This window comes from Mustela putorius, unplaced genomic scaffold, assembly GCF_011764305.1.
Source record: "Mustela putorius furo isolate JIRA1106 unplaced genomic scaffold, ASM1176430v1.1 tig00000450_pilon_pilon_pilon, whole genome shotgun sequence".
Taxonomy (NCBI): Eukaryota; Metazoa; Chordata; class Mammalia; order Carnivora; family Mustelidae; genus Mustela; species Mustela putorius.
This window is the reverse complement of record NW_025421385.1, coordinates 21,711,012-21,834,180: the sequence shown is the minus strand read 5'-3', so window position 1 is coordinate 21,834,180 and position 123,169 is coordinate 21,711,012. Positions and strand designations below refer to the sequence as shown.

The window sequence follows — 123,169 nt, the reverse complement described above, 5'->3', positions numbered from 1 at the left end:
GTTACATCAAGTGCTTGAGCTGAAAACCCTAGCATTTACCTCATGGTGGGCCACTACCTTGTCAGTTGTAATTTTCTATCAGGCGTTCATCTTAAGCAGTTCTTGCTTTTTCTTTTTTGAAGAAATCTTTGTAGCCTAAGTTGAAGAGTACCTTCACAGTGGTTTTACATTCATTTCTGCCATACACCCTTATGTTTCACTCCCTCGGTTTTTTATCTTCATTTCTCAGCTTACGGTTTTCCTCCCCATGAGATTAATATAAATTCAACTCCTCAAGCAGACCAGAGGTTTCAAATTCTCATGGGAAACTTGTAGTTCCTCCCAGAGCTGCAGCAAGGATAGGCTTTCTTGTGTTGGGGTTTGGGGATGAGGGCGGTAGGTTTTTTTTAGGGCTCTTGCATTGAGGTCGTGTAGCCCTCCCAGGGCCCACTGCGCAGGTGTCTCTGTGCCAGTCCTTTCCACCTTATCTCTGGTGCTGTAGGCCTCTAGCTCGGCTGGTCCACTAACCCCTTAGGACTCCTGCTGTGTAGGTTCCTGCTCTACCTGTCTGGGTCTAGGCTCCCTCTGAGCTTTGTATGTATGAAGATTTTTCCCTCTTGGGCATTCCGCCACACATGTGAATGTATATGTACATATGTGTGTGTTGTGTACACACATGCATGTTCACACATGCACATACAGAAGGATCACCACATATATACACACTTAATCTAGTATCTTCAGATAGTGCCACTTCATTAGGATATTCTGTAAACAGTTGTATAAACCAGTATAGTCTGAAACACTCCGTTTTTAGAACCCTGTGAGTTTAAGCATATTATCCGAAGAGGTACTTGGCCTGAGGGCACTTCATTTGACTGTAGAGCCATCATCACGAATTCATTCCTCTGTTATCCAGGCCTTTTCTTCTGAATAAGCACATCATTTGGATTCTTCTAAATTTATCCCAAGGCTTCTCTTCATAGCACACAAATCAAGAAATTACCTTGCCACTGTCTGAGCCTTCTCCAATCACAAAAATCTTAGAATAATGAGATTTTCAAGATGGAAGAAACCTCAAAAATCAAATATTCCAACCTCAGATAAGCAAATAGGCCAATAAAGGTGACGGTTTGCTCGATGCCACACAGCTAGTCAGTGACAGCAGCACAGTCTTTCCCCTTTCATCCTACTGTTCTGCCTCCTCCCCATAATCGACTTAGTTGTGGATTTTTTAAACTGTCATCTTTGTGGCATAGCCTTTGTGGCTTCCAGCTTGCTGTCTCCGAGTGAGGTAGTTCAAAAGAAACACTCCGCTGTTGAGACTGTGTTTCATCCTTTAGTAAAACAGAACCTAGTGAATGGCATTTTCTTCGTCTCTCCCATTAGAGTTGGGCCCCATCAGTGTGCCCACGGGAATGTTGCTTGTTTTAAGAAGAATTAATTATTGTTTTTCCCCCAAAGATTGATTTATTTATTTGAGAGAGCGTGCGTGCGTGCATGTGCGCACACACACACACACACATGCACAGTGGGGTGGAGAAGAGGGAGAGAGGATCACAAGCAGACTCCGTGCTGAGTGGGGAGTCTGCCACGGGGTTTAATCCTACAACCCTAAGATCACAACCCTAGCTGAAACCAAGAGTCAGATGCTCAACTGACTGTACCACTCAGATGCCCCACAAAGTATTAATTTTAATGAAACTAGCATTTTTCCATATAGTGTTAAAATGTGACATTAAACTCACTTGATTTATTTTCCTTAAGGACAGAAACATAAAGAATTTCAGTATCTTCTAAATTTAGGCAGTTTAAGAATACATTGGATAGGGGCGCATGGGTGGCTCAGTGAGTTAAGCCTCTGCCTTTGGCTCAGGTCATGATCTCGGGGTCCTGGGATCTAGCCCTGCATCAGGTTCTCTGCTCAGTGGGGAGCCTGTCCCTTCCTCTCTCTCTGCCTGCCTCTCTGCCTACTTGGGATCTCTTTCTGTCAAATGGATAAATAAAATCTTTAAAAAAAAAAATACATTGAATCTTTGGGTTATGATTTCATGTGGTAAGTCAAGTTCAAATACCTCTTTCAATAAGAAAAAGACATTTTTACATAAAGTTAAATGTGTTTTTGAACTCACAAAGAAGCGGCAGTTGGCTAATACGAAAAGAATTATGTTATTGCTTCAAAGGCAAACATAAACTTATCTCCAGCTGAAAAGAACAATTATATTATGGAGCCTGGAGGTATTGTTGTGTTGTCAAGAATAATAATGTTTTAATGAGGGTTTCAATTTTAATCTGACAAAATGCAATGATAAGACGAGCTCCCTGGTATTAACCAAAGCTTTGCAAAACCCAAACATGTAATACTTGGGAGATACAGATCTTATACTGTATTTACTGTATCTAAGATCATATAGCCAAGGCAGAGAGGGCATACGTGAATAATTCACTTGGACTAAACACTGTAAACTCATGGATTTACTTTTGTTCTACCCTGATACAGATGGGTGAATTCTAACATATTTGCTTACTTCTCCCTAACTTTCTTCATTTTAACACATCAAATAGTTGCAAATATTTATACGATAACCTGTTCAAGCTGCCATCAGATACAATCGCTCAAAGAGAAGGCAAAAGGGAAATTCCTTTCCTTTGAATTTAATCTCGAATTGTGACAGAGTTTGCGCCAAAAGGTGATTTCTGAATCTCTGACATAGCTCTTTTATGTCTTTCACCTAAATAAGGTTTTTTTAAAATCATTTGAAGAACATTATTAAATTCATATTTTCAGATTCACTTACAGGCATTGGTCTGCTAAGATGAGGCTCGTGAACCTGCAGGTCAAAACTGGCTTGAAAACACAGGAAACACACAGTGCATTTCCAAGTGACTGGGCCCTTTCTAAAACCCAAGAGGAAAGTGCCACATAGTGGGACAAGCCAGGGCCGAGAGCTGCTTCCAGGCCTCGCAAGAGCTTTTCTGGCAACCTGAAATATTGACAAAGAAGTCACTGGGCCCCCCATCCTTTCAGGAAGTTTCCATTTGGCAGGCATATTTTAATTAAGTAGATTGCTTAAACGAAACTTGCATGCTACCAAAACGTCCCAAACTCTAACAGATCGGCAGGTCTGATGTTAGTGTGTTAGTGTATTTGTAGCTTCCCTCCCCTCTCCCAATTTACTAGTAAGGAAGTAAAAAGTCCTTTGGGCCTGGTATCTCAATGTCTGTTAGAGACTGTGGTGGCCGCACAGCGGAGGGAAGGGGACCTACCCAGCCTCTGGATCTGAAATCTAGAGAGCGAATCCCTACTGTACCATCTACTAGTGGCAGCATCTGCATAAGCTACTAACCCTCTCAGAGTTTCCTCACCTGTGTAATGGGGCAAATTACACCTTTGTGCAGGGTTGCTGGGAGAACTGGGAACCCTCTGTGCACAGTGCCGGGCACACAGGATGCTCTCCATAGTAGCTCTTGACTCTGCCCCTTCTCTGGGTTCTGTTTGTGCTGCTCTTGTGGGGGTCACAGTGGTACTGGCTCTTGTTTTGCCTTCACAAGTGGGATCTTCCCAAACAGCCGTGCTGTGCTACCCCAGACCCTTGCTCATGGCCTACACCGGTAGCTCTCCACAGGGGGATGGTCTGCAGCCGTCTCTGGTTGTTGCAACTGAGAGGGGAGGTGGGGAGGTGCTCCTGGCAGCTAGTGGGGAGGGCCAGGGATGCTGCCGAACATTGTACAAGGCACGGAACAGCCCTCTCTCTCCCAACAAGGAATAATCCAGCCCAAAATGGCAATCTGTACTGAGGTTAAGAAACCCCAGCCTACACAATAAGCATAATAAATTTCAGAGGTAGGGGAAACCATAGCAACAGTCAGGATAGTCATCATAAATTTCAAACTATCCTTGAAGGGAATGAAGGACAGTCTTAGAAATAAGCACAAAATAAGTACAAAAAACTACTGAACAAGCTGCCTTGTAGGTGGGTGTGGGTGGGTGTGTTTGCAATTTATTTTGAGTTTGTGTTTTTTTTTTCCTTAACAGTACAGCCATTCTTGCTTCAGATTATATATATATATATATATATATATATATATATACATATAATGTGATGAAGTCTATGTTTGTACCACCAGTCTGCAATAAATGGGGACTTGCCCTGTACAAAGGGGGCTTTTCAGTGAGTCCATCAATCTTCAATCCCCTGAATTAAAAATCTTAATATGGGCGTGTATGTACCTAAAATCTGATCAGACTGGACACATCAGATTAGCACACTTCATACTCTGGTGTAGAAGAAGGCTCACAGGGTTTAATGTATAAAAAGGTTTATTGTATAGACTTCACTGTATAAAATTTTAATTAAAAAAATAAAAGAGAGGATCTGTGATACAATCCAAGCAGGAAGTGGACTAAAGGTAATGTTGTTTTAGAGGCTGTGACACCAGGCATTTCAGAGATTTTCATGAACTCTTTGTGCTTTTGAGATGCCCATGGACGTAGAGAGCAACTTAGCTGCTATTTTAAGCTCCCATCTCAATGACTTTTACTAATGTACTGTGCATTTTAAAAATAAAAAGCTTATTATTCAGAAAGTCTTGTTCCCTTTTGAACTGAAGTCAGTAAGATCATCTAACTCCACTATATTTTGGTTTCTCACTTGAGGGCATGGTATTTTCAAACCACTGCAAGAAATAAAAAGCCAACCCAGGGCACAGCTGGGGTAGAAGGCGGTAAAAAGGTGGGAGAAGGAATAAAGTCTAGTCGCAACCAGCATTCTGCTCTCTCCCCAAGTTTCTTGGACAATGAGTCTATAGTTTTCTTGCTCTCTTGTGATGTTAAAAAAAAAAAAAATCCAGAAAAATACTTAATTTATAATAAGGTAATAATTTGGTTTATTTTTATGCTAACTACTTGACTTGTTTGAAGTAGACTTTTTGAAAATCATTCATGGGGGTAAATGTCTAATCCCATAAATAAAAATGATGGAGATCACTTTATCTACTGAAAATCTACATTTCCTGTTTAATTTTTAAAAATATAGAAAGGACTGGGGTTACTGAAACCCAATGTAAGCATCTCAGGAAAGAGACAGACTTGGGCTCTCAGGCCACAGTCTTCTAACAAATGCCCACAGGCAGTAGAGAAAAACTCACTTAATCTTTGACATAATGTGTTAAAAAAAAAAAAAAAAAAAAGATTTGACAGCATAAGCAAGGCGGTGGTTGAGAAATCAGGTTTGAAGTCAGTGGAGACAATAGCACAGACACCCAAATTCTGCTTTGTGCTTAGTTCGTAGGAGCAGAAGGGGATTTAAGGCTGAGTATGAAAAGATCCTGAGTTCAAGTTCTTGACAGTCTAGTCTTTTAAACTCAGTGACAGACTTTGGTGTGTCTGAGTCCCCAGAAACCAGCATCAGGGGTGCTTCTAAAGCCACAGCACGGCCTCCGCAAAGGCTGAAGATGAATGGCTGAAATCTACAAGGTCCTAAAGAATGTCGTGGACCAGCTGAACAAAAACAACCTTGAAAGAGGGGGAGTGAAAGCCAAGGGAAAGGCCCTATGTTACCCAGTTAGCTACAAACTTAAGAATCTCATCAACCCAGGAAAAAAGGAAAATTTTATGTAATTTCTTTTTCATGTTGGTGAATTCATGGATTTTAGATATATAGTGGATTTTAGGGAAAACAGATGAGTGGGGGTTATCCTCTCAGTTACAATGAAAAACGACAAGCATCCCCGCTCTGCCAGAGGCAAACAGGTGAAAGGCCTGGGCTTTGGACGATGGAGATGGACCCCGGTGGCACTCCTGTGTCCATCCCAACCACAGGTGTTGAGTGTGTCCCTGCCACAGGCAATCACACAACCCCCGTCCAGAGCAGCTGACAGGCTAGTGGGAGGAGGCGGGACAGGACACCAATCGTTAGCACGCCGGACATGCCTCATTCTGCAGCTGCGTCCCCGAGCTCTTGATGAGGTCTGGCACCCTAGGTCCACCTTGTATTCACCCAACTCAGAGTATAACAGCTACTTGCATTGAAAATGTCCTTCTTCAGGAACAGCTGGGGTTTAGACAAATCTTTGTAACTATGAAAAAGCCTGAAGCCCTTTAGTTCTACCTCCTTGAGGAGGCTGTACCAGAATCGCACGACACTGCTGTCACCGCCACTGACCTCAAAACCGGGCCAGTGGAGGTGAATCGCAAAGGTGAGCTGTCCAATTTGTTCCAGGACATCTTCCAGAATAAGGTTTTCTAAAACTTTCCATTCTGCACTCTCCAGATCTGCTTTGAGAACATCAATCTGTAACAAAATGATGAAACGAGATTAGCAGATTCAATAAACGTTAAAAATACCACCTTGACATCAGGAACATCGCTGTATAACTAAGGACCTCCTACAAGAGCAGAATGTTTCAAGTTTTAGAGTTAGAAGTCTTTTTCTGGGGCCACGAATGACATGAGTTCCTAACCGCACACCACACCAGATGTTAATGTACAAATATTGAAATGCCAGTCAGAAATCATAATGGACCTCCCTACTTTCTGCCCAGTGGGAATGGATGCCTAAGAAGGAGATGCTGGAGATTTCACAGAGCTCCATGTCCGCAGACTCTCCCCAACAACCTAGACTCCGCTCTCAGGAACCCAACCATGTCAGGACAGCATGGTGGCCCACAGGGGAGGGATGGACAGATGGCCACTGCCTGCCGGGACCACGTCACAAACCCCACCCCCCTCCAAATTCTCAGGACTGGAAGCCAGGGAGAGTTCTTGGGTATCTGAATATTAGACTTCTAAAAAAAAAAAAATGATGATTATCCCATAATTTCTTTTAAAGGTACACACCAGCACAGAATCTTAAAGAGGCAGGGAGGAAAAAAGGCAACACTATTCTCTATTTGTTTAATGAACCTAAATTCACATCCCAGGTAAGATGAAATATACGGAGAAGAATAGGCTAGGGGAGATTTTGTAATTAATTAAGTTAGGAGAATCAGCTTATTTTTGCTGGCTCTGCTATTAGAATAACAGAACCCCAAATGCCTTCAGGAAGCAAGAAAAGCTAATTCCTTACTGAGCGCCTGTGTGCGCCCCGTACCATGCAAAGTGCTTCGCTTGCAATATCCATTCACTCCCCTCAACGATTCTGCGAGCCTGACTCTGTTGCTATCCCTGTTTGAAGTTGAGGAAACCAGACTCAGAGAGGAACCCATCCCCAGTCATGCAACTGGAGAGACTATGGGGACATGGGGATGAGTCTGTCCACATGGCCCCTGTTCTTACCCATTCCATGAACCCACAAGAGGTTTATGAGGCAACTCGGATTCCCTAAAAGGCTTTTTGGCTTAGAAAATAAGGTGCCATTAGAGAGTGAATAAGAGCCCGTGAGTAGAAGCCTTGTTATCAATATCCCCAGCTTACATCTGCAGAGCACTTTACAGCTTAAAGAATTACTCTACATACATAATCTCAGTGAAACAGCCCTATATGCAGACGAGGCTTTCGTAAAAATGATTCTGGGCTCCCAAAATCGCCTGTGAGATCTGAAGAGCTGGGTGGAGGAGAAGATGGACAGGATTTAGACATAACTGCTCCAAGAAAACACTTTTCCAGTGTCCTGACATCCCAAAAGATATGCTTGTTTTCACTATCTTGCCTTGGACGGTAGCTCCCCGTGGTCCACCAGGGAAAGAGTGATGGTAACACGCCAAGAATACCAAGAGGCCTCAGAATCATCTAGATATCTGTAAACCACCCTGTCCAAACTCAAAGAGAAAAAGTAAATGAAAAACAAAGCAAAAAACTCCTTTCTTTTCTGAGAGGAACTGAACAAAGGCAGATTCCATGCAAACATGCCTGAGGCTAAGATAATTCTTGCGGATTGGACACAAAAGAATTAACTCACTCTTTTTTTCTTCATCTCTGCTGCCCTGCCACTTTCTTGACTTTGTTTAATCACTGAAATTTTAAGCTAAATGTTCTTGAATTGGGGTGATTAAACTGCCAGAAGAAGTATGTAACTAAAACTTTACAAAATTGTCTAATTAGTACAGAAAATATCCAAAACTCAAAATCAACATTTTGTGTCAATTTGCATAGTTAAGAATTTTTTTTTAAATCTTTAGAGATTTATTTCTACCATGGTTTTCTGTGAGTTCACATATGCTGAACGTGATCAATATATCAAACTATTAAAGGGACAGGGCAAAGCTAATCAGACTGCAACTGACCTAAAAACTACATTGGGGAGTTAGAATATATATATGTTTCATATTTTTTCCAAACTTATTTTTATTTTTATTATTTTTTTTAAGATTTCTTTATTTATTTGACAAAGACAGACATCGCGAGAGAAGGAACACAAGCAGGGGGAGTGGGAGAGGGAGAAGCAGGCCGAGCAGGGAGCCCCATGCAGGGCTTGATTCTAGGACCCTGGGATCATGACCTGAACCTCCTAGGTGGTCCCCCAAACCTATTTTTAAAATGAGCCACCTAGGCACCTCCCAAACCTATTTTTAAAATAAGCTATCAATCAGAAGTTATGAGCAACAGAAAAAAAAAATAAATAAAGTAGGATAAATCATAGCAGATATATGCTTACTGTGAAAATCCAATTTTCACTTACAAAATACTATCTCCTATCAAAAGAGTGGAAAGTATTTCCAAATACGACAACTCTGCACACCCTGTTTGATTCCAATGACTGGAAATTTCCCTTTCAATCAGAATTGAGCAGGTTGATCTAAATCACACAGCCCAGGAGCGCGCAGGACCAAGGAGCTCATCAACTTCTTCCCCGACTTCCAGCCCGCAAGCAGAGCAAGCCAAATGCTGTGAATAAAACATGGGTTTCTTCCCCCGTGCGCTTTTTCCACTTTTTGTATTTCAGAATGTTCTACCACCACAACTATTCTGCAAATGTAATTTCCATTATTACTGCATAATGCATGCAATGTCATTGTTTATATAAGGCACCAAACATTTCTGCATCACGTACACTACTGTTCAGATTCTAACATCAGCTCTCAACAATCACGGCCCTAAAAATCATGCAAATGATTACATCGGAATAACCTCGTAATAACCAAGTGCCAATCTGAATCCAGTTAGGTTAAATCAGGTTTCCCGAGGAAAAGCAACGAGGTGTTAACGCTCTGTAAACTCTGTTATAATGAAAGACATGTTCTTGGTTGGAAGGGTCTAGGAGGAGGTAGGTCAAGCAACCTGTCTGCTACAATTTCAGGGGCATTAAAGAGGTCCTACCACCAAAAAAAAAAACCCCTTTCCCTTGTGCCTAAAACACCCAACAAATCTTCTTTCGCAGGACTTTTTCAGGAAATGAGAATTTTAATTTTAGCTGGATTAGGGTGTAAGGCCATTTGGCAGCCCCCCTCATCATGGCCATGAGCTTATGTCTGGGTTCATCTGCCCGGAACAGCAGAGATGAGAAAAGGTGGGCAAAGGGGCAGTGGCCTTTGTATTAAATTGCTAGGGCTTCCATTAAAAAAAAAAAAAGTACCACAGACTGGGGAGCTTCTGGAGGCTATACGCCTGACGTGGAGGTGTCCGACGGCGCTGTTCCCTCTGAGGGCTGGGCCCCTCTCCTAGCTCCTGCTGGTTTGCTGGAAGTCTCCATCATTCCTTGGCTTCTGCGTTACCCTGATCTATTTCTTCATCTTCACATTGGGTTATTCCTTCATCTACCCATTGCCTGCATCCAAATTTTCCCCCCTTTATAAGGACACCATTCATACCTGGTTAGGGGCCCAGCCTACACCCGTATGACTTCATTTAAGCTAATTACCTTGGCAGTGACCCTATTTCCAATGAAGATCATATTCTGAGGTACTAGGGGTTAGGACTCCCACAAGCGAGTCTGGGGACACACAACTCAAACCACACAGTGCGTGAGGTAACTGTCACTGCCAGAGCTTTGGTGAAGCGGTACATGTCCTAGAGCCCATTCACCAGTCAGTGCCTGGTGAAAGTGTCCTGTACCAGAGACCCAAGGGCCAGTGACTCTCTGAGGGAACTGTGTCCTGCCAGTCCCTCAGCAGCCAGCTCTGACCGCTCCAACTTTGCAACATCCAGGGCAGGTCAACAGGGCTCCAAGGCCAATTAAAACCACCATCATCAAAGTCCTGTGCCTCATTCCCGGGTTCCTTCCGGGCCACACAAGCAGGCCCAATAGATGAACTTTGTCTTCTGGCTCCCCCCAATTCCCTAGCCGCTTCCTTTTCCCTCCTGGGACTCTTCAGGCACCCGTTACCCTCATGCCTGCAGCTCCCCATCTGAGCCTTTTCCCTTTCAAGGGGCAGGACGGGCACTCCGCCCCTTGAAAGGACTGGGTCTGGGGCTCTCCGGCATCACTTCCACTTCCGTGTCCTATTGGGCAACGCAAATCACAATGCCAGCCCAGGTTCAAGGTGAGGGGAAAGTTGACAAAGACCCTGGGAGAGAGAATGGATTAAGCACGACTAATAAAGACAATACTGCAAAGGACAAGTAAAATAAATACATGTAAGTCTCAGATATCCTATTAGTGTACCAGGGCTGCTATAACAAAATGCCACAGACTGGAGGAGGGGGGGTGGCGCGGCACTTAAACAACAGACATTTATATTTTCTCCCAGGTCTAGAGGCTGGGATGTCCAAGATCAAAGTGTGGGCGATCATGTTTTCTCCTGAGGCTTCTCCTTGGCTCACTGACAGCTGTTCCTACACTGTATCCTCTTATAGACTTTTCTCTGGGCTCATGCTCTCCTGGTATCTCTCCTTCTTAGAGTGATGCTAGTCTTATAGGACTAGGGCCCTACTCTCATGACTTCATTTAACTTTAATTACCTCCTTAAGGAGCCTATCACCAAATACAGTCCCACTGAGGGTAAGTGCTTCAACCCATTCATTTGGTGGGGTTGGCAGGGGGTGGGGTGGGGTAATAAAACCAGCATTTTTGTTAGAGTCTATTTAGAGGCAACCAGTATTTCTCCACAGAGAGTTTTAAAATACATCCCTGTCACTGTTATGGCAGCCTGACTGTAGGAGAGCCGGTAGTCCTTCCTTTGTGGTTAATGGCTAACTCCAGCTCTGGGGAGTAAAAATGTGAGCCACCTCTTTAACTGAAGATGAGTCATAGAGACTGTGACAGATTTTCTTTTTCAACGATGTGTCCCCATTAACTCCCATCTCCTGCTTTTCTTCAATGTGGCCTTGACCCTCCTCTCATCAAGAGATGGAATTGATGTTCCCTCCCCAGGGAGGATTTCATGGGATGCAACCTACGCAGCTGCACCAGACCCCCCAGGTTGAAGGGCTCCATACTTGGCTTAATGCTCTGTTGTTGCTGACTTGAAGTTCTTAATAAGTTTTGAACAAGGGACCCTGAATTTTCATTTTGCACTGAGCCCCACAAATTAGGTCTCCGGCCCTGTGATGTTTCCCTGGAATCTTGATGGGCTTGTTGCCATTGACTAAGAGTATGGTAGAAGTGGTTCTAGATGACATCCAAGCCTGGACCATAAAAGCTTCTACTTTGTTCACTCACTCTCTAAAACTTTAGCCCCCAGGCCAGGTGTCTGACTGTCCACAGTGCTGTGAGAAAGTCCAAGATAGCCCTTGCAGAGAGCCCACATGAAGAGGCTCTTGGTCAATATGAAGAAAGAGATGCCAACCAACCCTGGTTTCTCTAGCCATCGTCTGACTGTAACCCCAGGAGAAACCCTGAGCCAAAACTAGCCAAAACTAGCCAGCAGAGTCCTTCCCAAACACTGACTCCAGAAACTGTGATCAATAATGTCATCATCACGCATCTTAGTTTTGGGGATAACTTGTTATGTAGCAGTAGATAACTAGAACAGAGACCAAGTACTATTTATGCAAAAGTTACAGGTTACTTGTACAGTATCAAGTACTATATATTCCAAAGCTGTGATTCCTAGAGATTCATTCATACATATATAACCAAAAAATACTCTCTTATTAAAAAATCAATACATGGTCATTATTTAAAAATAAAAACTACAGAAAAGAAAAAAGAAAAGGAGTTAAGACACCCATAGTCCGGATTTAAGAGTTAACTCTTGAATACCTGGTGTATTTCTTGCTAAACATTTTTCTTTGCCATAAACACACACACACACACACACACACACACACACAAAAACACACAGATCATAGCATACACAGGCGTAATTCAAACATACCTGTTGTTTATAAAATTAGAATCATACTGTGTTTTCAAATATTCTTTTTAATGTAACAATGTAACAAACCATGGCTATCTTTCCAGGCCAATACATTTCCATCAGTGTTCTCTGTGTCCCCCCGGGGATGTCACAAGCACGTGACTGAGGTGGCTGGGGCACCTGAAGGCCTGAGGGAGATGTGGAGGAGGCTCTGATTCCTCTACCTCGACCCAAGAGGACCAACTCCCTTTTTCTTTCTTTTATATATTTGGACTCCCTTGTAAATTTTAACTTGAAGAAGAGCTTTCCTGCCAAGAGAAATAGTTTGCCTCCCTCTATAATGTGTTTCGTAATGACTTTTATATTGGTTTAATTTGCTTAACCAATCCCCCTTCTGATGGACATCGAGGTTCCTATCATTAATTGGCTATGGTCCACCGATGCGATCAATGAACCAGGAGCTAAATATAAGTATGTTCTCTGATTTCCTTAGAAGACACTCCCAGGAGTGGAACAGCATGTGTTCAACAGGCACAGCTTACAATTTTCAGTAATTTTCCTAACCTGTGGACCCTTCCTGTACCTGCTCTTGGGAAACTGAGGACAAACCAAGAGATACTAAGGCTGGGCACCTTGTACAGACGCACTGCCAAAGCCTCCCCACTGTATCAGCTGGGTCAATGACCCCTTGTTTTCTTATGCCAAAGCCATGTGACACTCTGGAGTGTTCCTAAACATACCTGTGTCTCTGGGTCTAAGTGAGTCATCAGATTAGATTAAAACCTGCATACCATTTAAAGAAAGGAAAAATAGGGCAAACCAACTATAACTAAGTACATGTTAAATTATTTCTATATATCTTTTTATTTAAAACCTCTTAATAAGAGATGATTTATTAGTCTCTATTAAATCTTTCAAAGGATATAGTTTCTTTCTCATACCCAGAAAATGTATATTAAAGCTTAAAACAGGGGTGCCTGGGTGGCTCAGTGGGTTAAAGCCTCTGCCTTTGGCTCAGGTCATGATCACAGGGTTCTGGGATGGAGCCCAGCATCGGGTTCTCTGCTCGGCGGGGAGCCTGCTTCCTCCTCTCTCTCTCTCTGCCTGCCTCTCTGCCTACTTGTGATCTCTGTTTGTCAAATAAATAAATAAAATCTTAAAAAAAAAAAAAAGCTTAAAACAGGCTCTTACCCTCTTCATGATTAATTTGCTTTAAAATTAATCATTATATTCATCAAAATCCTTGGCTAAGAGCCAAAACTCTAAGTAATACCAATGAAACTGCAGTATCAGCCATCCAGCTTATCAATTGACTAATGCAGAACAAGGAACTTCTTATTCAGGCTGTAATTGACCTGCAACACAGCTGCTTGCCTCAGTACAAGCTGTCTGGTTTGGGGCTAGAATCATACACTTTATGGCATTTACAGGTATATCTCATATTTTGTTTTTGTTTTTTTTTTTAAAAAAAAGATTCCTGAAAAGAAGTGTGCAAATTGAGTTTTGTAATTGGGCTCATGTTATGAAAATGATTTTTAACCTCATCTAGTTATTTATGAATATTTTAAAAATTTAAATTATCATTACCTGCTACCCCAACAGATCAAGCTACATTCATTCCCCCATATTCACTGTAGTTGGGGTCACTATTCAATCATAATTTTAAAGATTTTATCTATTTATTTGACACTCAGAGATCACAAGTAGGCAGAGAGGCAGGCAGAGAGAGAGGAGGAAGCAGGTTCCCTGCTGAGCAAAGAGCGCAATGCTGAGCTTGATCCCAGGACCCTGGGATCATGACCTGAGCCGAAGGCAGAGGCTTTAACCCACTGAGCCACCCAGGCACCCCTCAATCATAATTTTAAAATAATTGTATCCATACAACTTCTTCCTGCTTTTTAGCTAAATTACAAAAAGTTGTTACTTAATGAATAAAGCAAAGTAAATCCAGGCTTTTATCTATCGACTTTACTTAAAGCAAGGTATGTCCACACCAACAAAATTAAAAGCTGAACACCATTAAAGAATCTTCGTTTTGTAGAAAAAGAGAGAAAAATGGAAGGAATTAATTTATCTTAAAAGAACAAGAGGATTAAACGTCTCTTTAAGATCCTTAGACTTTAAACACACTAAATCAGACTTAATTATCAGTCTTGGCTGGCAGCAATGTAATATTACAAGATTTCCGCTACCATCGGGGAAAGAGAGATAAGGCTTGCCCTGAATATCACAAGAAAGAGGTCACTCGAAGCTAATGTAAGATCAATTCTGAACTAACGATAAAAGAAAATAATTTTTTTAAAAAAGAAAATAATTTTAGGTAGTGATCAGATCACAAAAATGGCCCCAGCAAGAAGCAACACTCTGCAAAAGAGATTCAAGGAAATAACGGAAACATTTACAAAGACTCATTTGTCAGATCTCCAGCCTACTCCGAAGAATCCAATCTCAGACAGCTGGGTGACAATTTGCTGGGCTGGATGTGGTACTATAACCTGGTCCCAGCTCCAAAAACCTAGGTTGTGGACAGGAACTGGTGAGCTGCTCAGAAATCAATAGGTCAGTAGCCACTACTGTGTATTTACCCCAATAATACAAATGGAGTGATCCAAAGCGGTACGTGCACCCCAATGTTTACAGCAGCAATGTCCACAATAGCCAAACTATGGAAAGAGCCCAGATGTCCATCGACAGATGAATGGATAAAGAAGAAGTGGTGTATATATCCACAATGGAATACTATGCAGCCACCAAAAATATGAAATTTTGCCATTTTCAAAGACATGGATGCAACTAGAGGGTATTCTGCTGAGTGAAATAAGTCAATCAGAGAAAGACAATTATCATATGACCTCACTGATGTGAAGAATTGGAGAAATAAGACAGAGGATCATAGGGGAAGGGAGGGAAAAAGGAAACAAGACAAAACCAGTGAGGGAGACAAAGCATAAGAGACACTCAATCTCAGGAAACATACTGAAGGTTGTTGGAGTGGAGGGGGGGGGAGGGAGGGGGGGGAGGCATGGACACTGGGGAGGGTATGTGCTATGGTAAGTGCTGTGAATTGTGTGAGACTGATGAATCACGGACCTGTACCCCTGAAATGAATAATACACTATATGTTAGTAATAATAATAATAATAATAATAATAAAGAAGTCAGCAGGCTACAAGTTGATGTGGGAAACAAAGGCATAAGAAAAATTATCACATTGCCTTACTACTCACAACCCATCCACAAGTCCTTAAAACTAGCAGAGTGACATTCCTCTAGAAACTCTGCTGCCTTGATATTAATACTTTGCTACAGGAAAAAAGTGATCTTAACCCAACCCCCCCAGGACACCGTAAGTCTTCTTTAACATATAAAATTCCTTTGGAAACTTCATTTCTACCCCCATCCCCCAAGATACATGCTGGCAATCATCCCCCAAGCACATGACCCATCAATATACATCTGAAGGGTCTCATGACTCGGGTTTTATTAGACAGTAGTAAGTGACCTTTTCCTAATAAGAGCTAGCCCCCTAGAGGTCCTAGAAACCTCGCTTACAAATTCCTTGGAGAGTTTCACTATCCCTAACCTCCTCCCCACTTGAAAGTATATAATCAGTCACCCATCACCCCCTCCCCTTGTAGCTCTTTCTACCCACAGGTCTGTCCTGTGCTCGAATAATTTTGCACTGATGACATCTTGAGAATTCCTTCTTGGCTGTCAGCTTTGAACCCTAACATCTTCCCTAAATCCCTGGAGACTTTTGACAGAAAAGAGCCAAGCAGTGCAAATTCCACAGGTCAGAGATGGCAGCAAGGCACCTGGCCCAGGCAGTCAGGATGGGCGGGGCCAGGACGGTGACAGGCAAGGGTTTAAATTACTTATTTCTACCCACTTACCCCAGGCAGCTGAAAACAAATCACGCATCTGTCTCTGACCTTAGGTCAGAACCCTGTGGTTTAAAGCCACATCACCTCATTCATTTATTTTTCGGGTCTAATCCTATTTACAAAGGCATTCCCTAGTATTTCCAGAAAGAGACGGGACATTTCAAAATATATATATAAACTACTCCTAAATGAACAGATGTATAGAAGATCGATAATCAAGCAAATACCCAAATAAAATGTCTCTCAGCCAGACATTTACTCTTAGATGTGGGGCTGAGTCAATCTCAGAGCACGGTAGGGCCAGCCGTGTGACAGAAGCTACCTCAAGACGTGGCCCAACGACAAAACACAAGCACTTGGAGAAACGGGAAGCAAACCCTTTGGGTTATTTACTGTCTAAAATACACTGCACTACACGCTGAGGAAAAATACCACTGGGGGTGATTAGTAGAAAAGGCTCTGCAGGGGCAGAAATGAGAGATGGGGGAAGAGCAAGAGGCTCAAGTTATCTGCTGTAGGTCAGCATCACCTCGATGGCCTCCATCTCTGGGCCCTGAGCTGACTCCAAGAGAAGGTTCTAGCATGACTTTCACTCATTTGTTGACACCTCTGATTCCTTACCTGGACTGTCCACCCATTCCTTCAGGGCAGGACCCAACTCTTCTTTGAGTATCAAGTTTCTACGGAAGCTCCTGACACGCGATAGGTAGGGTATCCCAGGCGATACCAGTACCGTCCATTCGGCCCTTGTAACACCTTACACCTAGCCCCTCTTGTCTGTCCCTCCACCTCTAGCACTGTGATCACCCTGACTGAAACAGAGGAGAGAGTGTCAAAGGGTGAAAGTTAGGAATGAGGGCAGCTGCAGATCCCGTCGTCGCACTCCGCACGGTGGTGTCACAGTCTTTATTTCCAATGCTCTATGAACCTTACACTTTAGCCAAATGGCAGACTTTGCTAGTCCTCAGAATGACGTGACATTTCCTGCCCTTGCTCCTTTATTTGGAGGACTTCCTTTTGTGCACAACGCCACAAATTTCTGCTGGGGACCCTGTCTCCCCTCTACCAACATACAGAACATCACGACTGTCCCTCAAGTACAAGATGAATTTCCTTCTCTTTAAGGAACTTGAGTTGCTTCCAGTTGATAATGTTGAGTTGAAAATATTCAAAAGTTCTTGCTTGATACAGAGCTTGAGTTGAGAAGATTAAAAAATTCTTGCCCTCAACGTCTGAAAGCGGAGGCAATTATCCAAGAAGGCACTACTTACCATAAGTTCTGACAAAACTTGGAAATATGTACAGATTGTTTATCTCTTATGGAAGATTTCTCTGGCATTAAATGGCAAGGTCCCCATCCCAAACATTTTCTAATTCAATGACAAGACTGAAATAAGGAAATAGATACTATCAATACATAATTCTATATGCGTCATTCCATATTTTTGTCGTGTTGGATTGTGTCTTATGCAGTGAACTGTTCAGATATAAAGGGATAGGAAGGAATGCTTAGGGGGCCAAGTGGTGCTGTCACCATACGTGGCCATTTAAACTTTAAATAAAATTCAATACAATTAAAATTTCAGTTCTGCCACATTTCAAATGCTCACAGCCACCTGTGCTAACAGCTCCTAGGCTGGATAGTGCAGCCACAGGACATTTGCATCACTACACAAAAGTTTTGTTGCACGGTGCTGCTCAGAGTACCACAGGCATCAGCATCAGCAGAAGGGTGTGTGAACATGCCCAATTCAGTAGATTTAGATCAGAGCTGAGTATCTGCATTTCTACCAGGAGCTCAGCTTCTGGTGAGGCTGCTGATCCAAGGACCACACTTTGAGAACCAATGGACTTGGCTGATGACACTATGTGAGATTAAAACAAACAAAAAAAGATTTATTTATGTGCGATAGAATGAGAGCACAAGGTGGGGGAGCGGGGGAGGGAGAGGGTGAAGCGGATTCCTCACTGAGCAGAGAACCTGATGCAGGGCTCGGTCCCAGGACACTGGAATCATAACGTGAGCCAAGGGTGGATGCTTAACCGACTGAGCCACCCTGGTGCCCCTGCAACATGAGTTTTTTACCGGAACTCTCACCCCTACACAGGCTGGGTTCCCCCCAAACTCTCATGATCAGACACAGAAGTGTCCACACACTGGTAATCTCTGATCTGGGAAGGTAGAGAGTGGGTTTTCCAACATCAGCTGCTTTCTTTATTAGGACACAGTTAGGTCAGAGTTCCCTGAACACATCACCAAGGTGAGGCGCGTCCTCCCCGAACTGTGTGCAGAAAGTGTGTCTGTGCTCACAAGCTCTCTTCTGAGAACACTGTGGTCACTGGGACTTCGGCTGTGAGGACGACTGCTTCTCATGTGGGTCCAGGGCAGGTTGTTTAGGCTCTCAGTGACTCGGGAAAATAGGGCTCCTCCTACCTGTCCTGAGGCTAAAGGAGAAATGCCATATAGCACCATGCACAGCTCCCAATAAAGTGAGGGCTCCATCGGAGCTAGCTGTTACTATTCTTACCAATTCTCAGGGCAGTCCATTACCACCCCCTGCCAAATTAAAGTCATCTTGTGTAAGCTAATATCAAAATGGGCCTTCTCCGGGCCCCAGCTGCTATGTTTTGGGAAATGACTCAAAGGAAGAATTAAAATTCAGTACAGGGAAGATACGGAGATATCCCACATGTGAGAGCAAGGAGCCATCTCTACTGCACACACTGGCAGGTAAAGCTGAAAACAGAGTTTCTTTAACTGCATTTACATCTCACAAGAGGCAAAAGCATCATAATCTCTGTGCCCTAGAATGGACTGTAAGCTCCAACAAGGCTAACAAGTTACTTGCTTAAACCCCCAGCTTCCAGCCACAGTGCCAGGCACTATCAAAAGTATTTGGTAGGTAGATGGGTCAGTGGATGGACAGATGGACAGAAGGATGTGTAGATGGGAAGATGGCTAGATTGACCTCCCGGTTTCCAGATTATGGCAGACTGGAGCCAGGAGGGTTGGGAAGGTCTGGTCCAACTTCCTCATTTTATAGACAGGGAAAACTAAGCCTGAGAAGGCTAAATGATCTGCCCAAGATCATAAATTAATTATAGTGGCAGATATGCCACATCTCAATCACCAGTCCTCTGCTCTGAGTCTCTACCTCCCTCTCTCTCTCTCTCTCTTTTTCACACACACACACACACACACACACACACACTAACATTCATCACACACTAGTGTTGCTTTGGGACAACGACCAACTCTAAGTTTCATCCTGCCTGAGACTTAAGGATTGATGAAGAGCTCCGAACAAGGACTGCTACAATATCTGAGAAAGAAGTGTGATCTCTCCTTTTTCCCAATATCCCTCTCTGCCAAGAATCTCTCTGCACTAGGAGTGCCCAGAAAAAGCACAATCTGGCATTTTCTAAATTTACTTCTGATCAATACCAGCTCCCACTAAGCACATTAATACAAGTTCAGATCCTATATAATGCTCAGTTCTTAATAGAGAAAAATAGACATATGTACTGCCAGTTAGTTTAAAGGCGAAGGTGGCACACCAGAGGTATTGCTTAACCACATAGCCATTCTTCCTTCTTCTTTCAATATGAACACCCTGATTTCTAGCTGATCACACTGCTGCCCACACTTCCCAGTCGCTGTTTTGACTGTGTGACCATGGGACTAAAATATGACCAATAAGATATAAGTAAAATGTCATGTAGGAGTTCCAGAAAGTTTCTTAAAAGGAGGAGGAGGAGAAGGAGAAGGAGGAGAAGAGGAGGGCGGTACTTAGTGCTTCCTCCAACCCTTTGCTGGGAGCAAGGCTGTGATGGCTGAAGCTGCAGCAGCAATCCTGGGCCCTGAGGAGAATTATACCCTAGGGATGGAAGAGAGGGGAGCCGCATGGATCCTAGGTCTCTGATGACTACCGAGTCTCTCTGCAAGATCTGAACTATCTACCCCAAGACCATTCTTATGTGAGAGGAAGAAACATTTTCTATAGTTTAAGCCACTATAATTTTTCTTCATGTGGAACCCTCTGTAATTTCAAAGACTCCTAACATATTCTAACATATTCTTATTTTTTTAAAGATTTTTATTTATTTATTTGACAGACAGAGATCATAAGTAGGCAAAGAGAGGGGGGTGGGGAAGCAGGCTCCCAGGACCCTGGGATCATGACCTGAGCCGAAGGCAGAGGCTTTAACCCACTGAGCCACCCAGGCACCCAAACATATTCTTACTTATAAAGGGTGGTGTCTATTTTAGAAGTTATCCAGAGCTTAAGCCTTCCGTAAAGTCATTAGTGAATCCACGCAGCAGTCCCCACCTAGCGGAAGATCACTGTTTCCCCGGAATTGGTAAGCAACTTTCTAATTCTGGGATCGCAACTCTTCTTGCCGCCTCCTCTTCGCTTCAGAACCATGTTTCTTGTTCTCCTGCCCAAATGCCCATGGCCACAACCCCGCACTCTCCCTTCCTCCCCGAGCCCCCCAATTCATCATGAGTTAAGGAAATGGATCTATGAAATCACACGTGGTCAGTCCTCTTGCCTGAGAGACCCAGGCTTAAGGCATTATGTAATTGAAGGATCGTTCTCGTCTTGATCTGTTCTATTCGTTTGAAATTGTAATATATACCTAAGAAGCCAGACACTGACTTCTTACTTTGAAAATCTACTGAATTCTACATGTCTGTATATTTCTGTTGAAAGCATAGATACTTTTTCTTGAAGAAGGAAAGCAAAATTCAGCCAGGACTCAAGGCAAACAAGAAAATACAGATATCTTCAGTCTCATAATGTTCCCATAACATTCACTTTAGATGATTTTAAGCTGAAGATGTCGTCTTTCACCTGGAAAACAAATGTAATTTCTAACTGGAGAAGATTGAGGTTTTGTGGAGCTTGGAGCTCCTTAAAATTTAAGGGCCCTCTTTATGAGAAATAATACAGAATCAGAATACAGGATTAGGTAAAATCACTTCTGCTTATAATCAAGACGTAAACACAAGTCCCAACCCAAGAGAAAAGACAAAATTAAATGAAAAAACTATAAACAGATATATCACTAAAAGCCAGAAAATAAGAAAAAAATAAAAGAATTTTAAAAGACCTGCAAGAAAAAATACAAGTGTACCAGTTTTGAACCTCTTATTAAATTTATGTAGCAATTACAGTGAGAGGAGGAAAACAACTTTATATACAAAAAATCAGTACCCAACTACCACATACAGATATCACCCATAAGGTACTCGAAGAAACGTGCTAAATATTCAGATATTTAGATTATATCTAAAAACTTCATCTTAGGGGCATCTGGGTAGCTCCGTCGGTTAAGTGTCTGCCTTCACCTCAGGTCATGATCTTAGAGTCCTGGGATCGAGTCCCAGGTCAGGCTCCCAGCTCAGCAGAGAATCTGCTTGTCCCTTTCCCTCTGCCCCTCCCCCCTACTTGTTTTTTCTCTCTCTCTCCTCTCAAATAAAATCTTAAAAGTAAATAAGTAAATAAAAACTTCATCCTAGGGGAAATGTTAAAAAACAATGACTTATAGAAATAACCATTGATTCGCTCCTCCTGGGTACAAAGCCCTAATATTTGTGTTAGATGGGCCACCCCTCAGAACACAGTATCTTTTTACCTTGTATCCACTGTAACAGATACAGCCATCTTTAATTAAGCACTTGCTGTATGCCAAGCCAGGCAGCACGCTAAGTACTTTCCATGCAACGCCCCCCATTCAATCCCCCAACCAACAAATGAAGTGTTTTATTATCCTCATGTTACAGACGGGGAAACTGAGGCTTAGTGGGTCACACAGCTCATAAGCCAAAACCAAATCCAAGCAGTTTCCATAGAAGCCTGGGATTCAGAGAAGTTAACTAACCAGCCCAGGTCGCACAGCAGTAGTAGCATCAGGATTCTAATTGGGTCTGACTCAAAAACAGGCTCTTCTTAATACCGTGTTCTTTATACCCTCACCAGTGTTCAGGGATGCAGACACAAAATAGGACATTGTCAATGGTTTCTGGGTTTATGGCTCCTGTTGCAAAAGTGTCAGGAGAAAAGCAGATGTTTGCAAAGTCTTTCTTGAGTTCCTGACTTGTGCGTGGCCCACAGGCTGCCATTCTTGGGGAAGAAAGGCAGCAGTCAGGCCTGCCTTCAGACAAGACACACACACAAGTCACACAGGAACTAGTGCCCTCTCCACTTTGTTCCATCTATTTCTTTTTCTAGAATAATAACGTTGTCATGTATATTCATTTCATAGCTTCTGTATGACCAAAAGGCATAATTTGGGGCTGGGACAATTTTTTTTTTTTTTTTGCCACCTCATGTTTTGTAAAGTTCCATACAAATTAATATGCATACACAATTAGGAGAAAACCACCATTTGCATCTGTGGGCTGGAATAACTGCCATGAGCCCCCGCTCCTGCTAAAGATGGGTTTCCTCCCCCAGATTCATCCCCTCTACACCCAAAATGGACTACGTATCCCCTTCAGTTCCTAATTTCAGGTTCATGTCCCATGGGAAGAGGCCAGGCCGACAGCCAACACCAAACAAGTTAAATTGTCAAAATGAAAACATTGTTTGAGACCTAACCTACCTAGCAACAAACACACGACATCCCGCCCCTACCCTAGGCTTCTTCCTTCCTTAGTAGAGGATAACAATTTGGGATGCTATTGTTTGTTTCTTTCTATTTATAAAAATAAGACACAGAGTTGTTAAAAATTGACCAAGTGCAGAAAGATATGGAGAAGAAAAAGCATTACCAAAATCCCTGTCCCAAGAGGAAATGACCATTAACATTCTGGTTATCGTTCTTGTAATATTTTATCTATATCTATTGGAGCAGATAATTGAGATCGAATAGTATATATAATTCTGAAATCTGTCGCTAGTGGGTTTTTTGTTTTTTGTTTGTTTGTTTACTTTAAAGGTTTTTGTTTTTGTTTTTTAAAGTAGGCTCCACACCCAGAGCAGAACCCAGTGTGGGATTGGAAACCACAACCCTGAGATCAAGACCTGAGCTGAGATAAAAAGTTCAACCACTGGGCACCTGGGTGGCTCAGTGGGTTAAAGCCTCTGCCTTCAGCTCAGGTCATGATCCCAGGGTCCTGGGATCGAGGCCCACATTGGGCTCTCTGCTCAGCAGGGAGCCTATTTCCTCCTCTCTCTCTGACTGCCTCTCTGCCTACTTGTGATCGCTCTCTCTGTCAAATAAATAAATATATATATATATATTTTTTAAAGTTCAACCATTAACCGACTGAGCCACCGAGGTGCTCCTAAGGCACCTACTCTTAATGTTCCTGTACAGCTCCCTTATTTTCCAGGCAAAGATCAAATCAACATCTTGAGTATTCTAGAGATGTCTGCAAATAGCCCAAGCTTCTGCTATCGTGGGATTTTTTTTTTATCCCAAAGTAGTGGAAGTGTGCCCACTCACCTTACCCTCTGTGGAACTACATGACAAAATGAGAGCTGATCTTCCTGGAAAATATGAATTGTCACTGTATTTTCACGCTAATATGAATTTAGTGAGAAGTCTATTTTTTTCACGTTTTACAACATCTATGATTTACACCTGGCAACCTCTGAATTGCACAAGCAGGAAAGACTGCCTATTCAAAAGAAAGGATGGGATACAGCAGATATAGGAGAGTGGAGGAGTCATGAGACACAAGATCAAAATATGTCTGAGCCTCGTTTGTTTGATAAGGAAGAGGTCAAAGAAAGGGATGTGAAATAGGGGAGGACAAGGCTTGCCGAGGATTTCAGGATTTCTCGTTAGATTTCTCCTCTCCCACTGCCCTAAAATCTTTTGTATGCATCAGCTCCACAGCAAGAACAGTAGAAGGGCCACCCAGCAGTTAAAGTGAAAAGATACATTTGATGCTTTGTTTGCTACTAATTGACATTGTGGGAGATTTGGCAGCTGCCTGTCTTTGAAAATCATCCAAATCTATACACTTCTAACTGAATCAAAGAGATCGATACGTATAATGGACTTTGTTGTAAGTCTGTTTGTTGGCCCAGAAGGAAGAGAATGAAGGCAATCAGGAAAGCTTTACAGGTTGTCAACCAGGAAATTCATCCTCTTGCTTGATTTCAATGGTGGCTCTTTTGATCATCTTGAAAGTGAGGCTCCCAGGATTTTCGAGCCTCTGATTCATCTTCTTTCTTTAAAAGAATCACTGACGCCTGGGAACTTTAGCCATGAACTTTAGCCAACCTTTAGCATTTTCCTGGAGCTGGAAGAATTTTCCAGATGACATTTTTTTCAGTAGAAACCAAGGGTAGGATGCGGTTTTCTACATACACACCCACTGCTCATGGAACTTGACACACAGTCCGTGTTAACCTGTCACCATGAAGACCTCCCCTGAAACGGATGCTCCGTATTTCAGGGAATGGGTGGCTTCGGGCAGACATGATTTAGGCACCAAGGATAGCTTTGAAGTATGTAAAAATAGTTATTATGTTATTCTTCCCCAAATAATGTAATAACACTTGAACTTCCTGTAAAGGAAATCTCTTCTAAGACATTATACTAGCAAGTTGAAGATCTTTCAGTTACTAATGACCCTCATACCAGGGTTTTCCATAAATTCCTAAATACGGAGACTGACGTGTTCTAATTATTGTTTCTTGTGAAAGAAGCAAAAGCAGCACCATCTTGGTTCTGAAGTGAGTTGCCAAATTTGGGTGAGTTCCTTGGTAACTGGATGTTTAACTAATGAATTCATACTGAAAATAGCTTCCTAATATGTTTAGTTAAGAGCACACATTTTCAGTTTGCTGTTTCCCAAAAAATAAGTGTGGTAAGCTAGACTTTCAGCTGTGAGTTTCTTGATCGATGTGCTGGAAACTATCAATGAGACCCACATCGGAACTTTAAAAAATGGTTCAAAAGGAAGTTATCTTTTTAAAAGTCACTTCTCAGTTATCTAGGGGGTAATTTCCATACCCACGTTCAAAAGCAGTTATAAGGACACGGTTCGTGGCTACGCATCAAATATTTATTCCAAGATATAAACAGTTTGGATTAACTAGATCCCTGGAGGGAAATCATAAATCGCTGACAGAGCAAAAAACCACTTTCATTGTTTGTGGGGAATGTGACATAGTTCTGTTTTCTTCATGGGCAAACACCCAGTTCAAATTTGTTTATAGCAAGCCCTAGAGGAATTTTTTAATGTTTGAGAAATGAATATTTCTTTGTAAAATGAATTATTAAATAGTCTTAAAATGTTTTATTCTATAGCTCTAATTTTATTGCACTGGGATTTGACTTTTTCCCCCCAAAACAAATTTGTTTTATTAAAAAGTTGGTTGTAAAAATGCAACTGGGAAAGAAAGACATAAATTGTACAGTAGAAGTCTCTTATTCCCGCCTACACTTTAAATTTTGCCCGGGATTGACAGACATGATTGCTATTCCTAAAATGCCAAGGCTGACTAATGTCGCTTTCCCCGCACTGGCTCTTATCAATCCCTTAATGCTTGCTCACCCAATATTTCCAATGAATTCTACTCTCAAGAGAGCTCAGCCTTGAACTGTCCACCCTTCACAGTGTTTCCAGAATTATCTACCTAATTTCAAAGCTAATTATTTAAGTCCCTTTTTTCAGGACTTTCTGCAGGCTTCCTACAGCTTCAAAATGAAATCCAAACTCCTGTGCCGGGCTCACCAGGACCCTCATGGCCTGGCCCCAGCCTCATGTCCTTGCTCTCTCCACAAATCACCTTCCGTGCCAGCTATGCTGCATTCTTCGCTTTTCTGGAATTTACCATGCTCTTGACCACATCGGTGCCTTTGCACTGACTATTCCCGCCCACCTTCAATTTTTTAAAAAGATTTTATTTATTTATTTGACACAGAGAGAGAGAGCATGCCAGCAGGGGGAGCAAAAAAAGGAAGAGAAGCAGGCTCTCCACTGAGCAGGTAGCCTCACACGGGGCTCTATCCCAGGACTCTAGGATCATGACCCGAGCAGAAGGCAGAGGCTCAAGCAACTGAGCCACCCAGGCACCCCCCACCTTCAATTGTTAACCAACTCCGTTTCAGTTTGAAAAAGCCAGCTGCAGTAACAGCTCTGCTGAGCCACCTCCCTGACCACTCCCCACCCCAAGAAGAGCGAGCTCCTGTCTTCTGCTTCTCTTGCAGTGGTATCCGGCATCTTACTATACCATTTCTGTACCACTCACGGCTCTGTAGATGATTGTGATGTCTTTGAGGTCAAGGACACCATCATGGCTCCCCTGTCACCGGATGAGTTCCTGAAAAAGGGTTCGCTGAGTACCTAAAGAGTGTGCACTAGCATCCAGCAAAAGTAAACAGTAACACTCTCTCTTCTTCTCTAGCATGGAACAGGAAATAGTTGCGAGTATTAGTCCATAACAAGCACTAACGACCCACGGCTGACCTTCGCAAGCAAAGCAAGCCCGAAAGCTCTGCAGATGGGCACCGCCACAACCTCAGCCCAAATGGCAAAGAAGGCAAAGTATACCCAAGTGTTTCTTCCTTCTGCCTTCCTCTGCCTTCCTCCTTCACCTCCTGTGACTTCACACCCACTGCCTTTGCTCTTGTGTGCCCACCGGCGGGGCAAAGCTTCTTAGAGAACCACAAGCCAGACCCAAATACTGCCCCTCTTCCATCTCAACCATCTTCCACTCTCTCGGCCGAACAGCCCGAGTCTCCTATTTGAGAAACAAGTAAGATTCTACAACATACATCACTGATGTTTGGACAAGAGTAGGCGCAATCTTCCAAGGCAACATATCTTTTTAAAAGAGTGGCTAATTCACTTGAATCTACCCGGCAAAATATACTAAAGAGGTATTTTTATTAGAAGGCCTTCCAGAAGTTCCTTACGGCTTCTGGGCCCCTACATATGGCCAGCTCCCAGATGGAAGAGACGGTATCAGCAACTGGACCCCCCCCCCAAATCTCTGAAAGGTTGCCCACACCCTGCACGTCTGCAGGGATTTCCCAAGGCACCTCACTTTGATGGCCAGTGCTCCAAAAATCACAGCTGCTCAGTGTATACACTTGTGAAAACACATACAGAAGTAAGGCGAGGGGGATGAGGAGGGGAAATGCTGAGAAGAGACTGACAGGTGAGAAAGCACATCAGTATCTAGGGAAGCACCCGGAAGGTAAAAATGCCCAAACAGATGGCACTGGGCACTCACACCAGGCGCTTACTGAGAAAGTCAGAGACGTATCCATCCCATCACCTTTTTCTATTTAAAACATTTTGCCCCTAAAGAATCTGAGTGTCCTATGACATATTAGCTGCCCCGCACCCCGCAAAAATAAATGAAAAAAAAAAAAAAGACTGAGTGGGTCAGAAAGCTCCAGAGAACTTTTCTTCCTGAAATTATGAAAGCCCGGAGTGGCTAGAAACGGCTCTGCTCTACCCTCACTTTTCAGGGTACCAGTTTCTATCCCAAATTTGATCTTATTTTCAGCATGGCCATTCCTTTTATAGCCTCGCGTGCTGAGATCAAAGGGTGGAGAGTCCTGACGCAAAGAAGACTAAATGTTAGAAGAGTTGGAAAGGGCTCAAACTTCATTACATAAAAAAGTCATTTCAAGGGATAAAAACCACTTCCAGAAGAAGCCAGGACCGAAAATAGTAGCAACTTTAAACTTCCTTTTAGGAGCCTGGGGATGTTGTACCCCTCCATGCGGTTGCCTAGGAAACAGGATTCATTTAAGCTTTGCTATCCAATAATGTCTTGGAAATTGCTACCCTATATTATATCTCTGACTGTTAAATTCACTCTAAATGGAAAAGCCTCTCAAAAGTACAGCTGAAGGTAGAGTATAGGAATCTTTGTCAGGAAACTGTTACAGAAAGCGAAAGCTCCTTGAATATCTCTTGCTGTCACCATCTATGAGCATTCTTCTACTTGAATGGGAGATTTTCTCATCCATAATAACCTAGCCTTCATTTTTATTGCATTTGATGTGAAATCTTCTCATAAGTAAGTGAGTTTGCTTGATGAAACACACTTTTCTTAGCATGTCTAAAAAACATAAGTAGGAATATTCCAGTCTGAACTAACCCATGCAAAATTATTCTGACTTCCCCTGAAGCATTAATGAAAGAATATCCTTGGTAACAGAATATATATAAGAAGCATAAAGAATGATACTGGGTTTTCTGTACACGATCAATTTTCTTCAGCTCTTGCTTGTTATAGCCCCGCCATGAGGGAACAGACTCTGGGTAACTGTCATGGGAGGCTTATTGAAAGTGCCATCAGTGTTAGCACAAGTTTGTTTATACAAAAATACCGTTGGCTGAATCCCTATCCTTTTTTTGTGTTATTATTATTTTTTAATTTTGTTTCATTTTTTTTCAGTGTTCCAAGGTTCTCTGTTAGGCACCACACCCAGTGCTCTGCGCAGTGCATGTCCACCAGGGTGGGTGCTACTCTTCTTGCTTCCTTATCCCTAACCTTCTTGCTTCCAGGAACCCTATCAGGCCAAAGCAGTTACTTCACTGAAGGCCCTGACTTTTGCATTTCTGCATTTCTTCCCCCTCCCCTTGTGTTGTTGAATGAATAAAAGGCATTTTGAGAGCTGACTTTACGGTGAGGAGAATATACCTTTTGTTTATGTTTCTTTGCTAATGCTTTTGGCTTCCTGCATAGTACCACTTTTTACAAGGAAGGCAGCTGGACAAGGCTGTGCTGTAACTCTTTACTTTCTTCTCTGAACCCACCTGGGTTCAAATCTAGATCAGCGGAAGAAACGGAGACCAATGGCTAAGGAAACAGTAATAGGCGATTTGGTGAATTCAACATTCTATGACATTTTAAGATTTTGGCTGTCCTATGCCTGAGACCAGAGACTGTGTCCTTCAGACTGATATCCTGAGGCAGAACCAGCTCTGCATTGATAGGCATTAGCTGATCAGCAAGAGCTCAAGGAGTCAGAATTTAACGACAGGAGAGAAATTCCTACTTGTCATAAATCATTGTCTTGGGCACTACGGGGCTTATAAACTTGCCAAAATAACTTTCTGCAGATCCAGTTTGAGGTACTTGAATGCTAAGAGGACAGATTCATATAAGAAATATTGTGGGCTTTTAAAATTTTTTTTTAAGATTTACCTATTTTAGAGAGAGAGTGAGGGGAGAGGGGCAGAGGCGGGGAGAGAGAGAGAGAGAAAATCCCAAGTAGACTCCCTGCTGCGCACAAAGCCAGACTCAGGGCTTGATCTCATGACTCTGAGATCATGATCTGAGCCAAAACCAAGAGTTGGACGCTCAACCAACGCTCAACCACCCAGGCACCCCATAAATAATTAAAACTGTAAAAAAAAGTAAAAATAAAGAATGAAAACAATTTTCACAGAAGGTCCTAAGATAAGTGCACACCCAGCTCTATCTTCTACAACAAATTACTATACTGTAAGAGTGAAGTTCAGAATGACTTTACAGTATTGTCAAATACCTCACTTTGCTTGCTGTTTTACGAACAAGGCCCTATTAATTTAGGCTCCTGTGGAACACTGGAGAGGGGTGGTTGAGCATTCAAGGTCTGAAGTAGATTAATGGTGAAAACAAAGTTAATCAACACGCTCTTATCAATGTTAAGTTTCAAACAAGTAACATTCATTTGTTGCTGTATTTGAGAATAGTCCATTCTGCTGTAGAAAACGAGAGATCAAATGGGAGAGGTGACACTTACAAGATGTGTTAGGTATAGGGAAGTAAGCCAGGAAACGTTAAGCATAAGTAAAATACGTAGAGACATGAGCTGAACATATACAGAGATAGAAATGCTGAGTAAACATTAAAATTGTTACTAAACCTTAAATATACATGAGGCATATGAGTCACCCAATATTTATGGATTATACTCATTCTGGCCCCACAGGTATTCTGCCAAATAAAACTCAAAGCTGCTCATAGACCAATTAGTGAGTTTGTAGTTGTCAGCTGACACACTTGTCTCTGTGTCTCTCCAGTTGAGCTCCCCCCTGCTCTAAACCCCAACTCTGTTCCTCATTATGACACCATTGGCAGGGAAGGCTGATGAGAGAAGAAGAAGGGGAGGGGGAGAGGGAGGAAGATGATGGGAGGGGGTGGGGGCGATGAGGAAGGAGAGCAGGTCTGTGACTGACCAGCAAACTAGAACTCATGCAGTGCAGTCTTTCTACCTCACTTGTTCCCAATGCCAAAACACAGACCTACTCCATTTCTTCCCCTTATTTCTCATGGTGCGTATTTAATGGATTCCATAAACCATGTGATTCAAGCATCTTAATCTGTGACCTGTAACGTGTGGAACAGCTTACCTGGTAGTATATTGGGGGACTACACTGCAACCAGGTAATTGTCCACATGACAAAACTCATCAGTGTTCCTTAAGCCTTCATACGGTCTGCTAATTGTCGGCCACCAAGGGCCAAGAGAAGAGAAAGAAATGGAAGGTGGCAACCAATTATTAATGGGGAAACCTGAAGTAGCCGATCTTGTCTAATCCTACAGCTTGGTGACTTGTGGTCCTTGTTGGGACTTTATAGTATGAATATATATAGTCGTGGTTTCTCCTGGTAAAATGATCACTTGGTCAGATGGTTCCATGAGAGGTATTGGCATTTGGCGATGGTCCTCAAAGAGGACAGTGGTCGATAAAGAAGGCTATGATCTCAGGACCCTCAGCCAGCCCAGCGATTTCACTACCACCATTTTAGAAAGCTGCTCATTAACAGTGTGAAACTAACTCAATTCCCTGCACCTGTATTTACTTACTACACCCTGCGCATGGGCCAGGCACTATGCTCTGTGCTGCAGTGGAGAAAAAACGAGTATGACAGCTCCCCATCTCGGAAATTCCATAGTGTACCATAGGGGGACACAAAGTGTATCACAAAGCTACACTAAGTACCCAGATAATTATGATACAAAAAACCCAGCTACACTGCATAAAAGGTATGCAAACAAAACTTTATAGAAATTCAAAAAAGCAAGCAATCACATTGACTGGAAGAATCCCAGTAAAATGAAATGGTACAAACTCTCTTAAGGATAATTTAGCCATGTATATGAACTGCCTATTGACTGCACAGTTTATGGTAATTAAAAACAGAAAATAATCCATGTACATGTCTAAAATATTTGACTAGTTAAAATAAACTCTGATAGGGGCACCTGGGTGGCTCAGTGGGTTAAAGCCTCTGCCTTCAGCTCAGGTCATGATCCCAGGGTCCTGGGATCGAGCCCCACGTCAGGCTCTCTGCTCAGCGGGGAGCCTGCTTCCTCCTCTTCTCTCTCTGCCTGCCTCTCTGACTACTTGTGATCTTGGTCTGTCAAATAAATAAATAAAAATCTTTTAAAAAATTAAAAAATAAAATAAAATAAACTCTGATTATTCACTAGAATATACACAACTCTTAAAAATTACACTGCAGGTAGGCATTTCATAAAGTGTTATGGGAAAAGTATAAAATACACATGATAAAAAAAATGTTCCAATTCTTCAAAAGGACAGGCAGTGAAATGTCTTCCTCCTATCCCAGAATCTCCGATTTATCTTGGAGATCTTTCCCTATCAATAAAATACAGATCTGTAGCATGTTCTTTATCAGTCACAGAGTGCAACTGTATGGGTTTTATAGAGATTTGACTTATTTGGTCCCCGATTAAAAGACAACTACACTATTTCCAGAATTTTGCTATTACAAAAAACGCTGCAATATATCTAGATGAGGTGTCTAATAATATGTGAAAATGTTCAAGATATTCTGCTAAGTAAAAAACAAAAGCAGATGAACGTCTGGTTTCCAACTCCTCATGTAGGAAGCTGGAAGTTGCTACTCCATCCTAGCAACAAGTCAAAAGCTGAACAGACTGAAAAATCAACACCTCTTGGATCTGTGAGAGGAGGACGCAGGGCAAACCACAGCCCCCGAGATTAGAGAACAAGAAGTACAGAGAGAACCCCGGGAGGCTTGGCTTCCCTGAGCACAGTCTCAGGAGACAGAGCCAAGGCTGGAAAACCCAAACTGTAATTGACAAATTGCTCGAGGCTCAGTGTGGACAAGTCTGAGGAGACCCAGTCATGGAGGGTCCCCCAAGTACTGTGAGATTTACTCTCAGGACTTTAAGCTTATTCCCACAGGAAACATCAGAGAAAAATCCCCTCAGGTTTCTGGGAGGGCATGAGAGGGGGGATCATTTTTAAATATGCTGCAGCCCTTCTGTTTTTCCTAACAAGGCTGCCCTCAGGGGACGCTGGCTAACCTGAGCGTCACATGCAGGGGCATTCTTAGAGGCTAACTAGCCAGAGGAAGGGAAATACCCAACTCCAGCCCACTCGAGCCATCCTGTCCCACCTAAAGTAAAAGAAAAAGACTGAGAAAATCTTGAGAAATTCACAGTTCAGAGGCAGATGTTTACTTGAAGACTGAGACCTAATCATAGGGCTGTAGGACGCCTCCCCTTTCCCTATACCTTACCATCACATTTCCTAAAGGCCTATTTATAGCAGTTCCTTTTATGCAATACATTAGGTCTGGCTATCAAGAAAAATTGCAAGGCATTGTAAGAGGCAAAAGACACAATCTGAAGAGAAAGACCAGAAACAGACATGGCAAAGATGCTGGAATTATCAGATTATGAATTTAAAACAACTATGATTAATATGCTAAGGGCTTTCATGAATAAAATAGCATGCAAGAACAGATGGGTGATGTAAGCAGAGATGGAAATCCTAAGGAAGCATCAAAAAGAAATGCTTGTGATCAAAAACACTGAAACTCTAGCCCTAACCCTTGATGGCCTTACAAGTAGACTGGATTCAACCTAGAAAAGAATCTCTAAGCTTAAGGATGTATTAATTGGGGCAGCTGGGTGGCTCAGTCAGTTAAGCATTTGCCTTTAGCTCAGGTCATGGTCCCAGGGTCCCGCGATCGAGCCCCAAGTTGGGCTCAGCAGGGAGCCTACTTCTCCCTCTCTCTGCCTGCCACTCCTCCTGCTTATGTTCTCTCTCTGTCAAATAAATAAATAAAATCTTTTTAAAAAGGATGTATCAATAGAAACTTCCAAAACTGAAAAGCAAAGCAAACAAAGACTGAAAAAAAAATTCAACAGAACAGAACATCCAAGAACTGTGGGACAACCACTTAAAGTATAACATACACAGAAGAAGAAAGAGAGGAAGGAACAGAAGAAATATTTGAAGTAATAATGACTGAGAATTTTCCCAAATTAAAGTGAGACATCAAACCACAGATCCAGGAAGCTCAGAGAATACCAAGCAAAATAAATATCAAAAACCTACACCTAGACATACCATTTTCAAATTACAGTGAATTAAAGATACAGAAAAAATCCTGAGCAAAGTCAAAGGAAAAAGAAAAACCTTACCTATAGAGGAAGAAAGATCAGAATTACATCCTAGTTCTTGTCAGAAAATATGCAAGCAAGAACAGAGTGGAGGATACTGAGTGTTTATCCAAAGAAAACGAAAATATTCATTTGAAAAGATACATGCACCCCTACATTTATTGCAGCATTATTTACAATAGCCAAATTATGGAAGAAAACTAAGTGTCCATCCATAGATGAATGCATAAAAAAAAAAGTGAGACACACACACAGACACACACACAGAGGAATATTACTCAGTCATTAAAACGGATGAGATCTTGCCATTTGCAACAACCTGGATGGACCTAGAAGGTATTATGCTAAGTGAAATAAGTCAGACCAAGAAAGATAAATGCCATAGGTTCAATAAAACAAAGTCTAAGTTTTAAAAATCTAACATAAAAAATCTCCATCTAAAAATACCAAATGAATAAACAATCAAAAAACAAAAATAGACCCAAAAATATAGAAAATAAACTGATGGTTGCCAGAGGGGGCAGGGGTAGAAAAACTGGGACAAACTAGTGAAGGAGGATAAGAGACACAGACTTCCTGTTATGGAATGAATAACTCACAGGGATGGAAGGTACAGCACAGGGAATTTAGTCAATGATATTGTAAGAGTGTTGTATGGTAACAGATGGCAGCTACACTTGTGGCGAGCATCGCATAACAAATAGAGATACTGAGTCACTATACTGTACATCTGAAACTAATGTCACATTGTATGCCAACTATATTCAAAAATTTTTTTAATTAAAAAAAAAATGAGAGTGGAGTAAAATATTTAAAGCACTGAGAGAACCACTGACCTGAATTCTGTACTCTGCAAAATTATCCTTCAGTAATGAAGGAGAAATAAAACTTCTTGGACCAACAAAAATTGAAGGATTTTGTCACCAGTAGATCTGCCTTGCAAGAAATGTTAAAAGAAATTCTTCAGAGAGAAGAAAAATTATATAGGTCAGAAACTGGGATCTATATAAAATAATAAAGAGCTTTGTAGAAGAAATAAGAGAAGGTAAAATAAAACCGTATTTTTCTTATTCTTAATTGACCTAACAGATAACAGTTTGTTCAAAATAGCAATACACCAAGGTATTTTATTGTGTGTGCACATGTATACACTGTATGTTTATATGTAAGTAGAATGAGTGACAGTGATGATATAAAGGACTGGAGGGAGAAATTAAGATTATTTGTTATTATAAGGTACTTACACTACAGGAAGTGATACTATTACTGGAAAGTCAACTTGGATTAGCTATAAATGTGTAATGCAAACTCTAGGGCAACCACTCACATACATACACAAAAAAAGTTTAAAAAGAAGTATAAAATGACACACTAAAAAATAAAAAAGTGGAATCATATAATATGTTCAATTAAAACCACAAAAATCAGGAAAAATGGAAGACAAAAACAACAAAGACAAGAAATAGAAAACGGTAATGAATATGGTATTATTAATCCAACTATATCATAATCACGTTGAATGTCAATGCTCTAAATGTATCAACTAGAAGACAGAGACTGTCAGCATGGATCAAAATACACCCAAACTACATACTATCTGCAAGAAACCTACTTTAAATACAAAGACACATATAAATTAAAAGTAAATGGACAGAGAAAAATTTACTATGTTAATACTAATCAAAGGAAAGTGAGAATAGCTATATTAATTTCAGACAGAGCAGACTTCAAAGCAAGGAAGATATCGGAGATAAGGAAGGACATTATGTAATGAAAAGGGGGTCTATTCTCCCAGAAGACATAACAATCTTAACATGCATGTGCCTAACAACAGAGTGTCAAACTATGTGGCCCCAAAATTAATAGACTTACAAAGAGAAATAGGTGAATCCACTATCATGGTTAGAGATTTTAATACCTCTCTATCAGAAATGGCAGATCCAGCAGGCAGAGAATCAGTAAGGGCATAGTTGAATTCAACAACACCACCAATCAACTGTATATGATTGATATCTAAGATTACTTCATCCAACAATAGATTATGCATTCTTCTCAAGCTCACATTGAGCATTTACCAAGAGAGACCACATTCTAGACCAAAAAACATACCTTCACAAATTTAAAAGACTAGAAATCACACAATGCTTCCTCTCAGATCACAGTGGAATTAAACTAGAAATCAATAACAGAATGATAGTTGGAAAATCCCCAGATGCTTGGAAATTAATAAGCAAACTTCCAATAATACAGGGATCAAAAAAGAAATCTCAAGAGAAATTTTTAAATATTTTGAAATAAATGAAAATGAAAACAACTTATCAAAATCTGTGGAATGCAGAAAAAGAAGAAAAAAGAAAAAAGTTGTGAAATGCAGTGAAGGTAGTGCTTAAAGTGAAATTTGTATCACTGAATCCCTATGTTAAAGGAGAAAGATCTAATATCAATAATCTAAGTTTGCATAGCAAGAAACTAGAAAGAGAGCTAATTAAATCCAAAGTAAGCAGAATAAAAGAAATAATAAGAATTAGAACAGAGATCATAAAAATACATTATATGTTTATAAAAAATAAAAATAAATTTAAAAAAAAGAAGAATTAGAACAGAGATCAACAAAATTGAAAATGGGAAATCAATAGAGAAAATGAGTGAAACCAAAAGCTGGTTCTTGAAAAGATTATAAAATCAGTAAGCCTCTAATCAAGGTAACTAAGCAAAAAAGAAAGAGCACACCAATTACTAATATCAGAAATAAAAGAGGGGACATCACTACAAATCCTATGGACATTGAAAGGATAATAAAAGAATTCTATGAACAACTATGTGCCCCCAAATTTGAAAAGTTAGATGATATGGACCAGTTTTTTGAAAGACACAATCTGCCAAAATTCACACAAGCAGAAATAGACTATCTGAATAGACCTGTATCTACTAAAGAAATTAAATCGATAATCAGTAAACTTTCAGAACAGAAAGGATCAGGCCCAGATGAGTTCACCAATTAATTTTGCAATCAATTAAGGAGGAAATTATACCAGTTCTTGACAATCACTTTCAGGAGACAGAAGCAAAAGAAATACTTAAGTATAAGTTTAACAAAATATGTACAAGATCTGCATGAGGAAAAGCATAAAACTCTGTTGACAAAATAAAATAAAAACTAAATAAAAGGAAAGATATTCCATGCTTGTGATTAGGGGAACTCAAAACTGTCAAGATAGCAGTTCTTCCTAATTTGATATAGATTCAACACAGTCCCAATCTAAGTTCCATCAACTTATTTTGTGGATATCAACAAACTAATTCTGAAGTTTATATGGAAAGACAAAGACCCAGACTAGCCAGTGCAATATTGAAAGAGAGGAACACAGCTGGAGGACTGACAGTATCCATCCTCAAGATTTACTATAAAGCTACGGTCATCAAGACAGATTGGTATTGACAAAAGTATAGACAAACAAATCAATGGAACAAAATAGCCTAGAAACAGATTCTCAAATAAATAGAGTCAACTGATTTTTGGCAAAGGAGCAAACGACAGCATTGGAGGAAAATATGGTCTTTCAACAAATGGTGTTGAAACAACTAGATCTCCATATGCAAAAAAAAAAAGAGAGAGATGGGCGCCTGGGTGGCTCAGTGGGTTAAGCCGCGGCTTTCGGCTCAGGTCATGATCTCAGGGTCCTGGGATCGAGTCCCGCATCAGGCTCTCTGCTCAGCGGGGAGCCTGCTTCCCTCTCTCTCTCTCTGCCTGCCTCTCTGTCTACTGTGATCTCTCTCTGTCAAATAAATAAATAAAATCTTTAAAAAAAAAAAAAGAGAGAGAGAGAAAATCTAAAAATAGACCTTACACCTTCACAAGAATTAATTCAAAATGGATGACAGACCTAAATGTGAAACACAAAACTATATAAAATTCCAAGAAGATAGCAGAGAAAAAAATCTAGATGACCTTGGGTTTAACAATCCAGGAGGCTCTGTGGACTCTGAGAAACAAACTGAGGTATTTTTGGAGGGGAGGGGGTGGGAGGTTGGGTGGGCCTGGTGGTAGGTATTAAGGAGGGCATGTATTGCATGGAGCACTGGGTGTGGTGTGTAAACAATGAATTTTGGAACACTGAAAAATAAAATAAAATTTAATTTAAAAAAAAAAGAACTACTTAGTCACATGTAATTCGGAAGCACAATCCATGAAAGAAAGAATTGATAATCTGGACTTCACTAAAATTTAAAAATTTCTATTCTGTGAAAGCAAATGTCAAGAGAATGAAAAGATAAGCCACAGACTAGGAAAAAAAAACCCAAACATTTACAAAGGACACATCTGGTAAAGAATTATTATCCAAAATATACAAGGAACTCTTGAAATTCAACAATTAAAAAAAAAACAATGAACCAAAGACCTCAACAACTTGCCAAAGAAGATCTACAGACGATAAATAAGCAAGTGAAAAGATGCTCCACATCACATGTCATCAGAGAAATGTATGTTAAAACAACTATGAGAGAGCACAAAGCCCTATTAGAATGACCAAAATCTGGAACACTGCCAACAGCAAATGTTGGGAAGGATGAATAGGAATTCTCATCCACTGCTGATAGGAATGCATAACGGTATGGTACAGCCACTTTGGAAGACAGTTTGGTAGTTTCTTACGAAACTAAACAGACTCTTGCCATACGATCCAAAGGAATTGAAAACATGTTCACGTGAAAACCTGCCTGTGAATATTTATAGCAGGTATATTCATAATTGTCAAAACTGGGAAGCAACCAAGATGTCCTTCAGTGGGTGAATACATAAATAAACTGTGGCACATCCAGATACGGAATATTGGTCAAGGCTAAAAAGAAATGAGCTATCAAGCCATGAAAAGACACAGAGGAAACAAATGCATTTTATGAAGTGAAAGAAGTGAATCTGAAAAGACCACATACTTGATCATCTAAACTGTATGACAATCTAGAAAGGGAAAAACTAAGCAGATGGTAAAAAGATCAATGGTTGCCAGTAGTTTAGGGAAGTGGGAGGAGGAGGTGAATAGGCAGAGACAGAGGATATTTAGGGCAGAGAAACTACTCAGCATGAGACCATGATAATGGATACATGTCCTGATACATTTGTCCAAACCCACAGAAGGTACAACACCAAGAGTGAACTGTAGCATCAACTACAGACTTTCGACTACAATGTGTCAGCGTAGGTTCATCAGTTATAACAACTGTACTGCTCTAGTCCGGGGTGGGGAAGTGTGTGTGGAGGGGGCAGGGGTGGTGGTGTTGATAACAGGAGAGGCTGTGCTTATGGGGGGCAGGGGCGTTTGGGAAATCTCCATACGTTCCCCTCTATTTTGCTGTGAACCTAAAATGCTCTAAAAAAATAAAGTCCATAACAGAAAGGAAATAATTAGATAGCATACACAGTACGATCTTACTTAAATTCTGTGAAAATATATTTACCATAGTAAGAAAAAGTCTAAAAGAAAAGAAATATACGTATTAGTAGTTGTTATTTTTATGGTAGAATTACATGTGACTTTAATTGTCCCCCTTTTACTTTCTGTGTTCTCTATGATCTAAATTTTCTACAGTGGAGAAATACCACTTATGTAATTTAAAAATCTTAAATGGTTTTAAGAACAGCTTTGTGGATGAGAGAGCATTTGGACTAGCACTTGAAAGACAGGTGAGACTTTGATTTGCTCAGAAACTGAGAGAATATTAGTGATAAAAAGAATTACGACTGAAGCTCCATGGGGTGAGAAACTTCAGGCAACTTCGAACTCAAACTGCCTCATGAGGCTAGAGCATAGAATACTTGTAGGTAGGTAAGGAAGAAGCTGGAAAACTGCATTGAGACCTCGCTCAACAGCTGAGTCCCATCACAGTTACCAGAGTAGGGAGCACAGGAGAGGAACAATAAAGACAGAGATGAGCAACAGCACCTTTTTCATTTAGTAAGAAAATTTAGTTATCTGGAATATTCCTGAGCACTTAGTTCGGCCAACTGTTGGTATCATAATGGGTATGTCTCCAAAAAGGAGGCAAAATGATTTAACAGGGGGGTTCAGAGACAGAGAGGTCAACCTAGAGAAAATACAACATCATAAGGCAAATGTAATTGAAGTCTTAAAGAATCATTGCTACATAAATACTTCCAAAGACATCAGTGCTCACCAGCCAAGTGATTTCCCAACAATACACTCAATAAGCCTGTGGGACTTTAAGTACTATGCCCCAGAGATGGACATGGGGAAGAAAACTGAACTACTAGATTTCTACCAATGTCACAAAGCAGGTGGACTATCTGAAATGCACATCAACTACATTTTTGACCATCACTGCAGGAAGATCGATCCTACAGACAATTGCAGTGGGGTCTGGACATCTGATTCATACCACTGTGTTCTAAGCACTTCCAAAATCCATTCCAGAACACGAATTCTCTTTAACATTTTCTGAAGTAAACGCTGACCTATTAGAGATTCCCCACTATTATGAAGAAAGCAGAGAAAAATAAAATATACCAAATGGCCCAAACCATAATACTCCGTTCCAGGTATCTGAATACTACCTAAAACCATTCCAATCAGTCCAACTTAGTAACTATTTAAAAAAACAGCTCCCATCTGGGGAGCAACTGACCAGGCATCGTGTTAGGTTCTTTACAGACTTTTGGTCTTTAACCCCTACTGTCTTGCGCAGACAGTATTATCATCCCAATTTCACAGAAAAAGAAAACATGGCTCAGAAGGCTTAACTCACTTTTGCTGTACACCCAACGAACAGGAGATAGAGCTGGTGGCAGGGTCTTTTTGGCTGAGAGCCACCGACCCTACCGCTGGACAACATGGCCCAATACCAGCCACTTGCCCCCAAAACAGCATTCTGTTAATGCCACCAATATTATTTTCCTGTGCTAATAACATGAGTGGGGCAACTGTGGGAACCCCTCAGGACTTATTTCAGACAGATAAATGGATCTCTGCACTTTATCATCATAATACTGCCATGGCAAACAGAAAAACCAATATAAATTTCAAAGGAAAGAGCTGTGCCAAATATTTCTGTGGCCCCATTTTTGTCTCAATTGCCTACAAAACGAAAAACTGGGTAGAATAATAACTATGTATTTCATTGGCTTGGGGGGTCAGAGAAACAAATTCCTTTTATAAAATCAGAGGCAAGAAGTTAAGAATCTCCAAATATAATGCCTATACATTTTGAAGATCTCAAATTCCCTTTAAAAATCTCAAGAATTAAATTGCAATTTAAGATATCTATAAATAGCACGGAATTGAGCAAAATGCTACTGATTTAAGCCAAATGAGAAAATGAGCAAGAGGCCCTTTTGCTATCATTACAGAACAAAATTCTTTAGGGACTAGAAGCAGTGTTCTAAGAATAGAAAGAACATTTTCTCCCTGAATACCCCACCACTCCCTCACTCCACTCCACTTTGATCTTACATCTGTAGGCAGCTTTCTCTTTTCTCCCCCAAAGAAAAGACAGGGATGGATCTGGTGGAAATATCTCAACATCTTTGAGTATTAGATGAGATAAAGAGTAAGAAAAAGATCACTACTACAAAATACTTTCCATACTTTTGCCAGAGATCAACAGAGGCAACCAAGGCAAAGGTAGTCATCTGTTCAGTTCTTTCCTAGCCCTCCAGTGCCATTCCTGCAGAACAGAGGACAGCTGGATATCAGGAAAGAAACAAAGGAAAGGGTCTAAGCACCAAGGGATATCCACCTTATCAAGTTCCCGCTATGGCTAGTCATCAGGAATACAAAAGTAAATAGCATCTGGGATTGGATTTCTCTATTAAATACTCCCGTAGCACATCACACTTCTTCGTAGCACTCATTACAGGATCACATGTCTGGTTTTTTAGCTACATGTTAAATCTTAAGAGACTTGGTTATGGAAATGTAAATTGGTACAGCCACTCTGAAAAACTGTAAGGCAGTTTCTCAAAAAAACTAAAAATAGATTCCCATAGGATGCAGCAATTCCATTTCTGGGTATGTATCCAAAAGAACTGAAAGCTGGGTCTTAAAAAGATACGTGTACACACATACTCATAGCAGCATTACTCACAATAGGCAAGAGGCAGAAGCAAACCCCATGGTCCACGGACAGATAAACAAAATGTGGCCTATACATGCAAGGGAATATTATTCAGCCTTAAAAAAAACAAGGAAAACCTATCACATGCTACAACATGGATAAACCCTGAGGACATTGTGCTGAGTGCAATAAACGAGTGACGAAAGACAAACATCCCATGCTTTCACTTATGTGAGGTACCTAGAATAATCAAAATAATTGAAAGAGAAAATAGAAAGATGGTAGCCAAGGGCTACAGGGTGGGGTGGAATTAATGTTTAATGGGAAGAGACTTTCAGTTTTGCAAGATGAAAGTGTTCTAGAGATTGGGTGCACATTGATGTGGGTATACAGATGGCTCCCTACTGACAATGGTTCAACTTAATGATTTTTCAATTTTACAATGGTGCACAAGCAATAGGCATTTGGTGGAAATCATATTCTATTCTAATTTTGATCTTTTCCCAGGCTAGTGGTCTGGAGTGGGATCCTCCATCCAGCTCCCAATCAGCCACATGATTACAAGGATCAACAACCCATATACTTATAACCATTGTGTACCCATTCAACGACTCTGTTTCTCATTTACAGAACAGTATTCAATAAATTACATGTCATAGCCAACCTTTTATTATAAAATAAGTTTTGCGTTAGATGATTTTCCCCAACTGTAGATTAGTTAAGTGTTCTGAGCACCTTTAGATTCGGCTAGGCTAAACTATGACGTCCTGTGGGTGAGGTGTGTTAAATGTACATTCAACTTACGTTGACTTTACAATGAGTTTATCAGTATATAACCCCACCTTAAGCTTGAGGGAGATCAATACTTAGCATTACTATACCCTCAAAGACAGTTAAGCTGGGCAGGGGAGCTAGCTGCCCTGGAATGGCGCTGCCAGAGACCGAGCAGTTCAGGACACAGCTGACCAGACTCTTGAAGAAATGCCAGTTGTCAGGCAGTGTGTTCATCACCCAGAAGAAGTATGATGGTCGCACTAAACCCATTCCAAGGAAAGGCTCTGTAGAAGGCTTTGAGCCCTTGGACAAGTGTCTGTTCAGAGCTCCTGATGGGAAAGAGAAGATCAGCACCATGGCGAGCTCCAAAGAAGGTTAACCCGAGTTTCAGATGGCTGGCTTACTCAGACCTACCAGGAGTTAACACGGATGGGCTGAAGGAGGGGGACAGAAAGAATGACAGCAGGAAGAGCAAAGCAGCACAGGGAAGGGTTCCAGATACCCTGCTTTCACCAGCTAACCACCGAATTACTTATTTTTCCCATGGTTTTTACTGTTGGCCTCAAAGCTAGGTTTCTGGCTCCCCTACAATAAATTTTCAGGTGGGTTGAGGGTCATTTTGGATGGAAGAAGAGCTGAGTGGTTACAGGACAGTTGTAAAAAGCCAAGTTTATTTTAGAATTGGCTGATGGGTCTGTGTTGCATGGTTGTATATCCTGGGATTATAAAATCTCTGCATCCAGGTGAAGAGCCGTGGATCATTAAACTTGTATTTACCCACAAAAAATTTTTTTGAAAAATAGTTAAGATAGTAAATTTTATGTTACATATATTTTACCGCATTTTTAAAATTTTCCTAATCAAAAAGAGACTTGGAGCACCTGGGTGGCTCAGTCAGCTAAACAGATGACTCTTGGAGCATCTGGGTGGCTCAGTGGGTTAAAGCCTCTGCCTTAGGCTCAGGTCATGATCTCAGGGTCCTGGGATAGAGCCCCGCATCAGGCTCTCTGCTCAGCAGGGAGCCTGTTTCCCTTCCTCTCTCTGCCTACCTGTGACTTCTGTCTGTCAAATAAATAAATAAAATCTTAAAAAAAAAAAAAAAAACGGCTCTTGGCTTTGGCTCAGGTCGTGATCTCACGGCCATGGGATCCAGTCCCGCACAGGGACCCACGCTCAGCACAGAGTCTGCTTGGGATTCTCTCCTTGTTTCCCTTTCCTTCTCCCTCCCCATCGGCCCCTCCCCCTGGCCCAAGCGCATGTGTGTGCTGGAACACATGAGCTTTCTCTCTTTCTCTCTCTCTCAAATAAATAAATAAAATCTTTGAAAAAAAGAGAGACACTTTTTTCCCTGTAGTTTCATTATTTAAGCACAGGTACTTGCATATGGAAGATATTTAACAAATATGTATTGAATGGATAGATGAACGGAGGAGGGGATGGACGGATGAAAGGACTGGACAGAGAGATGGGAATACGAACAGAAGACCGACATATACACCAATAATTACTATGGCATGTCAACATAGTGAAGTGGACCCTGTGACTATGAAGAAGGGAAGAGTCCCTACTATGGCTGATTCTGATATAGTATTTACCCTACAGAACTACTTTGTCTTATCCACCAACACCACACACACACAGAAATTTTAAGATTTTATTTATGTATTTGACAGAGAGAGAGAGACAGAGAGAGAAAGAGATCACAAGGAGGCAGAGAGGCAGGCAGAGAGAGAGGGGGAAGCAGGCTTCCTGCTAAGCAGAGAGTCCGATGCAGGGGCTCGATCCCAGGACCCTGAGATCACGATCTGAGCCAAAGGCAGAGGCTTAACCCACTGAGCCAGCCAGGTGCCCCCACACAAAAAAATATAATAGAGATTTCATTCTTTCGGGTTGAGTAATTTTTATTTTTTCTCTTATTTCTCTTTATCACCATATAATCTGTCTTTCGACCTAGATGAAATTAAAAGAGAAAAATCCATTTTTGTCACCTTTGCTCTTTCCAGAACCTCTCTTAATCCAAAAGGGTAATGTGAAATAAGGCTTACAATCAACACTGCAGAAGACGAAAGCAGGTGATAAGTAGCTTGCCCGTAAGTTATTAATCAGCTATCCTCCAGGGCGTAGTGTTACGAAGCTGTGTCATGTCATAAACAGCAGGCGAAATGAATTATCTCCATTTTCTGACTCTGAAGTGCAGGCATGTGCTATAAAACTAAATTGACATCTGTTAGCAGGCTTGTCACATGGATGGTTTTTTCCTGCAGAATCTGGAATAAATTAAATCTTAAAATAAAACTTGGAACAGAGAGGCTGCTTTACATAATTCCTTCTAATGGCGTGCTGATTTTAAAGAGAGGCTCTCACAAGAAATGTTTCATTATCATTTTAATTGCAAAACTGTTGAATGCCACTCCATGCTAGGAAATCAGTGTTTTTATAATGTCCTTATGTTTTTAACTAAAAAGTGGCAAGTGACACCTTCCTCGCTGGCTGGAAGATAAATCAGCTTTTACCTCCAAATAAAACCATGGCCACTTTTCCCCCAAGTCCCTGGAGCTTGTTTCATGGGTGGCTGGTTATGCAGGGCACCTCTGAGCACTGGCACGGCTGAGTTCCCGGGTCAGAAATGGCTGGCCGGGGTGTGACCTCACAGGGTTTGCTCAGGAATACAATCCCTCAGAGGATTCACCAATAGATTAGCAAGTTCTGGGGCCACTTACTGTCAAAAGGCATTAAGCACTTTCTAACACAAGAGAGAGGAACTGGCGGAGTTGCATGACCCGGTGAAACTGGGCTGTGTAACACTGAACAAAACATTCTGTGCAAAAGAAAGTCACATAGACGGAAACCTTCACCGGTCCCAAAGCTTACAGCCCCTCTGCTCCCTCAGGACTCCTTTGGCTCCCTTTCCCAAAACTTTGCCAAAATGACAAAATCCTCAGACAACTACACCCTCCCCTGGTACACAGCAGAGAAGAAAACCAAATACCAGATCCCCAGATGCTCGTTTCCTGCAGGAGTGGAACCCTCCCCTTTTGTAATAATGGCAGGTGCCTTTGAAAATCTCAAAAATGCAACACTCAGTCAAAATGCTTTGTTTTACATAACATCATAATTCTGCTCTCCTTAAAATTCTTCATTCATTTCTCTCACCGATATAGCGTATTGGCCTGTACGACCTTCTCAAAGAGTCACGGCTCATATCCCACACCTTCTCATAGGGAACAGCGAGGCACAGAGGACATAGGAACTCAGTGAAGAGACAGAGAAGGAGGCTGCAGAAGTGGACAGACTCTCAACCCCCTTCTTATTTAAAGGGTTTCCCACACAGGAGGGGAGGGGAGATTTGCAAAGGGAAGGCTGAGTCCCTACAGCCCTCTCTATATGCTGAGGCCCCACAGCCCTCTCTACATGCTGAGGCCCCTCCCAGGGTGATCTTCCTATTACCTGGGTTAGAGTTGGGGTGGGTCAGTTGAAAAGGCAGCTTCCCGGGCTCTATGACAGACCAACAAAGTGAGAATCTCTAAGGTTGGTTCTGGGTTCGAAGTTTTTATTGTTGTTGTTTTAACTTATTTGACAGACAGAGATCACAAGTAGGCAGAGAAGCAGGCAGAGAAATTTGGCTCCCCACAAAGCAGAGGGCCCCATGCGGGGCTCGATCCCAGGACCCTGGGATCATGACCTGAGCCAAAGGCAGAAGCTCTAACCCACTGAGCCACCCAGGTGCTTTTGGGTTTTTTTTTTTTAAAAGATTTATTTATTTATTATTTGACAGACAGAGATCACAAGTAGGCAGAGAGGCAGGCAGAGAGAGAGGAGGAAGCAGGCTCCCTGCTGAGCAGAGAGCCCAATGTGGGGCTGGATCCCAGGACCCTGGGATCATGACCTGAACTCAAGGCAGAGGCTTTAACCCACTGAGCCACCCAGGTGCCCCTGGGTTCGAAGTTTTAATCAAGGTCCCTAGCTGATGGGATCCTTTGCTTATGCTGTTAATTTTGGTTTGTTTTCCAGTGTTACCAATGCTTACAGTGCAACCTGAGAACCACTCGGTTGTAGAGATGGGAGTGGGTGTCCAGACTCGGGAGCACTGCTCACGCACGACTCACCAGTCATGGCTTCTGCCCAAGGAAAACACATACCACTGCTAGATCCAGAGGCACCTAACTCGTTCTTCTAACAGGCTTTATAACCTGCATGCTAGCTAAAAACTGAATGGTCTGAAAAATCACTACGAGCCCAGAAATTTGCTTCACAGCAAATCTTACCATTATAGATAAGTGAAAAAGGGTAAAAAGCCGAAACTCATTTCCTACGTGTTGAGTGCCGAAGTTCTAGACCCCCGTTCCCAAGCTGGTTTGTCCTTTAGGTATACTACAGATTGATGGGGACAGAAAAATGTCTCTACATCTCAAATTGCAATTCAGGAGCGTAGCTGACTCATTATTCCTAAATTGCTACTGGCTCATTTCACAGAAATGCAGGCTTGTCATGATTAAATAGCATTTCTGCAAGACGAAGCTGCCTTCAAAGACAGAAGATACACACCTCTCTCTGGAAAAGTAATATAAACAAGTCTACACGGAAGACTGCCCTGGGCCCTAAAAGAGTCACCTGGATTTCTACCTTTACCATAGCATATCTTGTTGCCATGGTGTTTTCTATCCAAGTATCCTGAACGTCAGTGGCTAAGGCTTCGGGATGGTCTAGCTGCCGCTTCGGAATTCTGCGGTGGGCTGTGTGAAAAGATCAAGCATCCAAACTTCATTACCTGCATGTTTTATTTAGGAAGATGCTGGGTAGAAAGTGAGGTCATGTACCTTATATATTTCCTGAACACTTCCCTAGGTAGTTGGGATGAGAGCCTAATGATGGAGTCCTGCTCTTAAGCCATATGCTCCTTCATTAGGAACATACCTCTGACAGGCAGGGATCTAACTGGAGAGTAAACCATGAGTCACCTAGGACTGGGGCATGTCTGGGCCTTGAACTGGTATGGGAGACCACTGGGAGACATTTTTTTTTTTTAGGATTTTATCTATTTACTCAGCAGACAGAGATCACAAGTAGGCAGAGAAGCAGGCAGAGAGAGAGGGAGGAAGCAGGTTTCCCACTGAGCAGAGAGCCCGATTTGGGGCCTGATACCAGGACCCTGAGATCATGACCCGAGCCGAAAGCAGAGGCCCCAACCCACTGAGCCACCCAGGTGCCCCGGGAGACATTTTTATAAAGGAATGCCCCTCCCGAGGAAAAAACGTTGTTCCAAGAAACAAGCAAGTTTGAAACCGAAATCTGGTAGAGGCTGGCACAGAAATGGAAAAATGATCTGAAGCATAGGGCATCATCGGTGCCTCATACCACCCTTGGCAGGGACTCAGGCTGAGGGTGGTGGACGTCGGAACACAAGGTGGTCCAGGGGTGTCCAGGTGGCCCCGTCAGTTGAGTGGCAGACTCTTGGTTTTGGCCGGGGTCTCATCACCATGTCCCAGGATGGAGCCCAGGGCCTGGCTCCCAGCTCCACGGCGGGTCTGCTTGGGTTTCTCACACTCATTCTTCCTCTGACCCTCCCCCCTGTGCTCACTCTCTCTCACTGAAATAAATAATAAAATAAAATATAAAATAAAATGAAATAAACTAAAATAAAGTGGTCCAGTGCCAGGCCTCTTGGAAGACACCCATTACTAGTAAACATCCTCTGCTCCTGTGTTACTCAGACTACCTTACAGGTCTTGCTATTCAAGGTATAGTTCCCCAAGCAGCAGTCTCACCAGAGCCTGAGAGCATGCCACGATTGCCGCATCTCAGGACACACCCCAGAACTTCAGAATCAACGTCTGCATTTTAATTAGATTCCCCGGTGATTCACCTATACATTAAATATGAGCCAAAATGACATGAAATATGATTTAGGCACTACAAATAAGCATTTCAAAATCTTCTGTTCGTTAGGTATTTTTAACATGTATTAGAAAACATAAGTAAGCCACAGTTTACTCTTGAGTCCATGGGTACTACTTCTCCAGATAATTCTAAGAAAGGTAAGTCAGTTTAAAGTTGACTTAAAGGAAAGTTTAAGGGAAAATGTACCCCCATGCCAAATACAAACCGAAAAGTGAGATTTGTAAGAGAAGGAGATTACAAAGGACGTGAACTAAAGCTATATTGGAAGGGGAGGTGAACGATGAGAGACTAGGGACTCTGAAAAACAATCTGAGGGTTTTGAAGGGGCGGCGGGTGGGAGGTTGGGGTACCAGGTGGTGGGTATTATGGAGGGCACGGATTGCATGGAGCACTGGGTGTGGTGCAAAAATAATGAATACTGTTATGCTGAAAATTAAAAAAAAAAAAAAAAAGAAAATAGAGGAATCTAGAATGATATTTCATATAAATATTTAACAGAACAAAACAAAACAAACAAACAAAACTGGTACAGCAGAACTAACAGCAAACAAAGGAGAATTTAAGGCAAAGGAAATTTCCAGGAATGAAGAGTGACATAATATATCCATGCAGAGAAATTTTCTTCCTGAGTCTACCATTTTCCATTTCCACCAGCAAAGCCGGAGTATTCTTCCCAAGAAGCCTTTCACTCTAGGGCGCTTTCAACATCTTGTTTATAATTTGCTTAAGTAATAAGCAAAAGGAAAGGGAACGTTTTTGTGGCTCAATTTCAAAGCGCCCCTTGTCTGCAGCACAGCACCTGCCTACCTACCGCAGGACAGACCTGAGGTCTGGTGAAGGGTGTGGAGCTCCAGGCCCAGGGACTCAGGCCCCGCCCCTCCAGCGAGGGTAGTGGGGGACAGCCCGCCCCCACGCAGGGGTGGAGGAGTCGGGGACCCGCCCCCACGCAGCCATCCCACCCGCGGCCCCAGGCCCCGCGCTCTGCTTCTGCTTCTGCTCCGTATTAATTCTCAGCAGTTTATTTAATTTCTCTACAGCACAGTGTTTACTTTCTACACGATTGCCAGCAAAGCTGTTCCGGGCCCCGGGGCAGCAAACAGTCCCAATTGTCTACGACCCCCTCTGAAGAACCAATTGCCCTTCAGTTTCCGCACAAAGCTTTCATTAAAAACTCTTGAGTTGAATTAGGTGCGGTTATCAATTTCCTGGGGAATCTGATATATTTTCCGAGAAAACAAAGAGAAAGAAAAAAAGAAAGGCTTTCTATAAAATTTTGTGAAGACTTACTGAAACTGTTCATTAAAACTCTTTGAGTTTAAAATCATTTCTTAAAAGATTTTATCTATTTATTTGACAGAGATCACAAGTAGGTAGGGCGAGGGTGTGGGCGGGAAGCAGGCTCCCTGCCAAGCAGAGCGCCTGATTGGAGGCTGATCCCAGGACCCTGAGATCATGACCTGAGCCAAAGGCAGAGGCTTTAACCCACTGCGCCACCCAGGCGCCCCCGAGTTTACAATTATTTTTAAGTCACACTGCGCTCTCTGATCGAATTCTCAAAAACAATCCATTTGGGAAGGATCGTGGTCCCTATTACACTGGCAATGAAATGGAGCACCAGAGCAATTAAATGACTCAAACGGTGCCAAATGCTAATGAAAATAATAATAATAATAATAATTAACTAACTAACGTGAGAATGGGTGCTTCAAACGTTAATCACCGAGCTTCCAGAGGTAACCTCTAAGGCAGTACTGTTACTCATTCGATCAATGGCATGGTTAAGACTGAAAGTAGTAATTTCTCAATCAGCCTGGATCATTTAGGGTACTCTGTGTAAGAAAGGCTTTAGGGGGAAAAAGCACACATCATGATTAATATGAGTGGAAATTTCAGACTCAATACACCCAGTCCTGTTCTGGAAAAATTCTTAAGCATCATTACAGCAACAAGCACATCAGCAAGGAGAAGCCAGCTGATCATTAATAATACTCGACCCAGGGAATAGGATTCCCTGCCAGACTTGGCTTTCTGGTTCTCCCACTTTTGCTGATGCTGCTGCTCTCACCTGATGCTTTAGAAATGTTTTTGATTTACAGCTGGCAACTAAAATTACCCAAGAGTTTTCAAAGCAGAACAAAAGCCCTATGCGTCTTTCTGTCACCCTCTCAGAGTCTGGCTTTTCCTTTTGGCCTGAGTAGCTGGAATCTACGGATGAATAAAAAGAAGAAAAATCACAGCTTCCCCTAGAAAACACCTCCTAACTGTATGAAACAGTTTTACATCATGAGGTGAAAATAACACAACAAAAACCCTTCTGGTTTCTAAAGTCGGTAGCAGAAGAAATGAGTGAAGAAGGCAAGACTCAAGGACAGACATGTGTGTGAGAGTTTTCTACTTGCTTTCCCCGCCAGGGCTACCTCCTCTTTACCACTGTCTGTACACATGCAGGAAAATGAAAACAGACCTTGCTTGTTGCAGGCCAGAAATGCAGTTTCCTTTTATCTGGCACCACATAGCTTCTAGAGGCCTGTTCCTAATGGAAGCAATCACTCACTGATGGGTTTCATTTTCGCTTTTTGTTTTAAAGCATTTGCCAAAACAAACAAACAAACAAACCAAAAAAACACCTAAGAAAGAATATCAGAATCTTTCAAAATCCTCCATATCGAATTTTTTAAAAAGATTTATTTATTTATTTATTTGACAGACATCACAAGTAGGCAGAGAGGCAGGCAGAGAGAGAGAGGAAAAAGCAGGGTCCCTGCTGAGCAGAGAGCCAGACTCGGGGCTTGATCCCATGAACCTGGGATCATTTTTAAAGCAGCAAATATATACTTGGCAATTCTGGCCCAGATGGCTTTCGTGTTCTTTTTTTGTGTGTGTGTGGTAAAATATACATAACATAACATTTACCATCTCAACCATTTTTAGGTGTCATTACTAATGTTTTTAATAAAAATAAGTAGCCTTAGGAATATTAAAAACATCCTTTAAAACATTTATCCTTTTTAGGTACTACTGTAAATATTTCTGCTGTCCCAGGAGCAGCATAAAAGATCTCATTAAAAGATCTCGTGCTTCATCCTCAGCATAAAACTTTGCCCACTGTGGCTCCTGCGGAGTTAAACAAACACAATTCCGGTGCATACCTGATTATTTGAAAACACATTTTCATAGGAAATGTGGCTTGGATGTATTTTATCCACGGGTCATTCTTCAAAGCCTTATTTTATCCTCACATTTACCAAATCTTTTGCTGAAATATTCTCCAAAAAAGCAGTCTCGACAAAGTCTACTCTTTGAAGGGTGAGGGCAGATAGGGCCAGGGAATAAAGAGCCTTAAGGAGGAGCAACAGGAGTCCCAACTGAACACAAAGAATCTGTAGCTAGCTGTCTGAATCACCAAGAGTTGACATATTAGAGAATCAAGCCTGTAATGTTCAGCTGTAAGGAAAAAAATTTTTAAAAAAACAAAACAAAACAAACAAACAAAAAAAAACACAAAAAAACCCCCACAGGTCTCTGAAGGCAATAAGTGGCAAAAATAAAATAAAGTTCTGAAAAATGCTCCCACTTCAGTTTCTGTTTGAAGATCTTACCCCCCAAATCCTGTGTATGTTGCATTGAGTCTCCTAATCATTAAATGCTAGTTACTGTCAATGGCAGAACAAAATACAAATCAGTCGTTTATCACATGTTAGAAGAGCAGCAAAATTCTTTGAAGTGGTTCTTGAAGGAGCTCCTGCTGTCCAATTAAAGGGAGTTAAAAAAAAAAAAAAATGGACGAGGAGCAAGAGGAGGAGGAGGAGTAAAAAAACACAATGAGGAAAAGCCCTTGTATTAAAGATCAGGCAGGCAACTCAAGTTTAAAATTGAATTCCATGTATGCTGTTTTTCAGAAACACCCATTCTGGCATGTTCTAAATCACATGTCATCTCTGGCTGAGAACAGGAAGGTAAAATAGGCCAAGCCCGGGAAGGGTTGGCAAACCAACACAGGCCAACTACACTCAGGAGAACTACCTAGTATTTGCCTACAGAATGCAATTGCCTCAGGTCTACACCAAAAATTTTGCTTTCAAGGAACACGGTTCAAAGACTGAGTTTCTTTTTGCTATCCATTCACAAGAAGACACTTGCAGAGATCTGACATCTTTCGACATAACTTTATCCGTTGCAACACACAGAATGTCCATTTCATTTTACAAAGTTCATTTTAATCAGACATAACGTATGTTCTGGCCTTCCAGAGCCTGGAGACTCAAGACAGTTGCTACAGCAGTGAGAAACACAATATGTGGGCGATCTCTTATCAAACAAAAACCTGGCCCCGATTTCTTTGTATTTGGGATCGGCATAAGTAGTTTGCTCCATCTGAACATTTTAAGTCGATTGCCAAATGAAAATGGGACTTTTGAGCCCCTGCCAGTAGTAGGCTTTTCACTTCCTTGCCCAGTCTTAGCCAAAACCCTAGCACTACCCAACAGCAACTGCGATCTACAAATCAACTTAAAGACCTCAATCTTTGCCAAAACTTTATGTCTACCGAGCTGACTCTATAAATAATGACGGGCGATCATCACGAAGTTTGAAACTGGATTCTCGACTGTCCAATACTGGGTTTGCATTTTTTTTTTCCAAGTTCATGAGTCTGTTCACTTAATTTCATTATGCAATCAAATGAAAACTCTCACCTTGTGATGCCCAAATTCATTCAAAATGGTGCCCAGCTTTCTGGTGTTGCTATACGGGTTTTGGGCCGCCACAGCTGGGTGTGGGTCCCGCCAGTCAATGGACAAGCGGTGATACCAGAGGCGCCGACTCTTCAGAAGATGAGCCGACTTCACGCTAGGATCGAAACGATGAACTTCGCATCCACTGTTGGCCAAGCTAACCTCAAACTGTGTATCGTCACTCCCCAGCCTAGAAAGAAAGAGGATGGAAATCAGTAAGAACAAAGCAATACGAAGCAAAAGTGTTGGATTGACAAGACGATTCTCAGGCCAATTTTCTTACTCTTACCAAGCTTTCTCCTGTTTTAACACATGGCTAACTGCACACAGTCAATAAACCTTCTTCTATCACAAAAAGCATTAGCGCTAAGAGCTTCTGGGTATCAAGCAAGCAGAGACATCATCTGCTAAATGCAGACCAGCAAAGCACATGTTCAAACATGCAGAGGCATGCCAAATTAATTTTTTACAAAGATGTGAATCATAGCAGCAACGAAACAAGACGATCCAGTGATCTTAAGAGGCTTTCTCAGAAGACGTCAAAAATATGAGCGCTGGGATCCGTTCCCTTAGGGAGAGGTGCAGTTTGCTAATGAGGTACTTTGTCTCCATTCTAATGGCCACGATGCATGAGGCCTGACTTAAAGACAATAGCTGTTTCCTTAGAAATGGAATGCGTTTTAAAATAGTACAGCTTCCGGGGCGCCTGGGTGGCTCAATTGGTTAAGTGACCACCTTCGGCTCAGGTCATGATCCTGGAGTCCTGGGATCGAGTCCCACATCAGACTCCCTGTCTGCTTTTCCCACTGACCCCTCTCCTCTCATGCTCTCTCTCTCTCTCTCTCAAATAAATAAATAAAATCATTAAAAAAAATAGTACAGCTTCCTGGTGGTGGGTATCGTGGAGGGCACATATCACAAGGAGCACTGGGTGTGGTGCATAAACAATGAATTTTGGAACACTGGGAAAAAAAATTAAATAAAAAAATAAAAATGAAAGCAGCAATTAGAACAATAATAGAGGAAATCAGCCCTGCCTTATGAGGACATTTAACATGTCAGAAGATGTCCTACAGGCAACTACCTATGGGTTTACCTTAACTGACCTCATACATCAAAGAGCTGAATAAATAAGGTGTGTTTGATGATAATAATGCTAAACAAAAAATAAAATAAAATAGTACAGCTAAAGAAAAGGCAACTCTATGCGGTTCTACTCAAGAAATAGAAGAGATACCTCACTTAAAGTCACATCAACAGGAGGAAGAAATTATGAATTAGCTGTACCTACGAACGCAGTATGTAACATATCATGCAGAACACTCATATAATTAACACATTTTTAATTTACTCTGTCATATTACTCAGACGTATTTGGTGGAGTTATATTCATCACTTTGATTAAAGCATCAGTTTGGATGAAAAAACATGAAATTAAATGAAAGAAGATTATTTTTTTAAATGGTGATTACAGCTTCTTTGCCTGAAATACTATATTTAGATGTGATTTAAGATACCAAAATCTCCCAGAGTATCTATAATACATCGACCGAACTTGAACCCCATGCAGAAATGCTTCGTTCTCTTAGACTTTACTGTCTCAGATTGTTTCATAATATGGAAACATACAAGCTCACTGGCTAACAATTATTTACCTGATTTTAGTTGACTAAAATAAGTCTTCGGCACAGAGGTCCTCCCCCTAGACATTCTGATTATACTTTTTCTTGCCTTGTTTTCTCTTCACTTCTACTCCACTGCTTTTCCCCTCACTGGATCCATGGCACGTTAACCTTCTGCTGTCCCTTACCTGTAATTCTCTCTACCCTTTTGGCTAGAAGATTTAGCACTCTTCTCACAAACACTACCATTCCCTTTACCCAAAAGATACTGTTTCCTAATTTTTATCTCTTATCGCACTCACCCAGATCAGCCCATTGTCATCTCTATCCTAGTGTCCCCCCAATTTTTCCATCATCTAATCCGGTGTGGCAGACTGACTTGCTGGCTCTAATTCTTCACCCTTCATCCATACCACTGCCATGCTCTGCTCATCATGGGCAGGGTGTCCCTTCCTGCCCCTTTTTTGGCAGGATTTTTTGGCTTGACCACATGATTTCCTTTTTGGAAGGAACTGACAGTATACCAGTCCTGAGCTCAGGCTCTAAGTACTTCTGTCCACTCTCTCATATCATGCTCATGATGAAAACTTGCTGTCTCAGGAAAACACAAGACATGAAACATAGAGGTACCCCAGCCTCTGTGACACCACCAGCCTTCTGTGAAAAACAGAACCGCCCTTGGCCTACCACACCTTGATGAAAAGTCTCCCAGCTAAGCCCAACCTCAATCAACAGAAGCCCAGCTGATTTGGAAACATATAAGCCGTAATAAATAATGGTTTTAAAGCTACTGAAATTTAGAGTGATTTGTTATACAGCAATAGCTAACTTATAAACCTGCCATGCACTGTATGTCCAAGAATTGAATAAGAATGACAATACATTATTTAGTAGACAGATTTCTTTCTGTATAGATCAGAATATTGCCAAATTCACCTGGCCCAAGGAATTTTTCACTTAATTGTATATATTGAAACTTAGATGAGCAAACTAGTGTTTTATGGGTCATCTCATGAAAAATGGCAGTTTTGTAACTTTACTAAGAAAACACTGTATCAAGAAAGTCCTCACTAAATATAATTTGTATGTAAACTTTCTAGAGTAGAGAAATATGAATAATTTCTTTCTCTGAATTTTCGAAATAGTTTTCAAGGAAACATTCTCCACTCTAAACCATGTGTTTTAATCAAGACTTCAAAAAAATTTAAGAATTAAATTAAGCACATACACTTCTGTAACTAACATTTTTAGTAAGGCACTTTATTGTATATTGGTATGTTTTCAATTTAAACTAATTTTTATAATGAAAAAATAGCAATACTCATAGAAAGCATTCAAAGAAATAGATAGAATGAAAAGCTGAAGTGTTCTAGCCCTAGAAATTTTGACCACTAATTTCTAGAGATAATCACACTTAGCAATTTTTTGTGTATCCTTCCAGAAATTCTCTGCACATGTACAAATGTTCTCTACCAGAGACACCATAAGCACACACATACATATTTAAGTTCATCATCATATAGTGAGGAACTATTTTGTACAATACCCTAAATAACATGAAAATATTGAAATTTGTCATTTTGGGGTTAATTTATGTTACTTTTACTAAATAAAATACATTTAAGATGTAAGTGTACTAAATTGGAAAATAATAAACAGCGCTCACTGAATCAGGGTCTGTAATTCTTACTTTCATTTATTCAAATGGTACTTCTTCAAGTTTTTATTTAAATTCAACTTAGCTAACATGCAATGTAATATTCTGCTTATTTCTGAATCCCATGTGCTGTGCAATGAGATGATGGCTGACCGACAGATCTATAAAATGCTGCTTGAAGTGAGAGAAAACTAGAAAGGTAGGGTCTGGAATTCCCAGAATACATAGTACAGTATCCAACACAGCATAGGGCAGGCTATGTTTCACTGTCCTATTTGTGTATATAAATAAATATATAATATAAATATATAAATATATATATTATATAAATAATATATAATATAATATAATATATAATATATTATATATAATATAAATATATATATATAAATAAATATATAAAGCACTTTAAGGGGCACTTGGGTGGCTCAGTCAGTCAAGCATCTGCTTTTGGCTCAGGTCATGATCCCAGGGTCCTGGGATCGAGCCCCATGTCAAGCCCCCTGCTCATCAGGGAGTCTGCTTCTCCCTCTCCTTCTATCCCTTCTCCAGCTTGTGCTCTCTCTCTTGCTCACTCACTCTCTCCCTCTCTCAAATAAATACTTTTCAAAAAGCACTTTAATATGTTTAAGGCATTATACTAGACACCAGAGACAAATAGATAAATAAAATATAACCCTTGAACTGAAGGTCACAAGTCTTAATGAAGAAAGATTTCTGAACAAATAACTATAGGAAAATAATGAAATAACCAAAACAAAACTATTAGTTACAGCAAAAATGTACTTGGTCTGTAAGAAAATCATTTTCTGCTCTTATTTAACTTGAAAGAGAATTCACTGTACAAAATTCTACTTTATAGGAATGTTCTACTTTACGTTTATTCCATGAAGCAAGAAATGTATCTCATAAGGCTCCTATCTCATGATCAAAGAGAGTTGTTCCACTCCCTGCCGCCACATCTGCATTCCAGGCAGCAGGGGAAAGTAGGAGGAGAATGAAGGTCACATCCTTTCCTCTTAGGGCATGGCTTAGACGTTGCACACAGCACATTCACTCGTATCTCACTGCTCAAAGCTAATCATATGGCCACTTGGAGCTTCAAGGAAGGCTAGGGAATGCAGTCTTTGGCAAGGTGCCACAAAACTCACTAGCTCTGTTACCAAAGGAAAAAGGAAAAATACATCCAAGAGAAGTAAAAACATATGTCCACACAAAAACATGTACATGAATGTTCACTGCAACATTATCACAAGAGCCCATAAGTGGAAACAACCCAAATAGCCATCAACTGATGAGTGAATAAATAAAATGTGGTATATCCATATAATGGAATATTATTCAGCCATTAAAAGGAATGAAGTAATGATACCTGTTACAAAATCGAACCTTGATGCTAAGTGAAAAAAGCCAGTCACAAAAGGCCACATGTTGTATGCTTCCATTTATATGAAATGTCCAGAAAAGGCCAATCTACAGACAGAAAGTAGATTAGTGGTTGCCTAGGATAAGGGGTGAAAAGTGGGAAAGGGGTTGGAGAGAAATTGGGAATGACTGCTACTGGGTTTGTGGCTTCCTCTTTGGGGTGACGAAAATGTTCTATATTTGACTGTAGTGACTGGAAACCATTGAAATGTATGTCTCAAATGAGCAAACTATATGGTATGGTATGTGAATTATAACTCAACAAAGTTGATACAGGACAGGTTTCTAACCAGATACAGGAAAGGTTTCTAACTATGACCACTGAGGCATAAGGATGCGAAGAAGTGACACAATTGGACAACGGTGTCCCCAAGACTTTCAGTAACCCATTCTTCAACCCTGCAGGACCCAGAGAATCTGGCCAAATGGTGATCTATTATGAGCTCTAATAGATAATTAGGTTATCTGTTATCTAATTATTGAGGTGATTATGAATAGATCTGTAAACTGGCAGCTACTAGAGGGGGGTGAATAGGTTTTTTGGAGCATAAATAACACAATAGTAGATAAAAAGATGTTATAATTATTAGTTTTGTTAAATAACATTTCATAAAATGCCACGATTTCATCTAAAACATGTATTCTCAGCAGGGATGATATCACCCCTAAGGGGGCAAAAACCCATTCTTGGGAGCCAAGAAAACCTCCCCTTTTTACATGGAAGGCACAGATACACACATTACACAAACAGATATACAAATTATCTATGCCATTCAAATTTCATGGGGCGGGAGGTGGTGATTAGGGAAGAAATTATCTAAAAGGACCCTTGGGTCCATGATTTTCTGATTCCTCATTCATCTACAGCAGAGCGCTGGCTGTGTTAATTGAACTCCTACAAGTTGAAAAGGTTTGGCTCTGGATCTCGGTCATTCCTCGTGAAATGCTCATGGCGCCAGGAAGTCCCCGCTTTCCCACCCAAGATACCGGTTGTTGCCTAACCACGTGTCATCTACCGAACATTCTTCTGTCTCGTGCGGAGAATTTATGCCTTGAAACCAAATGGTGCCACCTACCAGAGAACAAAAGAAGAGATTAAAAACATGGACTGGGGCGCCTGGGTGGCTCAGTGGGTTAAAGCCTCTGCTTTTCTCATGATCTCAGGGTCCTGGGAACGAGCCCCGCATCGGGCTCTCTGCCTCAGCAGGGAGCCTGCTTCCCCTCCCCGCCCCCACCCCGCCTGCCTCTCTGCCTACTTGTGATCTCTGTCAAATAAATAAATAAAATCTTTAAAAAATAAAAAATTTAAAAAAAAATAAAAAGACGGACTTAGGCACGATCCCTTCTCAAGTTCCCTCTTCCACTCTCACGTCTACCCCTGAAATAAGAGTCTTTGACAGGCAGGATAAAATAGGTGATTTTCCCCCACTGGCCTTAGCTATCACCCCCTCGCACCCCACCCGCACCCTCCCCCTCACACAGAAGAGGCTCAGGGCAGCCCCCAGCTGAAGAGGTCAGGCAGAAGACAGGAGCACCGAAACCCACAGCCCCTCCTTCCTCTGCTCCTCCCCCTTCCGGGGACATAACCTGCCTGTACAGCACCTTCCCCTATCTTAACTGGTCTCTTCTACACCCATTTCAAAGTTAAAAAGGATCCGATTTTAATTCTCAGCTGAGCTTCACCCAGAGTACACACACTCTCCCAGAGAAATGCTTTTACATTAGCTGCAGAAAAAAAAAAAAAAAAAAAAGTCTGACTCCTCGTAAAGATGTTCCAGACTCCGAGACAAGGTGAACTTGATTCCTCCTCTAGTTCTTGGGATGGAGGAAAGGCATGTAGTCCTTGTCTTCTGGTCCTCTGTACTCAGATCCCTTTCCCCGTGTCTAGGAAGGCGACCCCTAGCGGTGGCTTTATCTGCCATCCTCGGTGTGCCAGGATGACATGGTCTTGCTCCTGCCACAGCCCAGGAGCTCAGAGCACAAACTGGCCTGGTGTGGGGACCCCGTGACCCACCTGCCCCCTGCCCTCCCTGCCATCTCACAACTGCCCCCCATCCTCCCAAACCTGAGAACCCAGGGCCCACATTCCCTGTTCTTGAGCCTCATTTCAGGACCACCACTTCTGGTCTGGGTCTCTGTCTTCCCTCAGCATCAACTGAAATGTCAGCGGGCCATTTACCTGCCTCCAGGCGAGCAATCCACCTGCGAAGGGGGCAGGCTTATCCAGACCCTGTCCTGAGTCACAGGGCAACCTCCTTGTTCATCCACAACCCAAAGCATCCTTCCTTTACCCATCGGAAATATTTTCTTTAATTTCCAGTCTTCAATGAAGCATTTTTCGGTTTTGAGTCAAAGTTGGCGCTTATCATCTAGTCACGTCTGTTCTCTGAAGAATTCAACTATCCCTATCTGCTCTTTAGAAAGCTGAGTTTGAACAGTGAGCATTTCAATGGAAGTAAGAAACTACCTTTTTACATGAAGTCATCTGAAATCTTAGAGCAGGATTCTCTTATCAAATGGCTCTGAAGTATTAGAAAGCAAAAAAGGAATTTTAAAGCTCTCTCCCCTCAACAGCTTTCCCAGTTCTCATTTTACTCAGGGATATGCTTTAAATGAGATTATTCCAGGGTGTAAAATAATATGTAAAATATAAAGGCAGTTCAGAGCAAGAAAACAGGACCAAGCTGAGCTCTCCAATTTGCATGTGGTACTATGAAATTATTTTTATGACCTACTTTTATACATTTTTAACATGATAGAAAATAAAGTCTACTGTCAAAACTCCCATTCTTTCTACAAGCTAGAAGCAAAGCTGGTAGGCTCCCTTCTGTTCTAATGGCTGAGGAACTAATTTCCTAAACCTTTGCCTCCTGGTTTAAATCACAGCATAACCAGCGTCTCTCCCTAGTCTCCTTATCTGGTGCAATCATTTATGTTGCAAACATGTATTGAGTGCCTACTGTGTGTACAAAGCCCCCCTGATACAGACTTCATTGAAGCCATAGAAAAACATTTCCACTATCCTGAAACTCTTACCTGAAACTTTCATTTTTACAAAAAGTCCACAATGACTGCAACTAACAATTCTTGTTTGGTAGAGTTTGACATCGATGGTGATCCTCTGGGCACATACACAAATGTAGGCCCAACCCCCGCCCAACCCCATCATCTAGGATTCACACTGACAGTTGTCATTCACGTGCCTGAATGTGAATCACAGAAGTGCTGAAATCTATCAGTGAAAAGAAAGCACAAGACACCTGTTAAGGTCCCCAGCACTTCTGTAATGGACGTCAGCGGTCCTGCCTAAGAACCTCATCACACAGCTTCCACAGAGAGTCTGTGGAATAGGGTGTCCCCAATAAAAATAACTCTTTTCTGCCTTTTTTGTTTTCTGAGACACATATTTGTAAGTTCAGGTCTGGATGTGAGTACTGCTGTAATTGGTGAAATAGTCTCATTACTTTCTATTTGTCCTTTTATAGAAAACTCTCCAAATCCATTTGTGTATTTAGGTCACTTTCGGCCTGAATACAGGAATATTAATATTTCCCACAGTTCTGACAAAATCACAATGTTTTCACAAGAATTCCCTTTTCTTTCTTTTTTTTAATGTAAAGTACACATGGATTTACCATGGGCACAAAACATAAAAATCCAACAGTGGAATCATTCATCTTGGGTCACTCATCCTAAGTATGTATAGAATTTCCAATATGCCTGCTGTTCCTTCTCTTCTTAATTCTTAATATTTTCTTTGTAATAAGGACGTTGTAATTCTAGCTGGAAATCATTGGCTTCACCAAGAGGACCATCCTCATCATGCTGAAAATTGAAGTTGCCCACTTACCAACTAAGTGTAGGTCATGGGAGAGAAAATGGCCCCAGCCACTTCTGGTGACCCGCAAGGGCAGTGCTCACAGTTACATGACAGCCAACGGGGTCTGAAACGCTGGCAGGAGGCAAAGCCCAGCACCTGTTGACCGTGCGTAACTTTATGTCGCCGAAAAAGCCTTCGCCACTCGCAGGAGTGTTTTGTGTTCTTCTGCTATAAAAGGCACTTACCCTAAAGAGTAGAGGCGGCATTGCTTGTTGCGGATTTGATGCACTAAGCCAAACCTGTCATCAAGACAGACTGACCAGGGCTTCTTTGCAGGGCTGGCGTCAGTAGCTAGGCTGTCTGTGCTCATGTGATTGCATGCAATCTGTAAGGATTGGAAATCAATATGAATAACTGAAAGCGATGGATGATAAATGGTAGGTAGGGAGTTATGCTCCCCCAGTCCCTGAAAGCTGTAACAGTAGAGTTATGTCCTTCTCCACTGCTAACTACTCCTCTCCTTGGGGAAACACAAGACTGCACCAGATATTCAGAGGAACTCCAAATATTGGATTAGAAGAAGCCTTGTGGAGACTATAGGTAGGTTCAAAGGGAAGTTAAGGACTACTGTAGCTATATAGCACAGAGTACACAAGACAGACCAAGTCAGGAGCAAAGGTGGCAGAGAGGAAGGGTCTGGGAAGGCTTTGCAGAGGTGTGTTAGCCTTGGAGGATGAACAGAAGTTGACCAAGAAGCTGAGATCAAGAAAAGCATTCCAGACAAGGAGAACGGTGCTGGCAAAACACAGAGGTCTGTAACCCACAGTGTTCTCACAGGAAGTTGTGAGATACGATTGTGGGCACAGGTCTCAGAAGGATATAGATTATCAATTCCTTGTCTCAGGCAGATAAGCTGGGACCACCGTGGTCCAGAAAGATAGCATGCACTATCCCAGGTAAACAGCTGATCAAGGGTCAAGTGAGATCCATTTGTTGTCCCTGCTCCCCAAACCGTATTCTTCATGAAACACTATACTAATGAGATTCCTCCTAGGGGAGAAGAGCAAGAGCCCCACGCAGGAAGGAAGCTCTGCCTGAGCTCACCAAAGCACTTCTTTTAGCTCATCTATCAAAATTAGATAAGGAAATCAAAGGGAACATGTATCTAAATCAAGCAGAAGCAAGTCTCTGATTTCAAATGCATATAAAACAAATATACTGTATAAGGAATTCTGTGTTTAAGGCTGGCACAGTGTGCATGATGGAGTTTGCTGGAACCAAAGGAAGCAGGTTCTGTGGCCAAGATATTCTTCTGGGGCCCATATGACATTACAAGCATCAGTTTTCCCCTGAACCCCTCCGAACGCCCATCATCACCATCGCGCTCCATGAATCGGGCAGCAGCTCTGGCTGTCACATCATGGACAACAGAGCACTGCATGAGCCAAGGATGTTCTTGGGCTCCTCGCTCTGATTCACTGGAAAACAGAACAGCAACTTATTTTCTTCTGAAGAAGATACTCTAAGTTTGCCCAATTCTTTTATTTAATGGAGCTTCCAAAATTCTAATCTGAAAAGCTTATATATACATAGCCTATTCAATGCACGCGGCATCTCCCTGATCTTGCCGTCACCTAGGGCTGCTGACCTGACAAAATCATCCGGCACTATTTATCAGAGATAAAGGAGAGAGTCCATTGCTAGGAATTGGACATTTTAGAGGGAAGCTTGAAATGTGAAACCCTGTAGATGTATTCTTTTCTCTCAACTGAGGTCTTATCACTCTTTAAAGGGAAAAAATAGTAACAGTGGAATCAAATCTTCTCTCAAGTAACTATTACAGAATACGTTGATTAAGTGGGTGCATCAACATGTTAATGTGTACGATTCATTTCCTTCTGTTCTCCCACAGATAAGTGGAAATTATGCCTCCGCCTGCCCACTGCCTAGGCCCCACTCACCCAGCAAGGGAGGAAGAACTGCTAATCTAATTAATCAACGTTCAATGTGTTCACTGGGCCCCTCTTACTAGTGGGCGGGTTACAGTGCCTTAAACGTCGGCACTGTCCCTCTGCTACATGCTCTGCCCCCCATACACAGCCAGTTGGGCAGCTCTATAGGCCCCCAGAGCACAGCCAGACCTCCTAAGCCTGTCCCATTTGTTCTAGGGCAGCCTCCTAGAGTACTTTCATCAAAGCGGCTTGATGATTCCCGTTTCTTTGTGTGTACTCTTCCCTAAGAACCTTCTTAATCAGAACAGGGTATGGACACTTACAGGTTCTTGTTCCCAACTGCCTCCTAACCCCACTGACACTGGTAGTGTCAGTGAAGGTGAAGTCTCACCTTTCCCGCTGTGTTTCCCAAGGTGTGGTCCACCTACATCCTGCTGGACCCAGGAGGTACTTGAAAATCCAGAGTTCTGAGTCCCACTATGGATCGGTAAAGTCCGAATCCTTGAGTAGAGGCCTGGGAACATGCATTTTAATACACTCCTCCAAGCCATGCTTCTGCTGGTGGTCCTGGGAGTTTATAGACGCCCTTGTGTAAAGCCCCACTGAAATGGTCCAGCCCAGCCTCACCTGTGCCTTAGCCAACTCAGGGAGGAGGCTACACTTGGGCCAGTGCTTTTAAAAAGAAAACAGCAACCCCTCCAAACCTACTCCCAGCAAGCCAGCAAGGCGGGCAATGACACTTAAGGCAAGTCCTCCAGGAACCAGATAAATAATAAGGGTCAAGGTTCGGGGCTTTGAGGTTCAGCAGCCCTTCCTTTCAATGTTGGGGAGGAGAGTTTCATTCTATTAAAGGTGACACTTCAAGCGTTTCTTCTTCCACGGATTTCATCTTGCACGGATATATCCCTGTTGGAAAGACATTCTTCTCCGTTCAGTCTCTCTGCTAATGTTGACCTTTCCTCTCCGAGCTCAAAAATGTAACACAGGAGTGTTTTCCATTTTGGCCATTTATTAACCATCTCACCTGAAGACATTGGCTTTTGAAAACAACCAGGAGGAATCGGTAAAATTCAGCTCCTAAAAATTAATTAAATATTGATTTTTCAAACGTTCTCGTTAAGATTTATGGCCAGGGCTTCAATAAACTCTTGCAAGCAAAATCATCGAGGCCAGTAACTCCTAGCTAAGCTCCAACTCCAGTAACTTATGTTCTTTCCTTCTAATTCCCCTTGTAATTTTAGCAAATTAGGCCTGCACAAAGGATAAGAGACTCCAGGAAAAAATAGTTTCTGAAATGCATTTTAGTTATTTAACTTAAAGGGATTCATTTATTTTTTTTAAGATTATTTATTTCCTTAGTTGGATTTTTTTTTTTAAATCTCTCCATTCAATGTGGGGTTCGAACTCACAACCTCAAGATCGAGAGTCACATGTTCCACCAACTGAGCCAGCCAGGCACCCCTTAAAGGGACTAGTTTACTCTCCTTTCAACTGGTATCCCAAAAGATAGAACAGACTATCTGGCAATGCCCAAGTAGAATCTGGCAAAGGTAGCCCTTCAAATTTGGGAACTTCTGGCGGAATCACTTCAGTGATCAACTGTATGTATATGCAATACCATTATTTTGAAAAGCAAAATTTAAGGAAAGAGTGGTATTTTTGTTGCTTTTATCCCAGGGTGTACGTGTGTAGCAGTAAATATAATAGATATGATTGTTATAAAGTTGTAAAGTTTGCATCTCCAGGACTTGGATTTTTATGTTATTCTCACAAATAGACAGATGGGTAGATGGTTAGATGGATGGATGGATGGATGGATGGACGGACAGATGATAGCTAGACAAATAGATAATGTTTTAAAATCTATTTTTTCTTTTTAAAAACAGCAACTGTTGCTTAATTTTGTGCTGCAAGGCCTGCTTCCTAGAGGCATATGGTTTGGGGGTGGCCAACAAAAGCTGGATCTGGAGCCTTCCCTTAGAACAGAGTACTGTGTTTATGATTTAACCATTTCTTGTTAGCAGCAGCATCTCCTCGACTCCAGAACTCAGAGATGTCCTTCTGGTCTTTGACATTAGAAAATGATACCTAATTAAACTGGGGTCGATGTTGTGCACATGGCACCAAACATCTCGTCCTCTGGTGTTTCCTTGAAACTTCAGGTCCCCAGGTGTCTTGTGCCACCAGGGCCACCGCAATGTGCAAGTCCACGGGGTGCCATCACATTGCAGTCTGATGTCACGCTGTCCCCCGCCCTGTGCTTCTATTTCCAAGCTCCCCTGCCCGGGGAAGCTCCCCCAGCCTTCCCCTCAGCCCATCAGAGAACACACAACCCTCGTGCACCCTAGGTGGTCGGCCAGTAAGTGGGGGTATGCGATTCGGCTTGCCCACCCTAGTCACTACTGGCCACCGAACAGGGGTTTACAAATACCTGCTGACTTCAGGAATGAATGCATCAGTGACAAACACAGCAAATGCTGGACCTTGCTGTGCAAGCTTGAACACAGATTTGAGGGAGATTTTTTTTTTCTTTAATTTTAAAAAGCAGCATAAGAGGATGGGGGTGGAATTTGCTTTAAGACCTTCAGAGGGTTTTTTCCTCCCTGGCCCGTTATGACTCACGACTGCTAACTGTGGAAATTTGGGGGAACAGTGACTCTAATATTCTTCCAGTTTTGTAGGCTTTCGTTGTCAAGAGGAGTCTTAACAAAGCCTAAGCCCCAAAACAGCCCAAAAAACCCCAAAACAAAACAAACAAACAAACAAAAAACAACCCTCTGCATTATGTAGAGAGGGGGAGGGAACGCTGTTTAGCAAAATATCCTGATAAAGAATGAGCTCCTGTCATCTCTGATGAGCTCCCACCTGCTGGCTTCCCAGGGACCTAGAAGTCCAGAAAAACATAGGACCCCACCTGGGCAAAACAACCCCTAATTGCAAAACCACTGTGAGATCTAGAACTTTATCTCAGTTTCTCTGGAGGATGAAAATCCTTCTAGTGCGCTCCAACACCCAGATCTTTCTTGTTATGCTCATCAAGCTGAATAATGCATCCATTTAACTACCTTCCCAACTAGTTCTCAGCTGCTTGAGGTCAGAGACTGTATTCCCAGGGCCTGGCATGAAGTAGGTGCTCAAAAACACTTAGTCAATAACGATCTTTTGCTACTGCTACTCTTGGCAGACTATAAGCTCAGAGAACTGGGAGAAACCTAAGAAATAATTTAATAACTCTCCTCCTTTTTAAGATCAGAACAGTGAGAGCCAGAGAAGCAAAATAAATTGCCCAGGGTCACATCAGGCTACCTTGTAGGATATTTTTCTTTTCCCTTCAAAATTTTTCTCCTCTCGACGTGGAACTCATGGGAAAAATCCAAGAGGGGCTTGAACTAACCCTTTCATGCCTTTTATAAGTTATAGAACATTAACCTGAAATACATATAAAATGGGATTTGGAGACTTTTACTTGGTCACTTCATTTGGGGGGTGGCAGGTCCACAGTTCTCAAATCCAACTCATAAAGTTAACACCTTGCATTTTTCTCTGGTGCCTTAAGGGCTTCTTAAAGTCAAAGACTTCATGTCCTTCCTGTAGAAACCAAACCATAAAATTAAAATTTCAACATTTTAATTAAGCCTATGAAAGTCCACCAAATGAATTTGCAGCAGCAAAATAAGATGAAATTATGTAAAGCATGGGGATCAAATTTATCATCCTACATAACTGATGATTAATTCAACAAGCTTTTACTTCCATGTCTAGGTGACAGATATTAAGATCCAATTGTCTGACTGCATTACATGAAAAATGGGACTTTCTTTTACTCGTAAAGTAGCCTTCTAAAGATGTAGAAACATGTTCTTTCCACAGATGAAAAATGGGCTCTGCTGCCAGGAAGGTGTTGGGGAACCAGTGGGATGCCCAGAACCAGTGGGCCGAAGGGACATCAACAGAGCCCAGGACATCCAGGGCCACACCAGGCCCCCAGGGCACCTTCCCATGGGACCGAGGCCCGTTCCAGGCAGTGTGAGTTCCTAATTTCCTAACACCTCTCAGCTCAGCTCAGCTCAGCTCAGGGCGAAGTATCCCCTGGGCCTTGATCTTCTCTAGTGTGTCTCTGTCCCCAGGATCAGGCTACTTGAGGACCGAATAGCCTGCTTTGCTTGTCAAGAGCCTTAGACTCTGCTGAGTGGACAGTCCCTTTCCTTGCTGGGGGCACGGACTCAGCCCTGGCTGGCGCTGCCACAGGGTGTTAAATGACCACGGTAAAGGCCGATGCTCCCTCAGGATTTTCCGTCCCCTGAGAACTGAGAGCGTTTGAACAGGAGAGCTTCTCAGCCTGCCTCATCTCCTGGGCTCTCTGGCCTAGCGGGGCTCGGTCTGCCAAGCACCTGTGGGAGCAAAGCGAAAAGGCAGATTCCTCCAAATACAAAATGGAACATGAGCCTCCGGATGATGGGTTTGTTTTGTGACACACTTGACTGCCTACTCACGGGCATGAATCTTTTGCTTCGAATGCCTTTGCAGAGCAGTTGCCAGAAGTGGATCTTTAAAACACATCGGAATGAATCATTAAAGCATTTCAAGACGAGGACAGCCCTGGAAGGCAGAAGATGCTGAGGCGAATGGAAGGCATCTTATCTGCCTCTGAGTAAGTGGTAAGTTTAAGTGGCAAAGCCTCAAAGACTCTGTCCCTACCGAGTCCCGCCCAGGGGTCCCCGGGAGATTCCCCAGCCCCTCGCTGATCCAACTCCTTTTTAAAGGGGGCTGCTCGGTATCTTTCCGTGTTTCCCAACCCGTCTGCACCCGGAATACAACCTGAGGGGTGCTGATGTAGCTCAGGAACCTCAAGACCTCTTCTTCCAGGGACTGAGCAGGGCCCGCCCACGGCTGCAGATCTATGTGCCACCGGGGACCCTGCGAAAGACAGAAAACAGGCCCATGTGTGAAGGGTGGCGGCGCTCGGGGTGGGGGTGACAAGGACACAGGATATCAGTGCAGCTGTGCGGTCGCTTCTGCCAAATGATCGCGTCTGAGCACAGGCGGAGGGCACCCGGGTTGGAGCTGCTATCATTAAGGTCATGTCACACAAGGAAGCAAACAGGGCCCAAGAATGCCCAGCTACTGGGTTGAGCAAAAGACTGCAAAAGCCTGGGGACATCTGACTTCTGATTCAAAGCAAACTCCGCTTGACCCCATCAGGCTCTCCCCACTGGGGCTTTTGTAGGTCATAGAGCCACTCCCCATCTCTAGGAAAACCCCCTTTGTGGTAGCTGAGCACCCTGCCGTTCCTTAGACTTAAGGAATCCTCACTGATCTCCTACAGGCTGCCGCTTTCTCTGCGGTGGGCCTCCTGGTCTTGCGACCTGTGCCATCTTCGAGGGGCCGCCGCCGGGCTCAGTGCTCTGCAGACACTGTCTGGAAATTCTTTAATAATTTCGAACAAGGAGCATCACATTTTCATTTTGCACTGAACCCCACAAATGATATAGCCAGTGTGCCCTGAGGGGCACCTTTTCTGGGTACACAGCCTTTTCTTATAGACATTGTTTTGTTCTGTGAAGGTTGAGCGGCAGAGACTCTAATCACAGAAAGCCTGAGAACATTAATATATCTTCCCAGTTAACACCGTCCCCCACCCCCCGCCCTACTTTTTTTCCTTCTCTGAAGTAGATGCTGGTCACCATTTGATCAAACAATACAGAGCATCGGTCACTCTGTCCCAAACAGTGGTTGCACAGATACAAACAAGACCTGGGCTGTCCCACAAAGGGCGGTCTGGTAACTTGGACAGGGAAATGCTGAGACACTAGGGAAAGCAATTCTTTTCAGGAAATTATCTAATTATGAAATCAGACCTTATAAGCACATTTAAATACAAATACCTCCCAGTTTGGTCTGGTCACCTTCTTCTCACATCACATGGGGGAGCCCCTTGCCCAGTGGCCACAAGACTGTGTTTTGGGCAAATGTGTCTAGGCCTGGGGTTTAAAACTCCCCATGTTCTCATCCTGTAGCCACTCCTAAGTGTCTCCCAGCATCCGGCCCTCAAAGTCAGGGAGCAGTAAACTCTTTCTCTAAGCAAAGGGAAACAGCAAGCACTTTAGGCTTTTGCAGGCCATACAGTTTCTGTTGCAATTCCTCGCCTCCTGCTGTCGCTCAGAGCAGCTCCAGACAGTGAGTAAACCAACGGTCATGGCTGTGTTCCAGTAAATCTCCATTTACAGAAAAAGGTTGCAGGCAGGATCTGGCCTGCACGGCTGTAGTTTGCTGACCCCTGCTATATTTGATTCTAATTTAGAGGCAGGCTGGCCTAGAAGAGAGTGTTTACTTGAAATAATGCAAGAGAGACGGAGGAGGCTAGCTAGTGAGCCAGCTTTGTCATCTGGGTGACTTAGGCAAATACCAGTCCGAGTTCTCGCATGATACAGTGGGCTCCTTCCTGCTGGCTGATTTGAGAAGAATTTAATAGAAAAACTATTTATAAAGGCGTGGGCAGGGTTTAAGGAAACCAGTAAGGAACAATGGAACACCCATGGCTGGTAGCCCCAAGGAGCCCTCACAAACCCTCAGACTGAAGGAACAAGGAGGAAGAGGAATGTGTGGAACCCAGAGGGGGACACTGTATGGAGAAGGCATTCAAGAAAGGAATAAAGCTAACCCTGGCACATCGAGTCCTATCACATACCCACACTAACTGTCAAAGGCAAGAGAAGGCAGAGAAGAGGGAGGCTATGGTCGGTCAGCCTCTGGGGGTGCAGGAGAGGAGAAGAAGGGTGGAGAGGATCTGGAGAGGCAAAGAGAAGGTCTCCAGCATCGCTTCCTTTGGAAAGAGGCCAAGAGACTTGAGCAGGGGTCATTCATTCATTCAGTGGACACTCATGCCTCGTGCCAGGTTCCGGGTTACAATTTAACACAGGATAATTTAATTTAATTGCTTTAACCCAATAAATGCAATGCAGTTCTGGAGGGGCTCTGACAGATATCTCTAGAGGGTAAAAGGGGTCACTAAGACATGAAGGACCCAAGTATAACCCCAACACAAATGCCCAAATGCAGACTGCAGCAAGCAGTCTCCACCGCAAGAAGCCCAAAGGCTTCATTAAAGAGACACCTGGGTGCCTGGGTGGCTCAGTTGGTTAAGTGACTGCCTTCAGCCCAGGTCATGATCCTGAAGTCTCAGGATCAAGTCCTGCATCGGGCTTCTCCCTCTGCTTCTCCCTCTGACCCTCCCCCCATCATGCTCTCTCTCTGTCTCTCTCTCTCAAATAAATAAATAAAATCTTTAAGAAAAAACAAAGAGACACCCCAAACACTACAGGAGCTGCTTAACGAGAGCTAACACACAAAAATAACTTCACAAATCGGTAACAGTGAACCCACATGGTGAATGAATATGGTAAAACTATAGAATTATCTTCAGGATCCGCAAACAGGATCCTGATTGCAATCTGGAATTTCTTATTTCCAACCAAGTGTTGACCATGATGAGGCTCAACATGGCAGCTGAGAAGCCTCAGGTGGAGGGATAATAGAAACACACAGCGAAGAGACGCTCTAGAAGTAATCTGGCTTAATGCTTTGGTTGAGCTGTTTAAAAAACATTTCACATAAAGTAATGTTCTCATTGGAGTCAGTCTGACAGCAGTTCGTGATTATTTCCCCAAGGAAACCACTAGCTTTTATCATCTCTTTCAATTATCATTTGTCTTAATTCTCTAGCGCGCACATCAATATTTGTCCTTCCAAACATCCCGCCGACGGGATTCTCAGAGCACCTTAAAACACCAATGGCTGGTGTTTAATAGAACAAGGCAAAACCAAAACCAAACAAAAAAACTTTTTCTTTAAAAAAAAATGATTTTATCCTCAAACAATTCCCTCAACGACAGCATATGCTATTACCCATAGGCTCCAAATAGCATGGGGCCAGAACGATGCTACCCCCCTCACTCCCAGGAGGTGGAAACCTGGATTCCCTGGCCTGTCTGCTACCCCAGCTCCCTCTCAGGATGGGTAAAGGAACAGTTTCAGCAGAAGGGAGTGCTTGTACTGTCACTCGGCACTGATCTGTCTTGTACCTGGGCTAAAATGTCAAACGTGGCACACACAATGAGCTGCCCCAGAGAAGGAGCCATCTTCTTGAGCCGCTGCAGGGACAAGGGCCTCTAGACTCCTTTGTAGTGCATGCTCCTGCCCCCTGAACCATCAGGCCACTCATACGAAGGAGCCCCTCCCCCAGCACAGACAGGTGACTCAGGGAAGACAGGGTTCCTAATTGCTGAGGGAAAGAAGCAGCCCCCACTTTGTTTGTGAAGGCTTTTTCTGGCACTTTCTCCAGGCAATGTGCACTGAAGAATGAGCTGGCTTCCTCTGGTATGTTTTGAGTGCAGAGAAAAAAATTGCCCCAAAATTAAGATTAAAGACAGCAGAAGATATATACTGCTAACTCATGTTGTTCTGGGGCTATTTTGCAGACATCTGAGATTCTGCATCCCACAGGGTTAAAAAAAAAAAAAAAAAAAAGTGATCACCGAGTCAGTCCAAGCCAGTGCACACAGATAATGGATCTGGCTCAAAGAGACCACAACAAGCAGAGCCATGAGGCTTTCAGATATTTTTATAATTTATTATTTCAGCATTAAATTTGTTTCTTGAAAAAAAAAAAAGATTTTTCAAGCCAAAGAAACTGAATTCTGAGATTTTACTATGAAAAAATAATGCAAAAAACAAAGCAATGTTTTAAAATACTCTTACCTACCAGCCTACACTTATGTGCGTAATAGGAATGTCTTAATTCAAGACCACCAGCCCCAAGCAAAACTGGCTGCATTTACAAAATATATATACAAAAATTTTATCTCTATATATAAAAAGAAAAGCAGACCCACCCATGACACAGAAAGAGAGCCATCGATTCCGCCTGGTGCAAAACCTTTCCTTGGTTGAAATCTGGAATAACAGCTTCCTTCTTCACAGTTTTCCCCCACATTCATGAATAACCTCATCGAACTCCAGAGAAATTGTCCAACAAGGACCATACCACCATTTTGTAATGGTCCATTCCTCTGTATTTCAATGCTACAGTTCTTTAGGGATGAATTTATAGGATGAGTGATTTAAATGGTCAGTTTATTGTGCTGGGTATTTGGTACAGTGTCTGGGATCTTTTTGTGAAGTTTCGGGACCCCCAGAATGCACATTCCCCACAGCCAGTAAATTCCTGACGGGTTTTAGAGCCAGCAATTTTCTGTTGGGAGAGATGGCGAACAACTGATTCTTGACCTTATGGTGGTGCCTATACGGTCGCGCCCATGGATAAGAACATGGCTGTGAGTCCTTGAGTCACACTGAACGACCCACTGAGCATGTCAGGGAAAGTCTAAGCTTTCTCTGAGAAAGACCCAAAACAAGCAAAACATATTTATTATGCAATTGTGTGCTAATGAGGAGCATCTGTTAGTGGGCAGGAAACAATGATTGGAGGAAATTGTTTCTTCCTTTTTAGGAGGAGAAGGGGGTTGTGGGAGCCGTAGGGTTGGGGGAGTGGGGAGGCACAAAACAGTGCCCAGGCAGAAACCCCAGGAGCCTTGGACACCACCTTTCTGTCATGCCCATAGATGATCACGGCTCTGTGCATCCCCGGGGTGACAGCTGCCACACCTTCCCCTCGGCATGCTTGTGGGCCTTTTTCTCACACTTAGTCCTGTTTCAGAAAGAGCAGAGGTCAGGTACACATGTTGTGGTGACATTGAAAATTCAGGTACTCCGTGCAAAAAAAAAGTCATTTAAAAAATGAATCTCAAGAATAAATAAATAGAGAGATAGATAAATAAATAAAAATTCAAAAAGAATCTCAGTTTCAGTGCAGGGTAAAGACGGGTAAGCACACCTCCACCCTGTGTCTTATCCCAAACGCAGCAATGAAACGTGGCCAGAACGCCCGGAGCAGTGATTTGAGGAATCTGGAAAGTAAATACTGGCAGACAGCTTGGAAGGGAAGATCAGAACTGAAAGTACCACAGAAGCTGCAGGAGGCCACCACTGCTTTTTCTTCTGGGGTTATCTCTCCTGGCCCCTACTCAAGGTGGGCACTGGCACAGACCCAGAGCATCAGGAGAAGCCCTTCTCATTCAGGCTCCGGCAGGGAAGGGGTCTCCTAATGCTCAGGGAGAGGGGGGAAAATCCCCCATGTCTTCCTGTCTTTTTTCTTCCTTTTTGCCATTCTAGCATCCCAACTCCTGGGCAATCCCACAGCAGTGCTGGAAGCCAAGCAGAGGGCCCCAGGCACCTAAAACTCTGAGGGAAAAGAAGCTTATTATTGGATCTGTGGCTGTGACCCCAAGAGGATGGGGTGAGCCCCCCATGTTTTCTCTCTTTCTCCCACATCTGGGCCTTAGACTCAGGCATAGTTACCAGAAGTATACAGCAGAACACAGGCAGAGCAGAGGTAACTAAAGCCCAACCTTTCCAACCAGAGGTTCGGAAAACCACAGGAAACTGGGTAATACTGAGGAAATCGTGGAAAAGGAAAGCAACCCCACAAAGCAGGTCATCAAGTCCTGGGCTCACTCCTGAGCTGTAGGAGCATGGATCGGACCCTAGTTAGCATATCAAAGGCTTTGGGAACCAAAGTGACAGACTGGACAGGCTTTTACAGGCTCCCAGACTAGACACCGGGTGGCATGCATGTGGGATAGATCTGGGGGCAAAAAAAATCACAAAGCCTTTGAAAATAGGACTGATATTGAAATCACAATCCCCAGAAGGCTGGCTGAAATTTAAGCTTGAATTCAACCAGACAGTCTGTGAAAACAAATATATCGACCTTACCTATAGTATTTAAACACGTCTCACTGTCTCATAATATAATACACAAAATGTCCAGGATATAACCCAAAATAGTTCAGCACAGGAAGAATCAGGAACATCCCAGTTGGCGTGGGGAAAAGACAATCAACAGATGCCAATGAGAGCATAACACAGGTGTTGGAATTATTTGACAAAAACTTAAGAGCAACTATTATAGAAATACTCCAAGACATAAGAGTGTGCATCTTGAGATCAGCAGAAAAATAGAAAGTCTCAGCAAAGAAACAGGAGACAGAAAGAGCTTAACGGACATTTTAGAACCGAAAAATGAATCTCGGTGGACAGACTTAGCAGCAGAATGAATAGGACACAACAAATAGTCAGTGAACTTAAAGACAGATCTACAGAGAGTATCCAATCTGAACAACAGAGAGGAAATAACGATTTGGGGGGGTGGGGGGCACGGAGTGGAAAAAAAAGAACCTTGGGGACCTGTGAGGCAATATCAAGAGGTCTAACTTTCAGTCATTGGAATGCCACAGAAGTAAGAGAAAGAATGCTCAGTGCAAATAAATAAATAAATAAATAAATAAATAAATTTTTAAAAAGATATTTTCATAATTTATAATTATAATATAATCTATATATGATATTATATCAATAATATATATATTATATATATATAACTCCACTACTCCTATATATATACTTTATATATATACTATAGTATATATAGTATATATATATACCTTTGCTAACTTTGGAGTTAGCAAAGGTTGGGTATTGGGTTTATAACAACAGTTATAAACCTAAAGATTTAAGAATCTCATAAGCCCCCAAAGACTCAAGGAACCCAATGCCCAGACACATCAAACTCAAACTATGCCAAAGTAAACACAACAACAGCTGAGTCTACTAATCTTGGGATGGCCTCAGTGGTGGGCCAGGGTCTGAACAGCGAGGTGAGAAAAGCTGAGCCCATCCCACAGGGGCCTCTTACCAGGAGGTCCCCTCCCTGTGAAGGCCCAGGCCCACCTCCCCAAGTCCATCTGCTAAATGCCTCTGGCAGCAGACAGCGCACAGGCGGGAGCCCAAACCAGAGCAGCATCGTGAATCCTTCGCCCATCAATCTGCCGCCTCCGCCTCATAGCGCTGAGTGTGGGCTGGGAGGCAAGGGGACCAGAAATCAAATCAACTCTGACAGGAAAAAATGCACCACAATTCAAGCAGGCCTGGGTAACTTTGAGGAAGGAATTAAGGACAAGAAAGAATAGATACTCAGCTCTAGATTTAATCTCTAAGTTATCCCGGTAAGTTGGAAAGAAATGCCGAACAAAATTTAAGCTGGGTTTTGTTCTTCGACTGACGTCTTTAAATTCCCCACGTTTTCTGTGTGTGTCAAAATAGTTCAAGCCTGCATGAGATTGGAATGCACCAGGGAATGGCTAAAAGAATAAACCATGATGTATTTTAGGTTTTTAATCATAGACAGTAGAAAGAGAAGCCAAATTCCTGGAGAGATCCGGTGCAAATGCAAAGGTTCTCGTTTGTTTTCATGATGTCAAAACTGTACAGCGTCTGCATACATAGTAGGAACTCCAATGTCAAATCGTGTTTCTCACTGCGGCGGCACGTCAACCAGGAGAGGAGGAAGGAGTTTCATTTGTCTTACGAAAGTAAGATTATATAAGAAAGTTTGCCTAAGAAAACAAATAGGAACTTAGAAACAACATGAATCACATTTTTAAGGATTCTCTCTTTCACTCCCAAGCGCGCTCTCTCTATCTCACACACACACACACACACACAGAGGCATGCACACTTCTACATACACGCACACTCTATTCAAAACATAGAGGGGACCCGAACTTTCTGGAATTCAAAATCCTAGAATCTTAACATCATCTGAATCAACATCAATCTGCTAAGAATTCATGGATTTACTCCAGATAGAAAACTTCAGACAGTAAACATCTCCTCCAAACATTTACCAGTTCCTGAATCATCAGCCTCAGGGCAGAAGGTCTGCAGCACCCCTATAAACCCATTTCAAGGACCCTTGGATACTGAGGAGGTGCCAAAGCCAAAGGAGTAGTGGAGTTAGCAAAGGTTGGGTATTGGGGGAGAGAGAGGAAAGCCACTGGGATGAGGGAAAGGAATTGAGAGGGAAGAGGGGAATAGGGGGGTATGAGAAGAAAGAGGGGGTGCCCCCCCAATCCTGGCACAGCCAACTCCACCCTCCCCACAAGGTCACCTTGGAATCTGAGATGTCCATAAAGAGTGCCTGAGGCCTCTTTGGTGGCTCTCAGCTCACATCAGTCTTCAAACCTCAGGCCAAACCTCAGGTCTCTCCATGGGCTCCCTCACTGCCATCCCGAAACTGCCAGACACAGCCACACAGATGCCCCTTTAGCCTCTGAGGCACAATGTGGAGCAGAAAGTCCATCAATGCTAAAGCTCAGTGCTGCTCAACAATTTTATAGGAAAAGTGTTTTAGTTCTGAAGTCTATACAAGATGTGATTTTCATTACCGGAGGAAATTGAAATGTGTCACCCAAAGTCGCCAAGCGCAGTGGAACAGGGATCATGGCAGAAAGAATGCATCCCAGAGGCCACACCCCGAGCAGCTGAATCCCAGAGTCACAGCACCCTGCAGCCACCTGAAAGGCCACCACGTGGAGCAGCAGCCACATGTGGCACAGCACATCGGTGGGGAGCAAGACCTTCCCCGGAAGTCAATGGTAGACGCTGGATGGTGCTTGCAGAGTCTCCTTTGAGAAAGGACATAAACAAGCCGGACATAAGGTACTCCTGCCATGAGTAGGGCGGCCCAGGGCGGGCAGAAGGAAAAGAGCCCAGCAGAGCCCAGGACTCGAGCCAAACCAACCACTTCCACACCGTTCAAGGGCATCATCAGTTTCCTGACGAGGCTCTCACACCCCGTTGAATATAAGCCATCAGTTGCACAGGATTACATAAGTATACATGCGTGTGCATATGTATGTCTCAGCTGCCAGTATATTTTCATTCATTATTAACTCTTTCGTCACTTTCATATTGTCCATATTGCCGCTCTGTGGCCCTTTGGATTGTGACACACTAGGACGCAGCCTGACTGAATCCTCCTGACAATTAGAGAGAAGACTGCGGTTCTGAGACATTCCTCTCGTGACTCTGTATTTATAGAACATTTTTCCCTCTGAATGCTCTGTAAGTTATAGTGCCTGACAAGTAGAAGCGTCCCAATAAATGTTTCTTTGTCATCTGCGGGAAGCTGCCAGCAGTGTAACACAGGGGAGAGCCAGCTCGCCGGACAACTCTGGAGCCCAAAGCACTTAAGCTTCAAACTGAAATGGAAGGAAGGATTTACAATCTTTATCACTAAGTGGCCCTTTTCAGGAACATGAAGAATCGCTGAGAGAGGCAGACCTTTTCAGAGGTCAATTATTACTGGGTTTGCTGCCGTGGAACTCTCTAGACTCTGAGCTCTCTGGTGAATGGAGTGCGAATCCCCGAGGTTAGAAGTGAAACCATGGAAGAGGCCACCAAGCTTGGCCCAGTTCCCCTTTCCCCACTTCAGACTGGAAATGACAAGAGTAAAGGGGATAAACTGTGCAAATAAATATAGCAGATGTCAGCTGATGAAAATTTTGACCATATTTCCTAATGGTATGAGGGAAAAAAAAGGCTAGTGGTGCTTATATTAAAGAAAAACAGGCATGCTGAAAGAACTTACAAACACTTTACAGAATCCGGAAGACAGAAACTCTTACTAGCTTTACATTTTACTTGTTTCATCCTTGTAGAGGGGTCACTGCATTCAAAGAGGAACTTAAAGATGAGCCAGAGCAACTCCTTTATAACTGGAGAACATCAAGCTGTGAGAGAGAAAATGGCACAGGACTGTCCCGGACGTGGGAGGCAGTGGACTGACTCCAGGCCAGGCCTCAGAGTTTTCTCTCCCCCCATACCTAGGTTTCCTGTTACTATAAACCTTATATGTTATTTCAATCCACTGAAATGTTGAGGACATGTGTCACTGCAGCATAACCTATTCTGTCCTGACACAGGAAGCTAAAAGATGTTGGGCAAAAGATGGTTATCCTTGTTATGTACTCCTCCCAGCGGAACCCTCCCAGTGCTACAACATCAGAGATCGAACAGTGGGCTGGAGCACACCGTGCGTCTTATGGACACTCTCAAGGTAGTAAACAAAGAAAAGAAGTGGAATCAAAGACAATTCACTGCCAAGACTCCAGGCAGTTAGGGTTGCTCAGATAAAGACCATAAGGACCTTCTTAGGCTCTTATAAGTCCTTCTAGGATTATAAAACAAGTCCTACTCTCTAGTCTGTTCCTTAAATGCCTCCTATCCTGAACATACCTTTTTTTCTCCTACCCACAGCTCTTTCCTTTACTCACCAGTCAGTTCAAATTCCACAACGTCCCCTAAGTTTCCTAACCACTCAAGGCTTTACTACGTGCCAAACAAACTAGGCAAAACAGGCTCTTCAACAATCGTCGCTTGTACTTCTCATTTTATACTTGATCAAATGTTTGGTGTGATCTGTTTCAAGTATGTTGGTCTTGTTTCTCTAACCGGACTACAAACCTGTGAGAACACCATGTGTTTTGCTTCTGTTACAGTCCCCCACAGAAATGGTTCCAAGGGATATTTTTACATTGATTTAAATGCCAAGAAGGGAAGAACGTGATATAATCTTTGAGGACAACTATTTTATTACTTTAGATGAAAGTAGGGAAAGTCACTAGCTGGGCTTTATAGTAATCCTTTAATCCAGCTAACTATAAATACTATTTATTTATTTAGATGGAAATAAGTCATTATCATCCTTAAACGGGCTTTTTTAAAAGATTTTATTTATTTATTAGAGAATGCATGAGCGGGATGGAGGGGCAGAGGGAGAGGGAGAAGCAGACTCCCTGTTAAGCAGGAAGCCTGGGAGCATCTGGGTGGCTCAGTGGGTTAAAGCCTCTGCTTTCGGTTCAGGTCATGATCCCAGGGTCCTGGGATGGAGCCCAGCATTGGGCTCTCTGCTCACCGGGGAGCCTGCTTCCCCCTCTCTCTCTGCCTGCCTCTCTGACTACTTGTGATCTCTCTCTGTCAAATAAATAAATAAAATCTTTTTAAAAAAAAGCAGGAAGCCTGAAGTGGGGCTCGATCCCAGGACCTGTGATCATGATCTGAGCTGAAGGCAGACGCTTAGCCAACGGAGCCACCCATGCATACCAGCCTTAAATGTCTGATAGATAAAAAGCGTAAGGCCAGTTAAAAATTTAAGTTAAAGCCATACATATTCTATACCTTGAAGTCATCAAGTTAGGCTGTATCCAAACCTATTTGTTAAGAAGAGCACAGAGCTCTTCTACTATATTGAAAGTTTGGTTTCATAATTCCAAAGACCATTGACATGTAACCTTGAACTATAAATACTTACTACTGTAAATTTGATTTGTTAAATGCAGAACAATTAACTGTTTGCACAGAGGTAAAAACTCTGTCTGTCGTGAGAGCCTGATCCCACAAAGCCTTGCAGGGATACACCTTCTGATCATAAGGGCCCTGATCTGGTTCCCAACATTCTACCTGCACAACTATGCTGGGGAGATTCCCTTAAAGGAAAATAAATACATTCCTCCTTGTCAGAATTTGCCTTACAAATAAAATAACTCCAACATACTCTAAAACATGGCACAAAAATTGTATGGCCTTCAACATATATTAGAACAGAAGCACTCTTCACCTCTCTACCAAACCAACCTGTTAGATCAGCTGACCCTCCGCACCTTCTATTCCCATGCTCTCTTCTGCTACTAGTTTAGTTATATTTTCACCAGGAGTCATTTGGTTTGTTCCCACACCAGTTTCTAGCAGTGGTGCAGAACTACTGAAATTCTATAATTTAATTAGAATTGAGGTAAACTGATGAAATCTCTGCACAGAAAAAAAAAACCAAGTCAGTAAAAGTTAGGCATTATTGGGCACTTGGGTGGCTCAGTTGGCTAAGCAACTGCCTTTTGGCTCAGGTCATGATCCCAGAGTCCTGGGACCGAGGCCCGCATCGGGCTCCCAGCTCCATGGGGAGTCTGCTTCTCCCTCTGACTTTCCCCCCTCTCATGCTCTCTCTCACCTCAAATAAATAAATAAAATCTTAAGGGAAAAAAGGCACTATTTTTAAATGCTGCTGCTTGAGTCTGAGGGAAGTAACTGTGAGATCGAAGAACAAAATTACTGAATTCTAAAGGTGTTCTCCATATAGGTTGCTTCACAAGTATTAAGTTCTTGCTCTACTTTGAAGAAATCAAAATTGAACATGAGTAATGCAGTTGAGAAGGGTTTTTTGGCAAGAAAGACCAGAACTCCAGTTAGGGGCCATCTATACTCACAGCAAAAGACTGGCAAACAAACATACGTGTAGGTTTTGAGTTAAAAACAGACAATGTGTACAGTTTTTGTTAATCACTGCTTTAACAACCTTCTACCTAACCAACCAATGACTGCCAAGTGCTGAGTTTCCATTGAAGTTTCTCATCTTGCCAATCGAATGGTCGTAGAGATTCCACAAGCACACAGACAGTGCTCTGTTATTAATCAACTTAGAAAGATGCTAGACTAAGGTCAGTGTGCGGCTGGAAAAATACAAACATGGAGTAGGACTGTGGAGAAGACAGAAGGCTGGAAGAGGTGACGATAACTTCCATTATGTTTGCTTCTCAAGAAGCTATGAAGTTGTCTGCCTTTAAAAACATTTTTTTTTAACCTTCAACATTTTTATGACATAAAACAAACACTTATGGGCGCCTGGGTGGCTCAGTGGGTTAAGCCGCTGCCTTCGGCTCAGGTCATGATCTCAGGGTCCTGGGATCAAGTCCCGCATCGGGCTCTCTGCTCAGCAGGGAGCCTGTTTCCTCCTCTCTCTCTCTCTGCCTGCCTCTCTGCCTACTTGTGATCTCTCTCTGTCAAATAAATAAATAAAATCTTTAAAAAAAAAAAAACAAACACTTATTTACAAGTCAAGTAACATAAAAATCAATAGCAGGGAGGAACCACTGGCTACTATTGTGGAAAAAAACAAAACAATACATGGCTCTTCTCCAAGGTACAGCTTAAGGAGACCAGGGAGGGCCAAACTGGCCATCAGTAGGACTGCACACCTCGGTACCACATTACCCACCAGGCCAGGCCTCATGTGGTCCTGACTCTGACTCTGTGGTCCTGACTCTGGGCTGCATCTCCCAAGGGCTCAGCCCTGCCAGCAATGAGGCGCCTGGGGGAGGCAGCTCTCAGGTAACAGTGAATACTAGTTACCAAAGCTTCTACACCACGTTGAGGAATCAGCGATCCCAATCACGTCTTTCCCCAGAACTCACTCCTCCCTGAGGGAGGGAGGGGCTCCTTCAGGGGAGGCCTGGGGTAGGTGAGGCAGAAGTATCTGGATTCGGCAGAGGCCTTTGACTTTGATTCTGATCCACTCCCAGCTGCAGAATTTAGGGCTTCCTGAGGCCTGCGCTGTCCGTGAAAATTACCCGCAAGTGTGTATGCACACAGATATTCATTGTTCTAGAATGTCTGTCCGTAGCTTCCATCGAATTGTTTTCATCAAATTTTGAAACTCCTGTCTACACAGTCCACAGGAAATTTGGGAAGAAGCTGATCATAAGAATTCCCTGCAGAGAGCCTCCCTGTTATACTTCTCTCCTTCTCTATTTTTTTTTCCAACAAACTCCAATCTGTTCCTATTTCTCCACTTCTATTTTTAAATTGAAAAATTTTGGTTTCAAAATAACTATAATCTAAAAAACGCCTTGAATAAAATACCCACCTCTCCCATTCCTATATGGTTTTGTTCTTTAAAAAAACAAATTTTTAATAAAAACCTCAAGAGCACTTTTGATCTGTTTTTCCTATTAACTTAATGACTTGACCAAACTTATGTGCCTTTATTTTGATTATTCGCATCTTCCCTTGCCTATGTTTTTTTGAATAACAAAATTATAAATAGAGATAGTACTCTTTTGTTCCTGTTCCTTGTCTCAGTGTATCACGGTAACGAAGAAGGATACAACGTTGTGTGTGTTAAACAGACTTCCATCTATGCTAGTGGTTCGGTTTTATAAATAAGAACATTCCCTACCCAGGAAAAAGGCCCAGGCATTCAAATTTTCCAAAACAATTCTCGGTATCCAGGGTACCCAAATGAAGTCAAACACTTAGGTTTCAAATGTGGGGTAGCCGTCCGCTCCTGATTGAGGTTAATGTCCTCTTAGTGCACATTAGGTAAATAAGCCTTTTTTTTTTTTTTACTACTTCTGTACAAAATGAATATTCACTATTCAAAGGAACATTCCCTATCATAATTATACAATCAGTTCAAATTTGTTCTTAAGCAGTGTAAGGCATGCTTGAAATCCCAACCTGACAAAATAGCTAAAATTAAGCTTTAAAATATATTTGTTGACTTGGAAAAGATCTAAAAAGCCTTAATATCAAATCTAAAATCTATAGCAATCAACATATTTTCCTAAGATCCAGATTTCAACATGGATGCTGGCGTAGTACAGAGTAGAAACAATATTAAATTTGACCTCAGCCAGCTGGGTTATAATCTCTATTTACCTTGAACCAACTATTTTTTAAAATTTTTTCATTTTTTAATTAACATATAATGTTATTAGCCCCAGAAGTACAGGTCTGTGAATCGCCAGGTTTACACACTTCACAGCACTCACCATAGCACATACCCTCCCCAATGTCCATAACCCCACCACCCTCTCCCTCCCCCCCCCCCCGCAACCCTCAGTTTGTTTTGTGATATTTAGAGTCTCCTATGGTTTGTCTCCCTCCTGATCCCATCTTGTTTCATTTATTCTTTTCCCACCCCCCAAACCCCCCATGTTGCATCTCTACTTCCTCATATCAGGGAGATCACATGATAGCTATCTTTCTCCAACTGACTTCTTTTGCTCAGCATAATACCCTCTATTGAACCAACTATTTAACAGAGTCCCTCTTGGTGGAATGGAAAAAACAACCATCTCACTCATACAACTGTTATGAGGACCATTTAGGATAATGACACAGCAAGCTTCTGTAAGCTTGGGAAGAATTGTTTAAAAGTAAGGTATTGGGGGGGGGGGGGCTGGTTGGCTCAGTCAGTAGAGCACATGACTCCTGGTCTCAGGATCATGAGTTCAAGCCCCACACTGGGAGTGGAGCCTACTTAAAATAAATTGTTAAAAAGTAAGGTATGGGTGAGGTGCCTGGGTGGCTCAGTGGGTTAAGCCACTGCCTTCGGCTCGGGTCATGCTCTCAGAGTCCTGGGATCGAGTCCCGCATCGGGCTCTCTGATCAGCAGGGAGCCTGTTTCCCTTCCTCTCTCTCTGCCTGCCTCTCTGCCTACCTGTGATCTCTGTCTGTCAGATAAATAAATAAGATCTTTAAAAAAAAAAAAAAAAAGTAAGGTATGGGTGTAAGTGCTGTTCCCTTTAATGCAAATGTCCTGGGGCAGCAAACACATGGATTCCAAATTTCTGTTAAACCCCACCCAATCCCATTAAAGAGCACCATCAGGCGGGGGTTCCAGGAGTCTCCCATGGTTAATATATCTTTATCTGAACAGAGAAAAGCATGTAGTTTCACACTGGTCATAAATTCCATGGATTTCTGGGCATTATTTTAAACTGAGATATAATTCACATACTATAAAAGTTGCCATTTTAAACAAGTAAGTGGTTTTTTATATATACACACAGACTGTGCAACGATCATCATGATTTAATTCCAAAATATTTTCATCCCATCCAAAAGAAACCGCATTCCCAGAAGCAGTCATTCTCCATCCCCTCCTCACCCCAGGCTCAGCCAACCACTAATCCACTTCCTGTCACTATAAATTTGCCCACTGGTTATTCCATTAAAATGGAGTGATGTAGTATGTCACATTTGGTGACTGTTTTCTTTCACTTAGCATAATGTTTTCGAAGCTCATCCACGTTGTAGCATGTATCAGAACTTCTTTCCTTTTTATATTATACAATAATATAAATACGACTTCATCATACAGATATTTATGTATCCATTCATCAGCTGATGGACATTTGGGTTGCTTCCCACCTCTGGCTCTTCTGAATAATGCTGCTATAAACATTTGTGTACACATTTTTTTTTAAGATTTTTATTTATTTATTTGACAGAGAGACAGAGATCACAAGTAGGCAGAGAGGCAGGCAGAGAGAGGAGGAAGCAAACTCCCTGCTGAGCAGAGAGCCTGATGCAGGGCTCGATCCCAGGACCCTGGGATCATGACCCTAGCCAAAGGCAGAGGCTTTAACCCACTGAGCCACCCAGGCGCCCCTTGCGTACACGTTTTATGTGAACCTCTGTTTTCAGTTCTCTTGGGTGTACACCAAAGAATGCAACTGCTGTTCTTCCCAGGAATTCTTGAACCCTACTGTTCATGGCAGCAGCCTCTGGGTGAACTCATTTCCATGGGAGACGGAAGGCAGAAGAGTTCCCCAGGGATCCCAAAAGTCACAGGAGGAAATTAAGACATGCATGAAGGAAAGAGGGGGTTCTGCATGAAGCAATTCCTTGCTGCTCCCCAAATACCCCAATAATGTGTTTCCCCATGCCATAAAAAAAGGAGTAGCCATCGTTAGGCTGAGGGGACCAATGCTGGACCAAAGCTGGCACGATTCTCCTAATAATAAGAACCACCAATATGTAATGAGTGCTTACTGTATCCGAGGCACTGTGCTGAGCACATAATACGGATTGCGTAACAGTCGAGAGGATGGAGAAACATGATTTTTTAAAAACAAACACTGATTGCAGCTGATTGTGCCTTCCTAGCAGAACAGCATAATTCATCTCTAGGCCAGGCCTGGAAGGAGAGAGGAAAACAGAAGAAGATAAATTGCCTGCGTAAGAAAATGACATGTATCTGGAGTTCGTTTGCTGGGAGCTCAAGAGAAGAGAGTGGGCAGCAGGGGCGGGACGCCTTGAAAATGGAAGAAAGGAACAGAAGAATAGACAAGAGAAAGCAGGCTCAATGTTGCATGAGTTGAAGAAAACACAGCCAGTAGGAAATCCTCAAAGGCCAAGAACACTTTAAGTCATCAATTTTAAACGGACTTCTGTTTTGAACTGCACTGGTGTCTCCCACTATGACTCTGAGACTTTCAGCAAGGCTTCTGTTGGGGTTGTGCTGGGGGACTAAAGAAATGGGCTGGGCAGGGCAGACAGGAGAAAGCTGTGGCCTGGGTGGAGTACTGCACGGGAATTCAGAAAAAGTGACCAGCAAACATGAGCCTCAGACGTTACCAGAACATTAGAGGGCAGGGAAAGTATTGGACCTCACATAGCACGTGGTTCAAGCCATCTTAAATATGGAGCACCAGGACCTCAGAAACTGGAAAAGATGGGGTCAGCTGACTGTCGTAATACAGCCTGCCCCGAAAATAGACTTGTGTGACAAAAGGTGTGTCACTGGCAGTAGTAAACAAAGCACCAAGACTTAACTCCTTTTAACGTTCACTGAATGGCAATGACCTTAAAACCAAGACGTTTAAGACTTTATGGGGCGCCTGGGTGGCTCAGTGGATTAAGCCGTTGCCTTCGGCTCGGGTCATGATCTCGGGGTCCTGGGATCGAGCCCCACATCGGGCTCTCTGCTTGGCAGGGAGCCTGCTTCCCTCTCTCTCTCTCTCTCTGCCTGCCTCTCCATCTACTTGTGATTTCTCTCTGTCAAATAAATAAATAAAATCTTTAAAAAAAAAAAAAAGACTTTATGATGACATTCCTATGAATGGTCAGCGAGGACCAAAGCTTTTTTCTCAGTTTCCCTGTTGGATGGCAAGAGGCAAGACCATTCTTCTCATGAAGGCCATTAGTCGCCCCCACGGGGAGGTCATAGTTAAGCGGTGCTGAGCCCACTCCCATAGTAGGGGTCAGCAAAGGTTTTCTGCAACAAGCCAGATAGTAAATACTTTAGATGGTGAGCCAAGAAGCAAAATCAAGGATATTAAGTATGTGCCTACATAACAAAAGAAAAGACAAATTTCCGCAACATCTGTATTGATGAAACTCAAAATATAACAACTGTGTACAATTTTTTATCATACAGATCTACCAATGAGAAGAAAGGAATTTTTTTTTAATAGCTTTTTGGCTTCACTGGGGTTTAAACCCTAACATCAAGTCAGGTGCAAATGTTCATTTATAAAAGCTGCTCTTAGCTCTTGGGCCATACAAAAACAGGTACAGGCTGGATATGGCTTGTGACCTCCGTTCTGTCCTCACCAGTGTCTGAAGCAAAGTCAGTGTCGGGTGCTCTGTTCCAAGTCTGTAGTGGAATAACCTGATTCAGAAATCAGACACCTGGAAGGGACTCTGGAGTGGCTTCTGAAAGATTCAGATGTTCCTCAAATACTCGGACCTACCACCGCAATGATTAAAATAGCCATTCTTTCAACCGGTATTTACTGAGCACCTACTACGTGCGGGTACTATCAGAGTCATGGCAGACACAGTGGTAAGCCAGACAGCTCACAGTGGTGAGCCACCTTCACAGGGAATGAGACTGCAAACAGGAATAAAAGAAAGAAGGGCACCTGCTGGTTCAGTCCGTGGAGCCTGCAACTCTTGACCTCAGGGTTCACGAGCCCCACATAGGGGTAGAGATGACTTAAAATTTTTTTTTAAATCTTAAAAGAAAGAATAAAAGAAAAAATTGTCAAGGAGTGGGAGTGCCATGGGAAAAGTAAGTGAAGATCTTACAAAAGAAACTGTGAATGAGGAGCTGCTGGGGAGAAAGCCATTTAGTAAGGAGTTCTTTTGCTCAACATTCTCATCAATCCTTGTTTTATCAGCTGTTTTGCATTTTTTTCTGATATGCTGGGGGTGAAGCAGAATTTCGCTGTGTTTTGATCTGCTTTCCCTGTCTGTTGGTAGGAATGATCTTTCTGCTCTCTCTCCCCCATGTATATATATATATATGCTTATAGACTTTCAGGTTTCCTTTTCAGATAATTCTCTATTAATTCCCTGTTCAGTTGGTTTTTGTTTGTTTGTTTGTTTTGTTTTGTTTTTTAACTGTGCCTGTGTGTGATAGAGGGGTTGTTTTGGGTTTGGGCAGTGGTGTTTTTAAAATGTGGATATTAACCCTTTATTGGTAACATGCATTCAGTATCTCCCCCAGTCTACGACTTGTCTCTTCACTGTAGGATAGTTTTTTGGTTTGTTCATAAGAAGATTTTAAATTTTATCTGGTAAAGAATCTACCTGATGTGAGAATTAGTTGTGAGCTACCTATCTCAGTGGGCACACTGAAAATGTCATGGGTTTCGAGTTCAAACCTTCATTTCCCTGCTTAGAGCTGTGCCTTATGCAAATTCATGTGTCTCTGAGCCTTGGTTTCCTCATCCACAAAGTAAGGACAATTCCCACCTCCTCGGCTTGTTGTGAGAATTAAACGAAAGAATATATGCCACTCTCTGAGCACGGGGCCCCTCCCACACCACTTTTAAATTGTAACCTTCTTGAGGGCCTTATATTTCCCCTACTGCCAAGGTCAATGCTTAGATTTTGCTTACTGTGTTGGTTAAATTGAGTTTATCTTTTAAACGCATATAAGGCACCAAGCATAATAGCATGCACTTAATTGACTAAAACGCAGAGGATGGGACCAGAAAAATCATTCAGCAATTAACTCTTTAACCTCTGATTACACCACTGGCCTCCTCTGAACTAAAGAAATCACAGTCACAGTAAGAGGTATAGTTAATAGGAGATTTGTAAACATCCTTTTGAGTCAAAATTATATTTCAAAACCTTGGAAACATTTATACAGTTACATTAACACAGACCACAATTATTTAACAGCATGTTTTAAAAGATATCTGTGATCAGCTTTGAGGGGAAAAATAAATCACAAACTAATGTGAACAGGTCAGCCTTTACAACTTCATAATAAATAAGCTATATAGGGAATACATCTATAATAAAAATTCTAACAAAAACTTATCTGTTACTGCAAGCTTTTTAGATCTTAAAATATATATAATATATATAAAATAATACATATAAAATACATATATGTGTGTATGTATATATATGCATATCAGTGTATATATACATATTATATATGTACATAATATATAAACATATATAATATGTTCAGCATATTATATATATTTTTTAATATATGCTCAGCATATTATATATGTTTTAAATTTCAAGAACATTGCTATAAACTTCTCTCTTAGAACTGCTTTTGCTGCATCCCAAAGATTTTGGACCACTGTGTTTTCATTTTCATTTGTTTCCACATAATTTTTTATTCTTCTTGATTTCCTGGTTGACCCATTTGCTGTTAAGCAGCATGTTGTTTAACCTCCATGTATTTGTGATCTTGCCAGATTTTTTTCTTATGGTTGATTTCCAGTTTCATAGTGTTGAGAACAGAAAATATACATGGTATGACTTCAATCTTTTTGAATTTGTTCCGACTTGTTTTGTGGCCTAATGTGTGATCTATTTTGGAGAATGTTGCATGTTCACTTGAAAAGAATGTGTATTCTGCTGGTCTTAGGAGGGAATGTTCTGAATATATCCCTTAAATCCATCTGGTCCAGTGTGTCATTTACATCCGGTTTCTTTGTTGATTTTCTGTTCGGATCATCTGCCATTGATATAAGTGCAGTGCTAAAGTTCCCTACTACTATTGTATTACTGTTGATTAGGTCTTTTGTTTATTAACTGTTGTTTTATGTATTTCCGTGCTCCCATGTTGGTTATGTATTTGCAATTGTTATATCTTCTTATTGGCTTATCCCCCTTATTATTATATAGTATCCTTCTTCGTCTCTTATAACAGTCTTTGTTTCAAAGTCTGTTTTGTCCAATATAAGTAAGTATTGCTACCATGGCTTTCTTTTGACATCATTTGCATGATAAATGTTTCTCCATCCCCTCACTTTCAACCCGCAGAAAAATATCAGAAAATCAACCTAACCTTACACCTTCAAAGGAGCTAGAAAAAGAACAAACAAAACCAGCAGAAGGAAAGAAATAATAAAGATTAGGGCAGAAATAAATGGTCTAGAATCTAAAAACAAACAAACAAAAACCAGTAAAACAGATCAATAAAACCAGGAGCTGGTTCTTTGAAAAGATCAACAAAACTGAGAAACCCCTAGCCTTTTTTTTTTTAAGGAAAAAAAGAGAAGACTCAAATAAAATCACTAATGAGGGAGGAGAAAGAGCAACAAACATCACAGAAATACAAACAATTGTAAGAGAATACTATGAAAAATCATATACCAACAAATTGTACAACCTAGAAGAAATGTATTAATACCTAGAAACATAGACCCAAACTCAAGCAGGAAGAAACAGAAAATTTAAGCGGACCAATTACCAGCAATGGAAGTGAATCAGTAATCAAAAACTCCTAATAAACAGAAGTCTAGGACCAGATGGCTTCACAGGTGAAGTCTACCAAATATGTAAAGAAAAGTTAATACCTATTCTTCTCAAATGATTCCAGAAAATATAAAAGGAAGGGAAATTTCCAAATCCATTCTATGAGACCAGCATTACCCTGATACCAAAAACAGATAGAGACACCACAAAAAAAGAGAACTACAGGCCAGTACCTCCGATGAACACACATGCAAAAATCCTCGACAAAATACTAGCAAACCAAATCCAACAAATACATTGAAAAAAATAATTCACCACCATCAAGTGGGATTTATTCCTGGGATGCAAGTGTGGTCCAATGTTTGCAAATCAATCAGTGTGATACATTACATCAGTAAGAGAAAGGATATTTAAAAATATGATCATTTTTATAGATGCAGAAAAAGCATTTGACAAAGTACAACATCCATTCATGATAAAAACCCTCAACAAAATAGAATTACAGGGAACATACCTCAATATAATGAAGGTCTTATGTGAAAAATCCACAGCAAACATCATACTCAATGGGGAAAAACTGAGAACTTCCCCCTAAGGTCAGAAATAAGACAAAGATGTCTACTCTCACTTTTATTCAACATAGCACTGGAAGTCCTAGCCAGAGAAATCAGATAACAAAAAGAAGTAAAAGGCATCCAAATTGGTAACAAAGAAGTAAAACTTTCACCATTTGCAGAAGACATACTATATATAGAAAATCCAAGACTCTACCAAAAAACTACTTGAAATGATAAATGAATTCAGGAAAGTTGCAGGATTCAAAATCAATGCACAGGAATCTGGTGCATTTCTCTATATTACTAATGAAGCAGCAAAAAAGAAATTAAGAAAACAATCCCATTTATATCTGGGTCAAAAATAATAAGATACCTAGGAATAAACCTAACCAAAGATAGGAAAGACACATACTCTGAAAACTATAAAACACTGATGAAAGAAATTAAAGATGAGGGGTGCCTGGGTAGCTCTGTTGGTTGTCTGCCTTCAGTTCAGGTCATGATCCTGGGGTCCAAGGATCAAGTCCCACACTGGGCTCCTTGCTCAGCAGGGAGTCTGCCTCTCCCTCTCCTTCTACCTCTTTCCCAGCTCATGCTCTCTCTAGCTGTCTCTCTCACTCTCAAATAAAAAATAAAATCTAAAAAAAAAAAAAAGAAGAAGAAGAAGAAGAAAAGAAAGAAAGAAATTAAAGACAACACAAAGAAATGGAAAACCTTCCACACTCATGGGTTGGAAGAGCAAATATTGTTAAAATGTCTATACTATCCAAAGTAATCTACACATTTAATGTAATCTCTACCAAAATACCAATAGCATTTCTCACAGAACTAGAACAATCCTAAAATTTGAATGGAACCACAAAAGATCCCAAATAGCAAAAGCAACCTTGAAAAAAGAAAAACAAAATAAAAAGTATCACGACTGTAGACTTGAAGTTATATTACAAAGCTGTAGTAATCAAATATAGTATGGTACATAAACACACGCACACACACACACACACCTACACACACCAAATGATGTTAGGAAAACTGAACAGCTACATGCAAAAGAATAAAACTGAACCATTTCCTTACACCAACACAAAAATAAATTCAAACTGGATCAAGGACCTAAACGTGAGACCTGAAACCATAAAAATCCTAGAAGAGAACACAGGCAGCAATTTCTCTGACATTGCCATAGCAACATTTTTCTAGATATGTCTCCAGAGGCAAGGGAAACAAAAGCAAAAATAAACTATTAGGACTACATCAACATAAAAAAAACTTCTGTACAGCAAAGGAAATAATCAACAAAACAAAAGGGCAACCTACTGAATGGGAGAAGATATTTGCAAATGACAATTCCAATAAAAGGTTAGTATATAAAATATAAAGAACTGATATGGGGCACCTAGGTGGCTCAGTCAATTGGGTGTCTGCCTTCAGCTGAGGTCATGATCTCAGGGTCCTGGGGTAGAGCTCACATCAGGCTCCTTGCTCGGCAGGGAGTCTGCTTCTCCTTTTCCCTCTGTCCCTCTGCTCATGCTCTCTTTCTCAAATGAATAAAATCTTAAAAAAAAAAAAGTACTGATATAATTCAGTGCCCAAATAAACAATCAATTTAAAAATGGGCGGAAGACATGAACAGACATTTCTCCAAAGAAGACATCCAGATGGTCAGCAGACACACGAAAAGATGGTCAACATCACTCATCATCCAGGAACTGCAAATCAAAACCACAATGAGATACCACCTCATACCTGTAGGAATGGCTAAAACCAAAAATGCAAGAAACAAGCAGCACTGGCAATGATATGGAGGAAAAGAAACACTCCTGCACCATTGGGAATGCAAGCTGGTGCAGCCACTGTGGAAAACAGTATGGAGTTTCCTCAAAAAGTTAAAAATAGAGTTCCTCTATGATCCAATAATCACACTATTGGGTATTTACCAAAAAATACAAAAATACTAACTCAAAAGAATACATGCACCCTGATGTTTATAGCAGCATTATCTACAACAGCCAAATTATGGAAACAGCCCAAGTGTCCACCAACCGATGAATGGATAAAGAAGATCTGGCATATATACACAATGGAGTATCATTCAGCCATTAAGAAGAATGAAATCTTGACGTTTGCCACAACATGGGATGAAACTATAGTGTATTATGCTAAGTAAAATAGGCTGGTCAGAGAAAGACAAACACCATAGGGTTTCAATCATATGTGGAATTTAAGAAACAAAAGAAAAGAGCAAAGAAAATAAAGAGAGACAAACTCTTAACTATAGAGAACACACTGATGGTGACCAGAGGGAAGGAAGGGGGAGAGGACGGGTGAAGCATGGTTGGTGGGGATTAAACAGAACACTTATCCTGATGAGCACTGAGTACTATATGGAATTGCTGAATCACTGTATTCCATACCTGCAACTAATACAATATTGTATGTTCATAATACTGGAATTAAAATAAAGATGTAATAAAAATAAAATAAAATAAATTTTATTGATAATAATTAATAATATAACAAATATGAAATTAATTAAAATAAACAACAATAAATATTTTATATTTTTATTTATATTATATTTAAATATTATATTTAATTTTTATATTATTTATATTATTTTATTATTATAAAAAATAAAAATAAAATGTCAAGAGTAAAAGAAATATTAAATATCCCAATGAATATTGGGCTAAATTTATACCCCACAGAAATACATGCCTAGAGCTTTCTGATGTCCAGGGCCCTGCTTCCCAGCCAGCAACATAAGGCTGAACAGAGACCTTCTCCATTGAAGGAACTAGTCCCACAGGCTAGGGGTTTCCACCTACATGTTCTAGTTTACTCTGCACAACTACCTTGTGGGGTAAGCACCACTGCTCTTCACAGAGGAGAAACCTGAAGTTCAGACCAGGTATGCCACATCCAGTAAGCAGCTGAGCAGAATTTAAACTTCTAACGTCAAGTATAAAAAGATGAGCCCATCTCACAGGGGAGGATTGATCATAACAAAGTATTTTCATGACATCTGCAAATCCGCATAAATAGGCCTCCGGGATCTCATGCGTTACCTTCACTGGTTTCCCCATATTCTACCCCCAAATCTGCTGGGCGATGAGACCTCCTTCCACATGTGATCTAATCCCTGGGCTCAAGGAGCATCTCATTAATTAGTACTTTTGAGTGATTTGTTGTGCTCTACTCAAAGTAGATGAAAAATAAAAACACTTGCTGTCATATTGTGCCCAACAGCCAACACTACACAACATGAGAATGGCCTCTGATTTGGGGCCAGTCCCGAGAACAAGCCTTTCAACTTGCTCCAACTAAAAGTAAGCGGTCTCCATGAAGATGGCTTGAAACATGGAGTCTGAGTCATCTCCCCAGAGGCTCATCTAGATGCATGGCTTCATTTAGTCAAAATTTGCTTTTCTTTTCCCCAGGAAAAAAAAACCAAAAAACAAAAAAACCCTGTGGACCGTGATCCCATCACTACCCTGTGCGAGGAATCTAACATAAACAATGTCAACGAGAACCATTATATTTAACAAACTCCAGGACGTGCCCCAGCACTGTTTATAAGATCTAAATTGAGTCTTGCTTTAGTTCCCTGTTCTGCTAAATTCAGATGTCTGCTTCATTTTAGATCCAAGGCCCCTTGAAGAGAGCTTCCCAGGCTTTATTCAACATTGTCAAATGTGCATATTCAGAGAGGCGTTCAGAACAGCGAAGGAGAAACGTGACCTCGACCATGCCCGTTCAGGTACAGACGACTGAAGGGCTCCCATACTGCGGTGGCGGAAGGGCTGCTACCCGGCTCCTCCAGCTCGCTGACTTCTGAGCCCATGGCAGGCCTCTGTCCTCCCCTACTGGGTCTCTGGCCCCTGGAGCATAAGCAGGAATGCTGGACATGGCTTCCAGCCGGGACATTTACTAATGCCAGGCAAAATCCTCCAGAGTACTCAGCCCTCTGCCAAGGGGACCAGATGGGGACTGTGCGGCCAGCCTGGGGTCCAAAGGGAGGATGACAATGGCATCGGGCGTCACCCCAACCCCACCCACCAGCAATGGACACGCAGCACAAGCAAGAAACACACTTGTGTTAGTTGGAGCCCTGAGATCTGAAAGTTGTTTGTGATCCCAGCATAAACTCACCCCGCCTGCCCGATACCCCAGACAAATGGTGCCGTGAACAAGGGCTTGATGTCTCTCGTGATAAGTCAGCGGATCTGTGTAATTTAGTATCTGAAGCTAAATGTAATTATCTTGTCAGGGGAAGATCCCTCGGCCCAGAGTTCACTTGAACCCCAATCATCGTGTTCTAAAATCTGAATTAAACAGACCAAGCAAAACTGGAGAGAGAAAATTACAGTTGTAACCTTCCAAACCGCCAGTTCTAATTTATCGATCTGTCAAGGTTCTTAGTTATAAACAACAGAAACCACTACGGCTAGTTTAAGTAGAAAAGGAATTGATTAAAGATTTATTAGCCTGCAGAACCTCAAGGACAGGAGTATCACCCTCCTGCCAGTGTAGACTGCACTGGCCCACTCCTGGGCACGGACACCGTGGCTTCACCACCCTGGGCCCCGGATACCCCCACTGGAACCTCGGCCACCACGCCCCTCTGCCGTCCTCCAGGCCGCTTGCTTCTTCCTATCTCTAAGGTACTAGCTAAACTCTCATGCAGGTATATCACGAATGCCGTCCAGGTGCCCAAGGAGTGAGAAAATCATCATCTGGCTTTTCTTCTTGGAAAGGTGGAGAATTCCTCAAACACAGGAGGGAAATTCAAAGGTGTGGTCAAAAGGAAGGACCAATACCTAGTCCCTATGAGGTCACGAGTCATAGGAAAAAGGAAGGTCTTCAAGCTCATTTCAGCCCATAATCAGGTACCCATAATCAGGTTACCTGCCCCTTTCTGGGCTCTGCAGCTCTTCCTCAGAACCACTCAGGACTTCCTCCAGTGAATCACCATTTTCACCAGTCTCAGTGGACTTCTGTCACTTGCAACCCAGAGACTCTGAATACAGAAGTAATTCCATGTTAAAAAATCTCAAGCTAGCCAGTTGCAAACAGGGCTGTAAATATTCAGATGCACTGAAGAATTTTTCAGATTTTTTTTTTTTTTTTTTTTTTTTTTTTTTTTTTTTTTTTTGCAAAGTAACTTCACATGGACAGGGAACAAAATGAAAGAACCTAAGACTTTGGTTTGAGAACCCTAGTTGGGATAATGGGCTGCATAATGATTACATTTACTTTGTCTACTAAAAGTCCTCACAAATAACTTTTTACTTAAAAAAAAAAAAAGAAAAATATTGCATCTACAGAGATCTTGTGTGCATGTACCCAACTGAATAAAAAAATGACAAATATGCAGATGTCAACTTATTGCCAAATGCTACATGAAAATAAGGTTATCTATAAGAATATATCTAGCGAGATCTAGCTAACCAATAAATGAATAGCTAACCAATAAAGAAACATACACACAAAAGCACAGATGCTAGGCGTATTCACACAAACAAAAAACCTACACTCTGTTCCTAGGGGCTCAGGTTCAAGATCACTGAACTGGACTAGTTAGAATAATAGAATAAAATACGAGAAAAACAAAACCCTAATGGCGAAACTTGTACGATCCTTACACTAAGTCGTTAAGCAATGTCAAGGACTTGGCTTCTTAGAGTGACTTACAGAAGGTTTCCTTTTCTCTACGAATGGCTTCTGGGACAGGAAGGGGACTTTTGGGTCCTTGTTTCTGGCTTATGGCTAGAGCTGGCTGACCCAAGGTGAGTATCTGAAGACATCAAGCTGGAGTCTTGTTACCGTAGCCCTCTATCTAGGGAGAAGGTCAAGGGGAGCTGGGATTTCCCGAGCAGCCCTGCTCCTTCTCTGCCCAGAGCAGTCACTTAACGCTTCCTCTAATTCAGTGAGAAATTCTAAGTTTTCCCAATATATTTCTTCAATTTTTTGTCTGTTTTGGCTTTTTTTGCTTAAGCTAGGTCACAGTCCATTCTTTCTTGTTTACAACCAAAAGAACATTCCATTGACTAAGTATACTCCTCTACCATCTTACTCTCCCCATTAACCAACTCCAGCCTTAGGCAACTCATCTTCTTTACTAGGAATGACGAAAAAGGACCTTTAGCTTCTGTTCCTCTAATTTTTGTATGCCCTGTGGCCATTGCACTTAGCAGCATTGACCTCACTTGTCACTTTTTAAGAAAAACAATTGTGAATTTTGACTCTGGCTAAGAGGTTGCAACTTCAAATGCCTTCTGAGATCAGACAGGTAAAGTAGATGGAGAGAGTGCGGAGCTGGATTCCGCTGGACACTATGCGTCCCATCTAACCCTTACATTCAAATACTTCAAACACTGTACTGTACAGTTCAAAATGAAATTCCTCATGGGCCAAATCTACCTCCTGAGCCATCCACTAACAGCCCAGCTGGCTATTAGTTTAAGTTACAGATGGTCCTACTCTGTAAGACTCCTACAACTCAATTTTGTTTCAGTCATTGGAATAGGATAAAAATGCTTCTTGCACAGCAAATTTTCCCACCCTCTCTTAGAGAAAACTCCACAGGCAGGGCGCCTGGGTGGCTCAGTCATTAAGTGTCTACCTTCGGCTCAGGTCATGATCCCAGGGTTCTGGGATTGAGCCCCGCATCGGGCTCCCTGCTCAGTGGGAAATCTGCTTCTCTCCCTCCCACTCCCCCTGCTTGTGTTCCCGCTCTTTTTATATCTCTCTATCAAATAAACAAATAAAATCTTAGGAAGGAAGGCAGGCAGTCTCCACAGGTCAGTGAGGGGACCCATGTGAGGTCTCCAGAGAACTCGAGGGCTTCTTTTGAAAGAAGTTTATCAATGCTGGTAGATTCCTGCTTTTGTGGGTCTCATGGCAAGTGAAGCAGGCTCTTGTTACTTTCTATGAATCACAGAATAAAGAGCCAAACTCCTTGGAAGCACAAGGACTCCAAAGGTGTCATAGCACAGATGGAAAAAACCCGGATGCCGACCAGCCTTGACAGTCTCCAGTTTAACTACACAGCTCTGATTCTCTTCACAGACTAAAAGGGAAATCCAATTTGAGAAAATGGATAGGGTTCTCTTTTCCTTGGAAAATGGACTGGACAAATGGCACACAAGAACCTAAAATTGTTGGAAAACAATGGCGCTTCCGTCAGCAGTTCCTTCGCCCACAGAATGCTCTCGGAGGAGCTGTGGGGTTTGGAAGTAGTGCAGAGGCCTACTCCCCGGGCTCAGACACATCAAAGTTTTAATCAAAACCTGCTTTTCTTTCTGAAACCAAGCAACTGCTATTTCACACCCACATATTGCTGGGGCTCATTCAATTACCCTCAAGGACTTTGTTTAAAATGAAAATGCTTTCCCTCCTGAGGACAGTGTGAGAGCACTGATTAATGCTGTTCCCTGAGGGACAGAAATGTAAGTACACAGCAAAAATCCAGGTAGCTGGAAACTACTGCTGGGTCTCTTTTACAAGCCCTTCAAACCTACCTGCCAAGGTAAGAATAAGGACTTACAGGGCAGTTGGCTCTATTGAGGGGGTATACTGTGTATCTTCCTCTTCCCCCTTGATGAAAATCACAGAATTATAAAACTAAGATGTCGTGAAGTGAGGAAGAAAGACCGAATTTTTCCATATGGTTTTACAGAAGAGGAAACAGCTTTTTTTTTTTTTTTTTTTTTTCTGACACACTGTTCCAAAGGATCTGTAACTAACAAACCAAACAGCACATCGCTGGGTTCCGTGGCTCTGTGACTCAGACGTCACTTTTCTCCCCGACACATTAAATGTCAAGTAAAATACCTCCAATAATAGAGAAGAAATTTCTTTGGGAAGCCTGGCTCCCTGTGTTGAGTGCCTCTCCTGCATAAAGGAGCCCTAGGTTGTGCTGCTGTCTTTTACATGGTTTGCTAACCTCTAAGACAAACATCTACCCAGGACTGCATAAAGAAGCATAATCCGGGGGTGCCAGGTGGCTCAGTGGGTTAAGCGTCTGACTCTTGATTTCGGCTCAGGTCAGGATCTCTTGGCCTGAGCCCCGCCTCAGGATCCACACTTAGCAGGCAGTCTGCTTGAGATTCTCTTGTTCCCTCTCCCTCTGCCCCTCCCCCCTCACTCTAAATAAATAAATAAATAAATAAAATCTTTAAAAAAACAAAAAAAGAAGAAAGCATAAGTCATGGAGACCTATCTTAGTGCTCAACAAATACCCCCCACAAAACACTGCACCCATGTGATCACGGCCCATGTCTAAAACAGAGAAACCAGAAAGAAACAGGGAGGAGAAAAAAAAGAATTACTGGAAAATGTTTATGCATGTGTGGTATGCAGATCTGGGAGCCTAAGAGCTCTGAGGGAAGGCTTCTGTATGTACAAAAGTGCGCGGGTTGCAGGGCAGTCCTAACCCAAAAAGGCAGTATTTGTGTGTCATCTGCTTCCATTTCACAATGCCCTAAGGTTACAACCTCTGCTGTGAAAGAAGATGTAATATTCAGAGCCAGGTCTTGCATGGCTGGTGAAACAGAGATGGAGAAAAGAGGGGGAGAATTATATGAGGACTACACTTCTCTTTTTTATAACAGATTATTTTCTGGAAGAGAAGCATAAACTGTGATTAAAGTGACAATATAATTGCAGAATTTTTGTGCCTCCAACACCTGCAAAGGAAGCACGTGGACAAGAAACCCTCGGCAGCCCAATTATTTCACGCAGGTTTTCAACCACCCCGAAACCAAAAGGCGTCCTCAAAATAGAATGGAACTTTCTCTCCTTCGCCAATCTGGTAGGTGCCTTCCACAAAGTAACCAAGAACCTAAATCACATTGTTTACCATTATTCTCAACAAACAAAATTTAAATAAAGTGAGATCTAAGGTTTTTAAGCACAGAACTTTCAAACCTTCATTATACCAATTATTTAATGCCATATGGAGCTTACATTTCACATCTTGATAGGAGGCTAAAAAAGGAACAAGATTTGTCCCCAGGGAGATAAGAGATCTCAAGCTCTGTTCCCAGAAGTGGGAGAACAGATTAGATAACTGGTCTTCTCCGTTTTGAGGAATGTTTTAATTCAACTGAAAAAAAAAAAAAAGGCAAAATGAAACAAATTCCAGATTCCCACTATCTAGGAATGTGAGGAAGTTAGAATGTATATCTTGAAAAAAAATAAATAAATAGATAGCTGGGAGAAAGGAAATCCAGGGATAATTCTTCCTTAGGAAGCTAAAAAATTAAACAGTATTTTAAAAATAACAATAAACTTAATTCTTTCTTATACATTTTTAACCAAAGACATTTAGAGTTACCATAATAGGCTGAGATACTAAGATTCTTTTATATATATATATATATATATATGTATATATATATATATATATATTTTTTTTTTTTTTACATATCGGTGTCTCGGGAGTAAGCATTTCCTAGGTGTCACTCTGGGAAATACAATCCTTTCCACAAGCACAACTGTGGAAACAAAACACTCAATCTTCAATGAATTACCAGGTCTTAACACAGACAAAGCAACTCACAAATCAGAATGCATCTCTGTTGTCATTCCCAACTGGGGAAAGATCAGCATAGAAGGAAGTAGGACAGATAGGGGAAGGTTTCCAAGCGATGACCCCTGACCTGACCGTTCAAGGACAGAAAGGACATAAATCCTGGGAAAGGAGTATGGCCCCACCCACAAGTAAGAGCATCCATGTAAGCCAAAGGAATAAAGATAGTTTACAACAAGCAACCATTTGGGAAATGGCTGAGACTAAAGACCGATGACTGAATGTTAAAGCTATGATTACTGAGTGCTTGTAACATGCCAGACTCTAGACATATATTTTCTCTTGTTTTTTTTCCAATTAATTTTAATAAAACAGAGCCCCCGGGATCAGACGCAGGTGACTTGGTTCTGGTAGCCACCCTCACTCCCTAGTTGACCTCTACAGTCTCATGGCTTTAGTCCCACTTGTACACTGAGGACTCCCACATCTCTATCTTAAGCCTGGACGTTTCCTCCAATTCCAAACTCGTATGCCCAACTGCCTGTTTGACATTTCCACCTGGATGTCAAAAAAATATCTCAAACTCAACATGTTTAAAAACAACCTCCTGATTTCTGTCCAGCACCGCCCCCCCAAAAAAACCAAAGCTGAACAGTAACAAAAACTCTCCTCCTCCCCCCATCTTCAAAATATAACCAGAATCAGATCACTCCTCACACCTCCACCTCTACCACCGCATGTAAGCCACGGTCATCTCCAGCCTGAATCACCGCAGCAGACTCCTTAAGGGGATGGACGTGAACTTTCCCTTGAGGGATCCTCTGAGTCTGCGCATTCCAACCCTTTCCATTTGCAGGACAGGCTCCAGTTACTGTTGTCTGAAGCGGAGACCAAGATTTAAGAGTGATTCTTGGACAGGTGACAACAGAAACAACAGAGGCTGAGGGCGGGTATGAGAGGAAAACTACAGGGAAGGGTTGAAGGGACCTCTAAGGACGGAGAGGAGAGAAACAAAAGAACTTGAACTTTAAAGAAATATCAAGTCCTAAGTCAAATATCCCCTCACAGTTAGCCTTTTTTGACTCCTCACCCAGAGTACAAGACTGTAAGTAGTACAGTATTGGTCCCATTACTAGAAGCCTAAGGTGAGTGCCTCCCTCAGCCGACTTTGAACTCTTCTGGGCCCCCAGCACCTGATGAAGCATCTGGAACATGGGAAGCCCTTGGCAAAGGTGTGCTGGTGGCGTAAAGTGGTACCATGTTCATTTAAGCACCTCAGGAGCATGGAGAAGGAAGTCAAAGAGCAAAATAAGACTTTACTTGGGAAGTGAGGTTTCAGAAATAGAAAAAAAGTATTTGAGCTGATCCAGGAAGGTAACACTGATGGCCAGCTGGGTACAGCAGGGGTATTATGCGTCAGAGGCAAGGCCTGGGGGGAAGGAAAACAGGGGAAGAAATGGTGGGCTGTGACACAGAAAGTAGGTTAGACTGGGAAGCTAAAGAAAGCAGCAGAGTGAAAGGAAGAGTTCTCCCTCTCCCCAGGAGGCGGGTGGTGGGGGACAGGAAGTGTTTAAAAGAAAAAAGGATGCAACCGGGGAACAGAGAGAAGTTGCTGGAGAGGATGCAGTTAGGGTTAATGGGCTATGAGGCCCAGGCCAGCTCAGCTCTGACCTGCAGCTCTTAAAATGACTGAGCTCCAAAAGGAGGGTGAGGAGGCCAGAGGCTTACCAACCAACCAGAGGTTAAACTTGAACCACTCACTGAGGTGTGAGCCAAGAAGTTAATGCGGTAGGAAGAGCAACACTGTCGAGGGCTGTGATACAAACCTAGGTTATTACTCAGTCCTCGAGGTTCCCACTCGCTGGCCATCAGGAGGACCTCGGCTTCTCACCCTGCGCCCATCACCCTGCCAATGTCTGCGGCGCCACTGAAGGGAAATTAGGCTGGAAAGTGGATCTCCATCACCGCGACGAAGGTACAGTGGAAAAGCCACACACAGTGGCTATGCTGCCGGCTTTGTCCGGGCCTCAAGGAGAAAACCAGTGGGAAGCACAGAATAGAAATGACACCCCAACACCTTGCTTTTCCTTCCGCTGCCCATCACTCACACCCTCTCCTCACTAAAATGTAAGCTCCTTGAGAGCAGGGCTTGGTCCTTCCTGGCTGGCTGCGCGCCTGGCGGGGGGGCTCTGGTACGCAATGGACGCCGAGCAGATACTGGAGCACACTGGGCTCGGTCCTGCTGCGTTATATGTGGGCACTGAAGGATGCCACCACTGGAGCCGCCAGAGAGGGCTGAGGTGGGAGAAGCGAAGACTTCTCTTAAGGTCCAGTGGGGCGGCCTGCCGGGGCCGAGCGGAGGCCTCTGGGCGCGCCCAAGAGGGGATTCGGGTGTCAGGCCCAAGAATGCACCGTTTGCAACTGACCTTCCGGCGGGGATGCCCGCGCGGGGCGCAGCAGCCCGGCTCCGGCGTCCCGCTCCCGCCGCCCTCCGGAGGCGCGCGGCGCCCGCTGCGCACGTAGGTCACCTGCCTCCTGCTGGCGCCGCGGGGCGGGCCGGGCGCGGGCGGCAGGTGCGGCCCCGGCGGCCGGGGAGCCGGGCCCGGCGGGGCACTGCGGGCCGGAGGTCGGGACCCGGAGGGCCGCAGCTCCGCGCACAGCCGCAGGCCGAGCAGCAGCGCGGCGCCGAGCACACACCGGCGCAGGGCGCCGCAGCCCCTCCCGGGAGGCCTCTCCCGTGCCATGGCGGGGGCCCGGGCCCGGGGCTGTGATCAGCGTTCCGCGCGCCCTGCCAGGACGGCCGCGGGGACGAGCCGCCCACGGTGGGAACTCCCCCGCGGGCCGGGGCGCGGGCTCGGACCCGCCTCCCTCCCTGCGGTCCAGCACAGCCTCGGCGTAACCTTATCCTGCCCAGCCCAGCGCGCGGGGCCACGGGAACGGGCGAGGGGCGCCCTGCCGGGCGGGGGTTTGGGGGCGCAGGCGGCTTGGAGGGGCAAGAACCCAAACCCTGGGGGCGGGGGCGTCTCTAGGGGGCGCCCTCCACCCCGGCCTCCAGAGCCTGGCGGAGTCGGAAAGCTACAGGGCCAGAAAAAGCGCATTCCTAGCAGGGTCCTTAATGGGTGGTAACTTCGTTTTCTAGCATTAGTATTGTTGGGGAAACAACAGGAGGATAGGTGAGCTGCCAGGTTTTGCTACAAGGAGCGAGTTCTGATTGTCAAGCAGTTTGTGCCATTAAGCACAAGATAAAAATATATCGCACTTAGGCTCGGGCTTACAACTTCTCTCCCTCAAGAAAGAGGGGAGGGGGAGGAGAGAATAGCACCTGATACCGAATAATCAAATTAGAGTTATTCCATTTCTAAATTCTGCCTGAAGCCAATCCATGCTTTCTCTCCGTGTTATGAAATGTGTGGGGGTGAAGGAGAGGGAAAGAGCCAGTGAAGACATCTGACAGCAGGGAGAGAGAACAGAAGTTACCATGGCATGATGTAAATCAAATTAATTTAGCTCCAAACACACCTCCCTGCTGTCTTGCAGAGATACAGAAGGACAAATTTATCTTTCGGCAAAATGCTCCCCAGCTGGTATTTCCATCACCACCTTGACCTTAATTAATCAGGTTGAATGCTCACAGGCTGGAATCCGGTTTTGACTGTTCATTTTCAATTGTTAGGATTCTTTCACACAACCTGTTTGAAGTTTGGGCTTGGGGTTTACGTTTGGATTTGGGTTTGTTTTCTTTAGCCGTGGCCACTTCTTTTTATGTTCTACACTTCTATTTTCTATACTTCTACAGGAAACTAGCCCCCCTGACCTAGCCTCTTCCCTAACAGCCTGCAGCATAGACACAGAAACCAAATATGGAGCTCCCTTCCCCCCACTCCCTGAATCTCAGGAATTTTCCTTAAGGAGCCCTCCTCTCTAAAATCTGTCTAGCTTCAGAAAGAGCCAATCTATTCTTTGTCACAGTACAAAGCACTTGGGCTATTTCTCTACATCTAACAGCCCAATCTAGTCCATTCCCTGGGCCACACAGTCCTTAGGCTCCTGAATGCTCCATTATAATGGACTTTTGTTTTTTCCTTAGATGCAGCCCTCAGGCTTTGTTTTAAAGAATCCAAGCAAGTATATTTCCCCCACACACACCCAAATTTTTAGAGAAAACCTCACATTCTGTGACTATTTAATGAGTTTGGGTGTCAGACTTGAGCTATGTGCTGAATCAGGACTCTGCCTTTCAGCAGCTGTAAGACTCTGGATGAAGTATTTCACCTTTCTCAGCCTCCATTCTCTCGTGTGTAAATAGACCTACGTTTCTGGTAGGATACAGAGATTGCATAAAATAGTAAACCTTCAGTAACGTAAATAATACCTGTTTCACAGAAGGCATTCAGCTGATTACTTACCATTAAAGAAAACCCTGGATGTTACCATGAAAAATGAAATTTAAGCACCGATTCCAAAGTAGATCTTAAGAATGTATAAGGAATTTGTAAGTATCTTATACCTTGTCTAGAATTAGGAGCTTCCAACAGTTGCAAAAAACAATGATTAAGACTCCCAGACCTGCTCCATTCAGTTGTATAATGATGTAAAACCATTAAAGACATGATGTGTATTGTGTTTGATCAACCTGGATCGCCAAAGTCTGATGTAGACTTTGCTAGAGGTTTTATTTTCTGTGCAACCAGTAACAGTGCCGCTAACTAAATAAGTAATCTTTTGAAGATTATGATCTCACTAATTTATGCCCTCTGCTCACGTGCTGAGTTAGTCTCCAGGGGGGAAATATGAGAAGTATCCTGTATGATGAAAATGGGGATATTTAACAAGAGTCTGAACTGGAGATGGGAGGGGGCACACAGAACAGTGTCGCTCTTGAAGAAAATGGGCAAGATGACCTCATATTTTCCCTTATCTCATTTCTATGGTTCTCTAATAATGTTTCCATTATGAGGAAAAAATCCGAATAATGGAGGGCATATTTAAATGCCCTTTTCCCTCACCTTTTACAACTGTCTCTATGCATTTATTACTAATAAAAAAGAACTGTTTATGTGTATGCAACATCATTAATTTTCTAGGAAGAAATTTCCCATTTTTAACTTCCACACATTTCCGTGTGTCATGGAGGATAATGAATAGTGCAGGGGGTTAGTTGGTGGGCTGGAGAGGAAAATCTGATCCCGGCCGTAGCTGACAAGCCATCCTTCATCCACAACATTTGCTTTTCTCATGGAGTTGAACCTGTCATGTTTGTTTCTGGATATGTTTCAAAAATGCAGATAATCACTAGCCACTGAGTCATAGGTTGGTTACTTAAATGTGCAGGTCAGTAAACCACAAAAGCAGTCTTCATCAGATCACAGATTATATCCTTCTTGAGGTTTCAGCCAGCAAAATGAGTAAAACAGAACATTTTGACCGCTAATCTCCTAGACACCGTACATTTAAGTGAGCACACGTGTGGTAGTGTAGTGGTTTTCAATCAGAGGTCATTTTGCCTCCCCGAGGACACTTGGCAATTTCTGAAGACATTTTTGGTTGCTACCACGGGCGAGGGCAGGCGGAAGATGCAACTGGCCATCTAATGGGGAAGAGACCGGGTATGCTGCAAGACAGCCTCAAATGCAGAGAATGGCATTCCACAACAAAGAATTATCCAGCCCCAAATGTCAGTAGAGCTGAGGAACCTTGCTGTCACGATAGACATTAATAGGGCAATTTTTAATTACAGACTGTCCAAAGAGAGAACAGAAGCTGAGACAAGGATCCTTACCTCTCCAAAGTGGTTGTTTCCCTTTCACTATGAAGTATCCTGCCTGAATTAAAGTAATAAAATTTAGAAAGGACTAGAACCCCACCCCTACCCAATACATGTAATACATGCTCATTGAGGAAAATGTACACAAAGCAAAAGAAGATCTCAACAACCATTCATATAATCATGATTCAGAGATAGCTGTCCCATGAGACCGTTTCCTATGCATATATGCATATAGTTTACGAAAATGAAAACATATGCATATTTATCATCTGCTCTTATATATGGTACAAATATTTACCTATTAAATCATATGATGTCTGGGATTTGGTTAGAAATAATCCAGTGGGAGAGGTGGGAAATAGCCTGGGGTATAAATGAAGCAACAAGAGCTTTGAGTTCATAATTGTTGTAACTAAATGATGGGGTTCACAGATCTCTATTATTGAGCGTGTTTGAAGTTTTTCATAATAAAAAGGTCATTAAACAGTAATCTATTATCCTACAACATCATTTTTAATGGCCACACGTGTTGTAATTAAACCAATCTTTGTTGGTTGAATAATTAGGTCATTTCCAAGTTTTCATTTTATAAACAGTGCTGAGATAGACATCTCTGTACCTAAATCTGTTGGATCCAAGATGGACTGAAAGGAAAGAAAGAGGTCACAGATGATTCCGAAGATTTTCCAGAGTAATTGGAGGAGCGGAATTGCCGTTAACTGAGAAAGAAAAGATTGGGGTGGAAATCAAGAGTTTGATCTTGATGGTCACGTTAAATTTTAGAAGCCTATTAGACAGGTAAGTGGAGATGTCAAGTAGGCAGTCTCATTTAAAGACTGGAGGGGTGCCTGGGTGGCTCAATGGGTTAAAGCCTCTGACTTCAGCTTGGGTCATGATCCCAGGGTCCTGGGATCAAGCCCCACATTAGGCTCTCTGCTCGCCGGGGATCCTGCTTCCTCCTCTCTCTCTGCCTGCCTCTCTGCCTACTTGTGATCTCTCTCTCTGTCAAATAAATAAATAAAATCTTTTAAAAAATAAATAAATAAAAAATAAAAGACTGGAATTCAGGGGAGCAGGGAGGATGGAAATAGAAATTTTAGATCATGGGCATATTGATGTTGAATAAGGGAGGGAAGAAATATTTGAAGGTTTAGCTCTGGGTCCACCAGTTTATGGTCAGGAAGATGAGGAGGAGTCAAGAAATGATACTGAAAGAGGTAGACAGTAAGGGAACAGAATGTGTTGTCCCAGAAACCAAGTGAAGAAAGTATTTCTAGAAAGAAGACACTGAGAGGTCTAATGAAATGTGGGCTGAAAACCACTCATGAGATTTGGCACCATGATGCCTTGTTTATTATCATCTTTCCCAACTAGAATGAAAGCCAGAGTTCAGGAACTTTGCTTTGGTTATTTCTACAATCCCAATTCCTAGAACTGTATTTGGCATGTGATATGCATTGAATAAATAACCATTGAAATAAAGAGGAAAAAGTGAATCAAATATGTATGCATTTGTAATTGGTGATGATTCTTAAGAGTAGAATTGCTGAGTTAAAGCAAAATTGTAGGTCTTTTGATATGAAGTGCTATTACTAATTTTTCAATGCACCAAAAAAGCCCAGATCAATCCCATTCAAAGGCCATCAACTATTGCTTTGTTGGCATCAGTGGGAAACCTCAAAAAATAGCTTGAGCCAGCCTCTGGCAAACAGATGGACCAAGCCATTTATTTTTAGTTCCCTCCCACTCTGCCATCACTGCACTTGAACCCACATTTGATTCCCCCTCAAATGCCCATCTCAACCTGTATCCTACATAGGATTGTGTCAATCAGTTTTATCCTCCCCAGCCTAAGGATATAGCTACATGTTAAGATACCAGTTCAATATCAGAAACATCCATGTTAAAGGAAGAACTCACCAAGATGGAAGTTTTCAATGTCTAGAAGAACAAAGTCATAATACTGTGTTCTCCCAGGCCTGGTGTTTAACTTACTCCAGCATTTTTGGACTTGCTTAATCTTTCTTCTACCTAGGCTGCTCCTCAAACATACAGTGGAGTCTTACCTCCATACGCCTGCAGTGCCCTGCATGGGGTGGGTCTCAACCACAACCCTGGAATGGTCGACAGACAGACATCACACCCAACCAGGTGGGACATCACACCCAACCAAGATAGCACTTTTCTTCTTGCTCAGCCATCCTACCCAAAAAAAGAATCATACTCAAACCTATATTGGATGACTCAAAGGTACTATCAGTACATTTTTGACCCAAGGGTGTTGGGAAGAGTCAGGAAATGCTTCATGGAAACTGTTGGAAAAGAGAAACTAAAATGAAAAGTGTGGGTATGGGGAGAATGGAACATGGATGGGGTGGAAATTATGTGGCGGATGGCTCTTAGGTAAGCCCTCCACCTGGACATGAAGTTCAAAAAACACACAGCGCGCACTCGCGCCCGCGCGCACGCGCACACACACACACACACACACACACACATTGGATTCTGAAAACATATCTGAGATATCGTCAGATAGGTTTATTTACAGACATTAACTCCCACAATGAGACTGTTCTGGATTTTATGACAATGAAGAAGCTTAGGTTAAGAATTATCAAAACATTGCCTCTTTCCTAGGACCACCTATGGAGCATTTCCCCTCCCTCACCCTTGGTTCATCTTATCATTATGACACAGGCCAGAAATAATCTCCTGGCTGGAGACCACTTTGAAGTCAGAAACATTCCTGGTTGAAATTTTCCCAAAGTCAAGGGCTTAAAAAAAAAACACAAAAAAAAAAACCTTTGAAGGTCAGATCAGATCACCAGGGAACTGACAGGATAAAGTGGAGCTCAGCATACCCAAAGGCAAAAAAAACTCCAGGCTCTGTCATTTCAACTTAGCTTGTGAATATATTAAAAAATCCTGAGGTCAAAAGCCATTTTACTTTCTCATCACATTACCACTTTAGCCCTGGAGAAAGCATAAAAACTCTATTATTTTCAGACCATGATGCAGGGATTCTCAGACTCATGCCTGCTGGAGAACCACCTAGGGAGCTGTTTAAATGTAGGTCAGAAGCCCCACCTCCAGAGATTAAGTCAGAGGCGAGTCTCCAAATCTTTATTTTAATGTGTTTCAGGTGGTTCATGATTAAACTTTTTGAAGTCTTGGCACAGGGGTCCCCCTCCCCTGCCATGGAAACGGTTGAGAGTCAAGGGTGAGATGTAAGGAGCCCTTTCTACAAGGTGTCCGTGTATCCACACCTTCAAATGTCCCCCCCACAAGCCTCTAAGTACAGTTACTAAGAAAGTTTTAAGAATGAACAAAGGGTCTTCATATTCAAAAGTTCAGGAGCCCCTTTATTATTTTTTTTTTAAGATTTTATTTATTTATTTGACAGACAGAGATCACAAGCAGGCAGAGAGGTGAGGAAGCAGGCTCCCCGTTGAGTAGAGAGCCTGATGTAGGGCTTGATCCCAGGACCCTGGGACCATAACCTGAGCGGAAGGCAGAGGCTTTAACCCACTGAGCCACCCAGGCGCCCCTAGGAGCCCCTTTAATGGCGCTCCTCTTCCTCCCCATGGCTCGTTCCTGCCCTCCCGTCCCTATTTCTGTAGCACCTGGATATCTGCAGCACCAGCCAGACTGCAGCGCCGTTCAGCTCAGAGGACCCCAGTGAGCTGGAGAGCCATGGTCTCAGGAAGGTAGATTAAGGAGCAAAGCCAAAAAGTCAGTGTGAAGCAGAAGACCCTACTCTAAGCTTCGTTTCCCTTAAACTACTCGCTGGCAGTGGAGCCTCAAACCAGTTAACCTTACCGCTGGACGCCTCAGTTTCCCCATCTGTAAAATGGGGATAATAATAGTAACTTCCTGTGTGGTGAGTAAATAAATTGATCTTCTTAAAGAATGGACACTACTGCGCCTGCGCATAGCAAGTGCCATCACGTGTCTGTCATGTGTTACTATTGTTCCCTGAAAGTCGGAAGGACATACGTTCTCATTTTGCATTGGTTTATACTCCTCCTGCCTATGTGTTGAAGAGTCTGTTTGGGGCTTGGGCTCACTGAGCCTGGACTGACCTAAGAGGGGAAATGAAAGCACATCTCTGCACCTGTCGTTCCTACCCAGCCCGCTGCCTCTTTCCTTTACAACCATCACATGCCAGGGAGTAGCTGACTAAGCTTGCCACTATTTTCTGGGAAAGCACCTAGATCCAATTTAACTGGTGGGTCTTTTCCTTCCCGCTTTGACCTGCAGTGCTCTAAAACGTGTCCTTTCTCCTTTGCGTTTCTGATTTCTAAGGGGTTTGTGTGCCGAGGAGACTCTCACCGCACTTCTGAGTTTACCTTTGTCCTGCGCTGGCTTTTACACTTCAGACCTTGTCAGGGCCATTACACTGATTGCCCATCGCCGGCCTCTCAGGACCCTGCCAGTCCTGCTCACTTGACCGTGAGCTTGCACCATCCTTGTTAGATACAGAGCTGATCTCAGAGCCTACATCCCCAACACCTCCTTTAGGAATGTTCCAGGGGCAGAGGCCCGCTGAGATGAGGGAGCTATTCTCCTCCTCCAGTCCTCCAACCCCAGCTCCCCCAGTGACTTAGAGGGTTGCTCAGAGAGGGGAGAGAAACGCTGTCTGAAAGAATGTTGCTGTTGCCAGGAGAGGAAGCGGGAGAAATAGCTCCCCTCACAAAGGGCAGCCAAGAGAAAAGCGGCTCTAAGCTGGACGACAAAGAAGGGGGAATGAATTTCCGTGTCTTGCTAATATTGTGGGTGTGTAGCTACCATTAGCTGCTTCAACCGCAAAGTATGAGATCACTGGAACAGGTTTTTAATAGCGCGGTTCTTATTTTAACATCTTTGTGGGTTTTTAAGTCAGCTTCTCATGTGGGGAAATTGTTATGTAAAAACCAGGGAACAAATTCCAGTTATTGCTCTAACTTTGGCCCCCAGGTAACCCATCCCCTCACTCTCTACAGCAATTTTCACCAGCCCAGGTCCCGCAGCAGATGCAGGGATGGGGATGGTGAATTATTTATTTCTGTCTCCCTGCAGTGACCAGTCTCTTGCACAGAGAGGAGCACAGTGAAAGGTACACAACCAAGGATTTCAAGAACCCTGCAATGCTGGATATGGTATATATATGAACACAGTCTTCACGCACCCCCTCCCATCCAGCCAGGCACCCCCCCTACTGGCTATACCCCAAACATCCATTGCACTTTCCTGCCTCTAGACTTTGCTTATGTATTCTTAATATCTGAAAGGATCACCCTGTCCTGGAGATGGGAAGATCGTGGGCAGGCTTGGGAAAGAGCAAGCCAAGCTATTTGGATTTTATTTTAACAGTTTTTGAGCAGAAAACACTAGTATGGATTCAAGGTAGAACCTGCTTAAGACTATTCTAGACCCTAAGAATGCAGATCTTGGCACTCCCCAAACTTCTCCTTATAGACTTCGAAATAAGAATAGTAGCAAATAGTAAAACACAAGACATCAGATATATGGACATTGAAAAAACTTGACTCTACATCTTCTGAATGTAAACTTCTGACTGCAAAAGGAGAACCCTTTTCCACCTTTCTCTGCTTTTACTTTCCATCCAAAACTGCAACGATCTCTTCCTTCCTTCTCCCAGAAACTGATAGAGTTTTACAAGGCTTGAACACAGAGATCTAACAAAATTAAGTGGCCATTGCACACCTATACATTTTCCTCACAAAAATTAGTTGATGGTACAGCCTGATTCAGAATAAATCCTCTTTCTTTGGCTGCAGTCTCACAGAATGCACTGAGAATAGCTTCAGAGCATTGCTATAATATATCCAAAGTTGTCCCCCGCCTTTTTTTTTTTTCAGATTTTATTTATTTATTTATTTTTAATGTATTTTCTACCCCCAGCATGGATCTCAAACCCACAACCCCGAGATCAAAAGTCGTGCGCTCTACCAACTGAGCCAGCCAGGTGCCCCTAAAGTATCTTTTTTAAATCCCTTAAAAGCTGATGAAATTTTAAGGGAATCTTGATTTCATATACTGAATACATTAGATTAGAGTCCTCCTAAGTTTGGTGGACTGTAATGAAAAAAGTTTGCAAACCACAAAATACAATTGTATTCTAGTATTTGCTTTCAGAATAAGGTTGAGATTAGTCCTGTAACTGGTGAGCTCACCATGTAACCAGTCAAATCCTTCATTTTGCCTAGTTCTGGTTAAAAGGGTGTGGATTTCCTGAGAGTCCTCCAGCCCTAAGTTTTTTAACAATTAAATTAAATATAAAAAGGAGCTACCTTAAGGTTTCATTGCTAAGAAAAATCAAAACTCAACCAGTAATCTGTCACCAAAATCTCTTTAAAACAGAGAGACCCCCCCTTAACGTAAAAGTCTTTATCTTGTTGACCATTATGCTTTAAGGAAACACAACTCTTTCTGTGTAGCCTGTTTCAAATCCCGTGCTAAACAAAGGGGAGAAGTTCCATTATCTTTCAGGCTTTCACATCCCGGGATAAATGGGCTGTTCGTCCATTACTCATCCACCATGGTTAGAGATTAAGTCTTTGTTACTGACAGGGGTAAATCTCAGCTGGGCAAATCAATAGAATTATTTTTCTCCTCAGACAATAGAAGTTAGGAAGATAATGATTAGCAATCTCTCTCTCTCTCTCTCTCTCTCTTTTTTAATTCTGCCTTTCATTAGCAGTTCATGTTCCAGAAAAGGCTTTTTGAGCTGCTGGACAAAAGACAGCCCCCAAGGTTCAACAGCGTCATGTATGAGGGAAATTTTCTGCAAGTTCTGAAACCTCTCCCAATGCCTGAAGAGAAAAGCATATTTGATACGCAGACTAGTCTCAGAACCATAGGCGAACCCTCCTAGTTAGCACTCTTTGAATCTGTTATCAGTCAGTGCTAAGTCTTGCATTACTGGCATGGAAGGCAGTCCATAGCCGGAAGGTCAGAATAAAAAGAGGAAAGCACAGACCAAACAAAATGCTTCAGCAGTAAGAACAGCAGCTCTGCTCTCAGAAGACAGACTGCTCTGACTGGCTTCACACTTTGGCCCCACGTGGTTTCTTTGGAAACTACTTGTCATGAAATTTCATGATCTGTTAAAAAAAAAAAAAAAGTGTAAGAATATATCTTCTTACCTACCTCACAAGGATGTTGGAAAAATTAAAATTAGAGAGTTGTGAAAGTGTTTCTAACTCTCTGAGGAAAGACAGGAAAAATGCTTTGGAGATAAGCTTGTTCTTTGGAATTTGAAAATACTTCTAATGATCCATCATCTCAAAGCCTTCTCCCATTAAAAGCCCAGGATTCTGCTGACCACGCAGACAGCTCCCTTGTCTCTGAATAGCTCTTTGCAATCATTCCACTGGGAAGCCCAGAACTATTTAATACATGAGTGACAACGAGAAGAAAGAATGGTGCCACCCATCCAAACCACTCCTGGATTAGTCATTAGAGAGATTCCAGCAGCCCTGCCGGGGCCAGCAGTGGAAATAGACCCGTTACCTTCTCCCTTCCTCTTCTCAAAGCCCACTCTCCTCTGTCTCCTTCCAAAGGTAAGAGCTAACGAATGCACCGCCCACTGTTCACACACCATCTTCACATCTCTCCTCTCCTTACACCCTAACGGGAGAAGGCATGGCCCACCTTCAGGAAAATGTATCTTCAACATACACCATGCCCTTGTCAACAGACACCTCCAGCCCCAGAAGAGACCTACCAGATGTGGATTTCCCAAACATTTCCACCTTCTCCTCCACAGCGCTTCCCACCCAAATTCTACACGATCAAAACCAACTCTCAACTGGGCTCCGCTTCACATTCCCATTAAGTTGTACGTCACCACTCTCTGCTTAGGGAGCTATACCTTCCTAAATATTCGTACCTCCTATTCCTCTCCTTCAGACACTGATAGGCCTTCTCTCCCCATCCTGCGTGCACCGGTCTCCAAGGAGCAGAATAGAGGGGAAATGCCATTACCGTTAAAAATCATTCTGTATTATAAGAGATGGTGCAACAGGGGTGTGATGCCCACAGAAACACTTTAGAGAGGGGTGAGGAAATTAAATCCTAAGAACAGAATTGCATGTGAAATTTGAGGGCTGTGAACTCAGGGAATAGAGGGCATCCCCTGAATTCGTTCAGCCTGGGTGCTTCCTATTCTATTTTAGGCTAACTTAATCCTAATCCTTAATCTAATCTAATCTAATCTAATCTAATCCAGTGCCTGGCACTGGGTGCTCCCAGGCACTGGGGACTGAGCGATGCAGAAAGCATGGTGATGGCTTCTCAGGCACCATCCTGGTCGGCACGCAGCATTCAGTGGCCGACGACGGATGCTACCCTCGAGCTAATGGAAGCAGAAAGGTACTTATTCGTAAGTATTATGTGGCTTCCTAAATCATGGGAAAAGAGAGGAACAGGTGCAGACTGAGCTCCTGAGAACAACTGACAACAGCCGCCACCATTGCTGGGAGAGCGGCTGCCATTGCCGTCGGGTGCGGCGGAATCAGGCAGCGGCGGGGGCTGGGCCGCGACGCGTCCGCCACCATCTGCTCCAGCAGGAGGGGCTGTTTCCGGCCTCGTCTCTTTCCACACTTTACTGGGTTCCAAGTCCAAGTTTCCTGGAAATGCAGCAGTCCAAAAGAACCGAAATCACATAGGGAACGCTAAACTGTAAGAGAGTGTCGAGGAAACGGAGGTTTTAGCTCTCGAGGCTCTACAGCACAGAAAGGCACATCGAGAGGAGTAAGGGTTGAACGATTGTCCGACAGCATGTTCTGCGTGAGTTGAGGTTCCAGGAAGACGGAAGACCGGTCTTGGAGTATTAAACACCTTTATTTAAACTACTCTTGGGAGACATTTTTTCTTCTTCTTCTTTCTTTTATTTATTTATTTATTTATTTATTTTTAAAAAGGTTTTATTTACTTGACAGAGAAAGACGGAACACATGCAGGGGCAGAGGGAGAAGGAGAAGCAGGCCTCCCACTGAGCAGGGAGCTCCCTGGTGGGGCTTAATCCCAGGACCCTGGGATCCTGACCTGAGCTGAAGGCAGATGCTTGACACTGAGCCACTCCGGTGCCCCTGGGACGCTTTTTTCAAGTGCTTTCTACTTTTCCCAGCCTCAGGTAAAGAGAAAAAGGACCAAATTCAATTTGGTTTTTTTTTCTCTCAATGACCCAAAACCATAACCATAAACATTGCTTACTGTACTGCAAATAGCAGTACACACACGCACACGCACACACACACACAATGTATTCATAACAACATAATAACATAAGGAGGAATACTCATGACTATTTCAGTCCTCATTTCTATAACTGGTCGCATGATTGAAGCTAGTATTTATAAAACTTCCTTCTTCCACTATCCATTCCATACTCCCTTTGCCTTCAGCAAGCACCTCAGCTGGTCATGGTCCTTCACCCGGTGGGGTGACCCAAACCTTCATTCCTGCAGGGTCTGGACCATTAGAAGTCCTGCCTGGATTGGGTTGTCATACTGTTGACCTTAATCATAGGGAATCGTAATAGTGAGGTGCCCAAAAGGATCTCCTATACTCTAAACGTACTTTTCCTTCCATCCATGGTGGATGACAAGCCCAATTTCCCCTTGGTAGTCAGGATCAATCATCGCAGGCAACACCATAACCCCCTTCTTTCCCTCTTAATTCAGAGGTATAAGGACCCCAAAGTAGTTGAGTGGCAGTCTTTACTTCCAGATCAAAAAGGTCATTGTGTCTCCTGATGGAAGTAGTCCTCCTTTTGGAATGACAAGACTTCTAGACCAGCAGAGGCTGAACTTGGGAATAGGAAGGATAACTTTTGCTAGTAGTTCACTAGGATTAATAGTGAGCCATGCCATGCCCTATTTCCACACCTTGATTCCTGAATCTATGAATCCTGACTATGAGAGAAACAGCACCATACACTGGATGATGATTCAGAAGACAGGACAGCCTTCTGGGAAACTTGCCCCAGCTCTGTGAGGTATTACCACCTACATAGCGCTATAACTGAGTCTTCAAAAGGCCATTCCTCTGCTGTTTCAGGATGAGTGGGGAACATGATAAGAACAGTGAGTCCCATAAGCATGGGCCTGTTGCCATGCTACTTTTGCTGAGAAGTGAGTTCCTTGATCAAAATCAATGTGGTGTAGAATAGTATGACAGTGGATAAAGCATTCTGGAAGTCCACAGATGGTAGTTTTGGCAGAAGCATTGTGTGCAGTGAAGGCAAATCCATACCCAGAGTAAGTGTCTATTTCAGTAAGAACAAAACATGCCCCTCTCAAGATGGAAGTAGTCCAATGTAATCAACCTGCTACCAGGTGGCTGGCTGATCACCCCCAGGCAATGGTGTCATACCAGGGACTTAGTGTTGGTCTCTGCTGCTGGCAGATTGGTCTCGCAGCAGTCACCATGGTCAGGTTGGCCTTGGTGAGTGGAAGCCCAGGTTGCTGAGCCTGTGCATAGCCTCCATCCTTGCCGCCATGGCCGCTTTATTCATGAGCCCATTTAGAGATGACAGTGATGGCTGGAGAAAGAAGCACATTGGTATTCACAGAATGGGTCATCCTATCAACTCAGTTATTAAAATCCTTCTCTGTTGAGGTCAATCTTTGGTGAGCATTCACATGGGACACAAATACCTTCACATTTTCCGCCCATTCAGAGACATCTATCCACATACCTCTTCCCCAAATTTCTTTGCCAGAAATCTTCCAATCATCTTCCAAGTCCCTGGCCATTCAACCAAACCATTAGCCATAAATCAGTGTATAATCACACACCTGGCCATTTCTCCTCCCAAGCAAATTGAACAGCTATGTACATTTCTACCCAATGGGAGGATCTCTTCACCACTGTTATTTAGGAAAGTCCCAGGAAGGGGCTGAATAGTGGTAGCTGTTTCACTTTCAGGGGGTTCCTGCATACCATACAGAACCACCTGTAAACCAGACCCAAATCTTCCAAATCTTCTCTTCCACTAATCATAAGGACCTCGCCATCACTCCTTAGGTGCAGACTGGGAAACAGAAGGCCATGTGGCAGGAGTGGGCACTCTAGGCATTTGTACCACTTCTCCGTATAACTTAATTATGTCCTCTATACCCAATCACATCCATTCCACTCACATGTGATGATGGAGTACTGCCATGCATGCCCAACTTTATAGTTTTGTTGTTCATGTAACACCCAGTTCATGTGGGGCAGCTCAGGTCACATGGTAACTTGGTAGGCCATGATTAAGTCTTCAGTCTCTACTAAGGCTTAGTGGCAAGCCAAGAGCTGTTCCTCAAAAGGAGAGCCTTATCTTCAGAGAATGGCAGGGCTTTGCTCCAAAATCCTAAGGACCTGTGCTGGGATTTACTTAGAAGAGCCTGTCAAAGGTTCTGAAGAGCATCCCTATGCCACTGACACTTCAAGTACCAATGGGTCTACTGGATCCTATGGCCCAAGTGGCAGAGTCACTTACACAGCAACCTGAACCTGCTGCAGAGCCTTCTCTTGTTTTTAGACCCACTCAAAACTAGTAGATCTCCAGGTCACTCAGTAAATGGGCAAGAGTAACATACCCAAATGAGGAATGCATTGCCTCTGAACTCCAAAGAGACCCACTAGATGGGCCTCAATTTGGGTTGTATGAGGGGCCAGATGCAATCATTATCCTTCACCTCGAAGGGATATATTGACATGCCATACTAATAGACACCCCAAAATTTCACTAAGGTAGAGGGTCCCTGAATTTTTGCCAGATTGATACTGCTCTCTGACCTGCAAAAGTCTTACCAATAGATCTAGAGTAGTTGCTATTCCTTGATCACCAAGTCCAATCAGCATAATATCATCAATGCAATGGTCCAGTATGATGTCTAGTGGAAGGGAAAGGCTATAAAGATCCCTGCAAACTAAATTATGACATAGGGCTGGAGAGCTGTTACACCTCTGAAGAAGAAAATTGAGGGTGTATTGCTGGCCTTGCCAGCAACAAGTAAATTGTTTCTACTAGACCTTGCAGACAGAGACAGAAAAAAGCATTTGCCAGTTCAAGAGTTGCATAACAAGTAGCAGGGCATGTACTAATTTGCTAAAACATTGAAACCACATCTAGCACAGCCACTGCAATTGGATCCACCACCTGGATAAGCTTACAGAAGCCTACCACCATTCTCCAAGACCCATCCATCTTCTGCACGGGACAAACAGGGAAGTTAAATGAGGATGTGGTGGGAATCACCATCATTGCCAATTTCAAGTCCTTGATGGTGGCACTAATCTCTGAAATCCCTCCAGAAATGTGATATTTCCTTTGGTTTACTATTTTCCTAGGTCTATTTTCCACCCTAATAGCCCTCAACAGATCAGCCAACCAATGTGGGGATTCTGCCAGCTGCTGAGTGGATCTATTCCAAATACACATGCCAGAACTGGAGAGATGATCATGGGGTGGACTTAGGGATCTGCTGGGCCCACTGTGAGACAGAACTGAGCTAATACTCCATTGATCTGCTGACTTCCATGAGCCCTGACTCTGACTAGTGGCTCATATGATTATGCAGGTTGAAACGTCCCATAGTCTGCACTCTGCAAGTTGAGGACCCAAGAAGGCGGGTGGTGTAGGCCTAAGAGCCAATGGTGTAGATTGCAGTTTCATTCAGTCTGAAGGCCTGAGAACCAGAAGCACCAAGGGTATGAGAAGACTGATGTCCCTGCTTCAGCAGCTAGGCAGAGAGAGAGAGATGGAGGGCAATTCCTCCCTTCCTGTACCTTTTTTGTTCCTCTCAGGCCTCAGTGGATTGGATGATATCTGCCCTTTAAGGAGGGCAATCTACTTCATTGAGACTGATTCACATGATAATCTCTTCCAGAAACACCTGTCACAGACACACCCAGATATAGTGATTAACTAGATATCTGGGCATCCCATGATGTTGGCTACTAAATTAACTATCACAAGTGGTTGGTTACCTTTGAAAGGATGTAAACTGAGAGGGGCAAGAGAGAGCCTTCTAGAGTCTTGTAAATATTCTATACCTTGAGCTGAGTGATAATTAAGTGCGTGTAAAATTTGTAAACTATACAAGTATGTTTTATACACTTTACTGTATATAAATTATATCTCAAAAAGGAAGGAAGGAAGGAAGGAAGGAAGGAAGGACGGACAGACGGACAATGAATATATGGGCTTCAGAACCAGGCAGAACCAGTTCAAATTCTGACCATTTGCTAATTGTGTGACCTTGGACATATTATTTAACCTTTGAACTGCAGTCATCCAGGTGTAAAATGGGAAGTCTAATATCTCTAACTTAGGAAATGTTAAAGAGATAGTACAGGTAAAAAGCACCTAGTCTACAGTAGGTGCTCAATAGATGCTAGTTTCTTTCTCTCCCCTCAGATACTTCTTTTCTTTTTTAATTCTCTTCCTGAGAGATATCATCAACTACCATAGTTTTAAATATGCTGGTAACTCCCAAATTTATACTTCCATTCAGGTCCTCATATATCTAACTGCACCCTCAACACCTCCCCTTGGGTGTCTAATACATGTCTCAAATTGAACACACCCAACATTTCTGTTTATTTGTACCTCCCACCCTCCAACTAAACCTTCTCCCGCATCAGTGTTCTCCTGAGCACAGAAGCTCCATTCATCCAGATGCTCAGACCACCAACCCTGGAGTCAGCTTTACCTCCTCTTTGATTTTCACATTCCACGTCAGATCCATTAGCCAATCCCATAGTTATCTACATGCAGAATCTAAATATGTACAGAATCCAGCCACTTCTTACCCCTTCCATCACCCTCATCCAAGCCACCTCCTCTTTCCTCAGATCATTGCAATGCCCCCCTCAGTACGGTTCCTTTTTGCTTTCTTGGCCTTCCGTTCAGTTTCTTTCCCACACAGCAACCAGAATAAAATCACATCGTGTGATTCCCTTATTCTCAACTCTCTGACAGCTTCCCATTGCACTTAATCCTTATCATGGCCTCCGATCCTAAAGGATCTGACCTGGGTCTGTATCTGTGACCTAATCTTCCCCCAGTCTCCTTCTTGCTCATTGCACTGCCCCCCTTGCTTCTCTTTATGCAGACCAAGCACACTGCACTTCAAGGCTTTTGCTCTTCCCTCTGCCTAGAATATTCTTCCTCCAGAAAGTTACATTGATTGTAATTCCCTCATTTTCCTCAGGTTTCCACTCAAGAGTCACCTGCTCAGAGAGGCCTAACCACACCACTCTGTATAAAATAGTAACCTCTGATCCTCCCTGTTTAAGAATATATTTTTTTCAAAAAAATTAAAAATTAAAAAATAAATTAAAAAATTTTTTTTTCTTCATAGTATGTTGTTCCTCTGTACGTTAGGGTATGTATGTGTGTACTCGGTCTCTCCCAACTGAACATATACATTCCATGAAGACAAGACCTTTGTCTCATTCCCAACTCTTTCTCCTCATTTGGGAACAGTACCGACATATTGTGGGCATTTAACAAATATGCCTTGAATCAATGAATGAATTGTATAGATTGGAGGCACCATCAATTCAGGGTCACTAACCTCCAAGCATTATTTAGTGATCTGTTTCATACCCCCATGGTCAGATTTCTTCCAGATGCATCTTCTAATATCACACTCCCCCGCCGCCCAACCCCCCCCCCCCCCCCCTCCCAGCTTCAAGCTCCTTCCCTGTCCTGCAGCTCCTCACTTGTTATCAGCAAAAGAATTTTCAGGTCGCTTTCCAGGAAACCAGCAAGGTCATCAAATGGAAACTCCATACCTACAAATGCTCCCACATCTGCTTCCCCCTGCTCTGTCTTGCCTTCTGTCTCAGTGGAAGAGAACATCTCCCCACCCACTGTGTTCCCCAAGGATCTTCTGCACCCATTAACTCTCTGTGGTTGGCTCTTCAGTTTCTCCCACTCAAGGGCCAGTGTCTTCCAGCATTTGAACATTTTCATGTATCCCATTTTAAATATCCCAGGGCTTGGATAAGGGTGGGCCTCACACACACTATCAGCCTTGGCTTGGTTGGGGGACTGAGTCTGAAGGCCCAGGTCAGAGGTCTTTGGGACCTGAGCAGTGTGGGCTGAATTACCATGAGCAGGCCAGAGCTCACCTCCATCTTTTGACCTAGTGCTGTTCTCTGGCCTTCCCATAGGCTCAGACAGCTGAGGGGCTACTAGCTGAGGGGCTGCTAGCATGTCTGTCCCCAGGCCCAGCCTGTCCTAACAGCATGTGCTTGTCAGGGTCTAAAGCCTGCCTCTCAGGGCTGGCTGTTCACCAAAAAGCTCCCAGAACAGTTCTCAAAAATATGCATTCCCAGGTCCCACCACCCCCTCCCTTGAGATTCTGATTTATTAGGTCTGGAATCTGTATCTTTTTTAAAAGCTCCCCAGCGATTTTGAGGTATGGTCAGTATTGGAAATCTAGATCAGTGTGTCTCAGTCCTGGATGCACATTAGAATCACCAAGATTAAAAAATAAAATAAAATCACCAAGATGAGGGTGGGGGTACTTTTAAAAAACATGGATGCCTACTATCGCCATCCAAGAGCTTCTAATTCTGTTGGTTTGTGGGTAGGCTTAGGTATTACATTTTTAGTTCAGAGCAGTTAATTCACATCTGAATGGGTACAAAGGTGGGAGAAGTCCAGACATACTAAAGGGGCCATCAGTGGGCTATGCAGACAGCAGGACCCAGGGGTCAATGTGGGATGGGCCAAGCTGAGATAAGGTATAGAGCTTACCCAGAAGGCTTTCTGCTGATGCAGTTTCCTGACACGAGGCCCATGTTTTTTTCTTTTTCTCTCATTTCTCATTTGGTAGGAACCAAATCCCAAGCATGACAGGCTGGAGACTGCAGAGACCACAAAAGCAGGGAAGAGACCTCGCTTTCATTCGTTCCCTTACCAGAGGACACTCTTACACTCCTTAGTCCCAGTCTTATAAAATGATGCCAGTGGGATGTGGGGGCCTGGATGAGGGCACTGACGTAATGGCTCTGTTCCTAAGGAAATTTTCTTTGTCCTATGCCTTCTGGCTGCTTAAATCATTCAATTGCCTGAGAATCCAGGCCAGGAATGTATTCTCTGTGGTATTTTCAAGCTGCGAGATATTAGTAGTAGATAGACTGTCACAGTTTTTAAGGAAAATCAATTAGGAAGCCAACAAAAGAGCTTGTTGCAGGAGGCTTAATAGTTTTTTTTTCAAATTTAAGCCGAGATAATCTGTCTTCTAATGGTGCATTGAGAGTTTACTCACCCAGTGATTCAACAAAGGTGTATCGAGTACGAGGCTTGGTGTTTGGAGTTGGGTAGAAAATGTTAAATGAATCAGCATGTTCATGCCCACATGGAAGTTATAGTTTAGGGCAGAGCAAACTGTAGCCCTGATACCAAATCTGGCCCTCTGTCTGTTTTTATAAAATAAAGTTTTATTGGAACACAGGCATAAACATTTGTTTACAAATGACCTCACTCTTCTCCAAGTGGTTGCAACGACTACTATGGTCTGCAAACCTAAAATCTTTATTACTAGGCCCTTAACAGAAGCAGTTTGTCAACCCCTAGACTAGTGGATCGTTTCCCATCTCAAGGATCCACTTGTTTTTTATAAGCTGACTTAGTTGGGGATTTTTGGTTGCAAGGAGAGAATCTCCTTAAATGGGCTCAAGGAGAAAGGGGGATTATGATAAAGTATTTCCCTGTGGAACCCATGGACAGGAAGTTAAAGACAGGCATTACTCCTACAGCATGAGCTTTTGTCATACTTATTGGCTATGACTAAGTCTGGTAATTAAAGAACATAATCTGCATTACTAAGAACACCATTGGTTACCATAAGATCGAGGCCAGGAACTAATAACATACTCGGGAGCTAGCACTCCTATAAGAAAAACGGTTGCCTGAGCCACACGGGGCTTTGTTCGGGTAGTTTTGACTTTGTTTATCCTCATAATAGGTGATAACAATGGTAAAGGAGATAAGGATATATAAAATGTCCCCTACTGGTAATAAGAAAAGAATGAGTAAGGTTTTTAGGCAGAAGGTGGATTTAGGCCAAATGCTGGATTTGCCCCGTGATGTTTAGATTTTACTCTTCTAGCCATAAAAAGCAACCTTCCTATTAAAATTCCCGCAGGAAAAATAACTTCTTGGGGGGGGGGGTAGAATCTGAAAATCTCCAGCCCCCATCTGTTTTCCCTCCTTAATAAAATGATTTTAAAAAAAAAAAAAAAAAGCAGTCTAAAAATGTGAGGTTTCTGAGGAATGAATGCAGAATTGACTGTGCATTCAAACCTCATGAGAAGTGGAACTAGGGCAGGACCTGAGGTCATTCTCAATGCTTCCCCAGAAGTACATGGCCCCTTGGCTTTCCGCCTCTGCTCTTCTCTACCTGCTCTCTAGCCCGGCTTCACCTGTAAAAACCTGAACAACCTGGACTGTGAGCCCAACCCTGGACGTCTCCCAAACCTGCCATTACCAGGAAACAGTTTTAGAATCCTGTAGTATAAATTCTGAAGGTCTGACTGGCTTAAATCAGTTTATAGTTGGACCCTTTTAGCAGAGCCTCCTAAAACCTTACATTGTCACCAATCCAAAAGACTCCATTTCCAGCTTCCCTTGAATCTCAGTGTTAGGCCTGACGCTAAATCCTACGCAATGAG

The 123,169-nt window shown here is 42.6% G+C and overlaps 1 protein-coding gene across 1 annotated transcript; it reads right to left on the bottom strand.

Annotated features, from left to right (window-relative positions):
- Positions 1 to 4,282: 4,282 nt before the first annotated feature.
- METTL24 (methyltransferase like 24) lies at positions 4,283 to 102,673 on the bottom strand. Its single transcript, XM_004753593.3, has 5 exons — positions 102,144 to 102,673; positions 68,188 to 68,286; positions 61,663 to 61,802; positions 52,855 to 53,083; positions 4,283 to 6,272 (listed from the first exon to the last, which is right to left on the bottom strand). Exons 1-5 carry the CDS (start codon positions 102,459 to 102,461, stop codon positions 5,958 to 5,960), a joined length of 1,101 nt encoding a protein of 366 aa, XP_004753650.2. The 5' UTR covers positions 102,462 to 102,673; the 3' UTR covers positions 4,283 to 5,957.
- Positions 102,674 to 123,169: the final 20,496 nt, after the last annotated feature.

Excerpts from the sequence above, each read along its gene's own strand:
- METTL24 (XM_004753593.3), bottom strand. The coding sequence starts at position 102,461 with ATGGCACGGGAGAGGCCTCCCGGGAGGGGCTGCGGCGCCCTGCGCCGG. Across the intron at positions 68,287-102,143 it reads GCGGGCATCCCCGCCGGAAG|GGTCCCCGGTGGCACATAGA; the intron begins GTCAGTTGCAAA and ends TGTCTTTCGCAG. Across the intron at positions 53,084-61,662 it reads TGCCGCCTCTACTCTTTAGG|GCTGGGGAGTGACGATACAC; the intron begins GTAAGTGCCTTT and ends CTTTCTTTCTAG.